This window comes from Sarcophilus harrisii, chromosome 6, assembly GCF_902635505.1.
Source record: "Sarcophilus harrisii chromosome 6, mSarHar1.11, whole genome shotgun sequence".
Classification (NCBI taxonomy): domain Eukaryota; kingdom Metazoa; phylum Chordata; class Mammalia; order Dasyuromorphia; family Dasyuridae; genus Sarcophilus; species Sarcophilus harrisii.
Genome location: NC_045431.1, coordinates 84,310,205 through 84,454,383, shown reverse-complemented (window position 1 = coordinate 84,454,383; position 144,179 = coordinate 84,310,205). Strand labels below are relative to the sequence as shown.

Genomic DNA, 144,179 nt, shown 5'->3' with positions numbered 1-144,179 from the left:
GAAGGGAAAGGGGAAAGGAAAGGGGGAGGTTAAAAGAAGGGAGGGCAGATCTAACTCAGTTTCAATTGATCAATGATGGACAGAAGCAGCTACACCCAAAGAAAGAACACTGGAAAATGAATGTAAACTGTTTGCATTTTTGTTCTTCTTCCCGGGTTATTTTTACCTTCTGAATCCAATTCTTCCTGTGCAACAAGAGAACTGTTCAGCTCTACACACATATATTGTATCTAGGCTATACTATAACATATTTAACATGTATAAGACTGCTTGCCATCTGAGGGAGGGGGTGGAGGGTGGGAGGGGAAAAGTCAAAACAGAAGTGAGTACAAGGGATAATGTTGTAAAAAATTACCCAGGCATGGGGCTCTTTCAATAAAAAAGTTATAATTATTAAAAAAAGAAGGGAGGGCAGAAGTGGAAGGAAAAAAGGATAAGAAAGGAGGGGGGCTAAAAAGGAAGGCAGATCGAGTGGGGTGGTGATCAGAAGCAAAATAATGGTGAGGAGAAAAAGGACAAAAGAAGAAAGAAAAGTATAGCTTGGGAAAATTGAGTTAATAATTTAACTGTGAAGGTGAATGGCATGAACTCTCCCATAAAATGAAAGTAGATAGGGGAAGACATTCAGTGATTGGCTAACACAATACTTTATATGTGTTCTCTCAATGATGGCAACTGGTTTATCATGATTTGAGTAGTACATATTCCTTGAGTGTTTATCTTTTTTTTTTTTTACTAGAAGGCTTGGATGTTCTTGGAAGACTTCCCTCAATTGGTTATGTCTTCTTCAAACTTTTTAGTATGATTGCTTTTCAACTCTCTTTAACCTGTCTTAAAACAACATATTGAGTTTTGATGTGGGAGATAATTCTAAGTTTAGTAACTGTGCTTTTTAATTTTGTAGCTAAAACCAAAACTGCTGATTTGATCCAGTCTCTTTTTTAATCTTCTTTGGCACAAGCCTATCTTTTCTTGTCTGGCTCACTGGTTGATGCACTTATCTATTTGTATTTATTCAATATTCTATCAATTGCAAAAGCTTGCATTTCTATTTCCCCTACATTTCTTGTGTTCAGTTAGTTCTTTCTACTCAGGTAATTCCCCAAATTTCTGTCCTACTATGTCAGGAATTTTACTGTTATTCTTTTTTACTCTCATTAATCCTCCACCCAGTTGTCAAAATAATTTTACTTTAGCACAAATATGACTATATTATTCCTCTTCTCAAGTGCCATAATATACTTTCTCTTTATTACTACTTCATAGAATATCTGTCTTCTTTTAAAGATATGACCTCCCACAGAAAGCCTTTTAAAATACCCATTCTCCAACAGAGAGGCCTTTTTCAAACTATCTTATTTCTATTTTTGAATCTGTTTTGTATATCTGTTTATATATACATATTATCTATTGGATAGAATATTAACTCCATGTGAGTAAAAATTGGTGTGTGTGTGTGTGTGTGTGTGTGTGTGTGTGTGGGTGTGTGTGTATGTGTGTGTATCTCCCAGAACCTGGCACTATTGTAGGTACTTAAGAAATGATTATGGACCAACTAAACTATTAATATAGATCTTTACTCTGTACCTTCCCATAGTTAGTCTTTAAACATGTAAAAACCCTTATCTTGAAAATTGCTGAAATCCTCCAAACCAATTAAGCCTGTAACTGAACCAGAACACCTACCTATGTATGGTCCAGAAGAAAAAAGCTTTTATTTCAGAAAAGTCTTTCAAAGTCTCTGTGACACTGTTAATAGTATAGCCTTAGTATCAAATATCACTATGATACAGAACAAAAGCATTTACAAATTCAATCTTAATATCTCTCTTAAAAAGAGGAAAAGTTATATGCAAGCAATTAATGTAGATAGTTGGATTCTGAACTGGAAGAATGACTGAACCCCCATATTAGTGATTAATTCTACTCAATATTGATTTGGAAGGAAGTTATCTATTAGAGTTTCCTGATTCATGGTCCTCTGCTATTAAACATTTTAATCAATAACTTGGAGAAAGGAATACATGGCACATTTATCAATTTTGCACTTGATCCAAGGATTATAGAGATAACTAGCAAACTGTACGACTGTCAAAATCTAAAAAGATCTGAAAAAGCTAGGAAATTAGGCTAACTCTAATGAGATTCAATAGTCTTACACTTGGATTAAAAAAGATCAATTTCATAAGTACAAGACAAAGGAGATTTGCTAAATAACAGGTTGCCTAAAAAAAAGAAAAGAAAAACTAGCATTTAGAGTAAGTTCAATATGGGTCAATAGAGTGACATGGCAGCCCAAAACAAAACAAAACAAAACAACAAAACCCCAAACCGCTCATAATCCACTTTAATACTGAACTGAGAGATAAAGTATCCAGAATAAAGGAAGTGATAATCTTATTATTCTTTGTACGGTTACAACTGTAACCAGAAGAGAATGTTCATCTTTAGATGTCAGAATTTAAGGGGGACATTGATAAACTGCAGAATATCTAGAGCAGAGCTTCTTAAGCTTTTTCTACTTGTGACTCTTTTTTGTTGAGCAAATTTTTACAAGAACCCAAGTATATAATAGATAAAACAGGTCTACAAATTAAACATTTATTGATTATAACTAAAATTTTCATGACTTCAACATTAAGTTACATGATTCCAGAATGATTCATGACAAAATGTTCTTAAAGTCATGTCACGTGAAGTCTCTGAAATAACTGAAACTGTGTAATCTAAGAAAGGGAAAACAGGTATGACATAATTGCTGTTTCCAGTCAACTTGTGAATTATGTTAGAATCTGTAGTTCTAACCCACTGTATGGCCATAATCCAAAGGAACAAATCCTGTAAATAAGAGGACCATTATACTTTGAAATGACCATAACATTAATTAGATGATAATCTCTAAAGCCCCAGGAACAATGCTTCTATCACCTTTTGAAGATCACCTGTCCAGTTGTAGCTCACTGCCACAGATATCAATCAGGGAGCCAATCTTCATGACAATCTGACCCAGCAAATGCTTCTGCATTTACTGTACCCCAGTTTCCTTAGTAGCTACAACTGCTGTAGAACTAGAAAAGAAAGTTTTTTTACATCAAAATCCTTGCCATCAATATTCATTTTTATCAGAAAACTGTGCTTTATTAAAAGAAATGATACTAAAGAAAGTGTATCTATCTATCTTATAGCCTGAAACATTTTTATATGGTATATCCATTTTTTAGCATATGAGCTTAAGATCTTACTTTTTATATCCCCATTATTTAGCACAGTGCTTTACACATAGTAGATCTTTAAGACATTTTTCAGTCTTTCATTCACTCAAGAATATCAAGGGCTATAACATGGAGATGGCTTTACACATTTTAAAATTTGTTCTCCTTGAACATATAAAGAAATAATATGTGGAAATTTCAGAGAGCTATATTTAGATCTAATGTAAGAAGACAAAACAAAACAAAAACTTGGGCTCTCTCAGGAGATAGTTTATTATTCTTCTTTGAAGATATTAAAATGAATCCTGGTAGACTGCTTTCTAGGAATGAAGTAAAGGCAATTCCCACTCAAATATGTTTTGACAATTGAGGTTTCTTTCAACTTTGAGATTCTATACTTATGAAAATTGTTCTGTTTACCTAATTATGGGGATTTTATTTGATAAAAGTTTTCTGAAATATCATATATAATTCATTTTTTTTCTAAATTTCTGGGATGTCAGAAATAATGAAGTTACAAAATTTTGACATCCTTTAGTTTGATCACTTGTCTTTGTATGTTTGGCAGTTATTTGTATAATTCAGCATTTCCTGAACTGATATTTACTTCAGCTTATCTCTCTGGAAAATATGCTTTCAGTTTTAATGAACTTGTTTCTGATAATGTTATTAACTAAGATTCTTCATTATATTCTCCTTAGTAGATATTCTCTTCATCATTTCCTTAATCCTTTTGAAAGCATTAAAAAATTCTAACTTGAATTATCTTTATCCTTAAAACAAAAACAACTTTTCTCAGGTCCTTTGCTAGACAGCATTTTAAACTTTATGTCTAACATTCATTCTTATTTGACTTGTCACATATCCATTAGAAAATAATTCTCTAGAATTTTGTATTGTTCCTTATTTTACCTGCATTTCTTCTATTGTTTTATCTAATTTAGTTGCCCTTTAGTATGGGTATCTGTAACATATATGGACATATATATGTATATACACTCTGTGTATACTATTTGTACTTTATGAAAATATTTTAAATCATGCCAGCACTAAGCTTTGTTTAATGAATTATATATGATATTTCAGAAAACTTTTTTGTCTTTTTTTATTCATGTATTTTATTTTATTCACTTATTCACTGACTTTCATTTTCTTTGATGTTTCCCATTTACTTTTTTCTTGAGAGGTATAACACAATACCTGGACCCCTTTGCATCATCTATTTCAGTATCTTTACTGAAATATTGATGCAAAAATATTGAAAATAGAGAATCTTTACTGTATCACTCAAATACTTTCTTAATGTTATCTCCCCAAGTTAATATTGAATAACTAGTGACAAGTCTGGATTTCAAGTTATTCAATAAGCTCAATTTTTTTTTATTATGCTGTTTTATCAATTGTATCTCTTGAATTAGTCCACAGAAATAACATAAAGTACTTTATAAAATGCTTCATAAAATCTAGGCAAACTGTATCACATTTCTTAGTAGGAAATCTAATAACTAAGTTTAGAAAAATAAAATCATGGAAAAAATAAATTTTCACTACCTGTTCTTGATGAAGTTATTATTGATGAATGATATATGATTGATGATAATTACAACTTGATGAAGTTGTAATTATTGCTCACTCTCTTCACACACACACACACACATATATATATATATATATGCATGTATATTTCAATTGTATTTGACTGTCACTCCTTTTGGAATTTTCAGGGCAAAGACATTGGAGTGGTTTGCCATTTCTTTCTCCAGCTCATTATATAATGAAAAAACTGAGGTAAATAGGGTTAAGTGACTTTTCCAGGTTATATGACTCATAAGTGTTTCAGGCCAGATTTGAACTCATGAAGATTGACTTTACTGATTCCTGGCTTGGAATCCTATCCATTGTACCATTATATGTGTTGCATAAGTGTGCACATATACATCTACACTATACACGCATGCATATATGCATACATGTGTATGTAAACAGGTATATATATATATATATATATATATATATATATATATATCTGTATATAAACATAAACATATTTACAACTTTCCTATATACTCACATTAAATTCAAAAAGACTCCTTTACTTCCTCATCAGAATATGTTTAAATGTTGAGAAATGGATCCTCAAGAAACTTCTTTATTTTCCTGCCTTTGCTATAGAATTGAGGCCATGAAAACAACCATATCCTTTCTATGAATCCTTCAAAAATCTGCTTTCCACAAATCCAGATCCCATTTCTGGTTTTCCTCTCCTATATTTTGAATTCTAAATGGAGTGATTATTTATTCCTGAAGTTTCCATAATTTCTGGTTCAACAGTCTATACATTTTAATTGGTCAGAATTATTTTTAGAATAACAATTGCCCTCATTGCTTCTTCCACCCATTTGAGGATAACAACTTTTGAAGAATAAATTTTGAATAAACATAGTTTTATGCCTCATTTTATATATATATATATATATATATATATATATATATATATATATATTAGATTATTATTTAGGAATGGAATAAAGACAAAAAAGCAAAACAAAACAAAATCCTGCAAGTAGATTCATTGGTACATTATTATTTCTCTTCTATATATTTGTTGGAAATGAAGTGCCCAGTCTGAAGACTGCAATTTGTAATTCTTAATGTTAGGTCTCTTGGCCAACTGCTAAGGAAGTAATTTGGAAAACTGATTATTGACTTTATCAGCTTAACTGGGGAAGTGTAAATGAAGTTTCATCAATTTCTAGTAGACATTCTGACTTTTTTCAAGAAATAAAGCTCTTCTGCTCAATTGACTTTTATTAGGAATCTGAAGCTTTTTGTAAAAGAGCCATTGTAAACACCCGATATGCATAGGCCAAAGGTTACAGCTCCTTTAGCTCAAAGCAAACTAGACTTCTTAAATATCACATAGCTCCCTGAACTCAGACCTCCATTGGTAGTTTCTTCACCCCAAAACCTTAAAGGTCATGACTCTTCTGGCTTAAAAGTTCCAGTTGACTAGGAAACCTACTGAAACTTAACAAAATAATTTTTAGGGTGAAGAGCTCTCATCCTCAAATAGCATCCGTATTTCGGCATCTCTTAAATGTACATGTGATAAATGATAACATTTAAAATGAGAAAACTGTATTAAGATATATTTAACACTTTTAGCTCCAAATTTCTATAGTTTTCTAATGTTTAACTCATCTTGAATAAAAGATCTGAGAATTATTGTCTATGGTAGACACGGAGAGACATCAGAGAGCATCAAGAGAATGTGACCAATAAAGAATAAAGAATATCAGAAATACATGGTCTGAAAACATAAATGACAGAGAAGGTAAGTTAAATTTAGTTTTCATCTTTCTTTCGGCTGACATGAAAAAAAAAGCATTATATGTCACATATTTTTACTTTTTTTGTTTTTTTAATTTTAACTTTCAAGGCAGTGATGGTTTTAAAATTAGTTTCAAATGTCCACTAATGGCTGCTCTTCAATTTTTCCTTTATTTTAGGCACCACACACCCTAACTCTGACCACACTTACTTATTTTCTCCTTCCCAAAGTGAAAGTATTAATCACTTTTGGGAGAAGACCATAAGGAAAGGGAAAGAGGTCTGGATTCAAAGTTTCCTCAGAGCTGCTGAATCAGTGGCCTGAGAGCAGTCCATCTTTTCTGGAGAGGAAAGGGTATTCAATGTTGGCAAATTTTGCTTTCCTTACACAGAAATTGCCAGTTGAGCTTTTTGGATGTGGAACAGACTGTCAGGCTAATTTTAACTTTTACTCCTGATATTTCTTTGCTGAGCTCAGCCATTTGATGTTCTTTTGCTGTAAAAGTTTTAGAGGGAAGTCTGGGAGTAGGGATGGTCCTTTCAAAATATGTCGAATAGTGACTTGAGAGTCTAGTGAGAAAAATTCTAATTTTGCCTAATTTAATTCATAATATTAATTATAATTAATGATTAATTATACTTTCAATTCAATTCAAGAAGTAACTATTAAGTGCTCACTATGTCCCTTGTATTATGCTACATGTTGAGAATTCAAAGACAAAAATAAAACAGTCCCTCTCTGCAAGGAACTTTGATTGGATAGATACAACATGTGCATAGAAAATTAAATACAAAAATATGTACAAAATAATTTCTTGAGGGAGAGCACTAGCAATTACAGATATCAGAGTGGGTTTCCTTTGTAGGAGGTGGCAAATGAGCTCATTTTTAGATTAAAGTAAGAATCCTTTAAGAATTAGATGAGAATGGAGTACATTACAGATTTGAGGAAAATCCTATGCAAAAGCAGAGATACAAAGTGGAATGTTGTGTACACTAAATGGATCAGTTTGGCTATATTACACTGCATGTCAAATAGAAGAAAGTGAAATAATCCTGGAAAGGTAAGCTAGAGATATAATGTGAAGGATTTTTAAAAGTTTAAGTTTTTTTTTTAATGTATTTAATTTGAAACAAAAGAGAAAGAGAAGGAGAGATTCTAGATCTTCAAAAGCATGGTAATGATGTGGTCACTACCAGTGCTAGCAACAATGTGGAATGGATTAGAGAGGAGAAAAACAGAGATGAGAATTCCAAGGAAGAGGCTATTGCTTTTTTAAAATGAGAAATAAAGGCCCAAGTTAGGGGGCTGGAAATTTGAGTGGAAACTAAGAGAAAGATAGGAGGCATATTATAGAGGAAGGAATAACAAAACTTGGCAGATGATTAGATGGGATATAAGGGATGAGTGAATAAGAAGGAAAATTCCAATTCAAGCCAATGCAATCTAATAAACATTTATTAAAGACCTACTAAATGCAAGCAACTGTGCTAAGGACTGGGAATATAATTAATATAAATAGTTCTTGCCTTTAGTAGGGAAAACCAAGATGATGTCTAGGGGAAGAGAACAGACAATAGTCAAATGCTCTTGAGAATTAAAAAAAAAAAACATGAGGTCATAGTCATTATATTTGGCAATTAATAGATCACTGATAATCATAGAGACTGTTCATTTGACTGCTGAGGCTAAAAATCAGCTTGACTAGGAAAGAAAATAGTGAGGTAAGAAAATAGAAGCAATGAATATATACAATGTTTCCAAGGAATTTGTGAAAAGGGAAAAAAGAGGATATTGTTATTCTTTGTCATAGTTATTCTTTTGAAATCCAACATAAAAATAAATTGTTTTCCCCTTCATTGCTTTCAGAGAAATAGTTTAGAATCTAGCAGAGAAAGGTCTATAAGATTCATTTAAGATCTCTGAAGTAATCTTTTTATGTTGAGGTATAAGATTATCCCCAAATCAGATGAATCAGTCAATTAACCAAGAGAAAGAAAAGAAAGAAGATGGAACTGCATAAAAATAACTATTCTCTAAGTTAGCCTAAATGGAGAACTTATTCCAATCAGATAATTTTGCTTAAAATATTTATTATTGAATATTTAATTGTTTCAATTAAAACAATGTCACCCATGACTAGGAGTATTTGGAGGATGTTAAAATTATTAGGGAAGTCCTTTTTTAGTTTATTCCTAGATCTGCTCTATGATTATGGCAAATTACTTTGGGGAAAAGAGTCAGTAGGTATAGGATATTATCACGTACCAGACATTTTGCTAAGTAGTTGAGACACAAATATTTAAAAAAGGTAAAAGAAGGTCTCTGTTTTAAGAAGCTTACTATCTAATTAGATAGTAATGTACAAATGGAAGAGAAAAAAGGTACTTGGCACAGGGGCTTGCTTGATGGAGTCCAAGCAGTGAAGCTGGTAGACAATAAGGAAATGACTGTTTTCAAATGTTCTGTGAAAGGAGACTCTGGGATTAGCTCTTTACTCTAACCTGGGGCCCACCAATCAGTGGAGAGGAGAAAAATTAGGATATTGTTAACATCTGATACAATCTTGTAGTATTCTCTATGTGTACATACACACATATGTGTGTGTACACAATATATTTCCAGAATGTTTTACTTAATATTAATGATAAAAATGTTACAAGAAAGGAAAACTTTCTGTTAATCTATCATACTAGACACAGGTAGATTTAATAAATCTAATTTAATAATTTAATTTATCACTTTAATAAATCTATGTAGATTGATTTTAAGGAATCTTGTAAAATTTTGGCCAGTGAAGAATTTTTATGAGTAATTTACAGTTTGGGATTTAGCAAGTATTCAGTTATCATTTAAATAAATTCCCATGCTTCTTTTTTATAATTTTTCTGACCATCTAATTGTTGATTAGAAATATCTGATACATAGTTTTTATGACTATTACTTCACAATATAGCTTAAGTTCTGAAAGTGTTAGTCTCAATGGACTTTTTGCCACTATTTCCATTAATAGTCCAGATCGTAAGTTCATTTGAATGAATTTTGCTATTATTTTATTAAATTCTGAAATATATACTTTTTATTGTAGTAGATTGACTTTTGATACACATTGCTTTATGAAACATGTTGTGAGAGAAAATGAGAGCAAAAGGGAAAAACCATAATGAAATACATACTTTTGATAATTTGGCATAGAATTAAAATTGTAATTTAACATAGTACTGTAAATTTTCTTAACTATATTTGTATTCATATATATATATTTATTTCTGTTTCTTTGCAGAGGCTCATCACCATGGATTCAAATTTTTCTATTCAGTTAATTTTTTCTTCTTTACAGGCAAAACATTTTGCTATTTGTCCCTTTTTGACTTCTTTAAAGACTCAGTTTTTCTCTTGAAATATTTGGGAACATTCTGCTATGATTTCATGCTATTTTGAGAAGTTATTTCTTTAGGTACTTGTTAAAATTCTTTTTAATGGCAATGCTTCTTTAAAGATACTTGTCTTCATTTAGATATTATGGAAAGCCAAATTTTCTTTCATTTCAAGATGTGTCAAATTTTCTCTGCTTTTGTTTTTTAATTGAGTTTTCTTCTTAACACTTTGGTGAAATTAGTGTTTTTGTCTTTATTTTGCCCTATTGTTCATTTTCTGATTACTTTGGCTTTGATGAGGACTCTCTCCCCAGGTGTTTGACCTCAAAGCTATCTCAGCTTCACTTCATTCACTGTTTACTCTTCTCAGTCTCTGTCCTACTGACATTTGAAAAGGCAGGATTGGCTATTTAAATCACTGTCATCTTTCCTCTAGTTTTCATGTAGTCCCATAACCACCCTGATCCTCTGGTCCTTCCATCTTTCATAACTCTGTGTCTGAATTGTACTTCACCAAAGAGAGCATGTTCCTGCCTTTCTATGCCTTCCCTTCCTCCCTGTGTGTGTGTGTGTGTGTGTGTGTGTATGTAGAATTAAAGTCTGCTGTCTATTGCCACAGAAAGTGAAAGAAGGAGCAGAATGTGCTAGTAGAGAACACATCAGCATTGGGGAAATTACTGAGTAAATCAGAAGACAAGTGAAGGGTTGGGTTGTTATTCTACCAGAGTATGTGGAACAGGTGAATGGATAGTGCTGATAAGGATGATCATTCTTTTGATAAGTAGGCTTCTTGAGATCTTGACTTGTGAAACCAAATGCAATTCTTTTGCTTCTGGTGAATAATCCATTTTGAGGAAGTTTCTGAGAGTTGGTGCTATCTGCAGAAAATGTCTAGTTCTCAGTCTTATGGTCACATGAACTGGCATACTTATCTTTTTGTCAAATTTCTAGTTCTGAAAAGGAAAAATTGACAGTTCTAGTATTATTGTTTTTGTTGTCTTTTTCTATATTCAAATTTGTTTTTTTGTGTACTTAACTGCTATTATTCAGTATGTCAGTGTGTATTATATTTCAATGAGATTGTTTCATTAAAATGCCTTTAAGTAGTTTATTTGTTTATTTCTTATAACTATGTCCATTTTTATTGTCATTTTGCCTGAATATGATTGTCTTCCTTGCTTTTTGAATTTACTTGAAGCATAATAAATTATATTACTGCTTTTAAAATAATTACTGGGGAATGGAGAAGTGAGAGATGGGTAAGAAATTGAAAGGACAAGTGGAAAAGTGTATTTATCCTTATATTCAGAAAGAATCATTGGCAGATGATGAGCATATGAGGACACTGTCTTCACTATGCTGTGTGGAACAAATAAACAGAATAGAGCTACTCTTCTAAAACTGAGGATTAAAGACCATCTGCCAAGTAAGAACTCAGGCAGAAATGGTTTTCCGATGCAAGATTCATCTGATGCTAATGAAGCCCTTCCTCCCTTAGAAAGCAACTTAGTTGGATTTGTCCCCTTCTCCAGCAACTTGTGAGTCAATGGCAAGTTGGACTTATTTTATGTGCAGGCTGAGAATGAATGATTTTTTCCTTGATTCATGATGCTATTCTCTTCTAATTAAATACTGTGACATTTGCTTGATATTTCCTGCTTTTTCTTTTGGTAGATTAGGCAGTTTATGGGGGCTGAAGCTCTCAGTTCTCTTCCCTTCCCCCCATTAAAAGTCACATTACATGTGAATCCTTAGATGGGTGGGAAGCCATTACGTAGTAATGATGACATTAATATAGCATTTTAAAATTTGCAAGAATGATTTTCCTAATTACCCTTTGAGGTGGTCATATAATTATAGCTCCCTTTTAATATTTGAGACTCTAAATACATTTTACTATAGTTGATTTGGTTGGGTTATACTGACATTCAAAACGAAATAGACATCTGATGATTATCTAATCAGTTTGATAAATATGGACAACTAATTTGGATAAATGGAAGATGTATTCATAAAAGTCTTTGGGAAAAAAATCAAAGTATGTTATGAATTATGAAATATGACTTATTCATTGTAACAGTAACATTATTCTGGTAAATGCATAAGTTAGTGAACACATTATTAAATATCATTATGTATATTTGCTTGTCAAAGCATGTATAAGAAACCTATTTTGAAATAGAATTAGCATTTTTCTAATGGGCCATAAGTCAAGTTTGATCACTCTCTTCCTGGAATGACTTTGTACCACCCACTCCCCTAAATGATATGGCTCTGTTATTGAATTTGATCAATCCTTTCAAAGCTTTGTTTACTAAAAATTACTATAAACCTAGATTACATTTGCTAACAAACATTTATTTTCCAGTTTTTCTTAAGAAAGGATCAACATTTTAGACAGTATTTAGTTTCTTTTTTAGGTATTTTTTTCTTTCAAATCTCAAATTCAGCATGCCTAACATAGGACTCATTATACTTCCTCCAAGAACCTCTTCTCTACATACCCATTTCTGTAACCAATGCCATTCTTCACATATTCCTGGTTCATAACAATAATTTTTTTGAGTCCTCTTGAAGCTCCTTTACATAATGTATCAAATCCATGAACAAATTATGTTGTTTTTATCTCCAAAATATTTCTCACATCTGACCTTTTCTCTCTTTCAGGCTTGTCTAGGCCCTCACTCACTGACCCTTATATTATCCCAACAGGATCCACATTGGTCTCTCTGACTCCATTCCCCATGTAAGTGCCAAAGGTTTTGTTCCTAAAAGTAAATCTAATCATGTCATCCTTCTTCCATTTGTCTCAATAATATCCAATGATTTCCTAATAACTACCTCAAAAATCAAATCAAGTCTTTTGTCTGGCCTTGAAAGAACTTTACATCCTGAACCCTTTCTATTTTTAGAGTCTTACACACTATTCTTTTTAGTAAGGAAGGAAAGGAAGGGAATAAACATTTATATTGTTCCTACTGTGTTTCAGACATTAGATTAAGTAATATTTATTTTTCAGAAAAATATTATCTCACCCTGAGTAGTTGCTGTTATTATGTTCTCCATTATAAGTTAAGGAAATAGAGACAGGGAGTAGAAAACTGACTTGCCCAATGTCACCTAATTAGTAAATATTTGAAACTGGATATGAACTCAGTTTTTCTTAAATATAGGTCCAGGGTACTATCCCCTACCTCATTGGGTGTCTCTGCTACCAGTTGCCCTCTAATGGGATCTGTGGTCCAGCTGTACTGGCATATTTGCCATACCTTATGCACAGCGTTCCATCTTCCAGATCCTGCATTTCTACACTCTCTGTCCAGCATGTCTTGAATGTTCTTTCTTCTTACTTTCATCCATTAAACCACTGGAATCCTTCAATAAACAGCTAAAGGCTAAAGGATCACTTTCCACATTATATCATTTTCATTTCTCACCAACTGCTAGTTCCCTCCTTTATAATCTTGTATCTGTATCTATCATATATTTATTTGTATCAGTTTGCTTATATTTAGGATATACTTATGTAGGTATATGTCATTCCTGAGAAAAATTAAGTTTATCAGAAATTGTCACTTTTTGTCTTTGTGTTTCTAACACCTAAATAAATATCTAGCATATATTCAGGTAAGTATTTACTTATTTTTATGTTAAATCCATATTTATTTATACATACACATATATAATAATTATATTATGTGATTTATATTTATACATATGTATACATATTTATACAATTATCTTGCTGCACAAGAAAAATCAGATCAAAAAGGAAAAAAAAATGAGAAAGAAAATAAAATGCAAGCGAGCAACAACAAAAAGAGTGAAAATGCTATGTTGTGATCCATAGTCAGTTTCAATAGTTCTCTCTCTGGGTGTAGATGGCTCTCTTCATCACAAAATCATTGGAACTGGCCTCAATCATCTCATTGTTGGAAAAAGCCACGTCCATCAGAATTGATCATCAACATATAATCTTGTTGTTGCCATACACAATGATCTCCTGGTTCTGTTCATTTCATTTAAAATCAGTTCATGTAAATCTCTCCAGGCCTTTCTGAAATCATCCTGCTGATCATTTTTTACAGAACAATAATATTCCATAACATTCATAGACTATTACTTATTCAGCCATTCTCCAATTAATGGACATCCATTCAGTTCCCAGTTTCTAGTCACTATACAAAGGGCTGCCACAAACATTTTTGCACATGTGGGACCCTTTTCTTCCTTTAAGATCTCTTTGGGGCATAAGCCCAGTAGAAACACTGCTGGATCAAAGGGTATGCACAGATTGATAAGTTTCTGAGAATAGTTTCAGGTAAGTATTTAATTAAGAAAAAAAAAAAAAAGCTTGACATATTGATTTCATGTGAAGCCAGCCTGACTGATTTGCAACCATTGTGACCTAAGAAAGCAAAGGCCAAAGAAAAGAATAAGCGTGAAGCAAATAATAGCTATTCTGCCCAGTTGAAGATAGCTTGTAATTTAAAGCAGGGGAGGTGAATAAGCTGAAGGCGGAGAGCTAATATTTTGTGGAAGTAAATCACTTGAAAGTTTTTGTTCTCTATTCCTCAGTTCTCCCCTTTGAAAAATGATGCTAAAAGTACCCTGCAATTGAAATTCTCTCGTGAATATTCTGACCCTTTTATTCTATATGGCACAAATAGGAAAGTTGAATTTTGATTATGGGGTTGAAAATCTGCTGTGTATATGAAATATAGCAAAGGTAATTTTTCACTTGAGACCTTCAAAATTGAATTCCCAATATTTTGGGAGAGGGAGAGTAATACTGGAAAACTAGCTATAAAGCTATACCCCCTCACATCTTTTGGGAGGAATGCTCATAAAGCCAGATAACTACACATTTGTAATCAGTATAATTTGGAAAAAATATACTCATTTGGGATCTTCAGCAGATTTTTCAGAATTCCACTCAGTAAAAAGATTTTGGCATTTACTTTTGGAATATTTGGAATGACTTGATCTGGAGTATCTTTATATATTTTAAAGTAAAAGGCTAAAAAAATCAGAACTTGACATATTAAAAAGAATACATGAACTAATTGATGAATCCTATTCTGGGGGCAATTGGGAAGTATATTTTTATTAAATGAGTGGTGTCACAGATTCGTCCCAGGTGTGAAGAGGTTCATAGATTGAGTTGCTTTGTATTCTACATGTTTTTCATGTAGCATCCTACCCCACCTACATACTTTCACATATAGTAAATAAATCAAATTAGGTAAGAACATTTAAAGAGAAATATATTGTCTATAATGAAACATGATTTATTGATATGAATTATGTTGATAAATTATATTTCTCCCCTCCTTTTTAGGTATGGAAACAGCTGGAGTTTAACAAATTAACAATTTGTTATTAGTTATATTACCTTTATTGCCTATAAGAGTTTGCAATACTTATGCAGATATTTTATAATTATACAATGATTTATATTTATGGCATATGGCATTATTGGTTAAATTTAACTCTATTACTTTATCATAAATCGAATGCCAAAAAGTCATAAAGAATGAAACTCAAAGATAATTTTGAGATTTTCCAGTCCAAGCCCCTCATTTTTTCAGCTGCTAATCCTAAGGTACAAAGAGGTAAAGAGACTTAACCATCCTGATACAACTAATGAATGATGGAGTTTTTGTGTCTTTCTCAGCACCTACCACAGGACTCTTCATTTAGTAAGCGCTAAATTAATATATGTTGTTATGTGTGTGCCTTTTACTTGTAGATTACAAACTTGTTATAGGTAAGAACTATTCATTTATTTTTGAATCTTCCTCAATCTTCAATGATGTATATACATTTTAAACCAGACCTGTGATTTCTTTGATATAAGGAATTCCCAATGAAAAAATTGACTATATCAATGCTACACTCACATCCACACATATATAAACATACACATATTGTGCATATACATATGTTTGTGTGTATGGTTACAGGAATAGGCATGTATATATGTATGTATGCATGTGAATAATTTAGTAGATTATTTCTAATACTGCCATGCTTATTGATCCTCCTCCCATATTCTGATTTCTTCTTACTTTTTAGTTTTATTGATTTTTTTTCTCCCTTTTTTTTGGTATCACCATCACTATATCCTACTGCCCACTAATATTCCCCTTTTCCCAAAAATCAAAAGCTTTCTAAACACAAATAATTAGCTTTAAATAAAGTAAATCTACAATTTGCCATGTCTTTCAGTCAAAAAGTAAATATTTATTCAGCATATACTATGTCCTGGACATTGTGTTAAGCTCAGAGGACATAAACAAGAATCATTCCTGATATCAAGGACCTCACAGTCTACTTGGGAAGACAACATGAAAACAACCAAGTACAAACAAGCTATATCAAGGATATGTTGGAAAAAAACTAGTATAGAGCAGATACTAAAACTAAGAGGAATTAAGAAAAGCTTCTTATAGAAGATGAGATTTTAGCCACGACTTAAAAGAATCCTGGGAATACAAGAGATGGAGATGAGACAAAAATTAAGAGGGTTGAGAAATGGAATTTTTGGATAAAATACATGATTATGCCCTAAAAGATTTATACTTCTGCATTACAAATATTTAAAGTTTAGTTAGATATCTAATCCTAGTCTAATAACTACTCTCAGAGAAGAACTGAGTAGACAGTTTCATGGCTCCTTCTCTTGCACCATTCATGACAGGAATTAAGTCTCCTTCCCTCCTTGGGAGGTATGGGCAATATTACAGAGATATCTATACTTTACCATGAGTCAGACTTAGATAACCTAAATGGAAATGCACACAACTTACATATGCAGCACAAACCCTGCACAGCTAGATGATTAAATCTGTTTTAATAGTTATGCAACTTTTAGCATTGACTGCTAACTATAGTTGTAGAAGTCATGGTTTAGCCAAAGTGTTATTAATATTTTTATTAGCAGCAGCAAAATCAATAGTAGTGGTTATACTGGTGGAGGTCGTGGTTGTAGTAGTAGTAATAGAGCTATTTATATAGTGCTTTAAGTTGTAAATGGAATATTTCATTTGATTCCCCACAACTATCTTTTTTATTTCAATATAGTTTTATTTAAAAACAGGTCACAAGACTAAGCTCAATCCCATTCTGCTTTTGTACAAGCTACAAATGTGTTCTTAAAAGCTGAGGGGCAATCTTTAGGAGCATATTTGAAAAGTGAATAAAAATCCATATAAAACAAATATTCAAATAGTTTTTATTCGAACACAAATAAGTGTGACCCCATCTCTTAATATTGTTGCATTTGTGTCTGCCCTATTCTTAAAACAAATTTTAAAACTCTAGTGGAAATTAGATTAATGGTTCCTCAAAATGATCTAATCTAAGCTAAACTTGCAATTAATGGCTAAAAACAGTTTCTATACATTATTACTAGCTGAAGTACAAGTTGTTGAGTGATGTTCCATTCCACTTTCCCAAACATAATATAATGGCAAAGTATTGATATCCTGATCCTCTACTTCTGCCAAAAATCTTGCTTCTTGATTTGTTGCATGCATTGCCATGCTAACCCAAACATTACATAATATATAGTGGGTCTCTGGAATTCATTGAAATTAGAAGCAGCAGCAACAATATAAGCACCCATGGTTTCAAACAGCACCCAATCTCCCACATGCCTTTCTGGTAAATAAATCATAGTGTTCAACAATTTGATCTAGGGCATCATATTTTGGTCCCCATATGCTAGAAGAGTAATACTTCACATCTGGTTTGAGTCTCTTTTGTAGAGTGGGTTTAACATGTGCATGCTCAAACAATGCAATTAAATGATTCATATATTTCATCATTTATATGGTACATAAAGATTGGGTCATTAATTTGTCTCATCTTCATCATAAAAAACTTCAATTCAAGTTTTTTGGCAATGATGTTAACTGCAAGCTTGAAAGCTGATGCAACATAGCATCTGTCTGATTCGGCTATGATTCTCATTCCAGAGTCATAAGGAAAATACTAATCCAATGCTGGATTGATTATACTTGAGATCTCTTCAAACTTAAGCTTTACATCTTCAGAACTAGAAGAGCAATCACCAATATCAAGAAGATACAAGTTGAAACCCAACTCCACCCCTCTGTCAAAGACACTTTAGGCATCAGAAAGTGCTTGGATGAAGGTTTCTGGATCAGTCAACCTTTTCCCATAAGGAAACTGACTCCAATAACATCAATATTCAGTTCCTTTGCTTCCTCACAAACTAGTAGTAGGCTCAAACTAGCCTACTAGTTTTGAGAATGGCACCAAATTCAATACTTAGTTGACACACAGCTTTGGAATCATCAAAGTTGAAAAAAGTTTGCCTTTGGATGAACTCTGGCAACTTCAATTAGTTCTACTTCACTATCAAAAGTCATCATTTGTACTTCATTGTTGGGAACATATTTAATTTGTGACACTTGTTTGTATGGATGCACCCTATGACTCTGTACTAATTGAATTTCAGTCTTGCTAGCAAATCAAATCCTGATCCTATAGCAGCAAGTATCTTCATTATGGCTCTGCTGTCATTACAATTAACAGAATAAAAATGATTTATTTGAAGAATAGCTTTGTACCATCTCAGATATTTCTTTAAGATGTCACTAAGGTCAGTAACATAGAAGCAATCTTTATTATCAGAAGAAGAAATTTCATTAATTTTCTGGTCCAGAATATCCTTAGGATGAGTGCCTTCTTCTAGGAAATTGAAATTAAATTCATCTTTTCTAACATTGTTCGTGGTTTCTTGGTATTTCTTTAAAGTGCAACACAACGGAAAACTAAAGGATGGAATTTAAAGACAAGAAATTCTAACTTTATACAAAAGTGGTTTTCTAAGAAGAAAGTCCTCTTGTTAAATAGCCTTCCACTACTGTCCTTTTGGTTCAGCCATTGCACTGGACATTGTCTTAAAGGGCATGGAGAGGGTGGGCAACTCCCATGGAGATGCTCAAGATGAATGGAATTTGATGCTTCTGATGCCTTCCCTCTATTTCTGCCCCCATTCAGTTGCCTCCTGCCCAACTAGAGGAGGGCTGTGCTGCTGGTCCAAGATTATTAAGAGCTGGTGGCAGAGGAGCTACTGGTGGTGGAGATTGAAGGGGTTTGACTTCCCTACAACTATCTCATGAGAATAAAGTTGATATGATCTCCATTTTATAGCCAAGGAAACTGAAGCTTAGAGAAGTCAAATGATTTCACAGGCTAATAAATGCTTGAAGCAGCTTTCAATTTTTTTTTTTAATTTGGATATTGATGTAATCAAGTCTAACACTTTCTGTATGGTCTTCAAATTCAATTCATTAAAATGTTGGTGAAGAACTGGGATCTTGGCTAAAAGAAGGAAAATCACTTCTGTGAATAAGACGTGCACAGGGCAGCCTTCCACATATAAAAGGGCAGTGATCTTGAAACTTGAACTTACTAAGTAACATAATGAGTACCATGAAAAATGACCAGTTGAAGATATTCTGCAGCAATTTAAATTTCTTTTGCAATAATAAATAACTAAATAAATTTCATCTTAATGTCCTATTTCTGATGATTCAGTCATGAATGTTCACTTCTCTTATGATGTCTTTACAAGTAAAACTTTTCATGGAAAATTATTAATCAACATTAATAATTACTTTAAGAAGAAAAATCAAAGCTATCTATAGTAATGAAAAGAAATGCTATGAATCACTATTGATTAGATAAATATAAATTAAAACACCTGAGGTAACACCTCAGAAATGTCAGATTGATCAATATGACAGAAAAGGAAAATGACAAATGTTGGAAATGTGTAAAAATTTGGACAACAATGCAGTTTTGATGGAGTTGCAAGTTACTACAAGAGTTTGGGAGAATAATTTAAAAATGCTCCTTTTAAAAGGCTATAAAATTGTACCTACCTTTTGACCTAGCTCTGTATCCCAAAGAGATCAAAGAAAAAGGAAAATGTTCTATCTGAAAAAATACATATCAGTTCTTTTTTGTGGTGGAAAAGAATTGGAAATTGAAAGGATGCTCATCAATTGGGGAATGATTGAAACTATTATGGTTTAAGATTGTGATGGTCTATTGACAAGCAAGATGGATTCAGAAACAAGGGAACACTTATACAAACTGATGCAAAGTGAAGTGAGAAGAATCAGAAGATTGCTATACACAGTAACAGTAATATTGTAAGAATGATCAACAGCAAACAAGTTAGCTACTTTCATCAGTGAAAGGATTCAAGTAATTTTAAAAGACTTATGATTAAAAGTGCTATTCATCTCCAGAGAAAGAACTAATTGATTTTGAATGAAGATCAAAGCACACTTTTATTGCTTTATTTATTATTTTTTAATATTTTGGGGAGGAAGAAGTAGTGATCTGTATTTTCTTTTACAAAATGGCTAATATGAAATGTTTCATATGACTGCACATGTACAATCTGTTTCAAAATACTTACCTTCTCAAAGAAGGAGGAGGGAACAGGTGCTGGGAGAAAATGTAAAATTAAAAATTCTTTTAAAAAAATGCATGCTTGGGGCAGCTAGATAGCATAGTAGATAGAGCATTGACCCTGAAGTAAGGAGGATGTGAGTTCAAATCCAGTTTCAGACACTTAATACTTCCTACCTGTGTGACCCTGGGCAAGTCACTTTACCCCAGTTGCCTGGGTGGGAGGGGGAGGAAAGCATGCTAAAATTGTTTTTACATGTAATTGAGAAAAATAAAAATATTTTTGAAATAATAAAAATAAAAAAGAAAGTTTTATATATAAGCTTATACATAAGAAAGAAAATTAGAATAATAATGCTGTGTCTGAAACACGTCTTCTGTCCCCTTAGAAATATGATGACATCCCTATGTCAAGCATTTTGTTTGTACAGATTCAAAAATTTTTACAAGACTTAGCAGTTTAGTATTAACATTTAAATTTGGGAGATGTGAAAAACATTTTCTAGATTATTTTCTATGCCCATTTATTAAAGAGTTGAACTTCATACTTCCCTAAATTATTCCATTACTTTTCTCTTAATTTTTTCTATTTAACAAGCATTTGTTTTCTCTTTTTTACCACTTCCTCTAAAAAAACAAGAACAAAATCTTTATAAAAATAGGTAGGATGAAGCAAAACAAACTGCTACAGGAACATGTTCAAAAATATGTTATCTTACCCTTTCTGTGTAGTATATCACTTCTCTCTCAGAATGTGAGTTAAATTCCTTATATTTTTCTCTTCTGATTTATACTCATGATAGCCCAGGGAAAGAAAACTGATTCTCCAAGAGTAGGCTCTATGAATATTAATTAAGGCAGGAATGTTATGTATAGTACACAGGGGCTTTGGACTATGAATAGTTGAGAAAAATTTACAAAATCCATCGGTATCATTCTAATAATATGGATTATATGAATTACTTTAATGAAGTACCATAGGGTTAAAGCAAGAAATTGGAATTGGACTGAAGAAAAACTGAATTAAAGGCTTGCCTTTCAGTCATATTAAGTATGAACATTTACAAGTCACTCAACCTGTCACGGCTAAATTGCAGATTATAGAACCATAGATTGATAGTACATAGAGATCACAGTGATTTATTTTATCCAACACTCCCATTTTATATATGAATAAACTGAAGCCTACGGAAATACAGGGATTTTTTTTGTGTTCATACAAATAGCAAATAGGAATGTATGGTGTATTCAGGGAGAAATAGCACCTCTGGTGTGAAAGCTTGCTGAGCCCTTTTCCGTGCTTATCATCCACCTCTGGTATCTACCTTTCACCCAATTCTCACCTGTGGCTCCAAGAAGTTGTAGCATGCACAATGGTCACACCTAGGTAAAACTGCTGGCAAATTATGCTGGCTAAACTAGCATGTAGGTTACATGCTTAAAACCCATTGGTGAATTAGGGGGCTATCTGCCCATGAAGATTCCCTTGGATGAGGTGGTTGAGTGAGAACAATCTGTTCCAAAGGCCAAAAAGCAGATACTGTGCAGCACTTAGACATTAGTCAGACATCAAAGACACCCAAGTTATCCTATAAATCTTGAGCTACTGACAGCATCCTGGTTTTTGTCTTACCACTGGGTTTTGATGAATCTGGAAGAGATAGTGAGATTGATTACTTTGTGTAACTCTGTCTCACTTAAATCCAATCCATATATGTCAAGATATTTCTTCAATGTCATTGGTCCTTTTTGAAAGCAAAGGATAAACAACGACAACAACAAAAAATAGCAAAACCAATGTTCAAAGCAAAATTCCCTGGCTCCTGGGATTCCAGAGTTAATACTTATTTTATTCTACCGATTTGATTCTCAAAATGAGTTAAGTATCTGAATGGCATAAGGAATTTCCATTTCAGATTCAGAACGCCCCCTCTCTCTTCCGCTCCTCCTCTCTATCTCTCTGTCTTCTTTGCCTGTGTTTGTCTTTTCCTCTCTGACTTTCTCTCTGCCTGTCTTTCTACCATATCTCCTTCGCTCTCTTGTTTTATCTTTTCTTTAGTTCATTTCCTGTTTCCCTCTCAATTTCTCCCAATCTCTCCATTTCTTAATGTCTGTCTCTTCTCTCTATATCTCTGTCTTTCAATCTCTTTCTCAGTTGCTCAATTTTCCTTAGTCTTTGTCTCTCTCCTTTATGAATATTTATACATATTAAACACAGAATGTATATACATAGATATATATTGTGTACTATATCTACATATGTATATAATTTATGAATATATTCCACAACTTAAAATAACTCCTCTCTGAAGTCAGTTTGTATAACATTGCCAATAAGGAAAAGGAAAATTCTTATTCTTTCCTTTTCTCTCTTGTTAAGAAAGGAATATGGCCTACTAAAACTTTGTGTGGGAAGCATTGACAGTGATGTGATTTTACTGTGATCAGTTGCTCCAAAGCAGGGAGACAGATGTGTACAGATATAGAGAGAGTGGGAAAGTCAGGCTTTCTTTCTTTCACTGCCATATTTTAAATCTGCAGTTACTCTTCCTCAATCCAATTTTATATTTGAAAAAAATAAAATATAAAAGGAAAACCTGAAGAGATGATTTGGTATGTGTACTCCAAATATTTTTGCATCTTCTAGTTCAGATTATAAGTCTATGCAGGGAATTTTATATGGTGAACCCATTGGTTCATATATAAGAATATAAGAATTTCACAAAAGAATTTTGTGAAAAGTGATTATAATGTATAACAAAGTCTATCAAAGTGATTGTTTTCTAAGCAAAAATGCACGTGTCTTTACATGTATATACATGCATGTATGCATGTATACAGATAGATATTTCATAATTAAAAAAAAATAACTATCACTCACTTTGTCACCAGTAGAAGGTTAAAAACAGTGAAACAGAATAGGATTTGCAATCAAATTTGAACCATGACATAAAAAATCAATTAAATCCAGGACAAATTAGTAAATTGAAAAGCTTTGATATTATTGAAATAATTTATTCTAAGAGGCAATGTGGTATAATGAATGATTGGTGGGTTAGACCAGTACACCAGAATGACTTAGGATCCAGTTCTACCTGTCCTTCTTGCTGGACTTATAATGGTCAAAACACTTCATTTCTCTGTCTCATTTCTATATTTGTAAAATGGAGGTAATAGTAGTACTTACTTTGCCAGGATTATTGTGACAATGAAATGAAAACACATACATGATACATGCATACAATGCACATGGATATTCAGATATATGTAAACATATCATTTTATAAACTTTTAAATCTCTATAAAACTGTGAAATATTATGAAGTATAATTTAATATGTCCCTTTAATTAAAGTGACAACTACATGTAGCATAGAATTGAAATAAACAGTCAAAAATATTTTAAAATACTAATATTGGAAACTGAGTTGTCAACTTGTATTGTTTCTGAACTTTTCTACTTCTATTTTTGTCAAAATATCTGCCACATATTTTTCCTAAGAAATCTTTCCTTAATAGAAAAGTTTCTATTCCCATAATTTACAGATAGGTGGAACAGATGTCATAGCAGAGAAACTTCACTCAAGAAGACCCTGGGTTCTTTGACACATATTAACTATATCAACCTAACTTCACTTAACTTCTTGAAGATTATAAATTGCAGAACAGTTGCTGATCTCTTTCTCCTCCAGTCTATACTCTGGAATTTCCTCAAACCTTAGAAATCTCTTTATTCTGAAAATTGGGATTCACACATTATGGAAGTGCATTCTACCACTGGGACCTCTCCCTCTGGTTGGATGATTCCTTCTGAAATTTCCATTTGAGAAGTTGATCAGGCCAGTCACATCTTATGCTTTTCCAGATTGCAATCCTGATTTTTTCTTTAGTAGATCTTCATTACCTTCATCCCATTTAAGCTTCTTTTTGTGTTATTTCCATATTAAATTGTTAAGTCCTTGAGGCCAGGCTTCTTTTTACTTGTATTTTTATTCCTAGTCTTTAGCATAGTGTCAGATACTTAAAACTTATTAAATTGGGTTTGGCCAACTGACTAATTTGCTTTGTTCAGAGTAATCTTTTCACTGGAAGTTCCTTACAGATATGAACTGATAGCACCGAATAAAAAAAATGAACAAATGGATAGAAACATCTTCATTTATGCCATTTATAAATGGTCTTTTTTTTTTTTCTAGGGTGTTTCCAATGTCATTTTCATAGCCAAATCCTTAGTCTATGGTGTTTAGATCCTGTTTGTCTTCCTATAGCCTATTCTTTTTTAATATTAATGCAATGATTGTTTTTAATTATAGCTTTTTATTTTCAAAATATATATATATGGATAATTTTGACATTCACCCCTACAAAACTCTGTGTTATAATTCCCTCCTTTCCCTACCTCCCCAAATTGGCAAGTGATCCAATATATGTTGAATATGTGCAATTCCTCTCTCTTTATATATTTCCACAAATATGCTACACGAGAAAAATCAGATCCAAAAGAAAAAAAGGGGGAAAAAAAACAAAATGCAAGCAAACAACAACAACAAGAGTGAAAATGCTATGTTGTGATCCATATTCAGTTCCCATTGTCCATTCTCTGGGTATCAATGGCTTTCTTCATCACAAGACCATCGGAACTGGTCTGAATCATCTCATTGTTGAAAAGAGCCACGTCCATCAGAAATGATCATCATATAATCTTGTTGTTGCTGTTCACAATAATCTCCTGGTTCTACTCACTTCACTTAGCATCAGTTCGTGTAAATCTCCCCAGAACTCTCTGAAATCATTCTGTTGATCATTTCCTATAGAACAATAACATTCCATAACATTCATATATCACAATTTATTCAGCCATTCTCCAATTGATGGGCATCCACTCAGTTTCCAATTTCTTGCCACTACAGAAAGGGCTGCCACAAACATTTTTGCACCTGTGGGTCCATTTCTCTCCATATGATCTCTTTAGGATACATGCCCAGTAGAGACACTGCTGGATCAAAGGGTATGCACAGTTTGACAGCCCTTTGGGCATAGTTACAAATTGCTCTCCAGAATGGTTGAATCAGTTCACAACTTCACCAGCAATGTATTAGTGTCTCAATTTTCTCATGTCCTCTGCAACATTCATCATTATCTTTTCCTGTAATCTTAGCCAATCTGAGAGTTGTGCAGTTGTACCTCAGAGTTGTCTTAATTTGCCTATTCTTGATCAGACTATCTGAAGTAAAACTACTTCTTTCTTAAAATCAACTCTATTAAAGAAAAAAATGAAAGATGTCAGATAGTTTAAACTCAGAAAAATCAAAATTTCTTTGTAAGCCTTCTTTAGAACCACTTTTATTCAATTAATTCATTTATTTATCTATTCTCTTCTCTTTCCCCTCACTACATCAGGTCATTTTCTCAAACACAAACCATATTCCAAGTGGTATGAATAGAAATTTGTAACACTCATTATTAAAATACTCTTAAGAAAATACTTAAAATGGTGGTCATATATAAATTCAATGATGGTTTGCTTGGCGTTCTCATATCCATAGCAGGAAAAATGGCAAATGCTTTGGAGAATTAGTTGTGAGCTATGATCAAGTTTGATGATTGTCAGAACTCATTTTCTTCTTAATTTCATGGATTTTTCTCACAAACTGAAAAATGTCTAGTTGATAACATTTAATTTCCATTTAACCATCCCATCTTGGTTTTGTTTACCCAGGGAAAACACGAAATGGTAGGTATAATAGAAAAGTTTTGGGGGATTTCCTATCTGGAGCAATTTTTTCCTTTCAGTTTTAAAAATCTCATCTCTTTATCATAATATATCTTGCCCAATTGCGCTCTCTCTCTCTCTCTCTCTCTCTCTCTCTATATATATATATATATATATGTATATATGTATATATGTATATATGAAATATAACATAATATAATTATATACATACATGCATGATACATACATATATTCTAACTTTTTTTAGGGTACCATGATGTTTTACTATTCATTGTTTTCACACTTACAACAACAGAAATGTTCATAGTATATTTACTGTATGAGGCCCAATCTAGTTAAATATGTTGATAGTTAAATATAGAGGAGTCCATCAACAGTAGGTTGGTCACAAAATGAAATCTTTAAATGATATTCTTGTATATTAAAAGGCATCAAGAAGCATTTTTAAGAAATACTGGAATTTTCATTTAGCATTGCTAATAATGAACATAAAGAAAAAAATCACCTTTAAGATGACTGCATCTTGTTTTTCAGTGCCAATATTTGCTACAAAATATCAAACACTTCTATGAACAAAATATGAAGAACTCAATAGGATCACCATTACCATAGACAACAATACTTAATTATTTAAATGAACATAGGGAAGAATGGTGAAAATGGATTGAACATGTATTTCAGAAGCAAGAAATGAAAAAGAAAGGTTTTTTTTAACTTGTCAACAGCTTACATCTAAATATGAATAATATTTACACACACAACATACATAAACAAGGAGCTGACCTGTTTAGTGATATCTGAAGTATATCCTTTTCCTTACCAGAAAAAAGATTGTGTCTATCTGAAAACAGGGTATATTAATACATATATATGTATTCATAGATGCCACGCTTAGAGCACAACTTGAACTTTTTATGTTGTAAATTGTAAGGTTCTTGAATACAAGTATGATTTCATATTTTGTTTTTCTTGTCTCAGATCTTAGCAGAATGCCTTGTACAAAATAAACATGTATTGTATTCTTATTGAACTAAATGAAGTTAAATGGATTTCTTTCTGAAACAAGTGAAGAAGTTTGAGGACAGGCGAAAAGGCATTGGAGAACTTATTGCGAAACTCATTTTTTTGCATAATCTCTTCAACTTTATTTCATATTTGTTTTTAAAAAATGAGGCATAAATTAAACTGTGTGTTTTAGATTAACTCAAATAAGATGACAATTAATCTAAATCTAGTCTAAATCTAAATCTAAATTTGATAAACAGGAGATCTTTAATCAATAACCTTTTCTTCTACCTTCAGTTCTGACAATTTTCCTATATTTGAGTATTGAGAAAATCTTTTTATACTTCGTGTTTCAATTTCTTCTATGTAAAACTGGGCAAATAAAACTCCACTCTGAACTGGGGTGATTAACACTTAATTTAATACAAACTATTCTAAAATCATAGTACTGTTTCCTGGCTTCCTAAACCAATATGTTAAAATTAGAGTCATGTAAACTTAGAGGAACAACCTATATTTACTTATATGGACAGGAAAAAAAACACACAAGTATATAATAGCTGCTAAAATGCAAATGCAAAATCAAATTTTCAATAAATTTTCAATGTTAAAGATCAAAGGATATATTAATTGCAAAACTACATCTGAAGAATCATGTTTTTCTCTTTGTATATAAGGACTACAAATTAGAGTGTTCAAAAATGTTTACCAACATTTGGGGAAATTTTTAAATCATGTCATAGGAAGTCTGATGTAGGTAAAAATGTTCACCTCTAAAAACCTTATTAGTGGAGTTTGGTCATAATAGCCATCTTAAACTATTTGCAGGCTTTCATGTGGAAAATAAACTTATGCAGGAGAATTTCAGTAGTTAGATACAGGGGGTGGGGAAGGTGAATCCAATCATAATGAATCAGAAAGTATTCAGTGTGCAGCAGAATCTTTCAACAATTAGTTACATAAATGAATTGACTATCTCACTAAAGGATGAACTCACTGTCATTGGAAGTGTTTAACCAGACATTTAATGAAAATCTATCAGAGATACTGGAGAAGAGATTCTTGTCTTAGGAGGAAGTCAGGAAGAAGATCATCCAAATTTATAATGTTATTTTCTTCCTTTGTTCAGAAACAGTGATCCTGGGGGAATGGACTACTTGAATTCCTTCTGGCATGGAGGAGAGTGTATATCTTCAGGGAGTTTTCCAGATGCTTAACTGCCATTCCTAAGCAACTGATATGAACATTTTTTTTTTTCTCTGTTACAAAAGTGAAGGGAAAATATCATAGCCATTGGATAAAGAGTAAGAGTAAATTAAGGGTGGCAAATTGGAGAAGACCTGTTACCTGGCATGAAAGGAAGCATTATGAATACGATTAAGTCAACTAATATTAATTAATTGGCTAATATGTGTATACACACACACACACACACAAGGCACTATTCTAAGCATCATAAACAAAGGGAAAAAAATCACTCTCACATGATATATCAGGGCTGGATTTATTGTTTTGTTGACTGTCTAGGCAGAAGAAAATTTTAATAATGAAGACTAAATTAAAAATGTGAGATACATGCATTTATCCTATAGAGAACCAGTAGTTAAATGTTTACTAGAACACATTAATTCAAACTCAACATTTGTCACTTGCTTCCTGTAGAATCTTGGGCAAATTATTTCTCCTCTTTAAGCCTCAGTTCCTTTAATTGTAAAAGGAAAAGGCTAGATTAGATGACCTCTAAAACACCTCCCACCTCTACATTTAGAATCCTATGATGTCAGTTTTTATTTTAATATTCTGGATAACACTCTAAGATTATGGATAAAGGAGAAGGAAGGTACATGTAAAGAGAGGTACTTCACCAGGAGATACCTAAATCAATGAAATCAAAAGTCCCATCAGAGAGAAAAGACTGTAGGAAGTAGAAGGAACAGGGGGAGAAGAGACAAAATGACAGAGAAAGAGGCAATAAAATACAAATTACATAAACAGATCAAAAGGCAAATGCAGAGAGACACAGATATAGAAATTGAAAGTGATAGAGATAAGACTAGAAGTTTAATATTACTATATAACTTTATATGGAGATCTATCTATCTACCTAGTTTTGAAGCCAGAAAACCTTACGGGATCATTTTTCAGTATCTTTGCATACTATACAGCCCAACAACATATGTTTGAAGACTTAATAAATATCATATGATGTTTACGATAATAATGATGATCAAGAAAAATTAATTTTAGTATTACTTGTAATATTCTCCTGGGAGATTAAATCATAGCAGATGGAAATCTCTATAAGAAAATAATGTACTGTATCCCACATTACTGTATTTCTCATAAAACTAACTAATTGTTCTAATGGCTTTTTAAATTTAAGAATTTGTTCCCTTGAAGCTTAAAAATCCATCTGTGTTTGGTTCTCATTTTGTGTATATGCAATTCTATAACATTCAATATTGGCATCCTTTAAGCCACAGTAGCAACATTCAAATTACACTCATTTGCATCTACTGGAAACTTAAGGACAACATTTACACTCCATGTGTTCTCATCAGCTTGCTTCATTTCAAATGTCATATGTATGTCCAACAGATGTACCTCTCCCATGTTGCCAGATGTACCTGATGGGACTCTATGATCAACAGTTTTCTAAGAACTGCCTCTTAAAATGGTATCAACAACATGTGTATGTAAATATGTGAGTGTGAGTGCATACATGCATACTTCATTCATTTTTCTTCAAAGGTCAAAATAATTACTACCAATGAGAATGAATTTTTAAAATTTGTACACTCAAATTGTTCTAAGGCAAGTGGGACAAATGAATTATTCTATCTTGTGTGATCATTTTGAATGATGGAGCCTTGTCATTCTGTCACTTCATTTCTATGTATCTTTTTTTAATAAATTATGATTTATTAATTTTAACATTCTTTTCTTTTTAAATTTTAAAGTCCAAATTCTGTTTCTCTTTCCCACCTCCTGAGAAGGCAAGCAAAATGTATCAATTAATTAGATATGTAAAATCATGTAAAATATTTCCAATTAGCCATGTGACAAAACACCAAAAATAATAAAGGAGTTAAGAAAAAATTGTTTCAATTTCCATCCAGAATTCAAATCTCTCTCTTGTGGTAGATAACATTTTTTTCACTGAGTCTCAATTTGGAATTTTCTTGAATCATTTTATTGATCATAATTGATCATCATTATATTTTTGTTCCCATGTAAAATGATCTGCCAGTTCTCATTTCATTTCACTTCAGTTCATATAGATCTTGAAATTCGGCCCCCATCATCTCTTTGAGGAACAGAGTTAGTATTGGGCAAAAGGTATACATGGTTTTATAGCCCTGTGCTCAGAGTTGCAAATTATTCTTCAGAATTCCTTTCAGCATCTGTTGTTTCTGATATATATGAAGGGTTCTCCAAGATTTGTTTTTTGCATTTCTCTAATTGATAGTGATTTAGAATGTTTTTATATGACTATCAATGCCTTTGATCTTTTCTTCAGAAAACTACCTGCTAGTATCATTTGATCATGTATCATGTATCAATTGGGGATTATTTTATATAAATTTAACTCAATTCCCTAAATATTTGAAAAATTTCTCTTATCAGAAAAATTTGCTGTAAATTTTTTTATATCATTCCAGTGATTATAATACCTTTTTTTTTTTTTTTAGTAAAACGTAGTTGCCCTGATTATCTCTTTTATTTAGATCTATTTTGTTTTTGCTTTATCGAGAACTTTACTAAAAAATAATGGGTTCTCTTCCAGTCATTTATTTTGTCCATAGATGTCCTTCTGATTTAAATGTGGATTTTGGTTTTTAATCCTTTCTGCAATTCAATTCCATTTTATAGGTGAGTTCATTCCATTTAAATTCAAAGTTATTCGGAGTTCAAATTAATCCATTAATCATCATTTAAATACCCACTATTTGCTAGCTAATTTGCTAGTCACTGGAAGCACCAAGACAAAAAAAAAAAAAAAAAATTAAAACTCCATGACTTCAAGGATTTTACTTTTTTATGGGAAAATAAGATGTAAGCTGTTAATTAAATAACAGTTAGCCTGTTCATTAGATTGTGAATTCCTTGAAAACAGAGACTATCTTTTGTATTCCTGGCACTTAACTTGATTCCTGAAACATACTAGCTACTTTATAAATGTCTATTTATTAATTGATAAATACAAAAGAGCATAATAGAAATATAAATTAAATGGGAAGTAATTGGAACTAGGATAATTACTAAAGATTCTTGAAAAATATAGTATTTGAGCTGAGCCTTGGAAAGGCATAGGATTTTTTTCCCCTGAGGCAATTGGGGTTAAGTGACTTGCCCAGAGTCACACAGCTAGGAAGTGTTAAATGTCTGAATCTAGATTTGAACTCAGGTCCTCCTGACTTCATGGCTGCCCCAAGACATAGGATTTCTAAGAGACAGATGTAAGGAAAGAGAAGGTTCCAGGTTGGGGTGGGGTATGGTAGTATTGAGAGATGGAGGGACCAATGTAAAGATATAGAGGTAGAAAATGAAATATTTTGTATAGGTGGAAGGTTTTAAGTAAATCTGTTTGTTTGGAAAATAGACTATGAAAGGAAGAACAGAAAGTAATCAATTTGGGAAAACATATTTCAAATAAGAAAGTGAGTGTTTGAGTGTGAGTGTGTATGTGTGTATGTGTTTTCTCCCAAATCCAATGCTTATTTTTTTACAGTTTCTCAGTGGATAGACAAGTTGAGGGAAGGGCTTGGATTGTTTATGTGGCAGCACACCCTGTTGACAGGGATGTCTTTCTTTGACTGCATGTAAGAAACCACTGATTTTCCTAAGTGGCAAATAATGCTTAGCCTCATGTTTATGTTTAATGTGATAGTGTAAACTTGGACTATGTTCTAACTAAAATTGACTAATTGAATGAGCTACTTTATAGTCTCTATAAAATGCAATCTGTTAAGAAACAGAAATGGCAGATAATCTGCCTTGGGATGAAATTCCTATTGAAATATTAGCCTCTGCTGAGTTATAGCCTCTATAGAAAATTCTTACCATTCACCTTGGCAAAACACCATCTTGAAGATTTTTTAAAGGCCCTCTGAGTTCCCATTTATTTATATATTTTTTTAATCACAAGTGACTAGTTACTCTAGGGAAAATGATGTGAAATTATATTTTGATTGATGGTCCAAGAAGCCATCAGAATTTTTAGAGAAAAAGTGTGAGTTTTAGGAAGAGTAACAGTTTGTGAGTCACAGATCATAAAACTGCAAAGTGCTTCAGAGGGCACTAAAATGTTCATTTATTTAGTTATAGATGAACTAAAAAATGTCATGGATCCTTTAGTATTTGTCTTGTTTGTAAGGCAATGTTATACTTAGCTGAATTGTTGAAATAAGTTTTTCCACTTCAATTTATTCCAATTCAACAAGTTTTTGTTAAGTACCTAACATGTTTTTATTATAGTCACTGGATATTCAAAGAAAAAATGAAAACAACAACAACAAAATCTGCTTTCAGGTAGTTTATATTATAAATAATCAAAATTGATTGTGTTTTTTTTGTCTGTTGTTGTTTGTGTTTATCATGGTTTTGCCATTAAAAATCAAATAATGGCACATTTCAGGGATTGAATTTATATTAACAAATTAAAATTCTTAGAACCATTATTGGTCAGCTGATAAATCATGAAGTTCTGATGATACAAGTTTACTATTATTTCTTGTAAATGTTTTCCAGTGTACTCTTTATGGAAAAAAAGTATTTGTAGTATGAATTTTAGAGTTCAAAACTTGATTCTACAGTTTTCTACCTAGAAGAAATTATATACTTCTCTGTATCTTAATTTCCTGCTCCATAAAATCAGGGATTGGATTGGATTATTTCTAAAGTACTTCCTAGACCTAAATATCATTAGCTATTTACCTTGATGGATAGAATCAGTTTTGGACCTTCGTATAGCTGTATAGTTATAATTCATACAAAAGATAAATAAAAAATAATGCCTCCAATATATACAATACAATTCAGAACTCTTTGAATATTGCAGTTTATATCATAGATTGGTTATAAACATTTTAGGGATACAAGAAAGATCTTAACAAGTTTGTTCTTAGAATAGGGATTCATATTCTTTTTGTGTCAAGAACTCCTTGGGCAGTCTTGTGAAGCCCCTGGATCCTTTTTCAAAAACCAGTTATATCGAAAAAATCTTATCAAAATTTTTTTTTCTTTTTTTTTCCCCTGAAGCAATTGGGGTTAAGTGACTTACCCAGGGTCACAAAGCTAGGAAGCACTATGTGTCTGAGGCTAGATTTGAAGTCAGATCTTCCTGACTTCAGGACTGGTGTTCTATCCACTGCACCACCTAGTTGCCCCTTATCAAAACTTTTTAAAAGAATTCTTGGACATTAGCTTAAGTAGCCTTGCCTTAGAAAAATATTACTGTATGAAATGGATGAATATTTACAAAAATATAAATTGTCCAGGTTAAGAGAAGAGGAAATAAATTACTTAACTAGTCCCATTTTAGAAAAAGAAATTGAACAAGTCATTAATGAGCTCCCTAAGAAAAAAATCTCCAGGGCCAGATGGATTAATAAGTGAATTCTACCAAAAATTTAAAGAACAATTAATTGTAATACTTTGTAAACTATTTGGAAAAATAGGTAAATGCTATTCCTGTCAAATTCCTTCTATGACACAAATATGACACTGATACCTAAATCAGGAAGAGCCTAAACAGAGAAAGAAAATTATAGACCAATCTCCCTAATGGCTATTTTTACTGATTTTTAAAAAATTTTAAAAACATATGCAAGGATAGTTTTTTAACATTGATCCTTGATCCAATTTCTCCCCTCTTTCCCCCCACCCTCTCCCTTAGATGGCAAATAATCCAATATATGTCAAACATAGTAAAAATATATGTTAAATCCAATATAATCATACATAATTATAAAATTATCTTCCTGCACAAGAAAAATAAGTTCAAAAAGGGAAAAAAAAGAAAGAAAAAAAGAAAATTCAAGTAAACTCCAACAAAAAGAGCCTAATGACTATTGATGGGAAATTTTTAAATAAAATATTAGCAAAGGGAATAGGGATATAATGCTTGCTCTTCTTTCTGTAAAGTGTGCCTATTCTATAGGACAACTAAAGCTGTAGTTGGATAATAAAACAGATTTTTACCTCAAAAAAAAAAAAAGAAGAAAAATATTGCTGTATTTTTAAATAAATTTCACCAGCTTTGTTTACTTTCACTGTTTTGCATTTAAATGGTCTTAGACAAATGAAACAAGAAAGATCCGCAGTAGGGCTATATATTCCTGGGATCACAGATTAGAAGCACCTCACACATTATTTATTCCAATTCCCCCATTTTACAGTTGAAGAAATTGAGGCTATTGGAGACTGAATTACTTACCTAAGATCACATATCAGAGATGCTTCCTTGAATCCAGAGATTGAGTTCTTTCTACTCTCCAGCACTAATGACTTGTAGAAGCCCTTTGTCACAATATGTTTAACATTGGAAAATTATTCTTTAGGTTACATCCCAGAGACATGTTTCTGTTAATCTGATTTGCAATCGTTTATACAGTGAAACCTCTACTCCCCACTTTTCATCTGTGGATGAGAGATTTCAAATTGCAAAATGCAATTTAATTGAATTGCATGTTTTAAACTCAGTTTTGATATTACTTTGCTAGTCTATTTATATACATTCTTTACTTAGTAGTTTCTCATAGATTTCGCAGATTAAAGAAAAAAAGAATAGTGTTTGAAATATGACTATATATATATATATATATATATATATATATATATATGAAATTCTCCTGCAACTAATCATAATACTCTAAAATTCTTTTTCATTCTCATTTCTAGAAGGTATATAGATTCATTCCATTAAAGTTTTTTTCTCATGTAATATACTATTGTATATATTGTATATAATCTGCAGAGGAATGCTCAAATCCAAATGTTACAACTGGCTCAATCAACTGATGGTATGTATATTTGAGGGAAATACATTATTAATATTCTAACTATTTAATACAATATTAGTATTCTAATTATAAAGGGTATTTTAAAAATGTATTTAAATTATTCTCTTTTGTACTGTTGCTGTCCTATCCATACCTAATTACAAATATTTCTCTCTTGAGAAACATGGAGACAGTTTGTTGCACTAGTCAAGGACATGTCTATGCTGTGATTATTGAACTTATGTCACCCAATCTGATGACAAATGTATGCAATTGAAAGATAGGAGCAGGTGGACAGCTGCTGCAGGATGTTATTTGAGCACTGCAGATGTTTATTGCCTGAGGTTCAAACATGAAAAGAGTGTGACAGTAGTATAACTTGCAGATTATTCTTTTCTTAAAAACTCTACAGCATGGGAAAAGAACAAGCAGAAAATTTATTTGATTGATTTTGACAATTTTCAGAATTCCAAGAAAAACAGAAAAAAAAGGAGACTTTCCGTTCAAATATAAATACAATTCTTTTCCCCTTTGGAACAACTGGGTTGTAAATTTAAAGTTTGTTTCTCCCAAAAAACTTTTTCCAAGATGATTTCACATTGATATATTTTTTTCTAAAAATAATTTTCATGAGTTTGAGATCTGTGAGACACCATAAAATTTATATTATTCAATGTTTTCATTTTTATAGTTTAGAGTACTGAGGTTCAGAGGAATATTATCACATCACTAATAAATGGTAGATTAGGAATTTAACCCCAGATCACAGGATCATAGAATTATAAATGCAGAACTAGAAAGCACCATAGTGGCCATGTATTCCAAACCTTTCATTTTATAGATGAGTGAACTGAGGCCCCCAAGAGATTTATATATATTCAACATCACACAGATATTGGGTCTGAAGCAAATTCTTAATGTTCTTTTAGCTCTATTTCTTATTGCTATTGACTGCAAATCTAGTGCTCTTTCTAATACAATGTGTTGTCCTTCTTGTATATTTTAGAACTTATTTTTCTTAGTGGTGTCTTATATATGACTCTGGAACTGATTAGGCAGAAGGTAACAGAAAGTTTATAAAGACAGTACAAAGACAATGAATTTCTTGCATAAATACAAACATGGTACTTTTATGTGGTACAGCCATTGTCAGGAATGATGTGAGTTCTAACTGGACAGTCTACCCTGTTCCCATTGACAACTTTATCACACACACAAAGGATGGCCAAATTCCTGGACCATTTTTATCTTGTTAGTATGACTAAGGTTTACTCAACTCACCCAATTAGTAAGGATCCTTCAGAGATCACTGAGAACATTCTCATCTTACTTTTGTGACCAAAACACTTTCCTTATCCTATATTAGCTTACCCTATTTGCTGGTGTCCTATTATACAGTTACTAAGGTAAGATTAGTGTGAGCTTGAACAGATTCCCTAACTTTTTAGACCCTTATTATTTTTGCTATTGACCTTTAAACGGCCCCTTTCACTCACAGCCTGCTGCTTAATCATTTTGATTAGCCCCTGTGTGTTTTTAATGACAAAAAAGGCTCCTTGTGGCTATGTTTAAACTTTTTTGTTTTTTGCATTCACATTTTGAACTGATTTTCAGAACTTGGTGTTTTATCAATACTCAATATTTTCAGATGTAGTAATCTGAGCTTTCCAAATAATGAACCCTATTTTTTTTTACCGAATTCTGTTGGGCTAACAAATATATTAGAGAAAGCAAGTTTCATTCTGCAGTTAGACTTCCACACAGAACAAGGAATCTCAAAAGAACTCAAAAATTTCTGGCCTAGTGGAAAGACAACTTGCCATGAAATTCAAAGAATAAGTTTGAATCTTATTTCTACTCTCTCCGTGACATTTTGGTCTCTAAACACTGATATGTCCTAAATACTGATTAGTTCTGAATGACATTTAGAATCATTGATTTAGAATCCTTAGATTCTAAATACCTTAGCGGTCATCTTGTCTAATCACCTAATTTTCAGAATAAGAAACCAAAACATAGATAAAAAGAGTAAGTTACCCAAGTTCAAAAAAATAAAAGATAGAAAAAACTGACCCTAATTATTCTCTTTCTAAATCTGGCACCATTTTCAGTGCACTAATCTGACTTCAGATTTCTTATATAAATGAATGAAGAACTTGTTTAGATGACTTTTAGGAACTAATATTCTAATTCTGTGTTATTTTTTTTAAAATCAGTTAGAAATGCATTTATCTTTCCATTACTATTTTATAATAGAAATAGACACATCAGGGTAATTAAACCTACTGGTCATTTTACTAGAGTAAAAATATATTTAATCAAGATAATTGTGTTAATTTCTTGCTGTGATCAACATCTTTCTGGACATAGCTAGGAAGGAGAGATAATTGTGGTATTATTAGTATTAGATTAGTACTAGTATTAGAAGGTAGTATTAAGTGCAGTACATATATGACATTAAAATAGTTTACCCCATGGACTAGTGCCATAAATATTGTCAACACCTTCTTAACTACCTAAGTGGGGAGGAGTCAGGATTCTGACCATTTGGGATGACATAGAGATCCTAGAAAGCCTTTAAGAGGTCACATTTAGGAAGGTTTCCATGCAGGATGAGAGGGAAGAGAAAGTAATCCATCTCTGTCCGACAGCTGATGGTTTCTTTTGTTCTTTAACAACTATAATTCCTAGAGTTTGCTTTGAGTTTGACTTAGTTTGCATTTACATTGCATTGATATTAGCATGCATTAACAAAGCAATTTCACACATTTTATCTTATTTTGTAATAATATATCACTTATACCTTCTGAGATAAAAACTAAATAAAATGTGAAAACACATAGGAATTACTAAGCAAATATCCGGAGTAATATGCAAATGAAAGAATAAAATATTCTGTTTCTTAGTAGGACTATCTGCATTGCCCATTAGTAGACACACATTACTTTCTATCACTTTGATCCCAAATAGATAAATGAATTTTCTTTGTTCTCCCTTCTTCATGAACCTATATGCAACTAGAAATGTTACCAGCAATTAATAAGGAAAGGTAAGCAACAGTCTGGTAGAAAGTTCAAAGAAATAAAATCAAGATTGAGTCTCAGAAATAGCCCTCATAGACCGTTATTTTATTCTAGACATCCTATTTTGTCTTTAGGTGATTGCTAACATGCTTTCAGTCCCCAGATCTATGATTCTGTGTCAATAAGTTAAAATACTACTGTGCCAATAATGATGATGAGTTAGATATTAGAAAACATAGATTTGCATGAAATAATGGAGTAAAATGAATAGAACCAAGAAAATGTTGTACATAATAACAGCAATATTGCTTTAAGAACATTTGAGTGATTAAATCAATTGGACTACTATAAATACCCAAATAACTTTAAAGCATATATGAAGACACTGCATCCAGAGAAATAATTAATGAATAAAAGTATTTATGGAATGATTTTACACACACACACATACAAACATACACACACATATTCAATCACTCACTCATATTTATGTCTAATAGTCATCTCGGGTTGAGGGATATATACATACATACATACATATTATGACTTTATTATCTGTTTTAATGGAATAGTAAGTTTTATGTAATAGATGTGCAATGTCATGTATAGTCATTTTTTTCTTATAATATGTTACAGAAATGCTTGTTTTATTCCATAAAATAAAATAAAAATTGACTAGAAATAGGACATTGGCAACAATTTGCTAGAAATAAATAAGTTGAGGTAGCTTTAGTGGCAAAAATGAGTTCTACTTTGGATATTTTGAGTATGATATACTTAAGGCATTCATGTGGAAATATCCAAACTTATTGATGTCATGGTCCTCTTCAAGAATGAAGGACAAATAACAACCTCTGTGAGGAGGAGCTGCACCACTGGGAATAAAAAAGGAACTGGCCTCTGAGATAAAAGAACTCTGGTTTTTTCTTTCTTCCTTCCTTTTCCCCCCTCTTTCTTTCTTTCCTTTTTGCCCCTCTTTCCTTCCTTCCTTTTTCCCCTCTTTCCTTCCCTTCCTTCCTTCCTTCCTTCCTTCCTTCCTTCCTTCCTTCCTTCCTTCCTTCTTTCTTTCTTTCTTTCTTTCTTTCTTTCTTTCTTTCTTTCTTTCTTTCTTTCTTTCTTTCTTTCTTTCTTTTCCTTTTGTCTCCATCTCTCTCTGTGTCTGTTGTTTCTCTATCTTCTTGTGTGTCTCTGTCTCTGTTACTATCTGTCTGTCTATCTCTCTCTGTCTCTGTCTCTCTCCATTTCTTTCCCTTCCCTCTGTCCACATTGGATATCATACCCTTACCTGCCTTTGATTTGATGAAAGGAATGTAAATTTTACATTTACATACATACATACATACATACATACAAAATTTACAACCCTCACAAGATATCTTGGGGTTTATGGGCTAGATTTCTTTCACAAACATCATGCCTTAAATCAAATCCCTATGGCTCTCATTGATTGACCTCTAATAGGTTCCAGGACAAGCTCTCCTTGGACACTCTTTGGGCTCTGATTGGCCACAGTAAATGTAAATATCAATTGTTTCTGTTTTGGGCAAAAACCCTAAGGGTTTTCCTTTCCTAGATTGATTTGTTTTTTGACTAGATAGAAGAGGCCATTCTCTAATTAATTTCTTACCTGGTTTCAATCACTGATTGGGCATTGCTTCAGTTAAACTGAGACCAGTTAAAAAAAGCTTTAGCTTAAAAAAGCTAAGCTCTCCCACTACATTCAGGGCCCTTTTCAGTCATCCTGATATGTTCTGCCACTGGACCAGATGGCTTGAGAATGGAATGTGAGGCTGCTGACTTTGTATGGCCCTCATTCACTTAAATTCAGGTCAATTGCATGCTGTGCATCACCTCCTTGATGTCATGGTCCTTTTCAAGACTGAAATATAAACAACAATCCAACAAGAAGTTGGAGATATGGTACAAGAACCTAGGAAAATGAGGATGTGTTAGGTTTGTATATTTAAGCTTCAGCTCTTGGAAGTTATATAGAAAGAAAAGTACAAAGGGACTCAGAACTCTTTCTGAGAAGAGTAAGTTAGGTTGATAGAAGGAAAACCAAAAGGGAAGAATATTATAGTGGAAAGGGTGCAAGATTTGGAGTCAGATGGACTTAGATTTAGAACCTGTTTCTGACATTAGCTCTGAAATCCATGGACCAATTCCCTCTTTGTGATTTCCAGGAACCATGCTAAGATAGGTCTACTAAATTATAAATTGTGAAATATACAAGACATAAAGAGTTCTCAGACTTATGAAATTATAAATTCCATCAATTTATAGACATATCATTGTGACTACAAACTGATCAATATGTAGGGGCTAATATATAGGTACCTAAGCAATGGAGCATTGTCAACTCTGAAAGAAAAAATACATTATCTTGGTCACCAACCATACATTTAGAATAAAAGTTAAAGTATAACTCTGACCCTGAGAATCTTGAGAATGAGAATTTATTAAATGATACAGAATGTTACACATCAGCAGGATTAAATTTCACATGCTAATTAGCTTCTCTCTGTAGCTAACCAAAAGGCATGCAGAGAGCATATTATTTGTCCTATACTTAGAAGTTCAATCTTCCCATGTCAATCACAGCATATACTCCAGGACCTCATTAACATAATATTTCATTTTTCCTGTCACTGGTGCAATGAAAACTGTGACCAAACTACATTACTAAATTCTATAATTCTAAGTTCAGGTGTTTGCTCAATTCTCTGCTTTCCAGAGTTGATATATTTTACTTGATTGTTCTAACAGAATTTGTAATTTTTATTTTGTCATATGATTCCATATCTTCCTTTCTATGTAATTTTGCATCTAGATGTTCTTTCCCTTCCTCCTTATGGTTTCCTTTTAATAGGCTATTTAGAAATAGCAAGTACCTCATATGTATATAGACCTATTTTTTATTTGTTTTTTACTATCTTTTTTTTTTTATCCTGGTCAAATATTTTCAATACATGAAGGAGAACATTCAAATGGTGATCCTTATTTGAGAAAAGTTTAGAATTAGACATTGTAAAATATAAAACAGAACAAAAGTTTCAATGTCCACATTCTGAATAAGACTTTCTTTAATTTCCTTCTTTAATTCCCCCACTCCTTCTTCCTTCCCTCTCTCCATCCCTCCCTCTTTCTCTCTCCATCCTTCCTTCCTTCCTTCCTTCCTTCCTTCCTTCCTTCTTTCCTTCTTTTCTTCCTTCCTTCTTTCCTTCTTTCTTCCTTCCTTCCTCCCTTTCTTCCTTTCTTCCTTCCTTTTTTCCTTCCTTGCTTTCACTGTAGTTTGGTCAAAATACAAATCCAATTGAGTAGGACATACAAAAAAAGGTCTTTGTGAGATGTATATCATAGTGCAGTTGTGAACTGATCCAACCATTTTGGAGAGCAATTCAGAGCTATGCCCAAATGATTATGAAACTGTGCATACCCTTTGATCCAGCAGAGTTTATACTAGCTCTATATCCCAAAGAGTTCATAAAAGAGGGGAAAGGACCCATATGTGCAAAAATGTCTGTAGGATCCCTTGTTGTAGTACCAAGGAAATGGAAATTGAGTAACTGCCCCTCAATTGGAGAATGGGTGAATAAATTACATTATGAATGTAATGGAGTGTTATTATTTTATGAGAAGTGATGAGCAGGCTGATTTCAGAAAGGATTGGAATGACTTACAAGAACTGAAGTTAAAAGAAGTGAGCAGAACTAAGAGAATACTATACATAGTAACAAGATTAAGGTTTGATCAATTGTTATGGACTTGGTTCTTTTCAACAATAAGTGATTCAAGGCAATTCCAATAGATTTGGATTGGAAGGTGTCATCTGCATCCAAAGAGAGAACTATGGAAATTGATTATGGATCAAAATACAGTGTTTTCACCTTTTTGTTGTTATTATTTGCTTGTTTTTTTTTCTTTCTCATTTATTTTCACCTTTTGATCTGAATTTTCTTGTTTAGCATGATGAATATGGAAATATGGTTAGAATAATTGAAAGTGTTTAACCTCTATCAGGTTGTTTGCTGTCTGGGGAGGGGAGCAAAATTTGGAACACAAGGTTTTGCAAAGGTGAATTTACTTTTTTTGCATGTATTTGGAAAAACAAATTACTACAAAAAGTAAAATAACTGTAGACAACATTAAAAAAAAAAAGATGTATACCATACGTCGATAAAACCAGATATTCTTTAACATAAAGCAAATCTGGAAATGCCTGAAGACTTTGGCTACTTCAGCACCACAGTATCTTCAAACAAAAACTGCATTACTCTTCTCTATCACATACACAAACATATAATAGATATGTAGTTTATACATTGTTTCACTTGCAAATATCTTTATCCACATTCAAAGGGGTGAAGTTTTAAAATATGATGTGAAATACATATATATGTACATATATTATTGATGTAATTAATAAAACACAAATTTATTATGTAGATGTATATTTACATGTATAAATATAGAAAGAGGTAATTAGTAAGATCATAGAATTCTCTTCTTCAATCAAATCTTCCCCATCTCAGTTTGAGCTGAGAAAAAAATTTTTCCCCCTCAATTATGTTTAGTTTTATGCCTTACATTCACAATCAGACAAATTTATGGTAAATTGGCATAATTTTGATGCATCAGACAGCATAATGATACAAATAAATAATGAAATAAATAAATTAGTTCAAAAATATATGTTTTATTATCTGTAATCAAGAGTGAATGAATATCCTTCACTCTTCTCCCACTGCATTAGCAGGAAAATAGGAAACTAATTGTTGGATAGGTCAATGTATAGCAATGTCTATGCTCTAGGAAAAGAGAGGGAAGAAAGATCTTATAAATTTGGTCTTGTCATTTTGCCAAAGCTGAATTTTCCCAATTTGCCCTCAGTTCTTTGACTCTAGTATCAATCTATCTGAAACTCATTTACATGTTTACCTCTCCTGTTCTGAGCTCAATCTCTTTCTTCATTGTTTTCACTTATATTGATCAGATAAATAAACAATGGCTACTGGCCATTATACTGTGATATGCTTGGATGGTCCAGATTTGAGTCCTAGCAGGTGCTTTATACTGATGTTTTCTTAGTCTTTTCTGAAAGCTTCTAATTTTCTGTTCCACTTCTCCATATCACTTTCTTTTTAGAAGTTCCTTCAAGATCCAAACCCATCAAAACTTGGGCAATTCTGGGCAAGACCTATATGGCATAGAAGATGATGTTTTCCCTTGGTGTCCTAGAGCTTGAAACATAATGATATTTCAGATATTTCGAAGATTTCTGATTCCTAAAAAAAAAAAAAAAAAAGTCTGTTGGTATGTTACCAAAAAAAATGTTCTCTGGAAAGTTGTGTGTGGTGACTTGCTGTAAAGCCCTAGTGGATAAGAACAGGGGAAAATATCATTAAACTTCATTATGAAAACAAAAGCATTTATCAAATCAAACAAGTTCCTTTTTCATTCCTAATTTGTTAGTTTAAAAGAAAACTAGGCTATCTTTGTAGGTTTTATATTTGGAAATGAATCATTTAATCAGATGAAGTATTTGACCTAATTGAAAAAATGAGCTGTACACAATCCCTTAATTACTACTATCTTCTCTAGATTGTCAAGTGGAAGAATAGTAAAAGGTTTTAAAATTGCGTTTCTTCCCTAAAGTATATCTGAACTCTTCCCATTTGAAATTGCAGCAAAGAGAACTTAAATGACTTGTGTCTGGTCTCACAACTAGTGAGCATCAGAAACAGGATTTAATTAGTACTGATTCCCAGTTGATTGTGCCACCTACATGGTGGGTATGTGTGTGTATGTGTGCATGTGTGTACATGTATGTATTTATTTTTATGTATCCATCCTCATAGAGGAGAGTGAAATACAAGAATGTCATTTTGTTTGCAGTGGCTACACCTAATGTACTGAGTAGGCTTGTAGAAGACAAGAGGTAGGAAGAATATACTAGAAATTAATTTATTTAAGCTTTTCATTGCAGTTCAAAAGACTTATACCTTTCAATATCTCTGCTTTTATTCTTCAGGTTTATTTGCTAGAGACTTTATGTTAAAAACAACTAGACCATCTTGCCAATGCCATGATTTTAAACAGGAGAAAAAAACTCAAAACCTTCTTCTACATTTTAAATTAAGATATTTCTGTAAAATGAATATAGTTTGGTTGAATAAATCTGTTTCACTCTGGTTTCTTGTGCTTTCTAGTAATTAACCCTCTTCTTTGCAAGGTTTCTACAGCTATTGTAATTCCTCACCATTTGCTTCTGTTTACCCATAGGCAAGAAGACCAGATGGACTATAAATGAATCCCTAAATGTAAATGCTTCCTTTTACTGGTTAGAACATATAGAGGTAAGTATTATTAGTTAGGAGAATTATTAATTATGCTAAGTTTTTTCTAATGGGATATTTTCCCATAGTTATTCATTTTCAATTGCTTTATATGATATTTAGATAGCCTATCTATTTTGAAGGCATGCACTAAAAAAAAGGTCACAACTTATAAAATAAATAATTATAAAATAAGTTACTTTTTCACCTATTGATGAGGTGAAATCTAGTTTTGGGAGCTCCTGGTATGGGAACCAAAAATATGATGAGGTTTAGTTTTGGGGGTTTTCTTTTGTAGGGAAGCAAATGGTAAGATCTTGATTTAGGGAACCAAAATGAGAGTAGGGTTTCTGGTGGTCAGGGAGTCAAATGATAAGGTCTAGTGGCAGGTTCAGGGTTCAGGGAACCAAATGGAGAGGTTTGGCTACCCTGTACCCCATTGGAATTCAGCGCAAGGGTAGGGAATTTTGGGGAACCCCCTTCTGGTGGCACAGGGATTCTCCACAAAGGAATTTACAAACCCGAAAACGTACATTCATAAAAGAGGCTTTTTATAGGGACTGGGAAGTAAGGTTAGAAATCCTGACAGAGAGGCACAAGATTTTGTTAGGGAAATAGGTGAGGGTAAAGAGAGGGTGACACTGAAACAATATTATTCCAGCAGGTAGAGGTCTCCTTGGCATAGCATGGCATAACATGGCATGTTTGGAAATTTGCAAAGAAGATTTTAGATTGGCTCTTTTATAATAGGAGCTTTGGCTATAAACTGAAGGAGGCTAGTGGGTGGAGTCTCCAGTTGGCTCATCTACTAGCTGGGTTTCAGTTTGAGCTGGAATTTGAATAGAATTGAATAGAAGATAACAGAATGAACTGTTTGTCTTGTTTCCCTCAGGAGAGGTTCCTCACTGAGGCAAGAGTTGAAGGGGATTTTCTCCTTCAAGGAGTTTTAGAGTTTCGGGGTCCCTTCTTCACTATGGCTTTAAGTTTAGAAAATATATTTTATCTAATGATTTCCTTTTTAACCCTGAATATTGGTAGAAGCACATCACTGTTTTGGTGAACATGTAGGGATTAAACTCTTCTTTTAGCCCAAACTTTGATTCTCTTCAAGATCCTGCATTTGGTGTGGCTAAAGGGGAGAACTGCTCTCAGTTGATAGTAGCCTACACAACTGATAGTTTTTTGTCACTTAGTCTCAAAAGTGATACAACAAATCTGCTGAATGAAAGAATGAATGAATGAAGAAGCTATCATGTGCTTACTACGAGGAAAGCTAAGGGATATAAACTGAAAAATAAGAGTTTTGTTTAAAAGTTTATATCACTGTAGGGGAAAATGATATGTTTAACGCTTGAGAATTTTATCTTTGTTAGGGGTACACTTAGAGGGTTTAGATATAATTTTACTTTATTATAATAATATAAAAAAGAAACTATGGCTAGAAAAGGGATTATATTGGAAGAAGAGGAAAGGGGAGATAAAATGGGGTAAATTACATCACATGAAGAGGCAAAAAAGAACCATTACAATTGAAGGAAAGAAGTAGCGGGGTGAATATTGTGTGAACCTTAATCTCATCAGGTTTGGCTCAAAGAGAGAATATTAGAAATATTTAGTTTGGTGCTGAAACTTGTCTCCCTGTATAGTGAAGTAGGAAGGGGAAGGGGAAAGAAAAGGGGAAGGCTAATAGAAGATAAAATAGAAGTAAAGGGGAAATGGGATAGGAAAGGGGAAGGGGTTATAAAAGGGAAGACTGATTTAGGGAGGTGGTATTCAGACACTAGGGAGGAGGGAAAAGGGGAAAGGAAAAAAGAAAGTTATAAATTGAGGAAAATAAGATGGCAGGAAATACAAATTTAATAATTTTAACTGTGTGAATGTGAAAGGAATGAATTCTCCCATAATTCCCCCATAAAACAGAAGTGATTAACAAATTGGATTTAAAGCCAGAATCCTATAATATGTTGTCTACAAGAAACATATTTAAAGCAGGGTGATACATACAATGTAAAAGTAAAAGGCTCCAGCAAAATCTATTATATTTCATCTGAAATAAAAAAAACCAGGGGTACTGATCTTGATTTTAGATCAAACAAAAGCAAAAATAGATCTAAATAAAAGATGAAAGAAAACTACATTTTGCTAAAGGGTACCCATAAATAATGAAGCAAAAAGGATGTATGTACCAAATAATATAGCATCCAAATTCCTTGAGGAAAAATTAAGAGAGCTGCAAAAAGCAGAACCATACTAGTGAGGGATCTCAATTTTGTCTTTCAGGACTAGTTTAAATCAAATCACAAAATAAATAAGAAAGAAAGTAAAGAGGTAAATAGAATTTTGGAAAAGTTAGGGATGATACATCTATGGAGAAAGTTGAAAGGGGACAGAAATGAATATATATATATATTTTTTTCTCAGTAGAACATGGAACCTACACAAAGTTTACTATATATTAAGTCATACAAACCTCAAAATCAAATGCAGAAAGGCAAAAATAGTAAATGCATCTTTTCCAGATCATGATGCAAAAAAAAAAAAAATTGGAACACAAGGTTTTATAGGACCTAATGTTGAAAATTATCTATTCATATGTTTTGAAAATAAAAAGCTTTACTTAAAAAAATAAATGCAAATAATATAAAATACTTGGTAGTTTACCTGCCAAAACAAAGCCAGGAACTATATGAACAAAATTACAAAACACTTTCCAACACAAATAATGTTTGATCTATAATAATGTTTGATGGGATGAGTGCTAGAACCCACTTATCAAATTAACTAATCAAAGACATCTTTAGATACAAAGAGAAAACATTTATTTAGTTGCTGGAGGAAGAGGCCCAGACACACACTTGAGAGCCATCCCATCTCCCTCCTAAAAAGACATAAACATCCTTGACCAATGTTGTCTAGGTCCTAGAGGTCACGTCACTTCCTGAGGGTCTGACCTTTAGAAACCATGTGACTCCCTTCAACCCAGAGTTTAAGACCTCATCTTCTGACTCTGGGAATAGGAATCCTGTGACTTAGTCTCAAACTGAGAAAACTTTACCCAATCAGTCCCATTCAATAGGGAGAATATAAAGTTTTCATGGGTAGACTGAGCTAATATAATGCAAATGACATTTCTACTTATTAATCTACATATTCAGTGCCATACCAGTCAAACTTCCAAGAAATAATTTTACAGGGTTAGAAAAAATAATAACAAAGTTCATTTAGAATAAAAAAAATCAAGAATTTCAAGAGAATTAATTGAAAAAAAAAATACAAATGAAGGTAGCCTAGCTGTACCAGACCTAAAACTATATTATGAAGCTGTGGTCATCAAAACTATTCAGTATTGGCTAAGAAATAGACTAGTTGATCAGTGGAATAGGTTAGGTTCACAAAACACAATAGTCAATGACTATAGTAATCCAGGATTTGATAAACCTAAAGATCCCAGCTTTTGTGATAAGAACTCGGACAGTTTTCAGATGAAGAACTTGAAATCATTTCTAGTCATATGAAAAAATGCTCTAAATCACTCTTGAATCACTGCATAAACTTCTAAATATCTAAATATAATCACTATATAAATATGTAAATATAAATATCTAAATCACTATATAAACAGATCCAACCACTCTAAAGAGCAATTGGAACTATACCCAAAGGGCTATAAAACTGTGCATATCCTTTGATTCAGCAATGTCACTATTAGGCCTGTATTCTAAAGAGATCATAAAAAATGGAAAAAAAAAAAAAAAACCTTGTGTAAAGTTATAATTATTAAAAAAAAATAAAGAGTAAAAAAAAAAAAAGTCTGCTATATACTACAGCAAATAAAATCCCAATAGACGAGGTTTCCAGCCAATGATCAATAAATTGATGGCTTGGTTTGCATCAGAAATTCTCTAACACCTTAAATCAAGTATGTGCAATCAGACAGGCAACTAATTTCCTTGACAAGTGAAATTCAACCCTGATTGATGGACATTTAATGAGAAGGTAGGCTCCTCTTGCTGACAACTGGTTTGATCACAAGATTCAGCAGCCTCAAGTGATTTGGGTAGGGGAAGTCATTTCCATCCAGTTAGTTTTCTCCTTTATGAGTTTATGGTCACCCTAAACTCTAATGGAGGGTATCATTCACCCAGGCTGGATTCTGATTATATTATAAATAGAGACCAGGTTTCTCAGTTGGGTAGGGTCCTGCTTGACCTAGTTAATGAACATGTGCCTTGAGGGCTAGGAGTAACCCTATTACTCATTCATGCCCTTCAGAAACTCCCTTCAGGAGTGCAGTCTTAGAAATAGGAGGAAAAGGATGGTTTACAAATTTATTAATTAGTTATTAATATATTATTATAGAATTAATTTCATTATAATTCAGAAAATAGTGTGGCGGCTTGTAACTTGTTTAAAATTGTTGAATATTAGTGAGAAATGTAAGAAAGCATTCTTAAGAGAGGCCCTTTAGCTACTTTTAAGCATAAAAGCTGGGAAATAGGACTTTGGGATTATGGCTAAAAACAGGATGGTACATGATATGACTCAGGTTTTATTTATACAACTCAAGTACCTAGACAAGTCCTTTGAAAGAACTTCAGCAATATTGTAACTTAGAGTACTAAGATCAACTTTATTGCTTTATATAATTTGTACTGAGAAAAGCAACTATGAGCAATTTCTGACACACTAAGGAATTAATTAAGGAGGTTATAAGACACTCAGAAACAGATATTGAACCGTTGCTGACAGGAGTTTCATTGTGGAGAGGATGAGGGTAGGAAACACTTACTTTTTCTCATCCTCTTTATTGAAGAAAGAACATAAACATGAAAAATCAGTGTCAACTAGGGAAACAATGACTTTGTAGCTATGAGATGCTGTTTTGAATTCTATCCATTTTACTTAGCTGTGATGTTGGACCAGTAATTTTAATTATTGAAATCCTAATTTCCTCTGTAGAAAAATTAGGGCTTTAAATGAAATCATATCTAAAATCATTTTCAGCTTAAAGACACTGATTTTATAAATTTCTCAATATGAAAACTAATGAACTTAGAAGGCTAGAAACTGTAAGTAAAATATAAAAGCAATTAAGCATACAGGCTGGAATTTGATGCCCAGGTTGCAGATCTCAAGGGCGCAAACCAGGAAAATGTATTTAACCAAATGCCTTTGTAGTTCTGATTGATCAATAAAAACTTTCAGACATCCATATTTCTGCTAATGGGATACTCAGCATATTTGTCAAGAGAGGGTACAAAAGGATGCAAAAGTAGCTTTATAATGTTATCTTAAATGTATGCCTATACAAACTTTCTCTTTGTTTAGGCAAGTATCATGAGTATACTAACTCTTACTTTGCCAGGTTTTGAATATGATGATTTTCAGGAAAAAATATTGTACAAAAAAAGTGAGCTTATCATCTTAGTGATAACTGCTAAAGAATGGTGAGAGCCATATAGTAACTTCTCTTTCAAGTTTTCTAAATCTATATTATATTAACTAATGGTTCCAAAGATCATTTGCGGGTGTGGAGAACAGGAGTTAAGTGGCCCAGGAGTTGAAAAGAAAATTCTGGGTGAATATTAATGAGTCTGCAGTAAAGTTGGAACTTTTAAGACACCTTTCTTTTGTTGTGACACAATAATTGTTGTGGTTAGGGATAAAGTTTTTTGACATCTGCATTTTTATCATTTTTATTTCTAAATACATCTTTTCTCTTTTCCCACCCTTTGAGCCATCCATTATGACGAAGAATAAGGAAAAATGTAAAATAAGTTCACTATAACCAACCAATTTATCTATTATTTCTTAATACAGTATTCCACAAGTGTAATCCCAAACTTCTGTGAAGAACAGGAAAAGCATTTTCTCAGTTGTCCAGAAACAAAATGTGTTAATTATATTTACATAACATTTAGAGAATTTTAATTTTTTTTCGTTTGTATTATAATAGTAATTATGACTATTGTTTTCATTGTTCTGCTCACTTCACTTGGGATTTGTTCAGATACATCTTCTCATGCTTTTCAGGATTCTTCATCCCATTATTATTTATGGTACAGTAACATTTTGTTGTATTGATGCATTCCAATTTGTTAGCCTTTCATCAATCAATGGTAATGAACACTTTGATGTATATTCTACCTTTCTAGACCAATTTTTAGCTCCACTAACACTATACAACTTCAAATATTGTAACTCTTAAAGCATAAAAATTTATTGTGACCTGGCACCTTGGAGTAATTTTGACTCAAATTTCTTTTATGATTAATGATTTGGAGCTAATTGTGATGTGATTTTTAACAGTTTTCAAATTTTATTTTGACTAGAGTTTGTTCATATTCTTTGACCACTTATACATGTTAATTATGTAACTATCATGAATATCAAACTTTTATAAGAGATATCAGACATAGAGAGTCCCTATTCTCTCTAACCTCCATTCTATCCTACCCATGATAATATTGTTCATGGAAAAAAAAACATTAATTTTTGTATGATTTAAATAATTATCTTTCATGATTATCTTTGTCACTTGTGTTAAAGAATTTTTTTCTCTAGTCATATTTGCCAAAAGTACTTGATCTTGTTTTTTCTAATTTTTTTTTAATGATAGGATCCTTTCATTCTACCACCCTTGTCCAGTGGGCCATCTTATCTTCAACTCTCTTTGATGCATAACATGAACTATATAGATCTTCATTATTACTTTAGTTGTTTTAGTTTTAGTCTAGTTGATATTATTTCTCAGGCCTCATCAGCCAACTGAATTTTCTCTAGAAGAAATAATTTTTCATGTTTCTTTTAGTCATAGAAACATCTGGGAGCATAATTTCTTCATCTGTTGAATGAAAGTATCATAACTGACTAACTGATTTATTTAATTCCTTTGGTTATATAGCCTAAATGACTTATGTATGTGAATGTACACTGAAAAGAACAAAGCAAATATAACCAGTACAAAGAAGTAGTATAAAATGATAGGATAAACGCTTTCTACTGTCTCTTTCCTAGCCAAGGGTTAACAAAAAATAATGAAAATGAGGACATGGATTAGAGACAAAAAAGGGAAAAAAATGATAAAAAAACCTCCCTCTGAGAGATTAAATATAATACCTTTAAAAATAATGGCATAATTTTGGTGTTGGGAAGATAGCTTTTGTAGCATATGGAAAACTATTATTTTTGAGCATTTATAAATATAGAATTATAGTCTTGAGTCTTGATTTAATCACTTACTGGTGATGTGATATAGACTATACCTTTTTTGGACTTATTTTCCTCATTATAAAACAGAGAATAGTATCTATTTCACCAGTTTTTAGGAAGTTAAAATGAGAGAATATATAGAAAGCATTTTGCAAACCTTAAAGTTCTATATAAATGTCAACTATTATAATTATCATCATTATTACTTAATATTATATTTGCCTTTTAAAAATTGTGAAAAATTTGATCTTATTTTACATCCTTCTCACTCCTCTTGGCTTTACTTCAAATGAATATAATAGATACTTATTTTTGTCCCCAATTTGATTTGCTGAAATAAAATTGCCTGTTCATATAAATGTGGAGAGGGTTTTCCTTGATTTGTAACACACTCTAAAACCATAGCTTCAAATCACTAGAGCATATTTAGGAAAGAGAAGTCTGCCCTTGAGAGGAATACTTGACAGTTTCCAGAAAATGGAAGCAAAATAGAGAACATGGTCATTTCCCGATAAAGAGATTCCATTGCTGGGGGAAAAAAATAGTAAGGTCACTTTCATTGATTGGTCCTGTACTTTCTATTCCCCTTCATAATGACCTTTAAAATTTGAGTAATGGCCCATAAAATAGATATTTCTTCAAACTTAATGGTTTTGCACTCAACACACTTTTATTTCCTCAGTCCTTTGAACCAGAAAAATCTATTTATGTGAATGTTTCAGACTTTTAAAAGATCAAAAGGTAGTAGTCAAAAATTTGAATGTCTATGAAAGTAGGGTTGTTATGTTAGGTTTTTCTGATGCCTTTTCCCTTACCTCATAAATCCATTCACTCTTTATATGTGGTTAGGACAGCACAATACTAGGTATACAATATACATGAAATAAATATTTGAGTAACGGATGGCTTAAAACTATTCTTTTCTAGATGGATAAATGAAGCCAAAAAGAGTTCATGATGCTATTCAATTATTCAATCATAGGTTATGGATTTGAACTCTAGTCTTTTAATTCTCAAACTTTAGATTATGCTGCCTCCCTGTGTACCATGAAAAATAAAGAACACAGAATTTTATAATTATTCACTCAGTAATCACTTGTTAAACACCTATGGTATGGCAGGGACTGTGTTAAGTAATTTAGCAAATATATTATCATGTAAAAATATTTATGTCATATATATATTATTTGCATTTGTAATTATATAATATGACAATATATTATTAAGTATATATTATAAATGCATATGTAACATTCAGATATTTATATGCAATGCATATTACATATATATATATTTATAATGGGGAATCATCTCACAGGGACATTAAAATTACAGACCTCTGGGAATCATTCAGAAGATGAGACTTTAGCTGAGACTTGAAGGTATCCATAGAAGCTAGGAAATAGAGAGACATGGAGAATTCTAAGCATGGGGGGGACAAGAAATGAAAATGGTAGAGTCAATTTCTGTAGTGTTATGTGTAAAGAACAACAAAAGAGGACAATTCACTACATTAGCATAAGGTGTGAGAAGATTGGAAAGAGCACTGGATTTGGAATTGGAAGATCTATATCCAAACCCTTTCTCTGTTACTGAATGTTTAACCTTGAAGAAATCATTTAACATCTTTGGGCCTCAGTTTCCTCATCTGGAAAATAGTTTAGACATAACCTCTAAGTTTCCTTCTTGTTTAAAACTATGAACCTATGGGCAAATACTATTATGTGTAAGTCATTGTACTGGATAATGTGAATAGAGTTAGATAAGTTTACTCTCAATGGCTTTGCCTTCTAATATGGGTGAGGAAAGGGATAAAAGACATACACCAATATATACTTAATACAAATGATAAATCTGAATAGAATGTTGTGAGAAATTTAATGAGGTAGACATAATTATTTTTTTCTGAACAATGGGAAAGTAGCCTAAGATAAGACTTCAAAGAGGAAATGGCATTGAATTGAATAAAAGACTTTAACAAGAAAAGATGGATGGGGAATGTTACAAAAGCATAAATATAAGAAGGAATAGGATAAAATGAGGATACTAATAAGTAGTCCAAATTACTTAGCATATAGAATGCAGAAAAAAGAACTGGTAACATTAACCGGATAACATTAGAAGGATATGTCAGAGTTAAATGGTGCCATTCCTTCAATTTTCTTGTTAAGAGAAAGAGATATACTTCTTTTTTTTACTTAGACAATAGGGAGTAACTGAAAGTTTGTGAATAAAGGAGCAGAAAAAGAAGAAAATTAAGACATTGGTAGGTTGAGTGCCAAGGATGAATTGCATACTATATACCACTATTTATTAGAGAAGTACAAATTAAAAGTATGAAGAAGCTCCTCACACTTATCAGAGTGACTAATATGACAAAAAAGAAAATGATAAATGTTGGAAATGTGGGAAAATTGGGACACAAATGCATTGTTAGTGGAGTTGTGAAATGATCTAATCACTGCAGAACGATTATAAACTATGTCTAAAGGGGCAACTAAATTGCCTTTGCCCTTTGATCCAGCAATAGCATACAGGATCTTTATCACAAATAGATCATAAAAAAGAGAAAATTATTTACAAAAGCTCTTTTTGTGGTATTGAAGAATTATAAATTGAGGGAATGTCCATCATTTGTGGAATGACTGAACAAGCTATGATATATGAATATTATGGAATATTATTGTGCTATAAGAAATAATGAGTAAGTAGATTTCAGAAAAACCTGGAAAGACTTGAATGAACTGATGCAAAGTGAAATGAATAATAGCAGGAAAACCTTTTATACAGTAACAGCAACATTGTGCTATGATCGACTATTATTGATTTAGCTCTTCTCAACAATAGAATGATCCAAGACTATTACAAAAGACTCATGATAGAAAATGCTAACCACATACAGTAAAAGAATTGATCATTATCATCATTATGTATCACAGAAAGATGTGAAATTCAAAGAGACAACACCAAAAGAAAGAAAAAAAAATCAAATTATATAAACCTTTACAACAGGGTTACAACTAGCTATAGAATGAAGAAAGATCTGCCTCTGAAAATTGAAATTGCTGCATTAGAGGGAACTACATGAAAAGAGAAAAGACTTCAAAGCTGTATAGCTCTGGATTTGTTAATTGGTTCTGAGCCTGCATCTTACTATTGCCATGCCTGATCTTCCCAGGAATGTCATGTATATTTGTGGGAGAGTATGCCTCAGATTTATGAAGGCAATCCATACACCTAAGTACAAATCCTGTTATGAACAAATTTAACCTGCAAACTAATATTTAATAGAAAGCAAACCAAAAGGAACTGATGAGTTGTAAATGTAATGAGTTAGGAGTGGCTACCCTCTGAGTGGAAGCTGGGTGGTGCAGTGGATAGAGTGCCAAACCTGTGGTGAAGAAGACTTCAGTTCAAATCCAGCCTCAGATACTTATTGTGTTATTCTGGGTATGTCACTTGACCCTGTTTGCATCTGTTTCCTCATCTATAAAATGAGCCAGAGAAGGAAATGCAAACCATTCCTGTATCTTTGCTCCCAAACCTCCAAAAATAGGATCATGAAGAGTTAGAGACAACTAAAACAACTGAATGGCAACAAAACCCTATGAATAATCCCTTTGAACTTGTAGATAGTAGCTGCACTTTGGGAATCCAATGAATTAGTCTAAGTGTGCCGTAATGGGGAGAGTACCACAGAGTGGATGCTAGGTATACTAGGAAAGATAAGAAGGAGAGGAAAAAATTAATTGTGAATCAGAATAAAAGTGGTATCTTCAGGAATTAACAAGTGGATAAATTTGCTCATTGAATAACAAGACATTCTATGAAGACCCTGAAGTTTTGATGTCGATGATGTTATCAATAGAAATGGAGAAATTAGGGAGATGTAATTTGTAAGGAAAGGATATATATGATATGTTGAATTTAAGGTAATAGGGATACATCCACAGAGATCTCCAGGATACTGTTGGGAAAAAGAAATGTGGAGATATTGATGTGGTATTTATCTGCTGAGAAACTTGATTATTGAAGCCATGGCAGTGGATAAAATCACCAAAAAGAGAAACATAAAAGAATAGGACCAAAGGTAGAACTTTGACGAACTTTTAAACTTGAGAGGTAAGAAGATGGAGAGGCATCAAAGGAGACAGAGAGGACTGATTATAGTGGTAGAAAGATAACCAGGAGAGTATAATATTACAGGCAAAGAAGGAGAAGAGAGCAAGAAAGCCAGAGTACTCAGTACTATATATAAAATATTACAAACACATCATGAAAGATGAGAATTGAAAAGAAAAACGCCTTTAGATTTCTCCACATCATAGCTATGACTGGACCTACTTAACTGTCAAACAATCCATAAAACTTATTTCAAGCCATTGTGAACAACATCTTAACACCAGAAGGCAACAGATAACCCTTAAGCTCTTTGTTATCCTTAGAGAGTTGGCTCATTATCTAAAAGGTTTCAGATAAATTTATCCAATTAGAATTTGTGTTACACCAGCACCCCTGATAACAGTAAAAATTCCCTTTCCTCCTTTCACTCCATTAATTCATGTCTAACTCCTATATATTATGTAATAAATATTTGAATGCAAAAAAACCAAGGATAAAAAAAACATGAAATCATTTATTTGAATATAATATAGGCAATAGACCTTTCTTTGTTTTAAAATAATCCTTTATTTTTAAATAACATCTTGTTTTCCCCAGTTGCATGTCAAGATAATTTTAACACATTTTTATAAGATTTTGAGTTCCAAATTTTTCTCTTGCCTAACTTTCTTCTCCACCAAAAGATAAACAGTTTGATATAGGTCAAACATGAACTATCATACAAAACATATTTCCATATTAGTCACAGTTCTGAAAAAGATTAAAAATATGAAAAAAGAATAAAGTGAAAAAATATACTTTAATCTGATTCAAAGTCCATCAGTTCTTTAGTTGAATATGGGTAGAATTTTCTTTTGTGAGTCTTTTGTACTTGTCTTGCAAGGATCATTGTGTTGCTGAGAAGAGCATTCATTCATAGTTGATCATTCCATAATGTTGCTGATAAGTGTATACGATGTTTCCCTGATACTGTTCCCTTAGGTTTGCTTGACTTCATATGAATCTTTCTGGTTTTTGTGAAATCTTTCTGCTTATTATTTCTTATTTCATACAAGTATTCTATAACATTCATATATATCAGAGTTTATTCAGCCATTTCTCAGTTGATGGGCATCTCCTCAATTTTCAACATTTTGTCGCCACATGCTATCAATATTTTTTGCACTTGTAGGTCATTTCCCCTTGTTTTAAATGATCTTTTTGAGATACAGATCTAGTAGGGCTACTGTAAAATCAAAGCATATGCAAGGTTGGTCGCCCTTTGGGTATAATTCCAAATTGTTTTCTAGAATGGTTGGATCAGTTTATAACCCCTCAACAATGCAGTAGTGTCCTAATTTCCCCATATTTCTTACATTTATTTTTCTTTTCCTGCCTGTTAGCCAGTTGTTTTTCTAATTCAGCTCTGGTATCACTTCTAATGTTTAAAGCATCTATTTTGACCTTATTTTGATATGAGGTGTTAATGTTTGTTACACCTGGTTTGTGCCCTAATTGTTTTCCACTTTTTCCCAAAAATTTTGTTATCTTGTAGATCCCCATTGTTAGGATTAATAATTTTTGGGATTGAATTAATCTTTCTTTTTTTCCTCCTTTCCAGAGATTCCAAATTCAAGAAACTAATTTTCAGTTTCTATTTATTGGATGCTGAGTTAAAAGCATTTTTTTTTATCACATCTGCAGCCAATAAGACAGACTTTCTTTGATAAAACAGAAAACTTTATTGGGAATCACTTATGGGCCTCAAAGTCTACCCCCTTTTAATTTTTTCCCCATATCTTTGTTCCTTTATTCCTGGAACAAAGTCACTTGAGTTTCCAAAGAGAAAGGGACATACTACCTGCTATGTTAGTTCATTAAAAATAAACTGCATAAAAATGGCCAGGAAATTATTACTAATTGGTATACATTTTATACTTGCCAGTTTTTTGGTTGGGAGGAACTTGATAGGCTGATCACAACTCCTGAGCAGATCCAATGCATTAGCTGGAAATTAAAGAATATAGTCACAGACTCCCAGTTCAAAAAACCAAGATATTATTGGTGACTAGAAATCTTGGAGAGAGTGGTTTCTGTGGAATAATGGGTTTTGAAGGCTATTGCAGAGGTTTGAGAGGTGAGACAATGGAAACAGAGAATAGAAACTTTTTCTAAAAGTTTGGTAGAGAATGGGAAGAGAGAAGATAATTAGAATAAGGATGGATTTTCTAGACTAGATTAGATATGAACACATTTAAATACAGATTACTGGAAAGGAGTCATTTGTAGAAAAAAATTAAAGGCAAACCAATGAAATAAGGTCACAGAGGATACAAGAATAAAGAATATATGTGACAAAGTTAGTTTTGATAAGTAGGGACACTTCTTTGTCTTATAAGAAGGAAGAATACAGTATGATATGGTGTAAGAAGTAGTGGATTTTGAATGAGATAAACTGGGTTCAAATTCTGACTCTGACACTACCTATTTGCATGATCTTAGATAAATCACTCTAACTTTCTGGCTTGAGTATCTTCAACTGAAAAAGGAGGAAAAGAATTATGTGATTCCCAAATCTGTGCATTTCTGTCTATGATGTTATTTTTATATATGGATATAGAAGTTTAAAAAGTGTTAATTAACTTTATATAGTAAGATTAGCTTTTCAAAGTTTACATGATCTTCCTAAATTGATAAGTTCTAGTTGTTTTAATGAACAAAATTGTGAATGGGTTGAAGAAGAGTGAAACTATGGTTTGGAAATCACCTTAGTCCTTCATATCATTTGACAATAAAGTAAGTGATGACTCATTATCACCTCCTATTGGTAGCATGTCTAAATGGAGTGGAAGGGCAATTCTTTAGAAATGAACTTATCTCTGGGACACAGATTTACAATTTTGCCATGTGGAAGACTGAATTTGCAATGGCAGAAATTACTTTAAGTTTTTGCTATTCTGTTAAAGAGTTAATAAGGGAGTTTGATCTATGAATAGTGTAGAGACACTGCTTATATTTCTATAAACGCAATTCCTCTCACTTTGCCTTTAGCTATTTAAGACTGAATATCAAGGGCTGCTCCTCAGCTGCATTATAAAATTCTTGAAGGCACTGGACTGGATTTTATACAGTGATGCCTTGATTAACAAATTGCTCATGAATAAAGCTCCCTTATCAGTAGTCAGCCATGTTCAAAGCATACACACAAATCTTCATATATCATGCTGTGGGCTTTTGCAGCTGTGTAAAAGAAATGACCTTATGCACAATTACTATTTGTTATCAAACTATTTTTTAAACTAAGAAAAAACCCAGTTAAACTGGAGTTAGAATATTTGAACTTGAAGTCTTGGTTTTGTGACTAATTATGGGACTGTGAAGATTTCATTTAAATCCTTTGCTTTGTGTTTTCCTTATTATTGAGTAGAGAGTCTCAAGAGAGGAGATACTATTTGTCCAATATTACAGAGAAAATTGAAAGGGCCAAAGACTCTCAATCTGAATTCTTGAGGGGAAGAGTAAATCTTCCCAGCTGGAAGAGGGGGCATAACTCCCAAAAACTAAATTAAAGATAATTTTATTGATATTAGTTTTCTATTTTCATAAACCTCTTTAAATAGAGCAAGAAAGGATCTGGGTCTTGTCTTCCAAGAGAAAAAAAATGAGCAATTGGCTCTCTGGTGTTTTTTTTCCCTCCATTACATTAATGTAGAGAAAATTTGTTGTGTGGGAAGAACAAATGACATTGACTATGGAGTGGGTCATATCTCTTGGTAGGAGAATAGGAGTTAGTGCATCAAGCTGGTGATTCCTGGCTAAAGGTGGAAGGGAACAGAGGAGAAGGAGTAAAATGTAAATTCCTTCCTCATAGAGAAGTCCAGGTGAACTTTTTTTTTTAATTATGGGAAAAATAGCCTCAGAAACTTGGCCACATTGCTGTTTTCACACACTATTCCACATTTTTACAGATAAATGAGAGGAAATTTGTGAAAGATGATACTGTTTTGTGATGTTCTTTCACTTCCCCATAAGCAAGAAGAAACTTCCCTATTCTTACAACAACTTTTCCCACTCCCCACGGACTGAGACACATAGACAGATGGAGGCAGATAGTGAAAGAGAAAGAGACAGAGACAGGGGCAGAAACACAGAGAAACACAAACATACATAGATGGTTTCTCAAAAATTTTAATGCTATTTTCGTAAAAGACTTTTTTGCAGAAATTGGGATTTCAGTTGAGAGTTGCAGGAAGTTAAAGGTAAAGTAGAAGGGAGAGATGAGGAAGACAGATTTCTAGGCATGGAGGATATTCCATGAAAATTCAGACTCTAGAGATGAAGAATCCACTATTAAGAATAAGGTGACCAGTATCACTGGATTTTAGAGTACGTAAAAAGGAGTAAAGTGTAAGAAGATTTGAAAGATAGACCAGAGGTTGGTTATATAGGGGACTGAACCAAACGGGGGCTTTTATATTCACTCCAGAAGGATAAAGGAAGCTACTGGAATTTATTGAATAAGACAGTGAAATTATCAAACTGGCGGTATAGGAAGATCTTTTGGGTAGTGAAATGGAGTATAGATGAGTCAAGGAGACTAACCAGAATTTTTTTTCCATAGTTCAGTTCTGAAGTGATTATGGGCTACCTCCATAGAAAGGTGTCAGTTTCTGAGGAGATATTAAGACAATATTGGCTATGGAAGATAAAGTGAGGAGTTGAAGAAGACATCTAATATATCTTAATGCCTGAGAATTTGCTGGGGCTCTTGATAGTAGCTGGTGCTCTTGATAGTAATAGAATTGATTCTAACTTAATACAAATTGAATCTCCTGAATGTTGTCTCAACCAGATGTGCATTTTATATTATTACACATGATAATAAAGCAGAATAATAAATGAAGATCTATACTTGAAGTCAGGGTCACCCAGATTCTGCTTCTGCTTCTGACACATATTATCTTGATAGGTGCAAATCTCTCTAAGCCTCAGAAAAAATTCTTTAGATGTATCTATTGATAAAATGACAAATTCCTTATATCTTGCTATATGTCTCTTTTGCTGTTGTTTTATATATCTAATTGAAGAATAAAAGGATCTTCATGCTGGCAAAGGACTTCAGGTTGTCAAGAAATACATGGAGGAACATTTTAGAAATAATTGGATTATTAAAACCATGTCAGATAAATCCAAATGTTCATAAGTATGTAAGTGCAAATCTGGTTTTCATCTAATAGGGTAACAAGTTGATTCTTGTACTTTGACAATTTATCTCCTTGAGATTCCTGCCCCTGTCTTCCCTTAATAAGGCTGATAGAATTCTAATCCCAAAAGTTGTTTAGAGTAGTGGAACTCATGTTCCCTCAATCAGTGATATCTTGAATCTTTATTTGAAGGCTTTATATATTAGTTTGGGATCCATGTCTATGCCAAGTTATTGGGAATTCATTAAAATCCCTTGGATTTCAGGGTTATATTTCTTTACATCTCTAGAAAATAAGTCCCTTCTCTAAGGTCTGTTAGTTTGAAATTCTATAATTCAATCATACAGAACATGTTTTACACTTGTATATCCCATTTATAACAGTTCCCCTTCCTTTGAACCTTCCTCCTTAAATTTTCCTTCCTGACTACAAGGCAGTGGCTATCTTTCATATCTCAAATCTCTCCAATCTTTCCCCAAGATTTCCATGTACAATTTTTTGGGGGGAGGACAATTTTATTTCAATTACTAGAAATTTTTTCATATCATAACATCTGTCATCATCATTATTATGATGTGTTCTTGGAATCACTCTTATGACTAATTATTTGTACCTGTGACTAAGAAGTGTGCCATAATAAATATCTTTATAAATGAAAGAAATACTTTATTTCATTTGTACTCATCATATCTAATATTGAGGGGGGCACAGATTGGGAGCTTAATTAATATATAATTTTAATTGAATTTAAAGGAAAGTTCTTTTTAAAAATTGCTGTTTATAAGTCATTGAATTACTGTGTTATTGAGTTGGAAGGAACCTAAGAATCAAATACAGTATTAAAGAGAAAGAATATAGTGAAAAGAATGTTATATTCATAATCATGGGGCCTAACCTTGAAAACTGGCCAATGTATTTTCTATCTCTGTGACTTTGGTCAAAATCACCTCATCTTTCTAGGTCTCATTTTCTCATCTATAAAAAGTAGACTAATATATGTATGATTATAAATATCTATGTGTATATATCTATATATGTATATCTATACATATAAATATATATATATGTTTGTGTATGTATATATGCATGTATATATACATATAAATATATATGCTTGTGTATGTATATATTTCTGCATGTGTTAATATGTGCTTAATTTTAGCCTTCTAGGGAAAGACAGAGAGAGGAAGGAAGAAAAAGAATAGAGGAAAAAGTACAAAGCAAAGAACAAAAGAAAACCTACAAGAAAGCAAACATGGACATGAACACAATAATATTTATTATTTTTTTTTAGAAATCAAAATTCATTGCTTTATATTTTGAATTCCCTGTTAAATTGTGTTGTGCACATAGCATTTTTTTCCTTTCCTAATTAGCATTCATTTTTAATTAATGAATAAATTTTAAAAATAAAAATAAAAATGGAAAAAAATAAACCAGACTACTGAAAAAAAAGAGAAAAAAAAAAAAGATAAGACTAGCTGAGTTCTGATATCCCTTACATACAGGTAAAAATTTATAATACTCTTCACTGGAAGTGGTCATTCACCTACACTTTGGCCTCTAGTGAAGATGAATTCATTACCTACATATATATACATACACACAAACAAATATATAATTTTCCTTTTTGTTACTATGAATTTAACAAATATTAATAAACACTAAAATGTCTCTATTAAGAGAAAAAGAACTGCATATGAATCTTTCCAGTTCCCCTATGTATAGCTTTTATAAATTATTTCAAATTTAAGCCATTTCAAAACTATTTTCTTTTGTGTGTTCCCTTTTAATCTTCTCTCTTCTGTTTACTTTTTTTTTTTAGTGATTTATTATTGCTCTTTCCTTTCTTAGCTACATTTCCTTTGGTATCACTGTTACTAATAACTTCCTCTCAATTCTCTTTAACTTCAAAATTAAGGTATTCTATTTTATGCCACCTTCCCTCCAGGCTCACTCTTCCATCTCTATTTGCCCTGGCAGATAGGCTTGGTCCCTAAAGCATGGATTAACTACCCTTCCTGATTCTAAGGGCCATCCAAAGGGTATGACTTCAATAGTCTCACTCATATGCCCCATATGGAGTATTTTCTTAATTTAAGTAAACCATTTTAAATAACCCTTTTTATCAAGATTGTAAACACATACACACGTGTTTTTCCCAATTATATTAAAATGATTTTTAATATTTTTAAAGAAGTTTTGAGTTCCAATATCTCTCTCTCCCCATTTACACTCCCCCATTCCTGAGGTGATAAGCAATCAGATATAGATTATACATGTGCAATCATGTAAAACATGTAATCATTTTGCACAAGAGGAGTCATCAAAATAAGTTTTCAAAGGAGGGGATTTACAAAATAAGCATAAAAAAAGGACAAAAAATTTTAATATCTCCCAAAGTGAGGGTATATTCTCTCCTTACATACCAAAAGCAGACACTATACTCAAATTAAAAGATATAAATATAGGAAGCTCACAAAACAAAGGGTACCTCATACCTCCTAGCCCTCAGAGTTCTTTTCTTCTTTGTAGTCTACCCACCAAATTCACTTTGAAACTTGATATTTCAAAGGAAAAAGTGCTTCCCTACTCAAGTGTGCTGGCTCCTTCTAGAATATGGATTCTCAACTAATGGCTCAATCCAGGTCTGGAATGGGTGAAGAGAGCTGCTTCATTTGGTCGGACTACTCATTGAATTTAGGCTGTGGCTACTGGATCCAGTGATTTCTCCTACTAGTCTGAGGTGTTGAATAGATCTTTGCTCACTCTTCTGGCATTTTGAAGATCATTGTCTTATAGCCTATTCAATTTTAATTTATATTTAATGATTAAAATTATATCAGGATGGAATAAACCCAAGTGAAATAAAGGAGCCATGTTTTCCAAATACATGGCAACTGTTTGAGGAAGAAGATAGTTTACTACTTCCTCCCTCCCCCCACTTGACTGTTTCAAAGCTATCTCCCTCACTCAATAAGCACACAAAAAAGATTAAAACCATATTCTTGAATCTTTATGTACACTCAGTTCATCTCAGCCTTTGCTGCATCATTAGTCCTTATTCCTCAGCCAATCCGATGAACTTTCACAAGTTAAATTGAGAGAAGATAGAGAATACTGTTTATGCTCTGTATAACTCAGCAGGAAGCCTGTATCTGACCTAATATTTGTCCCTCATTACCCAGTCTACTTTGATTAAGAAATTTGCAATATGTAAGTGTGGTCATATAAAACTAATCACTACATTGATCATATTTGAAAACATATATCAAATTCTATGCTTCTAGATAAGATTAATCATCAATCTTTTGGAATATCAGATAATCGTTGCATTAACCACTGTTTTTTTTAAACTCTATCACAGCTTTTTTTTATGCTTTGATCATGACATGAATTATTTTCCTGTTTCTACTTAACTTACTCTGAATCCATTCATTCAAGAGCTTCTATGTCTCTCTGAATTCATCCTCATAGGCATTTCTTTTTAAAATAATAGCTTTTTGTTTTCAAAATACACACAAAGATAGTTTTCAATATTCACCATTTTAAACCTTGTGTTCCAAACTTTTCCTCTCTCTCCCCCAAACCCCCTTTCCTAAATAGCAAGTAATCTAATATATTAAACACGTGGAGTTCTTCTATACATATTAGCACAATTATCATGCAAACAAATGACATCAAAAAGGGAAAAAATGAGAAAGAAAACAAAAAGCAATCAAATAACAACAAAAAGATGAAAATGCTATGTTATGATCCATTTTTAGTACTCACAGCCCTCTCTCTCTGGATGCAGATAACTCTCTCCATTACAAGTCTATTGGAATTGGCTTGAATCACCTCATTTTTGAAAAGAACCACATCCATTAGGATTATTGTATAACTTTGTTGTTGCTTTGAACAATGTTCTTTTAGTTCTATTCACTTCATTTATTATCAGTTCATGTAAGTCACTCAAGTCTTTTCTGAAATCATCCTGCTGATCATTTCTTATGAAAACAATAATATTCCTTAACATTCAAATACCATAACTTACTTAGCCATTCTCCAACTCATAAGCATCCACTCAGTTTCTAGTTCCTTATCATTAGGAAAAGGGCTGCCACAAACATTTTGCACAATACATCCCTTTCCCTTTTTTCTCATAGTCATTTCTTACAGCAAAATTATAACCCCAAATCCATTAATTCTTGAGTTGGCCTATTTATTTCACTCTTTGGATATCTCAAACTGTTAAAAAGCTCCTCTTTTCCTCAAATTTAGCTCTACTTTTCTATAATTTATACCCATTAGACCTACTTCTGAGCTCTAAAGCCAACTAGAAATATACTTTTGCTTCCATATGATTGTCCTTCAACAGCTTGAAGACAATTAGCATAATTCCCATTGCTCCTCTCTTTTCTCACCACAGCAAAATATCTCAAGCTCTCTCAACTGATTTTTAGTACTAGTGCCATTATGATTACCCTCCTTATGACACTCAGCATTTTGACAATCTTTTTTTCCAAAAGATTGTACTCAGAAAAGAATATGAAACTGAAGATGTGATCTAATCAAGGATAGAGTAAACAAATGTTTATTTAGTGCCTACTATGTCCTAGGCCTAGTATTAAGCAATTTACAAGTATTATATCATTTTATCCTCATAATAAATTTGGGAGGTAGCTGCTATTATTATCTTCATTTTACAATTAAACTTTAAATTTTATTTAAAGAAAATCTAAAGAAATTAAACAGAGATCTGAAGCTGAATTTGAAATATGTGTTATTGCCTCCAGGACCAGAAATCTAAGCACTGTATCACCTAGCTGTTTCTTGGTAGAGTACAGCAAAATGATCACTTCCATCCTGTGCTCCTCTTAATGCTATCTAAAAGCATGTTAGCTTTGTTTACTGCCACATTCTTCTGTCAACTCATGGAGTCAACAATTCCTTATAAGACATTTTAAGATGTAGAACTGATTATTCTTATGGTAAGCTAATATAGTGTAACAGTACTTCAGTCATGTAGTATACCAAATGACATTTTGTCTATAAGGAATTATAAACCAAAGGGAGATCTTTCAAACAATATCTAGAAAAGTTGGTACTAATAGATTCTTTAATGATAATTTATGGTGCACTTTAAGGCTTCAATGACTTTTAGGCCCCTTATTACCACCAAATCCAGTCAAGAAAAAAAATTCTAATTGCTCACGTTCACCTTTCAAAAAAGTAACAGGATTTCAAAATGCCAAATTTTAGATACTATGAGGTTGCATATCACTTGTTACTTCTACTTTTAAAAAACAAGTTATATAAAACCATTTCTAGTCATAGTGTAGATGCTAGTGTGAAATCTCTTCCTTTGATATATTACAGGATATAACCAAATCCATAATTATGTAGGCTTGTGCACATGCATTATTAAAGCTTATACTTTAAAGAATTTTACAAGAAGCTTATGAAGGATTGAAATTTATGAGAATTTCTTCAGAAAGTCTCATTATTTTCCATACTTTCATATAGCAACTTCTAAAGAAATGATGAGATCTTCTTTGCAACAGAAACAAGTGCAAGATATTTAGGGCAAATAGAGATAGTATTGCCAGCATTCTTAAAAGATGGGAATGAATGATATTTAGAAAGGAAGTCTTGCTAGAGTGCCTTCTTGCTGTCATATAGAATTGTTTCATAGGATTGATGTTATCTCCTTCTTGTCATTAAGTATTGTCAATCTTGAATCCAAAAAGCATATTGATTTGTTGTCAGTAGGCTGCATATACTGGATGGATCTGTTTCTATCTCCAGAATACTGAATCTTATTTCTCTCCATTGGCTTGAGGCTGTTAGTGTCAGTAAATCAGTTAATAACCATTTACTCAAAAGCTTGTAGGTGCCAGGTATTCACTGTACCAAGCACTATGGACAAAAAGGCAAAAACAGCTCCTCAAGGAGCTCAGATTTTCATGGAGGAGATGTTATGCAAATAACTATGTACTAACAAGATATATAAAATTTAAGTGGAAGATAGTCTCAAAAAGGAAAGTCATGGATGGAGAGTGTGTTGGATGTAGAAAAACAAACTTGGGGAAGCTTCCCACAAAAGGTGTTATTTGATCTCAGTTTTGAAGAAAGCCAGGAAAGCCAGAAGGCAGAGATGAGGAGGACTGCCATTACAGTCATGGGTAACAGTGTAAAGGCAGAGTCAGGGGATAAAATGTATAAGGAAGAGCCATATTTATCCCCAGTCAAAGGGACTGATATTTCCATTTTGGATTTAGTTTTTTTTTAAGTTACTGCAATTCTATTATATACTTTCATTTGGTAAAAAAAATCCATGGGGAATTGATTTAAACAATGACTCAATTGCTTGATGGAAAAAATTACCTTCAGTTTCAGAAAAAATTTTATAGAGGTAGGCTGTGTTCTTCCTTCTCTTGTACAAAATGAGTTATAAGTCATGATTAATTTATTAGTTGCTAATTTTGCCTACACTAACTCACATTTTATTAGCCACAGGGCACAGGATGAAAACTGGCATATGGAAGCTCCACAGTATCCTTTCAACATCTGTAACGTGGCATTTTTAAAGTTTATCAAAGAAAATGATTATTTTATTTTAACATTTGTGGGTTAGAAGTCATATACATCTGTGGATTTATATTTTATTGAATTTAAACAGAGGCAAGGGAGTGGTACCAAAAAAAAAGGTGATTACTTGGATTTTGAAGGCCATTTGCAAAAAGTCAAGAGAGTTGATGTTCTTGTCAAGGGAGATACATATTACAAAATTGAATGAGAATTCTGAGGAATGTAGGAAATTCTAGAGTTACAAAAGTAAATGTTTCTAACAATGAAGTCATGCTGAATAGTCTCTGTGTTCTAGAGCCGTGAAATGAATATCTATGTCAGGGATTTTCCACCATCAAATAAAAGTAAAGCAGGTTTTACTTTGAGTAACCCCAAGAGATGATTCACATTTATGTGTGTATGCAACTCAACGATCAGGGTTTATTTAAGGGTCAAACAGAATCATGATTTGAGAGTAGAGACATCTTAAAAGTTCTTCCAGTCCCACCTGTTTCTAAGAGTTGTACTATCTTTAACATTCTTGACAAAAGTTCTTCTAGTCTTTGCTTAAAACTCCTGCTAAAAGAGAGCCCATCTCCCAAAGTAGACTGGATTCACTTTTAAAAAGCTATAACCATTTAGCAGTTTTTCTTATATCAAATTGAAATATACCTCTGTGACGTCCACTCATTTCTACTAATTCTGACCCACAGAGCTAAGAAGAAGTTTAATTTCTTCCATACATTAAAATCTTTTAAAACTTGAAAATAGTTATCATGTACCTCCTAAGTATTGTTTGTAAGGGAAATGCCACCAGTTCCATCACTTCAATACTTCCACTTTTTCTCTGGCTATTATTTCCAATTTATTCTGCTTATATTATGTTAATTCATAATTGTTTTCATGTAATGTCCCACATCAGACTGAAGGGAGAAAAATCAGTTTTCTTCAAACCCTGAGTTATTGCAGATTATTTTACTAATCTGACTTTAAAAGGGGGACAATCTATTAATGGGAGAATATGGACGATTTCTCTTCCCCAAAACCCATTTATGACACTATTATCACTCTTAGTTCTTCCAGCTAAACAAACATCTTGGAATTCATAATTCCTTTAATTCCATAAAATCAATCTATCATTAGGTATTACTGATTTTTCTTCCTCAGGAAATCAGGATTTGCCATTTTCTTACTACTCTTTCTACTACTGACCTCATTTAGGTCCTTATAATTTCACTTTTGGATTCATTACAACAAACTCTTGGCTAACATCCTTAGCTTCAGTATCTTTTAAGATATCTTGTATATAGTTCAATCTTTTGAAAACTGAACTCTTTCCCCATTGCACGTGGCAATACATTTATATTCCTTTGCTTATCCTTCAAGAAGCTTTGTAATTTAGCAAGACATTTCTATTAAACTTTGTTTTCTCTGCTATTTTCTCCCCAAACAGTAGCATCTTTCAACTTCCTGCTTGTCTGATAATTCTTTCTCAATCTCCTTTTTTCTTTAAACAGGTTACACTTATTATTACACTTATTACTTGTGTAAAAAGCTGACAAAGCTTTGTTTTGTATTCTTTTTCTTCTTCCTTTCTACTATCTCTTTTAGTGGTCTCCCTAGTTCCTATTGGTCACTTATTATCTTTCAGCATATGATTCTTAAAAGGACATACCATCTGAGAGCCAATATATAACTATAACTATAACTATAACTGCCTTTTGGGCATCTCGATACCCATTTATTAACTCTTGTCCAAAAGATAACTCATCTTTCCTCCTAAACCCTATGCACTTTCCAAAATGAAATTAGTGCAGAGTGCAATACTGTCTTTCCAGTAATCCACGCATTCATTTAAAATGTCATTCTTCATTTCTCTTTTGTATCATTTCTCAAATTCAGTCTTTTGGCTTTTTCTTAATTTTCATTCTTCTTGATCTTTCTACAACTTGTGATGTTGTTTGTTGCCCACTTCTTCTTGATACCCTGTTCTTTTGAAATTTTGGGATATTAATCACCCTTGGTGCTTTTCCTACATCTTATATCATTCTTTCTCAGCTTCCTATTCTGTATAGTCATCCAGGTCATGCCCTCTAGCCAGAGGGTTCTGTCTTGGGCTCTGTTCTCTTCTCTTTATATGCTCCCAAGAATTGACACATAACAGCTTCCATGAATTTAATAATCATTTGTATGCTAATGATTCTCAAATCTACTTAATATTGTCTTAACCTTTATGTTGATTTCAAAATATTTGATCTCAAATTATGTTTACAATGTCCAATGGACATTTATAAACTTGAATTCTGAAATCCTTATTTTTTTTATCTCTTCCTGTGTTCCTTATCACTATTGAGTGCAATGCCATATTTCAGTCCCTTAGGCTCATAGGTGTCATTCATAACTTATCAGTATCTCTCACATCACATCTCCAATCTGTTACCAAAGCCTCTCAATTTCACTTTGTGACAATTCTTGAATAACCCCTTTTCCCCCCTCCTTCAACATTGCACCTAGTATTGTGCAAATTCTCACCAAAATACTACTAAAGGAGTTGCCTGCCTCAAGTGTCTCCCTATTTTATCCTCCATTCAACCACCACAGTGGTTTTCCCAAAGTGCAGGTCTGACAATGTCAATCAATTTTCCACTCTTCTTATACTTGTCACATATAGATAAAAAGATAGATAAGTTTTTTTTTTTTTTTTACATTCAGTGACACTAGATTCCTTGTTGTTACTCAAACAAGACTACATCTCTTGACTTATTTTCTTTGCTTATTCTGACATATCTGGAACACTTTCCCTTCTTATCCTTACACCCTGACTTCCCTAATTTTGTAAAGTTCCAACTAAAATCCCATTTTTTTATAGGAAACCATTCCTAATCCCTTTTAATTCTAGTGTCTATTTTCTCTAAATTATCCCCATGTTCCATCCATAGCTTGTTTGTACATATTTGTTTCCTTGCTGTCTCCCTCCAGTAAATTATGTATTTCTTGAGGTAAGGCATTGTCATTTGCTTCTTTTTTGTATTCCTAGTACTTAGTGTAGTGACTGGCACACAATAGGTACCTAATGAATATTTATTGATTGAGTGTTGCCAAGTCTTGTCAATTCTATTTTTACAATGCCTCTTGGATGTATTTCCTACTTTCCACTTGCAGATTTATCACTCATATCCAGATTCTCAGCTTTTACACCTGGACTCTTATAATAGCCTTCTGGTCAACCTCTTCTGTGCAACTCTATCCTCATTGTAGTTTTCCTTCATAGTAGTTTCACTGCTAAAGTCATCTAACTAAAGCACAGATGTGACCATGTCACTTCCCTACTTAAAAAACTTTACAAAAACACCAAAAGAAAAAAATAGAAAGAAAATAAAAGAAACTCTAATGTCTCCTTACTAGCTTCAAAATAAAATATAAAATTTTCTGTTTTTTAAAGCCTTTTGCAACTTGGTCCATTTTTACCCTTTCAGTATTCTCTTATTTTGTTTCCCTGTCTGCACTGCATGATGCAGCAATAACTAAGGTTTTGTGATTCCTTTTTACATTCCATCTCCAATTTTGTGCTTTTGTGCTGGATGATCCCCATACATAGAATGTTATTCCTCCCTTCTGCTTTACCAATTTCTTCAATATGCAGTTCAAATCCAATTTTTTTACTATAAATTATTTCTAGTCCTAATTCATTTGCCTTTTCTCCCATTTACCTTATATCATTTATGTAAATAGTTCTTTTCATGTTATTTCTTTCCATTAATTTGAGTTCTTTGAGGATAGAGGACATGATTTTAAAAACAAGGTTGGCATATAATAAGTGATTAATAAATGTTTGTTGATTGATTGAAGTTACTCCTGTATCTCTGTCAAGAAAATACCCAATAAAATCACATAGAGTTGGACACTAATGAAAATGACCAAACAACAATAACAGCATGAAAAAACTAGGAAAATGTACAAAAATATATAAAAGACAATCATATTATTACTCATAAGAACACTTATAGACTTCTGGGGGTAAAGCCAAGATGATGGAGATGATACATGTTTCTCTCTGACCTTCTCTACAACCTTCACACTAATTACAAAATCCAGCCTCTGAATTAGCTCTGGACTGGCAGATCCCACAAATATTGGAAGTACAAAAATTATCAGCAGAAGATAATTTTGAAGAGCTCTAGAAAAGATCTGTTTCAACTGGAAACGGGAGGGAGGCAGCTGAGTACAAAACATCAGTGCAGACAGCACAGAGTCCTGGGGCGTTGTTGACTCCATTGGTGATGCTTACTCCTTGGGCAGTGCAGACTCCATGTGGCAGAGAATCTATGGGGAATAATCTACAAGAATCTACAGCAATGTTGGCCACTCTGCCCTGGTTGCAAGTCTGTAGATCATCAGAGAAGTTATAAAACATCCAACACAAACACAAAAGATCAATTGTAAATCCCTAAACGCCAGAATCTCATGGGACCTGGCCACGCCCACACAACACTGGGAGTGAATCAGCATTGATTTAGCCAAGTTGAGGCAGCTTGGAAAACCTTCTCCTGCTCTAAAGCCAAAGCTTAATTTTCTTTTTAATTGAGTAAAAAAGTAAAGAGGATTCTGATGATAGCTTCAATGGTGAAAGAGAAGAACAGATTTCAAACCTTGAGGAAACTAAAGGAAGATTGTCTCCAGATGAAGTCCTAAAAGGCAATATAATCTGGTGCCCACCACACAAGGTTCTCCTAGAAGAAATTAAAAAGGATTTTAAAAGAGAAGTAGAACAAAAATGGGGAAAGGAAATGAAAAATTTGCAAGAGGTTTTGGAAAAGGCAACACAGAAATTATCTGAAGAAAATTCATTATAAAATAAACTTTCTGAAATGGAAAAAAAGCATACAACTCATTAAAAGATAGGTTTGATAAAATAGAAAAAGAAAGCAACTCCCAGAAAAACAGAATTTGTGAAACAGAAGAAGATAATAACTCCTTTAAAAAACAGAATTTGTGAAATGGGAAAAAAAATTCCATAGAACAAAACAACTCATTTAAAAATTGAACTGGACAAATACAAAAAGAAGTAAAATAAGGTAAAGGAAGAAAATAATTAACTAAAATTCAGAATTGAACGAATGGAAACGAATGACTCAATGAGACAACAAAAATCAGTCAAGCAAAACTAAAAAAAAATGAAAGAAATAGAAAAAAATGTAAAATAGCTAATTGGGAAAAGAACTGATCTAGAAAATAGATCTAGGATACAATCTAAGGATTATTGGATTCCCTGAAATATATGATGATAAAAAGATCCTAGACACTACTTTCAGGAAATCATCAAATAGAAGTGCCTGGATATCATACAGTCAGAAGGTAAAATGACCATTGAAAGAATTTACCAAATGCTTCCTGAAAGAGACCCTAAAATTAAAATCCAAGGAATATTGTGGCTAAATTTGAGAACTATTGGACCAAGGAAATAATATTACAAACACTCAGAAAGAAACAATTCAAATACCAATGAGCCACAATAAGGATTACTCAGGACTTAGCAGCTTCCACTTTAAAGGATTGAAAGGTCTGGAATCTGATATTCCAAAAGGAGAAAGAATTGGAATGCAGCTAAGAAAAAATTACTCTGCTAAACCGAGCATTTTCTTTCAGGGAAGAAGATGGATATTAAATGAAATTGGTGAATTCCATTTATTTCTGATAAAAAGACCAGAGCTAAATAAAAAATTTGACCACCAAATATAGAACTCAAGAGAAGCATAAAAAGATAAAAATAAAAAAAAAAAACTCTTAAGAACTGTTTTTCTATTATGGGTATACATTGAAAGTACACATATAATCTGATTTTACTATTATAATATAAAAAAAGAAACTGAAGATGGAAAGGGGATTGTAACAAAAAAAAAGGAAAAATGAAGGTAAAATGAGGAAAATTACATCTCAGGAGAAGGCAAAGGAAATATGTTATAATTGAGGGAAAGAAGGGAAGGTGATGAATATTGTATAAATCTTACTCTCATCAGATTTGGCCCAAAGAAAGAGTATTAGATATATTTGGTTTCACCAAGAAATATCTCTCATCTTATAGAAAAGTGGGAGAGGAAAGGAGAAAAGGAAAGAAGTAGGCTAAATAGAAGGGAAAAAAAGAAATAGTAGGGGAAAGGTATAAGAAAGAGGAAGGGTCTCTAAAGGGGAACAACTGCTTGAGGCAAGTAGTGCTCATAAGTAAAATACTAGGGAGGAGGGAAAGGGGGAAAGGAAAGAGAAAAGTATAATTGGGGGTTAATAACATGGCAGGAAATACAGAATTAGTAGTTTTAACTGTAAATGTAAATGGGGTGAACTCTCTCATAAAACGTAAGAGGATAACAGACTGGATTAAAAGCCAGAATCCTACAATATGTTGCTTACAAGAAACACATTTAAAGCAGAGCAATGCATACAGAATAAAGGTAAAAGGCTGGAGCAGAATCTATTATGCTTCAGGTGAAGTAAAAAAAAAAAAAAAGTAGGTGTAGCCATCCTCATCTCATATCAAGCAAAAGCAAAAATTGATCTGATTAAAAGAGATAAAGAAGGAAACTATATCTTGCTAAAGAGAAGCAATATCAAGATTAAACATATATGCACCAACTGGTGTAGTATCTAAATTCCTAAAGGAAAAAGTTAAGAGAGTTGCAAGAAAAAATAGACAACAAAACTATAATAGTGGGAGATCTCAACCTTGCACTCTCAGAACTAGATGAATCAAACCACAAAATAAATAAGAAAGAATTTAAAGAGGTAAATCAAATACTAGAAAAACTAGGTATGATAGATCTTTGGAGAAAATTGAATGGAGACAGAAAGGAATACACTTTCTTCTCAGCAGTTCATGGAACCTATCTAAAAATTGAACATGTATTAGGATATAAAGGCTTTAAAATCAAATACAGAAAGGCAGAAATAGTAAATGCATTTTTTTCATATTGTAATAAAAATTACATTCAATAAAGGACCAGGGGAAAATAGAACAAAAAGAAATTGGAAACTAAATAATCTCACCCTAAAGAATAAATGGGTGAAACAGCAAATCAAAGACATAATCAATAATTTCATACAAGAGAATGACAATAATGAGACAACATACCAAAATTTGTGGGATGCAGCCAAAGTGGTACTAAGGGGAAATTTTCTAACTCTAGATGCTTAGTTGCATAAAATAGAGAAAGAGAAGATCAATAAATTGGGCTTGCAACTAAAAAAGTTAGAAAAAGAACAAATTAAAAACCCCCAATCAAATACCAAACTTGAAATTCTAAAAATAAAGGGAGAAATCAATAATATTGAAACTAAGAAAAAAACCTATTGAATTAATAAAATTCTGAGTTAGTTTTATGAAAAATCAACAAATTAAATTAGTTAATTTGATTAGAAAAAGGAAAGAAGAAAATCAGACTGTTAGTTTCAAAAATGAAAAGGGAGAAATATCCACCAATGAAGATGAATCTAAAGCAAAGAAACTAAATCAGGAGTTATTTTGCCCAACTTTATGCTAATAAATTTGACAACATAAGTGAAATGGAGGAATACCTACAAAAATATAGATTGCCTAGCTTAACAGAAGAGGAAATAAATTACTTAAATAGTCCCATTTTAGAAAAAGAAATAGAACAAGTTATTAATCAAATCCCTAAGAAAAAATTTCCAGGGACCATATGGGTTTACATGTGAATTCTACCAAAAATGTAAAGAACAATTACAATACTTTATAAACTATTTGAAAAAAATAGGGAATGAAGGACTCCTACCAAATTCCTTTTATAGCACATTCTTGGTACTGATGCTTAAACCAGGTAGGTTGAAAACAGAGAAAGAAAATTATAGACCATTCTTCCTAATAAATATTGATGCAAAAATCTTAAATAAAATATTAGCAAAGAGATTATAAATAATCATCCCCAGGATAATACACCATGACCAAGTAGGATTTATACCAGGAATGCAGGGTTAGTTCAATATTAGGAAAATTATTAGCCTAAATGACTATATCAAAAACCAAATTAACAAAAACCATATGATTATCTCAATAGATGCAGAAAAGGCATTTGATAAAATCCAACACCCATTCCTATTAAAAACACTAGAGAAAATAGGAATAAATTGACTTTTCCTTAAAATAGTCGGTAGCATCTATTTAAAACCACCAGCAATCATCATATATAATGGAGATAAGCTAGAAACATTCCCCATAAGATCAGGGATGAAAGAAGGTTGCCCACTATCACCATTGCTATTCAAAATTGTATTGGAAATGCTAGCCTTGACAATAAGAGGAGAAACAGAGATAAAAGGAATTAGAGTAGGTAATGAAGAAACCAAATTATTACTCTTTGTAGATGATTTGATGTTATACTTAGAGAACCCCAGAGAATCACATAAAAAGCTATTAGAAATAACTCACAACTTTAGCAAAGTTTGTGGATTCAAATTAAATCTACATTAATGTAAAATATTTGGGAATTTATCTGCCAAGGGAAAGTCAGGAACTATATGAGCAAAACTACAAAACGCTTTCCATACAAAGTCAAATCTAAGCAATTGGAAAAATATCAAGTGCTCATGGACAGGTCAAGTGAATATAGTAAAGATGACAATACTTCCTAAACTAATTTATTTATTTAGTACTATACCAATCAGTATTTGACAAAAACTGCTGGGAAAATTGGAAACTAGTATGTTAGAAAGTAGGTATAGACCTATACCTAACACTGCATACCAAGATAAGGTCGAAATGGGTTCATGATCTAGACATAAAGAATGATATTATAAACAAATTAGAAGAACATAGGATAGTTTACCTCTCAGATTTGTGGAGGAGGAAGGAATTTGTGACCAAAGAAGAATTATTGATCATAAAAATAGATAATTTTGATTATATTAAGTTTAAAAGTTTTTGTATAAACAAAACTAATGCACACAAGATTAGAAGGGAAACAATAAACTTGGGAAATGTTTTTACACCCAAAGGATCTGATAAAGGCCTCATTTCCAAAAAATACAGAAAATTGACTCTAATTTATAAGAAATCAAGCCACTCTACAATTGATAAATGATCAAAAGATATGAACAGACAATTCTCAGATAAAGAAATTGAAACTTTCTAACCATATGAAAAGATTCTCCAAGTCATTATTAATCAGAGAAATGCAAATTAAGACAACTCTGAGATACCACTACACACCTGTCAGATTGGCTAGAATGACAGGGAAAGATAATGTGGAATGTTGGAGGGGATGTGGGAAAACTGGGACACTGATACATTGTTGGTGGAATTGTGAATACATCCAGCCATTCTGGAGAGTGATTTGGAACTATGCTCAAAAAGTTATCAAACTGTGCTTACTCTTTGATCCAGCAGTGTTACTACTGGGCTTATACACCAAAGAGATACTAAAGAAGGGAAAGGGACCTGTATGTGCAAGAATGTTTGTGGCAGCCCTGTTTGTAGTGGCCAGAAACTGGAAAATGAATGGATGCCCATCAATTGGAGAATGGTTATTAAATTGTGGTATATGAATGTTATGGAATATTATTGTTCTGTAAGAAATGACCAACAGGATGAATACAGAGAGGCTTGGAAAGACTTACATGAACTGATGCTGAGTAAAATGAGCAGAACCAGGAGATCATTATATACTTCAACAACAATACTATATGATGATCAACTCTGATGCACATAGCTCTCTTCAACAATGAGATGAACAAAATCAGTTCCATTTGTTCAATAATGAATAGAACCAGCTACACCCAGCAAAAGAACTCTGGGAAATGAGTGTGAACCACTACATAGCATTTCCAATCCTTCTGTTTTTGTTCACTTGCATTTTTGATTTCCTTCATAGGTTAATTGTACATTATTTCAAAGTCTAATTTTTCTTGTGCAACAAAATCCTGTATGGATATGAATACATATATTGTTTTAACATATACTTTAACATATTTAACATGTATTGGTCTACCTGTCATCTGGGAGAGGGGCTGGGGAGAAGGAAGGGAAAAATTAGAATAAAAGGTTTTGCAATTATCAATGCTGAAAAATTACTCATGCATATATCTTGTAAATAAAAAGCTACAATAATTTAAAAAAAAAGTTATCACACTGTTCATACCCTTTGATCCAGCAGTGTTTCTACTGGATTTATAATAATTGCAAAGAGATCTTAAAGGAGAGAAAAGGACCCACATGTGCAAACATGTCTGTGGCAGCCTTTTTGTAGTGACAAGAAACTGGAAACTGAGAGGATCATTATACACGACAATAACAAGAATATATGATGCTCAATTCTGCTGGATGTGCTCTCTTCAACATTGAGATGATTCAAACCAGTTCCAATTGTTCAGGGATGAAGAGAGCCATCTATACCCAGGGAGAAGACTGTGGGAACTGAGTGTGGAACACATCATAACATTCTCACTCTCTCTGTTATTGGCTTGCATTTTGTTTTCTTTCTCAGTTTTTCTTTTCCTTCCTCTTGATCTGATTTTCTTGTCCAACAATCTAACTGTATAAATATGTATACATACATTGGATCTGTGGGGAATGGAGAGATAAGGTAAAGAACTTACAGGAATATTTAAATTCTTTTTCTGTATTTTTTTATTATTTCTATGTCTCTGTGACCTACTTAAAACTCTGTGACTTAAAACTTTAGATATATTTATTTAACCAGAAATGATGACATTTATCCTTGTTCAATGTTATCAATATTTAGACTATTTAAATGCTGTCAGCTCAGTAATCTGAAGTTTGAAGGTCTAATTGATGATTCCTCTCAGAATCAGGGACACAAAGCATTCTGTTCTAATCTGTCTTTGGCACCAATGTTTAACCTTCAATTAGGGGAGAGGGCACCTATTTCTTAATGCTCCCCAATTTATGATGTAACAGAAACCTTCCATTCCAATCTCTCTGAGTAGCAACGACCAATTAGATGCCTCCCCCTCCCCTGCTCAATGCTCTCTAACTTGTGATATAATCTCTTGTATAAAAGCTATGTATCTTTACTACTTCTTTAGCCCTCCTAATGCAAGCTTTCTCTTTCTTATATGGTGATGGGACAACTCATTCTCCGGAGATTTTCAATAAAAAACTTTTCTGCTTTTTACTGAGTGATCTCTGAGTAGTCATTTTGGGTATGGGTCTTCTACATCCCTCACAGATCTAACATGTATTTCAACATATTTAACATGTATTGGATTACCTGCCAACTAGGGGAGAGAGTGGGGAGAAGGACAGGAAAAGTTAGAACAGAAGGTTTTGTAAGTGTCAATGCTGGAAAAATTACCCATGCATATGCTTTGTAAATAAAAAAGTTTTGATAATGAAAAAAATAATAAACAAAAGAACAATTATATACTAAATAGAACCTTAGTGGTATAAGAGACTGATTTGGCTTTCCCATAGCAGGAAATGTTGAAGGAAGTTGTCTTTCTCAGGATTTTTCCTTATAATTACTGAATATCAACTGAAAATGCATGTACTACTGACAATGAATCAGCATTAGCATTTTCTTAAGTAAAAACAGATATTTGGATTCTTCTCCCTGTTTATTCTGAGTTAGTCAACAAACATTTATTAAGCTCTTACTATGTGTAAATAATTAGACACATACAAAATATAGAGAGAGCAGAGTGAAAGTAATGGAAAAAGGAAAGCACCAGCAGGTGAGAAGACAGAAAATCTCCCTACCGAAAGTGACAGTTGAAACTCTAAGGAAATCACAGGAACCAGGACATGGAGGAGTAACTGGAGCTCTTTGAGCTGTACGTGTGTGTGTTGAGAGGTAGGAATGGGGTTGTTACATGATAGATCTACTCCTCCAAAAAATCTCCTTAGGATGAGTCAAAGATGGATTAGTGTGGTTGGAGACTTGAAGCAGTGAGACTAGTTAGGCTATTTGCACTATTTCAGCTAGGAGATAATGAGGTTTTGAATTGAGCTTGTGATTATAAGTAGAGAAAAGGGGATATATTGAAGAAATATAAGGAAGGGGTAAATAATAATGCTTGGGGATAAATTGTATGCGTAGTGTGAATGAGGATGAATAGACAAGTATGCCGTGAGGTCAGAAGCCTGGATGAACAGGAGGATGATGGTGCTCTGGTCAGCAGTAAGAAAGATACCTAAGAAAGAGAAGCTGGGGATGGTGAAGGGACAACATGAGTTTGTTTTGGATGAAATGAGTTTGAAATAGCAATCAGATATTCAATTTAAAAATTTGAAGAGACAGTTTGTGATGTCTCTAGATTCAGAGTTCTTTTTACTGTATTCTTTAAAGTATTTTAAAATAGTAATTGCATCATCACCATATGTGTTTTTATTTTCACTCCAAATGTATTTATTGTTCTTCAGTTGTATTTTGCTATTTCCTTCTTTAGCTCATTTTATAGATGAGGAAACTGAGGTAAACAGGGTTAAGTGCCTTGTTCAGTGTCCCACAACTTGTGTCTGAATCTGTATTTGAACTAAGGTCTTTCTCATTCCAGGACCAGTGTTTTATCCACCGTGCCAACTAACTGATCACAAATGTCTTTTTTATTTAAATGCAAAAAACAAATAAAAACCCCAAGAGACATAATAAAATACCTCATATTTGTGCACTGTGTGTGTGTGTGTATATATGTGTGTATGTCCCAGAATCACAGGCTTTTAGAATTGGAAGGAATTTCAGAGACAAGAGCTCTCCAAAGCAGGGCCCATGGCTTAATTCCAAAAGAGATGTAATCTGGCCCATTCATGTATTTCTTGTTCTCTTGTCCTCATGTACTCTGTGGCCCAGCTATTCTAGCCCACTTTCAATTCCTTGAACAAATCATTCCATCTCTAATTAATTTGTTACTGGCTGTCTCTTGTGCCTAGAAAGTCTATTTCTCTTTGGCTTCTTTGGTTGGCCAACCACTTCCAGAATCAGTTTGGGTTCAATCTTCTACAAAAGACCTTTTCCATTTTCCTCAACTATTAGTGTTCTCTGTGCTCAGATACCATTCAACTCTATGATACCTATTTTTGTTAAGTATTTGGTAATTTCCATAGTGTCCTCTCAATTAGAATGTATGCTTCTTGAGGTCACAGAATAGTTTCTCCATATCTCCAGTGCTTAACCCTGTGTCTGTTGCTTAGTACTTAATAAATACTTGTTGACTTACTGACTCTAAGAGAAAATCATATACTGCTCTTCAGCACATATATACAATCCCCCACTCATTGTCTCCACTTAGCTCCTTCCCACAGTTGTCCTTCTATGGTTTCTTTCAAACTCTGGGTCCAAAGAGCAATTATAATTGTGATCCAGATATCCACAGAAGCAGCAAAAGCAAAACTCCCTGTTCATCACTCTCTAACCCCAGATCTTGCTTCTTAGATCATGACAGCAACAGATCTTGGGCCAGATACAGAGGTCATAGGATGGTAGAATAAAAATTCCCTTCCTAATTTTTTATTTTATCTTTCTTTGGAGAGACTGAGTTGCACAGGGAGAGAAGGCATTGATAGGTTGTTATTTGCAGAGAAAATCTTATTACCTCCCCACCCCCAACTCAGCAGTGTTCTGAATTTCTTTGTTACTTTTGAGGACATCAACATCCCACAGTCAGCTAGGTTCACAGCCTCAGTGTGATATTTAGCTCCTCTCTCTCCCTCTTTTCACATATACAAACCAGTTGCCAAATCTTGTCATTTTACCTACATAACATTTCTCACATCTGTCTCCTGTGCACTCACACAGCTACAGCTCTGATTCAGACCCTCATCACCTCTTGTAATGGTTATTACAATAGCTTCCTAATTAGTCTCCCTGATTCAAAACTCTTCCTCATCCAATTCACCCTCCATACAAATGCCAAAATGATTTTATTTAAAGGGAATGTTTAAATGAGTTATTCCTTTACTTAATAAACTCCAGTGTTTACCTATGAACTCTGTGATAAAGTATTATTCTTTCTCTCACCCTTTCAACATTTCTATTTTTATACTTTTTAATGAATACCTATTAACATTTTAAAGTATCTAATTTATAAATAAATAAATACAGGGATAATATATTTTTAACTGATCAGGTTGTATAACCAAGAAATTTGGAAACTACTAATTAGGACAACCCTTTACATCTGTTCCTCTGCCTGGTATCAACCCCAGGGAACAAAATGTCCCTCCCAGGATAAAGTCATTACTTTTAATCTCATCACCATGCTGCTTATTGAAGGCTTGATTGACACCCCCTCCCTAACCTCCCCTTCAAATTGATTGGAATGCTGGAGGGCAAAGTACCAAAATCTTTCCAATGATTTCCTTTATAGAGGGCAGAAATTAAACTCTCAATTCCTCTTTGCATCTTTTGGTTTATTTGGTTTCCATTACATAGAACAAAATACCCTGGTATATCTCAGTTCCCCATTCTACATCCCCACATTAGACTGTAGGTTTTGTGAGGGCAGGGACTGTCTTTTTCTTAATTTTAGCAAAGTGTCTAGTATATAGCAGATGCTTAACAAAAGTTATTGGGTTGGAATTATTGGATAGTACCTGAAAAAGAATGCCCACTAAAACCCAACAGGGAAATGTCATGGCTGCTTTGCTATAAGACTCATGGAGATGGAGAACTAATTACTTTCCAAAGGAAACCATTCTGCTCTGGATAGTTTTAATTGTTAGGAATTCTTCCTTAAATTCAATCTAATATTCAGATTATCTATCTATCTATCTATCTATCTTTCATTTATCTAAAATGTTTCTATACCATCTATGTTATGTATTTATCATTTACCTATCATGACCTATCTGTCATCTATGTTTCATTTATCTAAAATATTTGTATAAATTTACCTGTTAATTTATTGCCATGATATATCATCTATTATCTATCAAACTTATACATATGCTACATATGTATATGCATATCTTATATATTTATGTTGGAGAAACACATGATGTGACATTTAAAAAAGAAAATCTAAGATATGTATTAGGACATTTTCCTTCTATTTTTATAGAGTCTTTTAAAGGAAGAAAAAAATAAGATAATCTCATTAATACCAATATGTGGTTTCTTTTTGACAAAGAACAATTTTCTTGATTAAACTAGGATGTTGCCCTTAAAATATGCAGTCAGTTACCATGGCAACAGCTTTACTTTGACACACAGCTTATCTTGTTTTAAAGAGAGCAAGCAGCAGCCTGTTGTTATGGCAATGGGAGATCTAACACTCCCCCAACATGTCTACCTCAGAAAAGAGGGGGGTACATAAGACAGGAAAATATAATTAATCCCCTGCCTACACTCTCTGCATCAATAAGAATTTGCTTATCTTTGATATCATTCAGAAATTATCACAGGAAAAGACCATTTATACCATCTACTCCCGTGGTAAGAGCCTATGTCCTGGGCACATAGTCAAGGTTCACCATATTTTATTTATTAGCTGTAATAAATAATATTAACACCATGTTATGATTTCAATTTTACTTATTGGGAGGCAGGAAATCCAAAGTTGCAATCACCATAGCAACTGTACTTATTCAGCCTCCAGGATATAAGATCAGAATGTTTTATTCTTATCACTGAAAACATGGACATTTAACAGTATGCTCTATATGATTAAGATATTTGATTGGTTAATAAGTGTCTCTTTACTGACTTGTTTTTGTTTCTATAAAATCTCCACTGATATATATATGTATATATCTTTAAATGCTTAATGATATTAAAAAACCCAAAATGACCTAAATAAAAATTTCAATCATGAACTAAGTGAAAACTTGAATGTTAATTGCTCTGAAATGTTAATATTTTTAAATTAAAAATGTAATTTTATTGACCCACAGAAGGGAAAAAAATATGTCCTAATTTTTGCTTTATGTCAGAAAACAGTTCATTTGATTATAGGATCATATTTAGAGAGAATTCAGATTTCATGTAATCCAACTATCTCATTTTCCAGATGAGGAAACTCATCTACCCTTGTTAAATATGCTCTTCTGGTATGATTGAATAGACCTTTCTTACTGTTGAATGACCTGTGAGTGACTCATTTCATTAGAACATTGAACCTGAACTAATAGGTGTATCAAGCTTGAGCCCCTCATAAATGGGAACTAATGACCTCTCATTCGGTGATCACATCATATAACCTCTCTGTTTCACATGACTGTTTTAAATTTGCTTATTCTTCTTCCTAGTTTATGCTATCTAGATGAATTGTGATCTTTTTCATATGCTTTTTTCTCTCTTCTGACACTGCTACCATGCTGTTGCAGGCCCTCATCATCATATACCTAAACTATGAAATAGATTTCTGCTTAATTACTAAGTCTTTCCCCTTTCTAAACCATCTTCTACTCAGCTGCCAAACTGATTTTCCTAAAGAACAAGTCTCACCATCCTCTTCCTCAGTAAATTCCACTGGCTTTCTATGACCTCCATGATCAAACCTAAAATCCTCTGCCATTTAAAACTCTTCATAACTAAACCTATCATATCCCCACACTTCTAGTTTTTTAAAATAACTTATACCTTCATATTCTCTGTGATTCAGGGAAGCCACTTCACCTCTTTTTTACCTTAGTCTACTAGAAAAGAAAATGGCAAACCATTTAGATGTCTTTGCAAGAAAACCCCATGAACAGTATGGTCCAGTAAATCACAAAAAGTTGGATAAGAATGAACTACATCAATTCCATCTTCTCTAAGTTTCTAGACTATATTTAAATAAGTATTTAAATCATAATATAAATGTTTTACAACTTTAACTTATTTCTCCCATCACATTCTTTCAGTTGTTGTTGTTGTCGTTTTTTCCTTGAGGGGTAGAGTGTTGAAAAACTTGCCGGTAAATCATTGTCTATAAAGACAATGTAATTTCTTTGTGCATACAACAGTATGAGATTAATTTGCATTCATTATTATCAATGTTATACAGTTACTGTACCATTACATTCTTTTTTTATTATAGCTTTTTATTTACAAGATATATTCATGGGTAATTTTTCAGCATTGACAATTGCCAAACCTTTTGTTCCAACTTTTCCCCTCCTTCCCCTTACCCCTTCCCCCAGATGGCAGGTTGACCAATACATGTTAAATATGTGGAAGTTAAGTTAAATACAATATATGTCCAAACAGTTATTTTGCTGCAGTACCATTACATTCTAAAAAGTTTGAAGACAATTGGTATTACACAAGATTTTCTGATTTATAGAGCATTGATTTGGGAACTGTTGATTGGATTTAGCTAATGACTAAAGCTTTTTCATTCTGACATTTCCCTTTTTAACATATTAGTAAAAATTGTGGCATTTGAAAGTAACTGCCAAGAATTTGTATTTTTTTTAAATTATTAAGAATTCTAGGAAGTCAATGCAACTGGAGCTCTGATCATTTCTCGACATTTCTCTGTGATTCACAGGGTAGAAATCTAGTCTTTTAGTTTTGTTCTAAAGCTGTTTCTCTTTTGATTGGATAATACCGTTGCACAAGCAAGGAATCTCAGAGTTAGAAGGATATCATAGGTTATTTAACATAATTCATTTCTGTAAAAGAATCCCTTTAATCCTCCTACCCTCTCCAAAGTACCTTTGCTTATAGACTTGAGTGAGAAGAAAACTCTATTTCAATTTTTGGAAAGCTCTACCTGTTAGAAAGCCTTTTTCCTCCTTTCATCACACCTATCTTCCTACATCCCTCATTCACTACTTGCATAAAGCCAGACCAAAGATAATCTTTCTTCTATATAAGAGCCCTTCTTGATGACAATTGATGACAGCTATTAACTCTTGCTCTTTTTTAATTTATTATCTTTTCCAAACCAAACGTATCTAATTCCTTCAACTGATCTTTACAGTGTTGATTATCCTGCCAGCTTATTAATGTCCTTTCTCAGATGTGACACCCAGAACTAAAGATGATACTGCCCAAATGATCAGATGAGAGTAAAATACAATCGAGTTATAAAATTTGAAAAGAAAAAAAAAGCTCTTATAGTTCTAGTATCTCTTACATTATAAAACTATTTTTATCATATATTAAAATATTCTTCAGGTGCCACATCAAGGGCTGTCTAGGAAAGAACAAATCCCACCTCTTTGTATAAGGTCCTTAAGAGACTGCATCTTCATGTTCTCTTTCTTTTGCCCTTCCTTAAAACTAATTACATTCTTCTACAGAGAGATTTTTAGCCGGTGTGATCTAAGCTTAGAGAACATTCATTTGAATATAGTTTCTCAAATATGCTATCTTGGGTCTCAGTCTTCTCATTTACAAAATGAGAGGGTGGTACCGGATACTTTAATGTACTCTTAAAGATGCACTTTAATTTAAAAATCATGGGTCTATGAATCAGTTCAATAACTAGGTTATGGCAACTGGGATTATGCCCCAGTTTGCCAAATTTAGAGGGAAATGACAGCATTTAATAGTCTTTAAGCAGAATGGAAGCAAAAGAGTTTAGCATATATTATTGAATTAGCTTAAAAAGGAGCCTTGTATAGAATAAGCTATGATAAGGGCCTACTGTTTGAGGGTTCTGTTATTCCCCACTATTGCTTAATGTTTTATTCCTATTTCCCACCTGAAGGCTTGCTTTATTTTACTTGAATAGTTTGTACTATTTGCTCCAGATGCAGCATTTTCTAGCTATGTCTCTGCAATGAACAGATGCTGGATTATGATCTATGTTAGTATTTTCCTTTGCCAGAACTTTTGAGGATAGAATAATTCCCTTGCTCTTGCAAATTGCCTGATAATCATTATCCTGTTTCTTGGATTAGAAATAATTGATGAGATAAAAGAAGGGATATTGAGCTTCATACAAATTTTTGAGTTCTAAATTGCACAAGGAACCCTGATTTAATGTCTAATAGAAGGTAGTAAGTTTCCCCCAATAATATTTCTCTTACAATTTATTTTTTCATTATGGGTTTACTTCTTTTCTTGTCCTCTTGAACCCCTTCCAATTGTTCTTGCTTATCCTGGAATTTTAATTAGATTTTTATTATATCTTTTGCTTTTATATCACCTTAATTTCCTTGTTCCTCTTTCCTCTTCCTCACCTACCTATGAGCTATACCTTGTGAATATGACTACAGAATTTTTGGTGTTAAAAGGGTCAAAGGACTTGCACAAATAGATTTTGTTTTTGGTATCCCTATATTGTTTATTGAATTAATGTTAGTGATGGCATTATTCATCTAAGTGGGAACATTCTGCTATAAGTTAATTATAGAATGTTTCAAAATAAAACCTCACTAGATCAGACCACAAAAAAAATTAGAGGAAAAGACAATGGAAACACTTATGAAATAGAATAATATTCTTCACTGAAGAGATAATGCTGGGGCCTTCCTCTCATCCACCCACCCCAACTTTGCCTTTTGGGTGACAACTTATTATTTCCTTAAAGTAGAGAATCCCTGCTACAAGGATTCAAACTCACACCTTGCTTATAATCTATAGTTATATACTGCTAAATATAGCTTTACAAGTCTTGAAGTTCTGCAAGGCTAATTGATTTAATTCCCATCAACGCTAATATATATATATATCAGAGCCATTACTTGAACCTAGGACTTCTAGGTTCTAAAACTAGATTTCTAAATACTAGACCACTTTACCTCCCTGCCTTTTCCTTTAAGTTGTTATTGGTTAATTCCTTTCATGAAAGAATAACTTTTTTCAGCTGACTTTATGAATATGGTTATGATGTCATTATAAAATCATCATTTCCTATAAGTTTTGTAAACACCATTTCTAACTTATCCTTTAGCCTTCATCCCATTCAGAGATATTTCTTCATGCCTTTGATTTGATCATTATCAAGCCATTTTTTCTCTAGTGGTAAATTTGAGAACAATAACACCAAAGAATTCATTTATTACGCATTTCCTACATCTAAAGACTTCTTAGATATTGGTTTCCTCATTCATAAAGCAATAGGGACTGGTCTCAATGAATGAGTATGAACTCCCTTTTAGCTCTGAAGTTCTTTGATTTTTTTCTGCACACGTAGTCCACTATCTTTGTAGGTCACTGAGTCAACAAGCAGTTTATTAAGTGCTTGTTATATGTCTGATAGTGTGATAAGTTCTAGGAATAAAAGTTCAAACACAAAGAAAGACAGTCCTTGGACTCAAGGAGTTTACTTTCTAATGGACAAACCAATACTTGCTTCATGTAAGTGGCCCCTTCAGTCGACCTCAAAGTAAAGAGTCTTTATATAATTTGTCACAGGACATAGGGAAGGGAAGGAGGCAGATAGGGGACCAAGAGTCCCCAGTGAAGAGAGGAAGCCAGCTCATGGTTCTGGGTCAGTTGTGGACCAGGGACAGAGAAAGTTAGAGCAATGTGGGCCATGGTGTAGGGCGCAGACCCCTGGAAGCCAGACATAGAGGGTAGGTTATATACCCACTGGGGGAATGACAGATGTTACAGGAGTGAATAGAGAGAAAATGGACAATAAGGAGCTAGGTAAATTGGGACAAAGGCTTCTTCACTTAGCACAGGAGATTTCAAGTCAAGCCTTTTCTTCCATCACCCCAGTCTTTTCACCTCTCTCCCACTGAGTGTCACAAATCTGTTCTGCTTTAATTTGAAGATTTTTTAGATTTTTATTATTATTTTCATTACTATTACTATTAGGAGCAATAGCAGTAGTAGTAGTAGTAGTAGCACTAGTAGTAGTTAGTAGTAGTAGTAATAGTAGTAGTAGTAGCAGCAGAAGTAGTAAGTAGTAGTAGTACTACTACTAGTAGTAGCAGGAGTGGGAAGCTCCAGATTGGTAAGCTGAGGGGCAGAAGCTAAGAGATCACAATAATATACTAAAGTTAACATAGGTATTTTTAGGAATACTGATTCCACCTTGCCCCCAGAATTCTTTATGTAAAGTCAATTTACATAGTATGAATTTATACAACCAAGGACCATCTGTATCTAAATTGAAGCTAATATGGGAAAACAAGAAAATATCTCATAGGTCCATGGGTATAATGGAGAAATTTTGAGGAATGCATCCTGATTGGAAATGAAGAAATGGTTGTTTTGAGTACCTTTCTTACATGGAAGCTTTATTTAGTAATAGGGAACCCTCTACCCTCCAAATAGAAGGAAAAATCCCAGAGATTGAGGTTATTTCCAAGTAATATGCTGAAGTGTTCTTAGAGGTTTAAGAAATCCCTGGAATATGATCAAAAAGTCCATAAATGTGCCATCTAATAGCATGGTGGTACACCAAATCCCTATACATCTGCTCTGTATTTCTCATTTTCTCTACCACTATTTCTCTCACTCATAGGCAACAAAGTGACCAACTATTTTACATTAGCTCTTTTCTGCTTCCTAATGAAGTATTTCTTTCTCCCTTTACCCTTTGTGCTTTATTTAGAAAGATGTAACAGATGTATCAAGGTTTCGCATATTTGGCAGTTTCTTCAAATCTACTTTTAGCATCACAGCAAGTTCCTGTATTTTGTATCTGTCACAGAACACTCAACAATGGAGTCTGAGAAAAAAAAAATGTGCATGGTTCTTCCTCAGAGACCAAACACATAGTCAATCAGAGTAAAATAATAGAATTAAAGATTTTAACATTTAGACAGTTACTTATGAGCTGTCCTATAATTTAAAGTTGATTATTTCACTCTTTGCCATCATGAAATTGTGCTTAATAAACATTCCTAATATAGCAGATACAAGAAACATATAATTGTTTTCATTTCTAATTCTAATTTGAATGTGATCATGACATTTGGCAATAATAGAGAAGGATCTTAGTTTTTCCAGTGTTAAATTATTCACTAGATATAAATTAGTAAACTTGGAAATGGTATGAAGAAAATAAGAGGCATCATAGTTAAGTGCAGTCAGTGACCAGTTCTAAAAGAATCCATGCTTCAAAAGCAGGCTGTTTGTAATTGCAGAATTCCCAATAAAATTTGACTCAATGAAAGTAATATGATATGATGTAATTTATTCTCTTCTGCATAAATATGAACCAAATGTAAACTATCCCATGAGAGAGGAGAGTATATATTTTGTAACTAAGAAAAAATCTTCTGGAGTGAAGTTTTGATTTTTTTTAAGATTTCTTTTTTGAAAAATTTATTAATTTTATGTTTAATTAATGTAAGTTATTTATTTGCTTAAAGTAGTTCTTAAAAGAATATTGCTGTTACTATATATAGTGTTTTCTTGGTTCTGTTTATTTCACTTTTCATTATTTCATGTAAGTCTATCCATGTTTTTCTAAGACTATTGGGCTCATTTTTTTATAATGCAGTAGTATTCCATCACAATCATATACCATACACATACATATATGTATATATGTGTATAATATGTATATATACATATTCTTAATTTCATTTATATATATATATATATAAACACTTCTCATTTTTTCCCTCATTGATATATTGTGGGGGTGAAGAATGGCTATTCTGGATTTATGATTTCATTGGTGTAAGTATTTCATGCCATGAAAACTCCCCATTGATGTAGATCAAAAATTTTCTATGAGTTCTGATTTAGGAAGCTGATTATATTGTGTAAAGGTTAAATAGTTTGCTTGAATCATACAACTAATGGAAAGAGAGAAAGGACTTCAACCTAGGCATTCTTTATGTCTCTCTATTTACATAATCTCTGAATTTTAAAGATATACCTGACTTAGTAAATTACACAGGCTTTGTACTTTTAAGACTTCTTACCAGTAGAATTAAGACAGTGGTTAATATGCTCTTGATAACAATTTTTGTCATAGCTCAATGTGATATGTGTATTCTTGAAGCATAAATCACGATAAGGAGAGATAAGACACTATGGTATATATCAAAACATATTCAACCTTCCAGGTTGAATAAACAAGTTCTTTTCAGATTTGTAGATGGCAGACTTGTATTCTGATTAGTCAACTGACAATGTTAAAATTTTTCTTCACATTTATATTGAATATTAGCTTAATTACACAGACACTTCAGATATGAACTGAACTGAACCACAGAATTGAATAGGGAACTGAACAGGCTTTATTTCCTTTGGAAATTTATACATTATTTTCAAAATTCCAAACTATTTGCTTATATGATTCCTTCTTTTCAAAAATTGTTGTTTAGATGCCATGACTTCACATCATGGATCATTATCATATTAAATATTCCAAAAAAAGTATGCAACCTAAAGGGCAGTGAGCAAATGTATGCTTTATGTGAGTGGGATATATATATACATGTGTGACTTGTATACAAGAAGGCACCAAAATGATACTATCAAAAATTTGTACAAGAATAAAGCAGTGAAATTTGTTAGTGTAACAAAAATAAAAGGAAACAGGAAGCTTGGGTCTTGAACTGGAATCTGTATTAAAATATCAAGAAGAAAATTTGTTTTATCATAGATCCTTTAAGTATAATTTATGAATTAGCATGAAAAATAATTAATAAGCAAATGTTTATTAAGTGCTTGCTATGAGTCAGGCATTAGGATAAATAAAATAAATAAACTCCTCTTTTCTCTTCATGCTATCCTTTAACAATTTCAAGTCTAGATAGAGCAAATAGACTAATTTGGCTATAATGCAAAATATGTGAGTGCTTGGAAGGTGAAATAAATCTGGAAAGATAGGTAGAAGTCAAACGTTGAGGGGTTAAAAATATTATGCTGCATAGTTTGCATTTTATCCTACAGGCAATAAAGAACTTTTGAAGATTTTTGACTAGGGAAGTAATATTGTCAAGTCTATGCTCTAAGAAGGTTGATTTGCACTATTGATCAGAGAAAAGCAAATTAAGACACCTCTGAAATACCACTACACACCTCTCAGACTCGCTAAGATGACAGGAAAAAATAATGACGAATGTTGGAGGGGATGCAGGAAAACTGGGACACTGATGCCTTGTTGGTGGAGTTGTGAATACATCCAGCCATTCTGGAGAGCAATGTGGAACTATGATCAAAAAGTTATCAAATTGGGCATACCCTTTGATCCAGTAGTGTTTCTACTGGACTTATATCACAAAGGGATCTTAAAGGAGGGAAAGGGACCCACATGTGCAAAAATCTTTTGACAGCCCTTTTTGTAGTGTCAACCAGAAATTGAGTGGATGCCCATTAGTTGAGGAAGGCTGAATAAATTGTGGCATATGAATGTTATATAATACTATTCTGTAAGAAACAACCACCAGGATGATTTCAGAGAGGCCGGGGAAGACTTACGTGAACTGATGCTGAGTGAAATGAGCAGAACCAGGAGATCATTGTACACAGCAACAACAGGACTATATGATGATCAATTGTGATGGACGTGGCTCTCTTCAACAATGAGATGATTCAAGCCATTTCCAATTTTTCAGTGATGAAGAGAGTCATCTACATTCAGAGAGAGGACTGTGGGAACTGAATGTGATTCACAACATAGCATTTTCACTAATTTTGTTGTTGTTTGCTTGCATTTTATTTTGCTTCACTTTTTCTTTTTCTTTTCCACTAGTTTGATTTGAATTTTCTTGTGCAGCATGGTAATTGTATAAATATGTGTACATATATTGGATTTAACATATATTTCTACCATGTTTAACATATATTAGACTACTTGCCATCTAGGAGAGGATGTGAGGCGAGGGGGGATATTGGAACACAAGGTTTTTCAAGGGCTGATGTTGAAGACTTATACATGCATATGTTTTGAAAAATAAAAAAAGCTTTAATATAAAAAAAGGAAAAAAACAAAATTGATTTGTCAGCAGCATGGGGAATAAATTAAAGAAGAAATTAAAATGGAAGGAAGATCTCTTAGAAAAGAATTGTTGTGTAGTTAATTGTGCGAGCAATTTAAAATCATGAAACCTGTTTTAAATTTTGCCTCAAATGTATGCAATGTTATCAAGGGTAATATCTGATATGAAACTTTTCCTCCAAATTAAAAGACATTTAATAAAATAATTTCCAAGTCAAATATTGTCCCAATTCTCAAACCAGAAGAGAGAAAGCAGAAAAAGTAGTGAGTAATATCACAAATTGATATTGAAATAAGAATTTTGAATGTGATATTAGCAAACAAATATATTAATATATTCAAAAAATCATTATTTTCAGTTTAGACATATTAGAAATTCAGTAATATCTCAATTAGGAATTTATGTGTACAATATATCACCTTAATAAAATGAAATGATATCAATAGAACAAACAAAGCCTATGGGGGGAAAAAGAATACTCAATTTTGTTAAAAATGCTAAGAAAAAAATAACATAGTAGTGAAATAACTTATCTTCTATGCAATCAAAATTCTCTATCTAAAATAAATAACTGGAATTATTTGTAAAAGTAATATTTAAGAAACCAGAACAATAACTAAATTTCTTTCCTTTCCCTTCCTTCTTATTCTTTCCTTCCTCCATCCTATGTTCCCTCCCTCCCTTCTTCCTTTTTTTCTATTCTCTTTCTTCTTCCTTTCAGTTCAGAGTTTGATGATCTATATCCACTTCCTGGAAAAACTACTAGTATATATTGGAAAGTCTGAGGTCTGTTTACCAGTTTGGACACTTTCTAGCGACAGATAATGTACAAATCACTTATATACTTAACCTTTGAGTCCCAATTTCTTTTTTTGTAAAATGAAGATGTCAACATTTTTCAGAGTTTGACAGTTTATATGGAATGTTTTGTGAATGTGGGCTATTGTTATTATTTTAATATAAAAGTTTTTCATTATATTTTTTCACATACAAATGGTACCCGAACATATTTTACCAAACCAAATAATATCTTTTTAAAAATGTATAATGGAGCATTCCTCCCCTATCCCTCCAAAAAAGAATAAAAATAGAAGTAATATCTTGCCAAAGTGTTTAAGTACTGCTATTGATTGCAAAAGGGAATTCTACTGCTCCATATATGATAATTTGAGGTGAGCCAAGAAAAGTAGAAGATGGCTCTTGACTGAAAGGGAAATAAGCCATCTTTATTTTTTGCCTGTGACATCTGGGATGGGAGGAAGGAAAGGGGATGATACATTGTCATATAAATCTCTATTATGATTTGTATTTTGGGAAGTTAACATATGGAATAGCATTTGGACACTGGTCTATGCAATAGGGGGTGGCAGGCAGACTAAAACCTGCAGCGTTTCTGATGGCAGACTGGAAAGATACTGTTGCCAGGAATCCTAAGGGAGTCATTGTCTTGACAGCTGAGTGTTAATGTCCTGGGTTCCATTCTTTAGTCGACTTGGGTTGTCAGACTCAATCTGTGAAATATCAAGTTGAGGGAGAGGAAGAGAAGTGTTAAAATGAAAACATGTTATGGTAAGCCCTCACCAGGCTTCATTCTCCACTGACAGTTATTCTTTGGAACCAATGAGTCATTGCCATGGCTCATTAGGTACCTCATCTATGCAAGTAAGTCTACTTTGCCTACTGAGTGGGCTGGGGTTAATGAAGCTAGGATAAGACAGGGATTTTCACCACATGCCCATATCTGCTAAGCATACAGCCCCAGATACAAATGGAGAACCTATGAACAAAACTGAATAGAACAATGAATTTTTGATCTGTTTTTGTCTTCATTCTTTTCCCAAATCTTATGTAATTGCCTATTGGTCTTTGACAGTCTTAACCCTAGGTCATACAGAATTAACCACATTCAACAAAATACAGATTTCTCCTTCTCAGCAGGCAGAGATGTTTGCAGAGGGAATTATTCTGGCTTGCAAATCTTCCTCTTGCTGTTCAACTGTCAGACTGAAGAATCTCAGTAAATACATGTCCTAGATCCTCAGTCTTTTATATATATGAGGGGTTTTGCCTGAAGTCTCTGGGAAACTGAAAGCTAAGCTTATCCTTCTGAAAGTGTTAATGGATTAGTCACCAAAGAAAGTGAACTTAAATCTCTCTCTCCCCCCACATCCATCACCCAGTTTATCCTTTCCAAGACATCATCTGGAATCATTTACAGGTGCTCCTTCTAAGCCCAGATCAATATCAAGCTTTTGTGTGGAATCACTGGAAAGGAAAGCATAAGCAAAGTATTTGCCTACCAGCCTGTATCAAGTCCTCTCATTGAAAGCCCGCATCTTGATGGCGCTTGGGTGATCCTAAGCAGCATTACCAGGAGTGCCTAGTGCCTACAGAGTGGCTTTGAAATCAGTCTGAACAACCGGAGAATGCAATTTATTTCCTGGCATTTCATGTTGGAAGGATTTATAATATTCACGCAAGGTGAAATGTTTCATCCTGTGTAGGAGGAGAGGGTGATGCAGAAATCTATTACCAGAGCTTTAATGACTTTTGTCCTCCAATGATTCCTGGGTGGGTTCGCTCCTTCCCCCCAACACCTTGTAAAGTTTATGGCCAGTGAATAAGCCGTGGCAAACTGAGTTGTGAATTATTATGAAACTCTTTATGTCTGATTATTTAAAAATAGGAAATGCATGTTAATTCCTCCCCCCCACACACACACACACAGAAAGAACTTAGGGAGGTTTTTTTAAAAAAAAAGATTTTTAAGACAGAACTTAGGGAGACCTAGATAAAAATCTTTGGCTGAATTCACAGAAAAAAAGAGTCTTTTTAGCTTCACCATGTCACTTTATAGATGAAAAAAAAAAAAAGGATTCCATTAGAATTCAGCATATTCCTTAAGTATAGATCTAGCTGAGACTGTCCTCTGAGCGATAAGCTTCAATGATTCCTTTTTGCCATTAGGAGAAAATACAAAGTCTTCTGTCTGTTGCTTAAAGGTTTAAAGGATGTTTCATGACCTGTCAGCAAATGATCTTCCTTCTCAGTCTGATTTCAGATTATTTTCCTTCAGGAGTTCTGCAGTTCAATCAAACTGGTCCCTTGGTTATTGTCCTTACTCACTATTTTCCATCTCCATATTTTTATACACGAGATCCTCCTTGCCAGATATGTCTCTTCTCCTCACCTCTCAGTTTTGTAATTCCTAATTCAGTTAGTCTCGGATCATGTATCTACTTTTATACAAAGTCTTTTCTAAACATCTCAGAAATTACCTTGCATATATTATTAAGGTAGTTATCATTGCTTTATTTCAGTAGAATGCCGGTTACTGAAATTTAGTTTTTTTGGTGTTGTACGGTTTTTTTTTGTTTGTTTGTTTTTTGGTTTTTGCCTTTATACATAGTGCAACACTTTGCCAATAGTTTAATAAATGCTTTGAATTGAATTAAATTGAATTAATTTTGTTTTATATACCCCAAAAACATCACAGTGTGATCCTGGGAGAGTCATTTAACCCTATTTCCCTTAGTTCTTCATTTGCAAAAGGAGCTGGAGAAGGAAATGTAAGGATAGTCTTTGTACCTTTGCTGGAGAAAACCTCAAATTGGGTCATAAAGAGGCAGACACAATTGAAGTGACTGAACAATAGCAAAGATGTTATTTCTCAACTGTGGACCTGTGCCCTTTGTTTGCTTTTCCAAGAAGAGCAATAAACATGCCATGAGTTTTTCATTCTTGTGCCTATTTTGACTCATAAACATGTTGTTAAAGTCAACCTGTTAAAGTCAAGAAACAGTTATTAAGCACCTACTAAATGCAAATAGAGTTGACTTAAAGGACCTTACACTTGTTTCTGGAGATGAGGGAGATGTAATATTCATAAAGGTAAATAGGAGGTAGCACTTGAGTTGAATTTTGAAGGAGGACCTATTTCCAAGACCACAGATTGGAATCATAGATTTAATCTTTGTCTATAAACCAGTGATTTTCTATGTGAGAAGATAACTAGAATAAAATTCATTGAGTGAACCGTTTCTATAAATATTTGGCTGAATTACACAAATTTCTTTAAAATGGAGAGTATACTTACAACTGCTTGATCATTTTATCTTCAGAGATTAAAAAAAAAGAAATTAAAGATATATTATATCTACATTATTTTTTAAATAAATTAGATTTTTTTTCTATTTTTTCAGTGAAGCAATCACAGTTTCTGGTATTTTGCCAGAAGTCACTTTGGAACATAGCCTTGGGAACAGGCTATGATTGGATCACTGGGCTAACCCAGACCCAGAAGAAAAGGGGATTAATTTGTTTAATATCATAGCTTCAGTTATATTAAAATGAGAATAACCTAACAGAATAACCTAATAGAAAAGACCATTGCAAGGTTAGCATCATTCCAAGAAAATTAATGACTAAAATTATCTAGAGGTTGGAGTACAGTTTTCTGGAACATTTCTGTTAAGGAAATCTGCCCATCTCATATTAGAATTAGGAGAATAACTTTCCTCAAAAGCAAGATTGCACTGATAATGAATGTACTAGAATAGTAGGTAGATCAAGATATCTCAGAACCTTATTTTCCTTTTATTTCTTTATTTTAATTGTTTTTTTTTTCCAAATCTGTAGTCAGTTCCTTATCTACTATGCCACATGAATAGCAGATCCTCAGTTGATAAATGTTTATAGTATTATTGAAGGTCATTTCTCTGTAATTCTTTTTCTTCTCCTCCTCCTCCTCCTCCTCCTTCTTCTTCTTCCTTTTTTGATAAGGCAATTGGGGTTAAGTGACTTGCCCAGGGTCACACAGCTAGGAAGTGTTAAGTGTCTGAGGTCACATTTGAATCAGGTCCTCCTGAATTCAGTGCTGGTGCTCTATGTACTGCACTACTTCGCTGCCCCCTCTTTACTTCTTTTAAAGGATTTTTTTCTTGCTTGTATATTTGATTATAGGAAAGATTATAAAGTATATTAATACAATAAGTTTAAGGTAAATTGCCCAGTGTTAAATTATGTCAGATTGTTAGTATTTTATTTAGTAAGATATCCATGAAATTTTTGTAGAAAGGGGAAAAATTCCTTTAAAAAAGCAACATTTGGGAGAAAATATATTGAGTTGGTTTCTAGTCCTTTTCTGAAAATACACAAGTGACTTTTACAACTACTTAATCTTGCATGGATTTTACTTTTTCCCATATGTAAAATAGATGATGTTTATTGTCTCTTTGTAGAAACAGATTGAGAGTTCACCAGCCTATCCCTCAACCAATACCAAAGAAAATATTAAAATTATGCTCCTATGAGAATTTTGGACTAATCTAAAAAAGAAACTTTATTAGTCTTTCTTTATCAATTTTGAAACAATGTCCTATTCTCAATTTTTTTTCATTATTCTTATCTACAATTAATCATGCGTCAGTTTTTTGTAGTTTTTTTTTTCTGTATTAGATTATTAAATGATTGCAAAAGGCTTAAAGGAACCGACCTTACCCCAGTTGATATAGTACCACACAGAATTATTATGGCATACTAGTTATCATTTTGTTGAAATATCAGGTATGTGTCATGATATTGTTTTTGAAAAAATGCAAATTCAGACAGTCTCTAACCCAAGCAAAGAATGAGGTATACATACTCATTAGGAGGGGCAAACTCCCTGAAGAAGTCAGCAGCCCAACAAAACAAGATAAGGATTTTTATAGAATAAATGGTACTGATTATATCATTAGACAGATACACTTTGAGGTTACAGAAAGAGTTTGCTAATGTGGAGAGGTCCTAAAATCTTGATGAAACTGCGCATGTAGTTACCCAGAATACATAAAGAAAAGCCCACTTAGTGGAGAGTTAATTTATGGTAATGATATTATAACTAACATAAGTTCACTCAAGGAGAGAAAAGAAGAGAAATTGTGCAGTCACAATGTTGGGGGAGAGATTCATTGTTCTGCATTCTATTGTTGCTACTTTCTAATTGGCTGATTTCTGTGTTATATTTTGTGGAACTATCAAATAATAACCTGATGATATAATTACAGGTTATGCTATCTTGACCATTGTTCTAGGGAGACTCATAATTAATGATTTCTATGGGGCTCAGGGCTGGGGGCAGGTTTGGACTAGGGGACAACAATCAGAATCCCATCAATATTATCCAGTTTTTAACTCACTTCCAAAATATTCTTCTGATCACCCAATGCCAGGGTGGGGGGGAAGGGAGGGAACCTTCCCTGAAATAATTAGGACTTGGTCCAGACTAAGATAAGGAGCTCTTGATTGATCCACTTACAAGAAGTACCTTTTTTATCTCTACCTTGACTAGACTATGAAAGTGATCAGCCTAAAAAAAGGAAAACATATTTGATTTGATTAATGGAAGTATTTTTGACTAGCTGGAATAGAGTGATAAAAGCAGGATGGAATGACTTTAGCAAAACTATATTGAAAGTTGTGATTAACGTTCTGCTTAAAGTAACAAACTATTAAATGTACTGTGGCCTAAACTTGGAAACCAGTTCAATTTTGAATTTTGTCTCTTATCCAGCAATAGTATAAATTGGAACTCCATAATGGCTGCTGTTAGAAAAGTTTCCAAAGGAATGAAGGGACTGTCATTTTGCGATTTTTTTCCTCTAAAAAGAAACATGTTTAAATTAGCAAAAAATATTTGAATTCATAAAGTTATTTCTAATAGACTTGTACTTCAAATGAAGAGGAAAAAAAATCCTTCTATAGTTTCTGACTCTAAAATCCCATGGTCAACTCAATCCAATGTAGCAATTGTATATAACATATGATGTCATATAATGTTCAAGAAAGACACTGCCCTAGGTATCAGGTCAGAAAGACAAAATATTCTCATGGAGATTGTAGCTTACTGAATTTTACTGGTCTTCACATCATGTAATATGTTTGTGAGTTTTGTTAAATATTGGATTCAGATTTCTTCCTTTATATTATTTGATTCTTAACTTTTTTAAAAACAAATTTGTACCTATAATACGAATGCCACTCACTTTAAAATGAAATCTGTGAATTGCAGCAGCAATATTTTGTCCTCCCTCTTCATGAAAAATATTAAAACTCATCATGATTCAAGCATGCTCTTAGTCTAATTCATTTTAAATTATTAAATGAATACAAAGGTTTTAAGGAATCCAAGTCTCATTACAAGTGATCTAATACCAAAGCAAATAAAGAAATTATTGTAGCATACTAGTTGTCATTTTACCTAATAAAACAATATCTAATATGATGTTACTAAATGATTTACTATTTTTAAAAGCACTCAGTAGCTACATGTTACATAGTAGGTACTTTATAAAATTTTCATTTCATTTTCATTTTCTCTATAAAATTGTGAATGAGAATAAAAAGTAAAAAAAAAATTGCCAGCTAGATGCAATTGCTGACTAGTTCATTGTCAAAGAAATCTATAAGAATATGTGTTGATGTGTATATATATATGTGTGTGTGTGTGTGTGTGTGTGTGTATGTGTATTTCCATTATAATTTCTTCTAATACATGCACCTGTGTATATTTGTCATTACAGGCATTATTGTTTGAAATTTAATATCTTTGATAAGACTTCAAGATACTATTTTCTATACTAGAAATTAGCAGCATAAATCAAATTATTTTTATCATTTTAACTAATGCCTTTTTTTAAATACCAAGTCTTTCCAAGATATAAAAATCATCAATATCAATTCTTGCCTTGCAAGAAAGAAAAAAGACAAAAGTCAATCAATGCTATTATTATGTCAAAGTGAAAGCAATACTTGTAATTTGCTGTTTTACACCTGCTGAAAGAATGGAAGGCTATTATATTACCTATCTTCTGGACAAAGATCGCTGGGTACATTTATTCAGATTTTGGCTTCTTTTAGTCTTCTTTTAATTTACATCATTCAAGACAATGAATAGAGGTTGTGAATTAGATATAAGGCAAGAGGATAAAAAATGGCAGATATCAGTCAATAAGACTATTAAGCACTGACTATGTGCCAAGCATAATATAGTCTACATTTTAAAAGAGAGTCAATGTGCAAAAAATAATTTTTCAATGTATTAGTTCATGCATTTTTATGATTTTTGAATTTATCATATCTTTATAGCAGATATAGTCTATTCCATTCTTTTGTCAGTTTGTTTAGTCATACTCCAAATTATGGACATCCACATCATATTCTATAAATTTGCTACCATAAAGATTGTAGCTATGAAAAGTTTGCATGGTTTAAATCACTGATAATGATACTTGTTTGGGACAAGTTTTCTGTACACTCTCCTTCTTGTGCCCAGGGTTTAACAAATTTCAGTATAAAAGGTTTAAAATGCAATATATGATTGGATTGGGGGAAGGGAAGAGAAGTAAAAGGGGAAAATGACATTTCCTGGAATCATTCAGGAAAGTAAATGATGAACAATAAAAGATGAATAAGGAACAACTACTACTTCCCATCTTAGAAGATGAAGCTTAATATTAGGATCCAGCAAAAATAAAATGAGAGACTTTTATAAATGGAGGATATAGATAAAAAGAAAAAAATTTCCTTTGTTTTAATAATAGGGAAAACAACTATATCTCCTTAATTAAAGATTTATTTTTATCTGTTATCTTGATATGAGGTTCCATATGCTAAAGTCTAGAAATTGTAATATGTGTCATTTTTTCAAGTCATGAGTTTAAATAGCAATTTGAACAGAAAGCACAAATTAAAAACATTTCCAATGTTTAATTTCACAAACATTGATTAATCTCCAATGAAATGCAAGTTATTATGATAGGCTTGGGTGCTACAAAGTCAAAATTAAATAGTACCTGACCTCAAGAAATATATTCCACTAGAGAACAATGTGACATAAAGGAAAGAACATTGACAGTCAGGGAGATATAAGTGAATTATTAGGCATTAGTAGCTATGGGGTCTTGGGCAAGTGACTTGATCTCTCAGTCTCAGTTTCCTCATCTACAAAAGGATAATAATAATAACTTCCTTATAGGATTGTTGTGATGATCAAATGATTTAATATCTGTAAAGTGTTTTGCAAACCCTGAAGAAATAAATGTGTTTATATCTCTCTATGCCACTCTTCTTTCTCTTTTTTCTCTCTATCTCCTGTCTCCCTCCCTTCCTTCCTCCCTCCCTCTTTCCCACCCTTCTCCTCTCTCTCTCTCTCTCTCTCTCTCTCTCTCTCTCTCTCTCTCTCTCTCTCTTCACTATTTCTCTTCATGTATTTTAGCAGATAAGTAAGTTCACAATAATCTGAGAAGAAAAAGGCCATTAATAGCTAGAAACATCAAGGAAAGCTTTACATAGCTTCTACACATTTCAAAAACTTCTACATTCCTAGAACTTAGAGTTAAATGTTACCTTTTTGATCATTGAATCCAGTTTCTTAATTTTACAGATTAAATGCTAAAGTTCATATAGATGAGTACCACTGTTACTCGTATGATTTCAGCAAATTACTTCTCTTTGGACCTTACTTTTTGAATATATAAAATAAAAGAGTTAATTTGGATCAAAGATTTCTGAGAACCTTTCTAAGGCTAAAAAGTTCAATTCTTTTTATCAGAGACAAGATTTCAAGGTAGGATATCAGACTCCAAGTTTGTCACTCTTTTCACTAAATGCTTTTGTCACCCCAACAGAAACAAATAATAATGATAATTCCTTAATTTTTTTCTCCCTATATTTATAAACTCCCTGAATCAAAGGAGATAGAAATGGTCTCTGCCCTCAGGGAGTTCACAGTATAATGAAAATATTATATAAATGACTAATTTGAATATATAAAATTCATATAAGTCTTACACCATTGTATATTTATGAATTGAGTTCATATTTTCAGAACCAAATATACATTTATTTACTAAGCAAAGTGTCAATAGTAATAAGACAAAATTATACTTCTTCTAACTCTAGATAATTAGCAAATCCTTCTTACATCTAGCTTGGTTACATGGGTTCAAATAAAAAAAAATTTGTGGCTTTTAGATCTACTTCTTAATGAATAATAAATGCATAATATAAGATTTTCTGAGTGATTTCCAAATATAATTTTGGTTTACTTTCTTGAATAATCAATCAGAGATTGAGAACTGTGAAAATACAGTGGATTTGCATTATCCTAATTTCACTCCTAATATTATTTATTAACAAAAGTGAAAAAAATAAGGGAGGGCACTCTAAACAATGAGAGATCCTGTGGCCTTCAAGAAATAATATTATTCTATGCAATTAATATCTAAAGTGATATACTTACATTTTTTGTATTCATTTCAGTTTTTCAATGTTTTTGAAATGTCCTAAGTACTCCCTCCAATGGTAAGTGTTGCCACCCACCCATACTTTTTGATCCTGTGTGAATCTTGTCCAACTCCTTCTAGATCTCTTACCATTCACACCAAGCATGTGTTGCAACTTTTGCAAAACATTGGTTACATGCATGTTCCCCATTAGTTTTTGTTTTGCAATCTATTTATCTCATTTTCAAGCTAAGAGTGATTTCAGAACTTCCTAAATAGTTTCTACAACCACTCAAAACACTTCGGACTAAAAGTACATATAGTAAAAAATAGATGAATGTAGTATAGTTCACTTATAAAGGTCCTGGATTGTGAGCACCTTGTTGTGCATTCTCTCAAATTCTAAAATAACAAACTTGATGGTTATATCAATCAAATATTTAAACCTAGGTCCACTGGTTTCCCAATTAAGTTGATGCCCTAATTCACCTAGGATTTAATCACTTAACAGAATCTTACTACAAGTGGGTATCATTCAAGGCTCTGTCCAATCTTTTCTTCCTCTAGTCTGTTTTCTTGAGCAATCTCATCATTTTATATAGTTTCAGTTATCATCTCCATGTCAATCATTCGTACATCTGTTTGCAAAGCTCTAAGCTCTCAGCTAATATTCAGTCTTCAATCTCTGCCTATTGGACATTTCAAAATGCATATATCAGAAACATATTAAAATAAACTTGTCCAGAGGTGAACTCATTTTCTCTTGAAAACACACCCCACATCCCAATTTCCCTAATATTACTACTGAGAATTCTTCCAGTGGCTTAGGCTTTCACACTAGGTATTATCCTAGATTCTTCACTATCTTCACACCACCCCATCAACACAACGATATTCAATCACTTTCCAAGTCCTGTCATTTTTATCCTCATGATATCTTTAATATATTCCCTCTTTTTACCTGTAACATTATTACCACTTTAGTGCATGCCTTTATTACCTCCTGGGTTGCAATAACAATCATTTTGGTTGATCTCCTTATCTCAAATCTCTCTCCACTCTAATCTACTCTTCACTGAACTGTCAAATTGATTTTCCAAAAGTACAAATACGATCATAGGACTCACCTATTCAATAAATTCTAGTGGTTCCTATTCAATATAAGATCCTGACTTTTAAAGCTCTTTGTAAGCTAGAACCTTCCTAACTTTTATCTATGTAGGCCTTACTCCCCTTCAAATATATTTTAAATTGATTTAGCATTTTATTTTTCCAAATTAGATGTAAAAACAAATTTTTGACATTTATTTTTCTTTTCCTTTCCTCTGTCTCTACCCCATCCTCCAATTGAAAAGGCAAGCAATTCGATCTAGTTTATAATGTGTAGTCATGCAAAAATATTCTAATATTAGTCATGTTATAAAAGAAAACATAAATCATAAAAGCACCTTCAAGAAAAAGAAATAAAGTAAAAAATGCATACTTTAATATGTTTTCAAATGCCATCAGTTCTTTCTGTGGGCATGGGTAGCATTTTTTAAAAATCATACTGGTTTAGAATTGTCTTGAATCATTGCTGAGAAAACTTTTTGCTGAGAAAACTTAACCCATTCAGAGCTGATCAGTCATCTTTCAATATTGCTGTTACTTCATAGAAAGGACATTCAGACATTTCATTCAGCTTGTGTAAGTCTTTTTCTGAAAGCATCTTGCTCATCATTTCTTATATGACAATAGTATTCCATCATAATTACATGCCACAATTTGTTTAGTCATCCCTCAACTGACGAGTATGTCTTCACTTTCCAAATCTTTTCACCAGAAAAGAACTGCTATAAAATTTTTGTACATACAGGTTCTTTTGTGTGTGTGTGTGTGTGTGTGTTTTATTTATTTTTTCTGGGATATGGACCTAGTAGTGATATTGCTAGGTCAAAGGGCATGCATGATTTTATAACTCTTTGGGCATAGTTCCTAACAATTGACAATTTCACCAACAATGATGCATTAATGACTTGTTTTTCACAGCATCTCCAACATTAGTCATTTTCCCTTTTTGTTCCCTCAGAATTGTTTTAATTTGCATTTCGCCAATCAGTAGTAAGTTGGAGCATCCCCTTGCCCCCAACATAGATAACTTTTATTACTTCCTAGGAGTAATTTGCAACATTTATCAATTGGGGAATGACTCTTATTTTTATGTATTTGACTTTTCTCTGTATGATAAATGAGTCCTTTATCAAAGAAAAATTGTTTTCAATTTTTTTCACAGTTCAATTTACTAATTGTAATTTTCTCCATCACACTTCTCCCCTCTACAATTTTTCTTTCTCTCTCTCCTTCTACCCTCTTCCTCCTCAAAAACATTTTGATTCTAATACTCCCTTCCTAATCTGTCCCACCCCAGTCTATACTCCTCCCTTCTTTTATTCCCTTTTGCTCCTATATTCCTGTAGAGTAATGTAGATTTCTCTATCCTATTGAATATGTATACTATTTATACTATTCTCTCTTTGAGCCAATTCTAATGGGAGTAAACTTCACTCACTTCCCCTTAGCTGCCTCCTCTTATCCTTCAACATAAAAGCTTTTTCTTGCTTACTTACCTTTTTACTCTTCTCATGAGTTTGTATTGGAAAGTTATTTTTTTTCCTATTTAGCTCTAGTCTTTTCATCAAGAATACTTGAAAGTCCTCTATTTTATTGAATATACATATTTTCCCCTTGAAGAATTATACTTAGTTTTACTGAGTGTGTGGTTATTGATTGTAATCCTGGCTCCTTTGCCTTCTGGAATCTCATATTCTAAGACCTCTGACTATTTTATAGAGCAAGTCTTAAATCTTGTGTTATTCTGACTGTGGCTCCTCAATATTTGAATTGTTTCTTATTAGGGGCTTGTAACACTTTCTCATTGATTTGGAGTTTTGTAATCTGACTCTGATATTCCAGAGAGTTTTTCATTTGGGGATCTCTTTTAGGAAGTGATCAATGGATTCTTTCATTCTATTTCATCCTCTGGTTTTATAATCTCAGGGAAGTTTTTCTTGATAGTTTTTTAAAAGTAATGTCTAGATTCTTTTTTGGTAGTCTGATAATTTTAAAATCATTTCTCCTGGATTTATTTTTCAATCAGATTTTTTCCCCAAGGAGATATTTCAAATATTTACATATTTTATTCTATTTTTTCATCCTTTTGATTTGATTTTATTGTTTCTTGATTTCTCATAAAGTTATTAATTTCCATTTGTTCAATTCTAATTTTTAAGGAATTATTTTCTTCCGTTAGCTTTTGTACCATCTTTTCCATTTGACCAATTTTGCTTTTTTGCGGTATTCTTCTCATTGTACCTTCTTTTGTACCTTTTATTTTTTGGTACCTCTTACTTTTTTGTACTTATGTTTTTAAGGTATTATTTTCTTCAGCATTTTTTTTGTATCTCATTTATCAACCTGTTATATGTTTTTAATTATTTTTTTGCATCATTCTCATTTCTCTTCCCATCTTTTGCTCTATCCCTCCTCCTTGATTTCCAAAATACTTTTTTGAGTTCTTCCATATTCTGAGACTGATTTATAGTTTTCTTGGAGGTTTTCTATGTAGGAGCTTTAACTTTGTAATCTTCTGAATGTATGTTTCGATCTTCCTTGTCATCGTGATAACTTTCTATGGTCAGAATAGTGTTCTGTTTTTTGCTCATTTCCCCAATTTATTACTTGACTTTTAACTCGTTCTTAAAATAAGGTTCTACTTCCAGAGTTCAGGGTACACTGTTCCAAGTTTCAGAGGTTTTATGTGATGTTTTTCAGTGATACTACTAGAGACCAGTAAATTTTCAGGTTCTTCCAAAATAGTATAATCCAAGAAAGGTTTTTATTTCCCTTCTTGTCTGTGAGTGGGCCCAAGGATTCTTTTCTGGCCTGGAATTGGGGAGGGTATCTGCTTTATTGTGACCATAAGCTCTGATGAGATAGTGTTCCTCCTTTCCCTAGGACTTCCAATCAAGACTGCAGCTTAGATCTGAACATGGGTAAAGCTACAGAGTCCTGTCTCAGGGTTGTCAAAAAGTCCCAGGTAATCTTCTGACCCCTTTAATATCTGTGTGCTGAGAGCTCCACAACCAGCTATTACTGATTCAGGGGCTTCTAAGATATGCTCCTGGTCTTCTGGGGCCTGGTCTGCTGGCTTGTGATGGACTTTTCCACTCTCATCCAGGTGTGATAGACTTTTCCTATTCACCTTCTAAATTACCTTGGGCTGGAAAACTGTCTCAGTGCATCTCTTTCTGGGTTCTGCTGTTGTAGGATTTGTTTAAAGTCATTATTTGAATGTATTTGAGGGAGTGCCAGGGAGAGCTCAAGAAGGTCCCTGCCATTTTGGCTCCATCTCTCCCCTTCATATATTTTGCAAACTAGCAATACTGGCCTCCTTGCTGTTCATTTGCACAAGATATTGTATTCCAGAGAGTCTAGACATTTTCACTGGTTATCTCCTGTGTCTGGAATTCTCTCCTTTCTCCTTGCCATTTTCAGTTTTCCTGGTTCCTTTAATTCATAGTTATAATTCTCACCTTCTATAAGAATTTTTTCCCAGTCCTCATTAACAATAGTAACTTCTTTCTTTACTTGAACATAATAATCCCATTAGACTGTGAGATTCTTGAGAGAAGAAACTATATTTCCCTCCTCTTTTATATCTCTATAGCTTAGCATAATGCCGATAAATTCTTAGTGACTTGACTTGAAAAGTGTCCTACCAAGTATTTTTGCCTCTATTTTAAGAATTCCAAGACATTAAAGGCCAGATGGAACATCCATACAGCTGAACCTGGAATGTTTCCAGTTGGTATTAGTGCCTAGAGGGAAATATATGGACCCAATTGGAAATCAGTACTATTGTTGACTAAAAATTACTCTCATTGATTTGTGAGGGTAACAGCCCTATGTCAGAATCAAATAAGTATTGAATGTCTTAAATCCTGATTGTTCATATATTTACCTACTTAAAATCTGAGATGGAAATTTTTCTCTCTAAAGTGAGTGGTCAAATTGATTCCTTTTACTAAATGGAGAAATAACAAAGTATATGGAAGTGGATGGTTGTTGCTAATAAAGTTAGAAAGACAGTTTTTAATTCCATCTCATGCACTTATTTTCGTAATTCTGAGTGAGTCACAAATGTTGTATTCAATGACCACTAAGGTCCCTTCCCAGCTTTAAATCTATGTCCATTTTCCAAGTGAAGCTTCTCTCAACCCACACAATGAAGAATGCCTGTTGCCTATATTATATCTAGCTTGATGAACAGACCATGGAGATGATCCAACAGTACTCATACATTTGACAGTCACCACATATGAACAATGAGTTGGGCTTATGATTAAACAGAGAAAGTGAATATAGTGGAATGTATTTGGGAAATTTTCCCATGCTTTCAACAACCCCAAGATTCTCCCATGAAGGAAAATAATATCTTCTCAGAATCAGTGTTCTTATGGTAATGGTGCTATATACCTTCATTGGGAGAAGAAAGAAAAAAAGAAAGAAAGGAAGGAAGGAAGGAAGGAAGGAAGGAAGGAAGAAAGAAAGAAAGAAAGAAAGAAAGAAAGAGAAAAAAGAAAGGAAGAAGGAAAGAAAAAAGAAAGGAAGGAAGAAAGAAAGAAAAAAGAAAGGAAGGAAGGAAGGAAGAAAGAAAGAAGGAAAGAAAAAAGAAAGGAAGGAAGGAAGGAAGAAAGAAAGAAAAAAGAAAGGAAGAAGGAAAGAAAAAAGAAAGAAGGAAGGAAAGAAAAAAGAAAGAAAAAAGAAAGGAAGAAAGAAAGAAAGAAAGGAAGGAAGGAAGGAAGGAAGGAAGGAAGGAAGGAAGGAAGGAAGGAAGGAAGAAAGAAAGGAAGGAAGGAAGGAAGAAAGAAAGAGAGGGAGGGAAGGAGGAAGGAAGAAAAAAGGAAAGAAGGAAATAGAGGTAGAAGAAGACAAAAGAGGAAAGAGAAAGAGGAGAAAGAGAAAGAGAGAGAAGAGGGAAAGAAGAGAGGGAAGGGTTAGCAAGGAGAGGGTTTGCTCAAACCTTTGTTCTAGAATTTTCTTATATATTAGCAAATATCACCATGCATGATACCTTATATGTTAAGAAGTATCAAATAGATGTAGTTGCAACTTCTTCAAATATTCTCATTGTTCTTTTGCATGAATATCTAACTTCTGGAAGATCAGTGTCCATCTTTTGCAAAAGATCCCTGCTGTTAGCAAACCCTGGAGTGGGAGGTTAGAGTAAAACATCTGAATAAATCTAGCAAAGGGTATTTAAAACTAGTAGAGAGTTAGTGGTGGTGCCTTTGTTCCCCCTCCCCCATAGATTCCCTTGGGCATTAATTAAGTATTTGCCAGCATATCCTTTTACATAATTAATTTTTCCCATGCATCAAAAAACTTCAAACTGAGAGAAAGAACTGACAGAGGAATTAGAAGGGGCAGGAGGCTGGTAGTTCTGGAACCCTGCTCTAATTGGGAATGGATTAAAGAGAAAACAATATATTTATATTTGGAAGGGTATGAAGGTCTTCTAGATTGGAAAGAAATAAGAGGATAAGAAAAGAAGGAGAGGGAGAGAATGAGGGAGGGATTTCTAAAGGGAACACTACTCACATCAGATCCTGTTTAAAGAGAGAACCACATATAATATCTTCTAAATTTATAAAGAGATAATAGGGTGAGGGAATAGAAGTATATAAGTTTGTGTAAATTAATGGAAATGGGATAAAAAGGGAACATTTTATATATATATATATATATATATATATATATATATATATATATATTTAGAAGGATATAAAAATCATCTAAATTGAGAAAGAAACAAAAGGAAAAGGGGTAAATGTAAAGGGAAAGTGTAAGGGAGGGATCCTTGGATGGGGCAAGTAGGTTAAAAAATAGGAGGGCAAGGTATATCAAGTAGAAATAAGACAGAGGTATGTGAAGGGATAGGAAATGAGATACACACAAACATAAAGATCAGAAGAAGAATTTATTAGGTAAAAAAAAAAAAACTGAGATAGTAACCATGATTTCAGAAGTTTAAGTTAAAACACATTTAATCAAAAGAAAAAAATAAAGTATATTACATCAGCATATTAATTAATATTGTTTTAAACTATTTAAAATAACTAGACAGTATATATAAAGTTGGAATATTGCTTTAGTGGAAGAAATGTAGAGTTGGGTAGTTAGGAAAAAATGTAAAGAGAAACAAAGGGTGAATAAGCAGGGTATGGTTTTACATAGCTACATGTGAATGTATATGTATATATAAATATGAAATATGTATGATTATAGATATTGATGTATATGAATATGTGAGTATATATAGTTGTATGTACATGTTTGTGTGTGTATGTCTCTGTTTTTCTTTTAATACATTCATACATACAAACACATTTAATTCTAGTCTTCTTCAGGGGAAGGGAAAGGGGAAACAAAGAATAAAGTAAAAAGTGCACAATAGAGAACAAAATAAAACCTACAAGAGAAAAAAAAAAGATGGACAGCTCTGATATAATGTGAAGTATTTATTATACATGATTTCTTGATCCGAAAATTTATTACTTTATTTTTTAATCTGCTCTTATGTTCTGATATATGCATGGCTTTTTTTTTTTCTTTGTCCTTTGGATAAGTTTAAAATTAAAAAAACAAAACAAAACTTCAAACTGAATGTGAAGCACAGTCATATTGAATAAATCATTATCTCGAATAATACCAAGGATCTGGATTATAGAGTCTGTGACAGTTATATAGATATTATGTCCATTATCATGTAAATGAAATGCTCCAGATATAACCTTGTTATTTTTTAATATTCATCTTCTTTTTTAAAATGGATGATCAAAATAGGAGCATGTCACCCCCAAAGAAAATAGGTTGGTTTTACTCCTTTAGGTAGAGAAAATTGACTGGTTTAAACATGTTGATAGCAATTGATCATTTATGATTTTCTATTTGCAAATGAACAATAAAAAATCTTCATAATGTATAATGTGTCCATAGTGCCTCAGATACAGTAAAAAATACATTTTTTAAAGTAGAGCTAGAGTTTCCAGTAAAGATACTTTACTTTTGTAATAATGAAAGCAAATTGCTTTAATTCTTGCCATTTATGTGATCTTATTTTCAAATGCAATTGTGACCCTTTGCTTTCATTCTGTTTTTTGGCTTTACAGATCCTTAAATGCTTATGTTTGTTTAGCAGAGACCAGCCTTCTTCATGTAAGTAAAATCTGACAACCAGTCATTGGCCTAGATTCTTGTTTTTCTTTGAAGTCATATTACAAATTGCTCAGACTTCAGCACACAAAGATGCTACAACCTTAAGAAAAAACAAGGTTTCTTTCTTAATATCTTGAAGTTGAAAGGGAATTAAAAAAAACTGCTTTATTTTGCTCCCTCAAACAACTTTCATTCCTGATAATTATCTCACAGATGGTTTTAATAAATAACATGCTGACAAAGAACCATGCCTTTGTAGTACTTCAGTATAAATCAAGTGGAAATGCGACGTATCGTGTATAATCATATTTCCAAATGGGTAATAACCAGGAGGAAGATCACTAATCACACTCTAAGTTTCTCCTATGAAGTTGCAATGTGATCACTACTTTGCCAGATTCTTACAATAGCGAGATCCTCAAATTGAATTTTTTTTGCCCCAAAGATTACCATATATTTAGATAATTTATGTGCTTAAAGGGCTGGGGTTGAGGGAGGCACACTGGGCAGGAGCTGAAGTGAATAATAGAATCAGGTTAATTGATATTATCCCTTGAAAAGGTGGCATATGCGGGAAGCTAATTCCCATAAATTCATGGTTCATTTATAATTTAACAATTCTTATGCTATGACTAGGTTAACAACAAGAATTTTTCTTTTTATATGTATCTCTAATGTGGAATCTATCCCTTTGAAGGGATAGAGTAGGATTGCAAAGCATAGTGTCCATTCCAGATTAGTTCTAATTGAGGGGGCACAGCTTTCCCCAAACAGAATTAGACAATTCAATTCCTTCTAGAGTGATCAAAACCTTTAGAGAGAATACTAGAAGCACCAAGTAGGCTAAGGAGGGGTCAAATTATCTCTTTGGGGAATATTGAATACAATATATGTTGGATTCTTTTTGTTGGAATAAGCATAATGGAAGAAGGATTGGACTTGGAAATAGAAACTGGGAAAATCCCAATTTTTCCACTTAGCAGGTGGGTAGCTTTGTCTTTTGATCTCTGTGAGCTACAATGTTTTCCTCTGCAAACTGAAAAGAATAATACCCATTTCAACTATGCCATGGGTTTATTGTGAAAATTTTAAGTTAAACACTTTGGAAATGATGTGACATATATGTTGGTATGTATACACATATGTATATTTTAATATATTGAAATATTTGTGCACTTATTCAAGCACATATAGATATATGTGTGTGTACATACACATAAATACATATGTATATGTCTCTCTCTATGTCTTATCTGTCCATCTATCATCTATCAGCAGCCAGGCGGCACAGTGGATAGAGTGCTGGAGCTGTTCAGGAAAACCTTAGTTCAGATCTGATTCAGACACTTACTAGCTGTGTGACCCTGGACAAGTCACTTAACCCTGTTTGCCTCAATTTCCTCATCTGTAAAATGAGCTGGAGAGGAAAATGGCAAATTGCTTCTGTATCTGGCCAAGAAAATCCTAGATAAGGTCATGAAGAATCAGAAATTACTAAAATGTCTAAACAACAAGAACATTCATCTATCTACTTTTCTTTCTTTTCTTCTATCTATCTATCTATCTATCTATCTAAAGTTTCTACCATTTGCCTTATACTATGTTGAGGATTGATAATAACAACATAAAGAAACAATAGGAGACAAAAAGTTCATCTATAAATATATGCAACACAGATATAATAAAGTAGTTATGTAAAGGGGAGTATTTACTATATCTTAGTTAACATCTTTTTGTTCACCCTTTCAGCGCACATTTAGGGTTAGTCAGTCTCCACAATTTGGGGAATGTTATCCTTTTCCTGTATTTATGTAGTTTTATATTAGATATTTACATTTGCACAATGACAAACACATATATCTATAATCTCATTCAATCTTCACAACAACCCTATAAATTGGGTGCTATTTTCTCCATTTTACAGAGGAGGAAACCAAAGCAAAGGGATTTGCTCAAGGTCATAGAGTTATGCCAGAGATAGAATGCAAACCCAGCTCTTCCTTTACATCACCTGTCTCCTCCATTACATCACCTAGACTACTAGTGGTAATTGATAAAAAATGATAAAAGTTCCTTAATAGTTATTGACCTCCAATTGGACCTTGATTCACTTAACAACTCTGTGACTCTGAACAAATGGCAATCTCTTTCAATCTCAGTTTCCTCATGAGTAAAATGAGGATAAGAAAAACTGTCTCCTAGGGTTGTTTTGGTCATAAAAGGAGACAATATTTGTAAAGTGCCCTGCTTAAAGTGCTATATAAATGTTAGCTATTATTATTAACTCACTTTTACTGACCATAGATGATAGTATGAAAAAATTACATCAGCCTCCTTCAACTTTATAGAATAGAATAAGAATAATGACATTAAATGTCAGAGACAATCCCTGAAGATATTTAAATTTTAGGACTTAGTCCTAAGAGTCTTATGAATAATTATGTGCTATTCAAAGCATTGCAATGGAAAAAGATAACCCTTGATATCAATTCACCATTATCTTAAATAAGTAGTGTCCACTTCTAGAGTATTATCCTATTCACGTCCTGCAGTGAAGAGTAATTTTATAATTTGATTCTTAAGCTCTCCTTTTTTAATCAAATATTTAACAAGACCTATTTATCTTTTTTCCTTTAAGTTCAGATAAGGAAACCTTGGTAGTTAACTTGTTATTAAGTAAGTTGCCAAAGGTCATTCTATAAGTCAGTGGTTGAACACAGCCAGGAACATGAAACTCTTGAGTTCCTACTGAATTGTTTAAGCCACTGAGCCATAGTACTGCCCCGCTGCTCCATTATTCCACTGGGCAATGAACAGTGCTTTTGGAATCAAAGCTCATGCAGCCTTCGTAATGCTTAACATTTGTAATTAATGTGCTTGCTGTTCCCTGGAGACATTTTGCCATAGGTCATCACAACTGGACCCATGTAGATAATTAATCCTGATTATCACCAAATGTGGTTTGTCCATTGATTAGTCCAATGATCATGTAGAAATGATTGCACATATTTCCATTTTCTCAGAGGCATATTTATAGCATATTTGAAACACAAATCAAAAGAAAGTGCTATTATTGGTTCATTAGAAGTATTTTCAATGTTTATTGAACAGTGGCAGACAGATTCTGAGGACTTTGAACCATGAGGAGATGGGATGATGTCAGTTTGTATCTACATGACAGAAGTAGAATGAATAAAACCTGAACAATTTAACCTTATATGATCTGTTCAAATTAATTAAGTCATTGCTGTATACAAGGCAAGGTTGCTCTTGTCACTTATATTGGCATTTGGACTTTGATCAATTCCCTTAACCTCTCAGCGCCCATAGGCAACTCGTTAAGGCTTTAAGTTGTAATTGCAGAACAGCTGCTGATATTCAGTAGCAGTTTCCTCAATAGGAATTCTCTACTCCAAGGATGTCTCAAATCCAGATCAATATACACACATGTATGTATTAGTATGTTTATGCATCTGGTTTCAAATTAAGTGTATATATATATATATATATATATATGTGTGTGTATATATATATATACATAATTTATACATAATATATACAAATACATATTTAACTACATATATGTATATAGTTAAATATGTATTTGCAAATACATGGGTTTATATGGGTTTATATTTACCCACATGCATATGAATGTATGCATTTCATGTGGTTTATGTGGGATATGTGTGTGTGTTAAAGCAAAGTGCTAAATTAAGTGTTGGAGACATAATAACAAGGACAAAAATAAAGAAAGAAATATTAGCATCGTCTGGTGTCAAGAAATATATGCACACATTAGTAAGTACAGTATGCATGTGTATATAGAAGTAATTTCAGTGTGTTCTGTTTGTTTAAAAAAAATGAAACGAACTTATTTTCTGACTGCTGTTATAAGCAAATAATGAGATCTATTTTCTTTTCAGCATATTGGGAACTGGTAAGAATCAAAGAGGAAGAACCTTTTTTCTGCATTAAAAATGTTCGCTTTTTAAAAATCTTAATGCAACTGTCATTTTTATTTTTATTGCTTTTATGTGTGTTTGCTTATGCATACCAATGTGCCAGGATATTACTATTTCTAGCCTCTTCATTCAAATTATATTTACAATTATGAGTGAAAGACTTAACTTTTCTTATTAAGACAATTCCAAAGTACCCAAGCAGAAAAGTGCTGTTCACATCCAGAGAGAAAACTTATGAACTCTGAAAATAGATTAAAGTAAGCTCTTATTATTTTATTTTTCTTATGGTTTTGTGTATGAATGTGTGTTCTCTTTTGCAACATGTCTAATATGGAAATATGCTTTGTATGACTTCATATGTATAACTGGTATCATATTACTTGCTTTCTCAAGAGATGAAAGAGGATCAGGAAGAAGGGAAATAACTTGAAACTCAAAATTAAAAAAAAAACAATGAAGTGTTACTTGAAATTACAAAATATTTAATGTAATAATAAAATATATTAAAAACAATTATGATGAATGAACCACACAAAAGCAAGATATTGTAAAGATTTTTGAGAAATTGCTTATTTACTATATCTTATGATTTTTATTAGGTTTGTTTAAATCATTTTCTTATAAATATAATTAAAATTTTCCCAGTCAATCAGGAAATGTGTACTGGGATTTCTATTTGGTTTGCAAAAAATGTCACCTAGGAATGATAAATGATTTTTCATCAACTTATAATTAGAAGTCAAAATATAATGGAAAGAGCAAGTGTATGGGCTCTGGAGTTAGATGACCTGGCTTTCAATTCAATTTTGTTTTTAACCAGTCTTTCGCACATTGAATCATTGTAGAGTTCAGTATATCTCCTTGACATGCTTCCCCTAGGGTTGAAATGGCAAAAGTAAAGCCTACAACCATATCCCCTTTTTTTTTTCATTTTTGGACTAAGGACAAATTCTAGATTCTGAATAAAATCTTCATTGGAAAGTAGAATGGTGAAGTTTCTAGTGATCTGTATTAAGCTTCAACTATTGAGAACCCTTTGCATATTTTGAAAAAAAATGTCACAGTCTAAGTGTGTCTATGAACAAAAGAGATAAACCTCTTGGATCTGAAGGTGCGAACTGGGTCCATTTGGGCTGAGCATACTTTATAGTTAAGGATCAAAAAAATGGCAAAAGGCTGTATGGAAGAGTCAGCATTAAGCTTGTGTTTACAATTCCATTATACATGCTAATCACTTCCTTGCTTAAATGAGATTCTTTGTCTTGATTATAATTGTCATAATGGGGAAAATGCTGATAAAAGTCCAAGTCTACTACCAAACAATTACAGGATACCCATATTTCTGAAATTGAAGCATATTATCATCAACAGGTATCAATTAATGTAATGAAAAGAAAACACACATTACTATTCCAATAATACACATGAACAGGATCGTACTTAAGGTTTTATAGTTATTATTCTGTCCTGTTTTGGATACTTATCTACTCATTTGGTTTTCATTGAATGCATATTCAGAATAGATTTACATATTTTGATTAAATTAAATAAAACAACAGTCAGAGCAAATGAACCCTAGTCATGATTTGGAGTCATATAGATCAGTTAAGGAATAGAATGATTGAATTTTTCTCTTTTCAATTGCTTACTTTAATGTTATGTCGACTTATCTCTGTGAATTCAATATTACATTTGGTTTATTACTTATAAGTGGTATTATTGGATAGCCTAAAGTTTCCATCATCATCCCAATTAGATTGCTTATAAGTTTAAATTAACAGTTGCACATTCACAAATACTATTTTATATCCATTAGGTCTTTATAAGTACATACATGGTAGAAGTATCAAGGTGATAATTTTGTAATGATAGACTTTTTCTTCTTTCATATCCTTTCAGGTAGTTTCCTTTAACCTCCACCTGTAGGTTTATCCCTATGCAGTGGTGTTTTGGAACCAGTTAGATTTATTGTTAAATTTTTCACTATGAACTTTTATAACTTGGAAATCAATGTCATAAATCAGGGCTTGATATATTGTTTTGTTGATTTTCTAGACTTAAGAAAGCTGTGAAGGAAAAGTTGTTAAATTTAAATGTCCTATATACATATACATTTGGAGACACAGTTGTTAAAATTTTGTGAGCATACCAATCGCCCCATCCCATTCACCGAGAGGTAATATGTATAGACCGTACTCATACAGATAGCTTAGTCTATTAACTCTAAGCTACTCTTCTGTCAGTTTAATTGATTAGCTTCATCCTGATCATCATTAGACTCCTGTGACTGCTGCCTAGACTTCCAGATATTTCCATTTTCTCTGGCCTAATTGAAAACCCTTTAGTTTTCATATTATTCATATTGTAAAGTTTCAGAGCAATCCTGGAGATAAGTGCTATTCTTATCCTCATTTTACAGGTGAGGAAACTGAAGCCTGAAGACTTGTCCTGTGTCACATAGCTATTAACCATCTGAGACAGGACTTGAATTCATGGCTTCCTGATTTCATCTCTAATGCTCTATTCCTCTGTACCACATTATCTCCTCTTAGGATGGCCTTGTGAAAACCTTAAGAATAAGAAGACTGATTATAGATAATCAATGATAAGGAAGAGTTGGTCTGTTAGTAATTCAAGTTATATAGAGAGTGAATAAAAGTTAACTTTTGTATATTTTCTTAAGCCTTAAATATACATGCATATATAAAATAGATATATATAAAATATGTAAGTATATCCACCTCCATATATATGTATATATACATATATGTTTATAGTAGTCTCAAAACAACTTTTCCACGATATATGAGCATAATTAATACATTTGTGGGGCTGAGGGGAATTATATATATATATATATTTTTTTTCCAAATTACAACTGAAAAACATTTTTAAAACATATTTAAAAATTTTTAAGTTTCAAATTTTCTTCCTCTCTTTTTCTTCCCCTCTCTTTGAGAAGACAACTAATTTAGTATAGATTATAAGGTTATACAAAACATATTTCAATGTCTATTGTCATCTTGTAAAAGAAAACATGCCAAAAAACCAAAACCAAAACAAACCAAACAACCAACAATAAAAAACCCAATCCAAACTCACCCAACCATAAAAATAAAGAAGTTTTAAAAGGTGTATAGCATTTTTCATAAGTCCTCCAAAACTGCAAGATCATTCATTGCTGAAAATAACTGTCATTCACAGTTGAATATCATACACTTTTGTAGTTACTGCATATAATATTCTCCTAGTTCTGCTCACTTCACTTTGCATTGGTTCATGCAATATGCCCAGATTTTTATGAAAGCATGATGCTTGTCATTTCTTATAGCAAAATAGTATTTCAGTATAATCATATACAGAAGAGCAACCTCAAGTTCATAGAGATGATTGGGGTTTGCCAGTTGCCACATATCTAATCATTCTTGGAGACTGGATGAGGACCTAAATCTTCCCAGTTAATCCATCACTCCAGCTATTATGCCATAATTCACTTTCTATTGTCTCTGATCAGTAGAAAATAGGAGCTTGAAAAACTTTGAGTTTTGCCTTGATTTTCAGGGTGATAAAAGACATAGGTAGTCTTAGAAGAAAGAACTGATAGGGTAACAGCATACTGTATAAATGATATTGTCACTTGTGTTGAATAGAAATTGAAGATGGGCAATGTCAAACATGGAGAAGATTAAAGTAGGTGGCAGATTTTCTGGATTTGAATTATTGCTTGGGAGTTGAGTCAGGGTTATGTATTTAATCAAGGCAAATGATAATATTAATAGAGGATTTGATTAGAAAAAAGATGCATTTATACCATGGGATTGGATGCAACATCAAAGTCATCTGGCCCACGACATATGTGGACAAGAGCAATTTTTTTATAACTTTTCCATTAAGTGCTTGAAGACATTCAGCAATGGGGAATTCATTATTTCCTGAGGCAGATTATACTTTTTCTGAAAAGTAATTGGTAAGAAGTTGTATCTGACAAAAATGAAAAGAGAAAAACCCCAAAAATTTCACCAAAAGAAACAAGTTGTTCTATAGTGTCATAGACACAAATTGCCTTGTATATATGAAACCTCAATATAGGTGTTTTTATATATGTATTCTTTGTTATTTGTCTTCTACATGCTCTCTTGGTGTATGCATCTGAGTGATGTTCCCTACACATGTACTTCTTCACAGTATATATTTGTTACACATTTATTTTGTATGTCTTTATATGTTTCCTACATTGATCCATATTTCCCATTGAATATGTGTGCATTTTTAGGAGAATGTGTTTCAGAGTAATGGGGAAATGTTTTTATTTATTTATTTTGCTATGCTACCTTATTTACAGTCTTTGCCTTAAACTAATTGTGTCAGTTGGCTATCAAACATAAAAGCTGTAATGGTCACCTTCAGTTGATATAGATTCATGGTATTGGGGTGGGGTATTTTGTGATATTCAGGATATTTTGTGATATGGAAGAACTATAATGGGAAGATGAATTATAGCTACAAAAAGCAAAAGAAATACATTCTGACGTTGTGATTCCAAGAATAAAGAAATTAGAATGAGAAAGAATAAAAGAAACAAGCTATTTTAAAGGATTCTTTTCTCTCTTATAAATTTACTTTTTTTTTCTCCTAGTCAATTCAATTAGCTTATTGCTTTATATCTCCAAATATATATGTAACCAAAGGCACGTTAGTCTAAACAGTCATGAGCTGGAATCAAAAGTAATATTTTATAAAGGAACTGACTTCTTTCCCTTGTCTCCTTAGCAAATTATTGTGTTGTCTTTTGAACACAATTGTAGGTCAGTGGTTCTTCACTTTGATCACTGCCAGACTATTCACATTCACTCTGGAGGACCAAGCTGACAGTTGCTTTGACTGCCCTGGAGATGCAGACAGAATATTGGCTTCTGAGTTAAGAAGTCTGCTTAGAAGCTTAATGGCCAGTGATGTTAGAGCTGGTTCCAATTCTCCTCTGGGAACTAGAGGAATGCCTTTACTTACCTGAGCTACTGGAAATTATTCTCTTGGTGACTGGTCTCACTTAAGATGGGGAGAAGAGGAAATGTTTTTCACTTTTCCTGGATGAACATTTTAGATGCCCCTAATGAGTGTTTTAAGAATTCTGAGGCTTATGCACTATAATTCAAAAGAATGCAAAAACATTAAATGGCTACTTTGTACAAAGTATAGTAAATGCTTACTGGGTTTGGAGTTGGGAAACCTAGATTTGAATCCTAGATTTATTATTTTTAATAAAGTTTTTTATTTCTCAAAACATAGGCATGGATAATTCTTTGATATTAACCCTTGCAAAACCTTTTGCTCCAAATCCTCCCTTTTCCCCACTCTCTCCCCTAAATGGCAAAGGGTTCAATATATGTTAAATGTGGTAGAAATATATGCTAAATCCAATATAGTCATACATATTTGTACAATTATCTTGATGCACAAGGAAAATCTAATCCAACCAGAAAAAAATGAAGAAGAAAAAAATGCAATCAAATAACAATTAAAAAGTGTGAAAATGCTATGTTGTGATCTACCCTCAGTTCCCATAGACCTGTCTCTGGGTGTAGATGGTTCTTTTCATCACAAGATCACTGGAACTGGCCTGAATCTTCTCATTGTTGGAAAGAGCCACGTCTATCAGAATTGATTCTGGTATAATCTTCTACAATGATCTCTTGGTTCTGCTCATTTCACTTAGCATCAGTTCATGTAAATATCTCCAGGTCTCTCTGAAATCATATTGCTATATCTAAATCACTTCATTTTTTATGAACATGTTTCCTCATTTATGAAATAAATAGATACAATTTAATTAATCAATAAGCATATATTAATTGTTAATTATGTGCCAGGACACTCTGTTAGCTACTTAATACATGGCTGTATTTAGTATAGTAGTGCTTAATAATGCTAGTTGACTTGATTTGACTTACAAATAAATAAAATAGATCCTGTTCTAAAGAAACTTGCATTCTTATTGACAGGGGTGGGGAAGCATCAAAGTTATTGATCTTTTAGGTTCTTTTCAGTTTTAAATTATACAATTCTTCCTAATACTATTTTAAGAAAAAAAATCAAACTTATTATGAATGATTTGAATGTAACAATTTTCATGAAAAGTATAACTAAGATTTGTTTAAGGTCAATATATAAATTTGGAGCAATATATCTGGAATAAATAATGTAATATTTTGTGTTAATATTTCAAGGAACTGTGATTTAGTCACTATGGATAGCCCCACATCTTTAACTTCATAATACATTGGAGGTTCCTTCAAAGCTGCTAGAGCCAAAAATCCCTCATCCTTCACCCATCTTGGTGAACTTCTCCACCCCTAACTACACTGGTTGTCACGTGGCAGATACGGTGAGCCCATTTCTCCGCCTATATTAGAACCAATTTCCATCTTGGCAAGATCTGTCAGAACTTGAGCTGTCCTGATACAATCATAATGAATGCACCTAGAAGGTGACATGAATAGAATGCTGGGCTTAAAAGGAAACCTTAATTTGCCTCAAGTACTTACTAGCTACATGGCACAGAGCATTTTACTTAGTTTCTCTTACTTCAGTTGCAGAATAGGGATAGTAATAAGTTCTATTTCACAGGGATATAGTGAGAATCAAATAGAAAATATGTGTGAAGTACCTTATAAACATTTAGCCACTATTAAGTATTGGCTATTATTTTTATAAGAACCAAGGATCATCTTCATGCTACAGCAAAGCATAGTAGTAGGACCCTAATAAAGATTTTTATTACTAAATTACTTCATATAATATGATAGGCTGTCAAAACAAAGTCATAGTAGCAGTCAAAATAATATAATTGTAAGGGAATAACTTCTTCCTCTTTTTTTCCTGATAGATTGCTTTGTTGTCATTGAAAAAAATAAAATTTATACCAGTTTTTTTTTTTTCTCCATGTGGACATATTTGGAGAAAAATTCAATCTCTTGTGGCTTCCATTTTCTCCCATTCCAATATCATAGTTAATGTGTAGAATACATTTTTATAAGTATTATTAGCATCTTCTATGATATTTCAAGATTTCTCTTTCACTATATAGAATTTCTAGAGCTTCAAGAGACCTTAGAGAAAATCTGATTCAACCTCCTCAATTTTCCAATAAGGAAACACTTAATTAAAAATTTAAGTGACCCGCTGAAAGTCACAAATATAAGAACAATTGATATATATATACACACAAATATATGCAAAGTACCCAACAGTTTTTTAAAAGCATGAGAATGAGAATGAATTTGTTTCTAAATATGTCAGCAGAAGATAATCTTTTCAATCTTTTTTCCATCTTAGGTTTCCACTATGGCTGATAAGAATCAGAATAGTTATATATTATATACAATTTTTCAGGAAAGGATATTTTATAAAATGAAGTATACCTACCTTTTCTGGTCTTAGTTTTCACATCTTTTTCTGTCAAAAACAATATCTCATTTACGTACTCTAATTTGTTTTATAATTTGGCCACCAATTTTCTAGAAAATACATACTCAGTTTGTTTTCAATTCTTTGCCACTGCAATAAAGGCTGTCCTACCTCCATCTCTGTTTCTTTCTCTATTTCTCTGACTCTCATTGCTTCTGTCTCTCTGTGTCTGTCTGTCTGTCTCTCCCTCTCTCTCCCTCCCCTTTCTTACCATATACATTTATACATCTATACAGATATCAATTTGTATATGTATATACATATACATTTTTGAGCCAGTAGTATCACTAGTTCTACACACACATACCACATATATATATATATTACATACGCAAATATGTTTATGCATATACCGTTTTTCCCATAGGTCTATTAGTGTTACTACTGAATTACAGAATATATACAGCTTTTTGAATCTTATGGTATAATTCCAAATTGCTGTTTGGAATGGTTGGATTACTATACTGTTTGAACAATAGTATAATTAGTATAAACAAACAGTCTTAACAAAAGTAGATCAAGTTCTTCCTTCTTGAGTTGCCTTATATTGTTGGTAGGATCTGTTCATCTTTTCTTTTCATGCTCTCTTTTTCATGCTATCTTTTCTTTTTATCTTTGGCCTTCTAGGTACTGAGGTTCCTCTCAGTAAATAATTGAATGAATTAGTTAAGTTATTGTGAAATCTAAATCTAGTTTTTAAGATATGAGTATATATTTTCATTTTTAGGGTCAGTTGTGAAAATGCCATGATGAGTTTATAATAATTTTAATTGTTCTATATTTTTTATTGAGTTAGAAATGCCCTCTAATGTTCATGTCCTTCCTTGTTCTCTTTCAATTCCCATCTTTTGAATTTTGTTTGGGGTCATTGAAATTTGGTCAGTCACAGCACTTATTGGCCACATACAAAAGCTATTAAAATCAACCACTATCTGCTAAAAATTGTCTAAATGAATATGGGCCCCCTTCCCCTACTAATGTAAAATAACGAAAGACTTATTAAAACAATAGACTATCATCAGAAGAAAGATAATCCCATATTATTCCTTCTACTTCTTTAAGACTCAGATTCAACAACATTTTCTGTGTGATAGCTTTACAGAAGTCCTTAAGTACTATTCCTTTGTCTGCAAAACTAACATATTGAACCATTTTATAACTATTTGTATTCATTACTTTACACACTTGTGCATATACATATATATGTGCATATTGTCTGTTCCTGCATATGAGCTCTCTGCAAGTAAATAATGTATGTATTCCCCTTGATCCAAGAACAGTGCCTGTAATATGTTAGGCATTTACTAATAAATCCTTTTTTCATTGTCAGGAAAACCTGAGTTTGAATCTAAGAAAGTAATTGTTTGATTCCTAATAAGTGATTGACCCTCTTTGGGTCATAATTTACTCATCTGACAAAAGAAGGATTGAATTCAATGACATTTGAGGTCCTTTATAGATCTAAGCCCACCATCTTATGTTCCTAATATACAGATGAGAAATAATTAAGATGAAACAGTATATTAGTACATGTGTAATTGATTATTTTGTTATTTAAAGTCCCAACACAATGCAAAGTGAAAACTCTGAAAACAATTATAGCAGATGACATTTTAGATGGACATTTTCAATAAAGACCTCCAAATTTAGAGAATCAGCACATATTGAAATACTATTACCTTTAATATAATTAAGAAATGATAGGTTTTCTGACATCTAGGGGAGGGGAGGGGAAGGGTTGGAACAGAAAGTTTTGCAATGGTCAATGCTGAAAAATTACCCATGCATATATCTTGTAAATAAAAAGCTATAATAAAAAAATAAAAAAGCGATAGGTTTTATTATTGCTTTAAAGTAGTCATAATTAGGAAAGATGTGAAATATAACAGCACTCATTTCAAGCTAATTATTACAAGACAGATGACACACTTAGGTAAGTCCATGTGTTTTCTCCCCTTTTATCTTCAGTTCCTCAAAATAGAATATTACGTTACAGAAGTTATGTTTGTTACATTCATTTTTAAAAGAGAACATTAAATAGTATAAGAATAAATACAGGTTTATCTAACTCAACCCCTCTCCATTATCTCATTCCAGTTCTGCCTTCCCTTTTCACTGTGCTTTCTGAAAGGTCTGCTCTATTAGTAATGCAGTTCCCTTCATCTCCAACCTTTTTCTTTCCATCTTTTTTTTCTATCTTCTTTTCAAAACTAGGTCTCTACCTCTAATATAATTTTCTTTGCCTGATTTTTCAACAATAATTTCCCTCTTTAAAAAGAAAATTATTTCCCCCTTAAAAAAATAAAAAAAGTCCCTACAAAGTATCTCTTCATTGCCAAATATTGACCTTTTCTCAGTGTTTATCCTTCTTGACCTCTGTTCCAGTTGACATTGTTGACATTGTTAACTATTATTATCTCTAGATTTTCTTAGCTTTCTTTGCCCTATCACTTATGATTCTCTCTTTTTTTTTTTTCTGGGATCTTCATTCTCATCTTGCACTTTAAATTTAAGTATTTTCCCCCAAATTCTATCCTATTAACTTTATCTTATCTAATTTTATGACTTCCTCAATTTACATGGGTTCAAATATCAACTCTATATAAATGATTTTGAAATATTTATTCTAACTTTATTCTCTCTCCAGTGTCCCTCTCCTACATTGTTAATTGCCTTTTAAACATCTGCATGTCCTCCAGTTATCTCAAATTTAATATGACTAAAATAGGATTCCTTATCTTTTCTCCCAAACCTTCTCCTCCTTTAAACTTCTCCATTACTATTGAGGTCACCATGATTTTTCCAGTCAGTCAGGAATGAAAAATTGTTATTCTAAACTCCTCATTCTAATTCAGTCCCAATGCTTTGCCAAATTTGGTTATTTTTTTGTGCAAAGCATCCCATAAATGTATCACCTTTCTCTGTTCATTAGGCTATGACCTAGTTAAAGCACTTTTCACCTCTTGTCTTTATTATAGCAATAGCCTTCTTGTTTATCTCCCTTAAATATCTGTCTTAAATTTCTCTGCCTCTGTCTCTGTGTCTCTCAATCTCTCTCTGTGTCTCTGTGTCTCTCTCTCCATCTCTGTTGCTTTCTGTCAGTATGCCTTTGTTGCTTTCTCTCTTTATCTCTATTTCTCTTTCTGTTTCTCTCTCTCTCCCCCTTTTTCTCTCTGTCTTAGTTGCTCTGTTTCTCACTATCTCTATCTCTCTGTTTCTCTCTGTGTCTCTGTCTCTCTTTGTGTCTGTGTCTGTCTGTCTCTGTCTCTGTTCCTCTCTATCTGTCTTTGTTCTCTGTCTTTCTCTTTTTCTACTCGGCTCTCATTCTTGCTCTGTTGCTCTCTCTCTCTCTCTCTCTCTCTCTCTCTCTCTCTCTCTCTCTATATATATATATATATATATATCTACCTCTCTGTCTCTGTCTGTCTGTCTGTTTGTCTCTCTTTGTCTCTGCCTGTTTTTGTTGTTCTCTGTCTTTCTCTTTCCATACTTCATTATTTCTATCCCTCTTGTCTATGTGTCTCTGTGCTTGTCTATCTCTATCCCTAAGTGTCTCCCCTGTCTGTCTGTCTGTCTCTCTCTCAACATTTCAGATAAGTTTTCTCTATCTTTTCTTTGCCTCACTACCTCCCCCAGGAAGAACCTTCTGAGCAGTGATGTCCTGAGGTTTCCCCACCATGAGATACATGGGGGAAGAATGTATCTGGATCCCTATTATAGAGCAGCATCCTGGAATCTAATCAAAGAGATTTCCTATCTCAAGGTCCTAGGCATTTTCCCAGGCCAATCTCCTACCAGAACTAATTTTACCTTTTACACTAGAATTATAACTAGAAAAGTTTAGCTTTGGATTTACAATGCGGCATAGTGGGATTCCAATTCAAATTGGAATCAGAAAACCTTGTGTTCAAATGTTACCTTTGGCACAGACTGTGTGGCCCGTCAGCAAGTCACTTTACATCCTTTTTGTCTGTAAATTTAGGGGTTTTGAAGTGATAATTTTCAAAATTTCTTCCATTTCTAAATCTATGGTCCTATGATTTAAGTCACCCTGCCTCAAATAGTTACTAATGGTGTGAAATTCTGGGTAGATTAGATTAATTTTTTTGGCCTTTATTTTCCCATCTATAAAATGTGAGTTGTTTTAAGGTTCTTTCCTATTCTAAATCTATGGGACTATGATCAATAGAGACTATAGGCAGAGAGTTAATACTATGAAGAAGTAAGAATATCATCACAGGAATGAGAATGTCTACCATCATTAGCAAATCACTTTCCCTTTGGTTTCTAAGTCCTGCCTTATCCACCTCCTTTCTATCATTCAATCTGTGTTCTACCTAGTCCAGATTACTTCATTCCCAGACCACATTTTATGCATTTCCACCCTTGAGACTTTTCTCATACTGCTTTTTATTTCTAAAGTGACTTTTCTTTCCCAACTCACTCAACACTTGAATCTATCCTTGAACGCTGTGCTAAAATTCTACCAGTTCCATGAAATCTTTCCTAATCTTACCAGGAAAGATGACTTCCCTTTTTTTTTTTTTTTCTGATGAAGCAAAAACAAAAAAAACCCCCAGAAAATTAAATCCAAAATAGCCAAGAAAACCATACTGAATTTTGAGTAGTGAAATAAAGGGTAAAATAGAAGAAACTAGATAAAAATCCTGTCCTTGCTACTTTAGTAGCAGATATTACACAAACCATGGGATTTAATGTCTTCATCTATAAAATGAGGGAGTTGACCTTATGACCTCTTGGGTTTCTTCTAGCTTTCCACCTATTATCTCATGGCCTTTTTTGGTCTTTCTCTATGTACATGTGACATTTCCCATACACAGTGCTAAACACTGGAGATTAAAAAAATATAGCTGCCCTTGGAAGGTTTTATTCTGATGGGAAAGATAAGGAAGGGAGGCAGAAACAGTCAAGAATGTTTTTATGTGCCTTTCCACTAGAAATCCTAAGATTTTATGGGTACATAATATCCTTATATGATATCTAATCTTTATAAGTTTCATACACACACATATACACATGTATTTCACTTCTATAATATTATCAGAGATTGTATGATCTGAATTCCTAGCCCCAACATAGTATTTTGCCTATTGGATATTTAATTGACTATTTGTAACTAAATGGATGAATTCTTTATGTAATAGCTTTTTTGTTGTTGTTTTAAAAATCATTGGATACTGAAGTTTGCTAGTTCCATTCTATAACATTATATAGGTATTTTCTTTGGGATGAGTAATTTCTCTTTAACCAGAGCTAAGAGAAATTGTCTTTAGAAAGATTCCCACTGAATATTTTTTCTTCAATAGTAATATTTTGTAAGAGGCCTTAATATTGATTCAAAAGTGAAAAAGAAATCAAAGCTGGAATAAGGTTCTTTTCATATGTGAAATGAAAGCATGATTGAAGTCACTTTATTTCAATAGGACTCAAGTTTCTTCAGTGAAAAATCAGATTCAACAATCTTTAAGATCCTTTCTAGTTCTAATAGTTGACATTTTGTGACTCTATACCTTGTAAGTAAGCAAAGATACAATCAATGTTCTTAAAAATAATTCCTATTTTCATTTCTATCACTTTTCTTCATTTGCCAATCCATTTTAAAATAGTTAAAATTTTTTTTATCTACTTCTGCACTCATTTTCTCTCAGTTTCTGTTTGCCAGCTTATATTCTATTTTTGTTTCACTGAAGAGTGACTCATAGGACTCTCATTTAAGAAGTTTAATGTTCCTTAGTGTACTTCCAGTTTGTCTTCTGTGAAGAAAAGTTAAATTAAAAAAAAATCCAATATCTTATTCTTTTTGCAAAGAAGTGGGTCTTTATAGAACATAGAAAAATGATTATAATTTTGAATTCTACCCATAAAAATAACAAAGTTACATTGTGCTTGTTGGCATTGAATCTGTGTTGAATATACACGAGTGTATTTTTTCAAAAAACAGAGAATTGGTTTGTCTCCATAATAGTCACAAGAGTTTCTTTTTCTTTACCAATTTGCAGTTCTTTTAGTTAAATTACATTGATAACTTACATTCTCATCTAATTACAGTAGCACCAAATGGAATGGCAAAGAGTTAAGACTATCAAGCTTTACTTTGCAAACTCCTAATTCCATAGGCTTGTAATAAATAATCTGAAAGAATTTATTCAACAGTGGACCTTGAAATACACATTCTTGGGAAATAAGGGAGAAAATAATTGGGTTGTTTTGATTTTTTATATTTATTTGACTTCAGTATTTACATTTTGCCTACCTCAAAAGTAAGTTTTCACTTTCAAGAAGAGTTTAGGTTGAAATTGACCATTTCTCAAAAACAGAATGATTTCCAATTTATCATAATTTTTCATCTTGACCTCTACTTTATTTAAGATAATAGGACTAGTTGCAAAGGAACATTGACTGTCATCTGGCTCAACCACATTAACTCTTCAGATTAAGACATTAAGAGATACTCAAAGTGGTTAAATGAATTGCTTAAGGGCATACAATCAAGTTTCAGATTCATGATTCAAACCCAGTTCCTCTGACACCACTTTCGGCACTTTTGCTTTTATGCTTTGAGTAAGTGTCTTAATCTACAGTGATTTCCTATATATTATACCACCATTTCAAACTCAAATTGAAGCACTCTGGGGGGAAGACTTAGACTATTTTTTAATATCCAGTATCTTGCCCCCAAAGGGCTTTAATATATTAGATGTTTAATAAATATTTGTTGAATTGAACTTTGTCAGTGTTCATTTTTCTTTCCTTTTTTAAAACTATTTTTCTATAATGTTTTTATCAAGTTTTATTAATTTTCCCTACCTCTACCCAGAACTATCAATAGGCAAATTCTTTGATTATTAATGTCAAATGAATCATAAAACAAGATAGAGGCTAGCTAAGTGATAGCATTTAGACAGTACTTCAAATTTGCAAAGCACTTTACAATTTATTTTATATGCACAGTAATCATGTAAGGTAGTTAACATTATTATCCTCATTTCACAGATGTGGAAACTGAAACTGAGGGGTAATTGACTTCTTCAGTACCACAATTCTAAAGTGACTAAAGTGAATTCATGTTCAGTTAACTCCAGGTCCAACACTATCCACAGCACCATTTAGCCACGTAATGAGTTTGGGGATTTAATGTGATCAAACTCTCAGGAATCAGCATTTTCAAAGTATACACCTTGGAGAAGATAGTATTTTTTCTAGAATAATGTATTTATCTATCTTTAAGTATTATTGCAAAAGAAGATAATTTTTAAACAGGTGTTTTTTGTATTTTTCCAATCACCTACAGTGGCAATGATCAAAAGCTAGCCTGCTTCCAATGCCCATTGAAATTGGTATTCAGAAATGCTTCTGGTGACCTGGCTGTTACTAGTTTACCCCAAGGGAACTCACTTTGGTGAATAAATCTGGAATTTCTGTGCTTAGAGGCTTTGCAAGGGTTTTATGGTATTTGGCGGTTCATTCTTTTTCTGAAAGGAATTTCCCACCACTCAAGCCTTTGGCATATTTTCTCCTTCCTTGACTTCCAAGACGTTTATTTTGTTTGTTTGCTTCTTTTTCCCTATTCTATTTATTTTGAATTCCTTTTTCAATTCAATATCTATATGTCTCCTATCAGTCATTATAGGTTATAGGCACCTTATTTGACCCTATTTCTTCTTTCCATTTTTATATTTCCTTTCTTGGTGATCTTAATCCCTTAAAAATACTTAATTTAATCACTATGTATATAATTCTGAAATTTATATATCCATTCTAAATATCTTTCAAGCTCTGGTCCTGAATTGCCACTTACTTGCTGATATCATCATCTAGATATATTCTTTTGGCATTTCAAATTCAATGCATTACAATTTCCTTCTTCACTCTCAAGTGCACTACATCTCCATATTTACCAATTTCGATCAAAGTATCAAAATCTTTCTGATCCATCAAGTTTTATAATATCAGAGTCATGCTTGATATTCTCTTTGCCTCTCTGTCTCTTTGTCTCTCTTTCTCTCTCTCTCTCTTTTCTTCCACCTCCCCCACACTGCAAATACCACTTACATAAATCAGTTACTGCCTTGTTTTACTTCTCTAATGTTGGTGAATCTATGTGCTTTTCTGTATTCAGATTACTACTATACTAATTCTCATTTTTGCTATTTAATTATTTCTTACCTGGTCTTTTGTAATATTATGTCTTATTAGTCTCTTTATTCCCTGTCTTTCCCCTTTTCCATCCCATTTTCTAGATAGCTGACAAAATCTGTTTACATAAAACCTTCTTACCTTGTCATTTCTTGTTAAAACAAACAAACAAAACAACCCTTCAATGATTATTTACTGTTCATAGGGTAAAATAAACCCCTCTCAGCCTAGGATTCAATTCCTCCCCATAATCTTATTTTAAAATATGCTTGCATCCTTATTTGATATTACATAGCTTTAACCATTGTATAATAGAGTTGCACTTTTTATTTTCCCAAATTTAGAGTGTGAAGCCCTATATAATGTTTTGTCTCTTTCCTGAGTTGGACCATTTTGATGACTTAAAGAGGTCAACAACAAAACAAATGTAAAATTTAGCCTGAAAAAGCAAGTAGAGAGACAAAAAGTCATGCTTCAAGGTTTTGGGTTTCAGTTAACTCATTTGTATATGACAGAATGAAGTACTTTGGAATTAATATGTAGGGAACTAGAACCAAGAATTGTTTTATAACTATTGACTGTAAAAACTGAACAAGAATCTGATAGAAATTCGGTTTAGATCAACACTTTAAACCATATACCAAGATATGTCCTAAATATACATGACCTAGATATTAAAAATCACATTATAAATATGTTAGTGGAATAAGAAAGAAATTGCTTTTTAAATCTGTGGATAAGGGAAGAATTAATGACTATAAGACATAGAGGAGGCTTCATGACATAAAGTGGAAAATTTTGATTGCATAATATTTATAAAGTTTTTGAACAAAGAAATTTAATAGAGTAAAAATAAGGAGTGAAACAAGTAACTAGGAAAAACTTTTGAAATATGTTTATTAAATAAAGGTCTGTATAAACAACTGATTAAGATTTGAGTCATTTCCTACTTAATAAATGATCAAAGAATATAAATGTAGTTTTCAAAGGAAAAGCAAAAGCTATCAATAGACATATCAAAATGATTTAAATCACTAATAATTGGGAAAATGCAAATTCAAATAGCTTTGAAATTCTACCACACTTATGAGACTACACTTATCAGACTTATCAAAGATGACAAAAGAAAATGATAAATTTTTGTTGCACAGCATGAAAAAAGATAAACTGCTGCATACTTGATGAAGTTGTGAATTTGTCCAAGCAGTCTACAAAGCACCTATGTCCAAAAAGTTACTAAACTCTTAATATTCTGTAACCCAATGACATTACAAATAGGCCTATACCCCAAAGAAATCAAAAGAACACAAAAATGATAGATGTATTAAAATATTTATAGTAGCCACAATCTGGAAATTAAGAAGATGTTATATTGGGCAGTGAGTAAACAAATTATTATATGTGAATATAATAGTATATTATTGTGGTATAAAAATTATGTAATGGACAATTATAGAGGAAACTGGGAAGACTTTTATGAAATGTGCAGAGCAAAGGGAATAGAACTAGGAGAATAATTTAGAGAATAATGACATTATAGACAGAAACAACTTTGAAAGACTAGACTTTAGAACTCTGATGAAGGCAAAGATAACATGAATCCAAAGGAATGAAGATGAAACATTCCACTCACTTTCTGTGAGAGACCTGAATTTTAAATGCTAAAAGACATATATTTTTAGATATAGCTAATAAGGGATTTATTTTACTGAATTATGTGGATATATATTGAGGAATTTGGTAAGGGTGAGGAGGTGATTTTCTTTTAAAATTTGCTCAAGGGGGAGATCAGTGGAAAGGACAGGTTAATAAAAACACTTATTACTTCAAAAATAATAAACTAAGAACAATAAATATACATTATTTGACTGTGGTTCAGCTGGCAGACTGATCGTAAATATGAAGTTAATACAAGGTGATTTGGAAAGGAGAAATCAAGTAATTGAAGGGTTAGGAAAGGTTCAAAACAAAAACTGGTGCTTGAGCAGCATCTTAAAGGAAAGAAGTTTTGATGAAGTGGAGGAAAGAAAGGAAAATTATAGCGAAGAATAAAATCTACTAAAGTTTTCTCTAGAATATTGAGAATTGTAGCTGTCATCCTCCCTTTGGGAAATTTCCCCCTCCCAGTGCCAGTATTGATACAGATTGTGGAAGGAAATGATGGAGTGGGAGGTAGTAAGAAATCCATAGCAAGAATATTTAGGGAAAAATCAGGGATAAACAAGGTGATACTGAACTTCCAACCCCAAATCTATGCTAAATATATATCTGCATAAGCCCTTCTCATGACTAGGATCCACTGCCTCTTTATTTCCATCTGTCAGAATTAAGTTTCCTTCAATTCAACTAAAATTATCACTTCTTCATGAAGTCTTCCCTCACCTCCAGTGATTTCTGCTCTTTCCCTTCTAGAATTATCTTGCACTTACTTATCTATGTACCTATTGCCTCTTCTCCATTTCCATAATGGAAAGTATTCTCCTAAGACTAGGGGTTGTTTCACACTTGTTTTTTGCAACATTGTTTATAGTAGATGCTTAATAAATATTTGTTGTATTACATTAAATTGATGGATTGCTGAGAACAAAAGCCTGTCTCTGATGCTGCCCACTAACTTGAATTGCAAATGGTTTTCAGAATTCTCTTCCTTGATAGGTGATTTAAAGTTATAGCAGGTTCAAACACTGCTTTTTTAGGCTACATGCTTCAATTTATTCAAGCTATTAGACTGCCTTGTTGCTTAGGTAACCTATTCATGCTTAGCCACTATATATTTTATGTATCTTTAGGGTATTATCTGAGAGAGGAATTCCAACTTCCTTTTCTATTGAACTATTTGAATGGATTCTTTACCCTCATTTTCCAAAACAATGGATTTTGCATGTAGAGTAAAATAATAGTGGTCACAAAGAGTGTTATTGTCCTTCCATAGCATGATTTTTTTGCATGTTACTGATTTTCAATTTTCTCCAAATTCTTGTTTGCATAATGTCTTTTCCTTTGCATATATCGATTTTTCTATTTTTCAGTTTTCAGTACATTTTGGATTTTTCCTTCTCAGGCTAGTAGCTTTTAAAAATATTAATTTACTTTATTTTTAATTTATGGAGTAAGACAAGCCTTTCCAAATGTAATATGATAAACATATACTGTACATGAAATTGCAAATGTGTGATGTACAATTTGATATTCTAAATATATAATGAGGTTATCATGGAAATGACTTAAAAAAAATTCCCTTCACTCTCCCCCTTCCTGCCAGTTATTAGACACAAATTAGTATAGATATGTAAAATTATTCTATACAAACTTTTATTTATCAGTTCTTTCTCTGATATGTCTTTTATAGTTATTTTAAATATTTAAAATAGTCAAAATGATGTATTTGCCCATTATTGTTCTTAAAATAATATTATAGTTTTTGTGTCTGATATTGTTAGAGCATTTAATTTGTCCATTGTATTTGATCTTGGCAATGCCTCCCCTTTTCGTAATGTGTTGAATTCCTCTTAGATTATGATTCTTGGTTTCAGTTTGAAAATAGATTTAATCCTTCTCTTCAAGGATTCCTTCAGATTACATAATACTTATAAAATTCCTTGCAAAGGGGCAACTGAATGGCACACTAGATAGATCACTGGTCCTGGATTCAGGAGGATCTGAATTCACATCTAGCCTCAAATTCTGTGTGACCCTAACTAAGCAAGTCACTTAACCCCAATTGCCTCACAAAAATAAACAAATAAAATAAAATTCCTTGAGAATCAAAAAACAAACAAACAAAAGACTCTACCTTTCAGGATTAAAATACCTTACTATTAATGGTAGATAAGGATACTAGTAATGGGAAAATGGATACACCTGATAGAGCATAGTGATTAGAGGAATAAATAAGAAGAATTATAGAAGTCTTAATCTGATTTTGATCCATCTTTCTTTTCTTATTTATTACTTAATTTTTTTTGCAGGAGGAGACAATTGGGGTAAAGTGAGGTCCCCAGGGTCACACATCTAGTGTGTCTGAGGCGAGATTTGAAATCAGTTCCTCTTGACTGCAGAGTCAGAGATCTATCCACTGCACCATCTAGCTGCCCCACATTCTTTTTTTTTAAGTGAGTTCTGAATTTCTCCTTTTCTCCCATTCCTCTTTCATCCATTAAAAAATCAATAAATGTGATAACAAAAATATATGTGAAATCACACAAAACATTTCTATACTAGTCACATTGCAAAAAAGCAAGAAAAATAAAGCAAATGGGAAAAAAGTTCAATCTACACTGACTTCATCAATTCTGTCTCTAAAGATAGATTGCATTAAAAAAATTATGTGAATTTTGGAATTGTCTTAGATCATTGAATTGATTAGAGGAGCTAAGTCCTTCAAAGTTGATCATTTTACGATATTGCTATTACTGTGTACATTTTTTTCCTAGTTCTGCTCATTTCTCTTATCATCCATTCATATTAATCTTTCCAGATTTTCTTTTTTTCTGAGACATCTTTTGTCATTTTTTTATAGAATCATAGTATTTCATCACAATCATATACCACAACTTGTTCAACCATTCTCCAATTGATAGGCATCCCCACAATTCCCTACCACAAAAAAGTTATTATAAATATTTATGTGTCCATATGTATTTCTTTAGATAGATAGATAGATAGACTCATCTTTCTAGGCTCAGTTGATATGTTTCCCTTCACATTTTTGATTCAATCAAAGAAGTCTGTAGCTATTTTCCCTAGGAATTATTTCATCATTCCATCTCCCATTTCTGTTTTTGTTTGTTTGTTTGTTTTTCAGAAATATCCTTGAAGGTCTGGAAAACACTCTCTCCTCACTTCTTCATAGGATCACTTCAAAACACATCTCAGATTGCATTGTCTATATGAGACCTATCTTCATTCATTAAATCATTACCAATTTCTTCTTCATGAAATTCTTTTTATTACCTTATTTTTGCTTTGTGTTTTCTTTTTCATATGCTCATAAAATCTAAAATTGTTGAATGCAGTATGGAGTTTTTTATATTTATCCCTAACATGTAGCACAACTCCTTGTATCCAGTTGTCACTTAAAAATGCTTAATGCTAAAGTCTTCCTGCTGAAATTATTTCTAATTTATTTTATATTATATTCTTTGTAGATAATTGTTTGCATTGACAAGTGCTACTTTACTTTTTTCTATCCTCAATTCTATATCTTACACATAGAAAATACTTTTTAAATGCTTGTTGATTTGATTTGCTTATTAGATTTGCAAAATAAATTCATAGCATGCTATAACTTAGTTCAAGAAGTAATATCCCCTTTGATCACATATGGAAACTGAGTGAATCTGATCTGTTGAGTTGTTTATGATCCCCAGCTAATAAGTGTTGAGTATTTTGATAGTGAAAGCCAGATCTTACCAATTCCAATATTATTCCTACCATGCCATATCACCAGCAAGGAAAGTGAGAAAGGTCCTCCATGGAAAGGGCACAGTAAGAGACAGTGTGGTGTCTCCAACATTGGACTGGAATTAGGAGGATCTGAGTTTAAATCCTCCCTCAGTTACTGTGAGATTCTGCAAATCACATAACCTCCTGGGACTTAGCTTCTTTATTTGTGAAATAAGAGTTTGAATAACATGACCTCTGAACTCACAATCTATGACCATTTTCTATTATGTAGAATACTATTTCAATAATAAAATTTTTTGATGAGTCAGCACCCTATTTTATGTATTAGAGTATGTGCTTTCTTTTTCTTTCTCTTTTTTCTCTTTCTTTTTCTCCTTTTCTCTCTTTATTTTTTCCTTCCTTTCTTCTCTCCCTTTCTTTTTTTCAAAGTCCCTTAAAAATGTCATGTTTTTCCCCAACTTTCTGTTATATATATAGATCCTATAAGATAATTGGTTTTGTTTTTTTTTTCCAAAAAAATGTTTCTAGTAAAATAAATTTCCCTCAACTACAGTGAAGTCAAGGGTTAATTAAAGATAGTTATAAATGTAAGATTAGGCAAAGGACCTGGTTCCTTTCTTCTAAAATAAACAGCTCAAGAAATAGAGAGAAAAAAAAAAAGACAAGATGACCTGAAGAGTCATTATTTGTTAATTATTATGAGAGTTATTATTGAGACAAGAATATTTGGTACTTATACTTTCCCACATAATATAGTATCAGACTGTGATAGATAATATCCATTTGGTCTTTTCCATTTATTGCTTTGAGTGAATATTTATAACCACTTTTTTGACCCAGTCATTTAGAAAAGGCACAATCATATTTATGGAGTCAAAGGAACATAGGTTCAATTCTCTCCTTCAGATACTCACAAGATATATGACTTTAGGTGAGTAACTTTATTTATCTGGCCTCCATTTCCTACCTCTAACATAGGAAATTTTTATCTCTGTCTCTAAAATAGGACTAATAAGAACACCTACATCTCAGTTTTATGGAGAGCAAAAGACGGAATGTATGTAAAAAACTTTATCTTAAATTATCTATTACAAAAATCTGAGGTTTTCTTTGTGCATTTCCTCTATGTTCTTATCTACCTTTAAATCTCTTTCTTCCTTCTCTCTCTGTCCTTCATCTTCTTTCTTCTTTTCCTCTTCTTTCTCCTTTTTTGTTCTTTTTCTCCCTTTTCCTTCTTTTTATAAATAACTTCTAAATTCTTCCTGAATATCACAGTATAATATTTGATTTTAATATGTTTTGTATGTAAAAATAATGTATTCAAATATTGCTTTAAATAATTAATAGAATTCTCTGAATCATCATGCCTGAAGGCTTGGAGAGAGGACATGTGATCTCTCCCATAGAATCATAGAATCATTTTAGCCACTTGTCTTATTTAATGTCTATAGGAAACATCTGGAAAGATGTTTGAGGACCTAGAGTTCTGTAACTCTTTCCTGTTCATACTTTGAGATAATGGAGAAAATGTTCCTTCATCAAAAAAATCAATTACTCTTTCCCTATCACTCCCTAATTATTTTGGTACAAATGCAATATATAAACGGTTTTATTCTCTAATTGCAAGTCAATAGAGTAGGTTGTAAATAAATTTACTACTGGATCCCAGTCAATCCAATTCAATACACATTTCACTAAGCACCTTCTCTCTCTCCCTCCCTGACCCTCCTCTCTTTCTCTCTCCTCTCTCTCTCTCTCTCTTCCTCTTCCTCTCTCTCTCTCTCTCTCTCTCTTTCTTTTTGTCTCTCCATCTCTTTGTCTCTCTCCCTATGTGTGTGTGTGTATACAGACACATAATATAAATTTGCATATGCATATGTATGTCTGAATATACACAACACTATATTAGGCAAATATCTTTCTCCTCTTAAATAAAGATAGACTCTGAGAGATCATTCTTTTAATATGCAAATGTGCTTAATCTCAAACCATAAAAATAGTTGAAAATAATAAAAGTATTCATTCAGGAATCATATAAATTTTCAAAATCCTCCACTTTCAAATCTCAACTTACCCTTGCTCCTTAAAAAAAAAAAAAATGTATCTTTATGGTGGCTATTACTTGATTACTATGGTGACAAAAGTTGTAGCAATGCTCGAATGGTACATGGGAGAACTATATACTCTCTATTAAATTCCTCTAATAATCTACCATAATTTAAAAAAATATATTTATTTTTAGCTTGGAACTCTACACAAGTGATTGACTGATTTTTAGGGGGACAAAAGTCAGGTGGCTTTTATTACCTTTCTAGCTAGGTTATTCGTACAAATAAAATTGCTAGCAGAGGGAAGTGACAGTGCCCTGATGCTGATAGAGCCAACAGTGCTGATCAATCCATGTTCTTCAGATCACATGGAATGAAAGACCAGCTCACGGGCTTTTGTGGATAAAGCAAAGCAATAGCCCTCCAGGGACAGCCCTTTCCTGATACTGTGTGATTATGTCATGACCTTTCAATTTGTTTCACCATTTCTATTTTGCAACATTATTGTTTAAAATATTTTAAAATAGCCATAAAGTACAAAAGAAAAATCTTTATAAAACAATAAGGAGTAAAAAAGGACCAAAATAATAATAATAAAAATTCCATCAACTTAGAAACAGAAAAATAGATCATAAAATAGAAGAATAACTATAGCCATATGAGGAAAAATGAATTAAAATGTATACATAAAGAATATTTAAGTGAAATTTTAGAGAATGACTATAAAAGGATTAATACAACTTTATAAGATAAATTTAATATCAATAATTGTTAAACAAATTCTTCTTTTTAATTGAAATTCAATTGAAATTTTTTATATTGAACAGGGAAGAAGATAGTGCTTTATTAAATGATTTCAACCCTGTGCATAATTCCAGCATGGATACTCCCTCCATTGATGCAGATCTACAATTTAAGAGTCTAAGAGGTTTTTCTGAAGTCAATATGATGCTGATTGATTTCTCCATAATCATATATCCAGTAAGTGTCAGAGGTAGGACTGGAAAATAATTATTTATGATTTCAAAGTTAATCTTTTATCTATTATGCCATGCTGCATACTCAATAAAACATTTAAATTAAAATAAAATGTACTCTATGAGGCAAAATAGATCATGATCATCTTCACCATCATTAACCATCTTCTGTTCTAATTAGTTGTGCAGGGTACTTTTTCCTTTTCTATGTATCAGTGACCTAATCATTTCTCACTAGGGCCATATGCTCAGCTCACCTCTTTATATCACTATATATTTTCTAAGCAGTTCTTCTAATGTCAATATTAAATAGAGTTCATCACTGGAACAATGCTGAAGCTTTCTTATGCCAGTATCCTTCTCCCAGTACGCTTAACTTTGATTCCTTAGATATTTTGGGGTCCAAGGATTATGATTATGCAGCATCAATAGGAGAATATTTGTGCTGAAAAAATATCTTTACACTGGAGAGTATCTTGATGATAATTGAAAAAGTTTAATGCAATTTCTTAAATGCAATTAAATTTACTTTATTCTTCTTCTTCAATTCCCAACCTAGTTCAATGTTGATCTACAGTGTCTGTCCCAGGTAAATGGACTGATCAAATGGAAGGGACATTCAAGCCATATACTTCCACATTCTTATTTTATGGATAAGGAAATTGAAACTGAAGAAGGTTAAATAATTTGATCAAAGGCATACAGTAAATATTGGAATGGAATATGCTGGAATTTTAAAGAACTCATTTGGCCCCCAAAGGATATATATATATATATATATATATATATATATATATATATATATGACTCTACTTTCTCCTGTTCCTCTATCTATATATACAATGGTCTCATTGTATAGAATGCTAGCTTTTTTTTTTTCAATATATTTGTCAATTAGGTTTATTGTTTTGTCTTTCTTTTAAAATAAATCTTTGTTATAAAAGATATTTTGTTTTTGGAAAGAGGAAATTCAATGATAAATACAGATTATCTGAAAAGAAAATATACCAATTAAAATGTCTTATTAAATTAAAACGAAAGGGGGAAAAAAGAAAGAATCTGAAAGCAAATGATGTTCTTTTACCCTGTTATACTAATTTAATGGACTGCAAATGGAATTTCATTTCATAGGATGTAACAACTCTTCTTCTGTTTAGTTTTTCCTGTTGGATAGTAGGTTAACCTCATGAATAATCATAGATATCAAAATATAAGTTCTTAAATATTCTGAAACTTGACACAATTAGCATATCGACCAAAATCAATAGCATGTAAAGAACTTCAACCATTTACAGGTAATTCTTTTTAAATTTATCTTATTTATTATATCCTTCATAACAGTGGAGTGTATTTTGGTTAGTTTACATCTTGCTTTTAGATATTAATAATTAATTATTAATTATATTATGATAATATTAATTACAATATAATTAATATATAAGATATGATATATTATATGTAATATTAATTATAATAGACTTAATTAATTATTCGATATTAATAATGAGAGGATCACTGGAAAAAACTATCTCTGAAGCTATTTATTACACAATTTTATGTGATCTTATTCATGTATGAGAGAGAAGAATCCTCTCTTCTTCATGAGAAGAAATTATACAACGTCTTTCTTTCATTTTTTCTCATTTATTTTTAATTTTGCAAGGAACAAACAATAAACACAGGTCAAATTTAAATGTTTTTTGTATCTTTCAGATCTATTGCAGATAAATAAAAAATGTTCTACTGTATAATATCATTTAGACTTCATATTGGTAGCAAGTTGACAAAGCATGAGTTCACATCCTGTCTCAAACAATTATAAGAGTGATTCCCTCTCAGGTTCAGTTTCCCAATCAATATAATGGTGTCAATAAAAGAACTTATACTCTGGGTTTTTATGAGTCAAATAAACAAATGTACTTAAAAGTTTTTTTTTCCAAAATTTAAAGGCACTATATAAATATTGGGTATATCAGGAAATAAAAAAAATTTCATAATGCAATCAAAATTTTGAAATGTGAATAAGATCTTTTGAAAAACAATGTGTTTCCCCTTCTTAAGTCTTCAAGCAAAGACTGTATTGATGTCCTTTTGAGCATCATATATTGGGCATTATTTTGTTCATGGATCTGATTAGAAGGATGGCAAAAATCTCTTTCAACTTTGAAATGCTAACATTTATGAAATCTTTTCTCTTCCCTTTTCATATTTATGTAGAGGATAACCTTGATATTCATATAGATCATTGATTATTGACATAAAAATTTAACTAATATATATAAGTAACATATAGTTTTCATTGTCCTTTATATTTTGAGTCTATATTTTTTCCATTTTCTTGATATTCCCTTCCTTGAGACTTCTTTTCAATTTTTTTCAGTGTTCTAAAGATTGAATCTTCTCAGTCATGGAATTCTTCAGTACCTACTTAGTCTGCTATTAAGTATAAGGTGAAGGAATAGGAAAAAAAACTAAGGAAATCTACAAATGCCCAATGTATATCCCTTCATGATTATACCAAGAACTGTGAAGAATAGAAAAGGATTTGATATGGTCTGTTTCTGCTTTTGAACCAAATGTTGGGGAGACAACTTCTCTATATGAAAAAAAATTAAAAGGAAAATAACAAAAAGTTTGTGATCAAATGTGCAGGATTACACATTTCTCAGGTGAGTCATTATTGTTGTCTTGAAGGAGTAGGTAAAGGACGATGAAAAAAAATAAAGCTGTATTGCAAGGAAAAAGGAAAATAGAGAGGAGAAAGCCATTCTTAAGGGCAAGACCCCTCATCCCCAATTCCCACTTCAATGATATGAAACCCCTGAAACTCTGCTTATGGAAACTTCATCTTTGTAAATTGGTGTAGGAGTGAGTGTCTAGGGTTCATCTTAAAGTGGAGTATTAGGAAACCAAAGGGAAAGTTATTGCTTCTAAGAGTAAATGAGCCTGTTCTTTTCCATTCAGAATAAGACTTGATACCCAACAGCAGAGTATCAGTGATACTGACAGGCACTCATGAGGCCTTCTTTTTCAATTGCTTTACTAATTAGCAGAAAGACTGGTCACACATCTTGAAACACAGCGGCTGTTCTGAGCTGAATTGTCAGGTACTATTGTAGATTGGTATATAACATTCTCACAGGAAACATGAATATCTCTGCAGAGGCAATAGTTTTGTTCAAGCTGGTCAAGGTTAGCTGTGTGAATTTTCATTTTGTTTCTTGTTTATTCAACTCATTAGACTCTTCTTATTAGAATATGACCACATTCAGCTCCATTTTCCTTCACCTTCATCCTCAAAGCATCAACATAAATTCTTCCTCTTTCCAAATTCTAATATGTCAATAATAGGAAAATTAGGTCTACATGTTCATAGTTAAAATAGAAACATAATATAATCTTGAACTTATATAAACATATTTCAAATGATTCCAACATGTGTATCATTGACATCAATATAGTCCATGATATTACTATACAATTTAAAAATTTTATTTATTAATTTTCAATATTTGCTTTTATAATATTCTGTTTTCCATCTTTTTCTCCCCCTCTCCCTCCCTTCTCTCTTCCCTATGATGGGACATTATCTGATATTAGCTATATTAAACATGTCCACATTGATCATGTTGTGAAAGAAGAAACACAACAAAAAGGGAAAACCACAAGAAAGAAAAAAACCCAGCAAAATGAAAATAGTATGCTTTGATCTGCCTTTAGATTCCAAAGTTCTTTCTTGAATGTGAATAGCATTTTCAATTTTGAGTCTTTTGGTATTGTCTTAAATCATTCATTGTATTGCTGAAAAAAGCAAAGTCTATCAAAATTGACCATCCACACAATGTTGTTGTAACTGTGTACAATGTTCTCTTGTTTCTGCTTACTTCACTCAACATCAGTTCATTTACATCAGTCTAGGCTTTCCTGAAATCCATCTGCATTTGTTATGGAACAAAAGTATTCCATTATTTTTATATACTACAATTTGTTCAACCATTCCCAAATTGATGGGAATTCCTTTGATGTTCAATTCTTTGCCACCAAAACAAAGTCCACTATAGTTGAATTAGTTCACAAATCCTCCCGAAATACATTAATGTTTCCATTTTTCTATATCCTTTTCAGCATTTATGATATGCTGTCATATTGGCCAATCTGATAAATGGGAGGGATTACTTCAAAACTGTTTTAATTTGCATCTCTATAATCAATAGTGAGTTAGAGCAGTTTTTGTATGATTATAAATGGCTTTAATTTCTTCATCTGAAAACTGACTGTTCACATCCTTTGATCATTTATCAATTGGGGAATGACTTTTCTTAGAAAGTTGACTCAGTTCTCTATTGTAATACTATTCTTTAAAAGAATCAGTTAAGTATAGTGAATAGCACATCAGCCTTGGAATCAGGAAAATCCAGGATCAAGTCCTTTCTCTAACACATATTGACTATATTTCTCTGGTCAAGCTACTTTACAAATTAAATTCCCAGGTAACTCTCTAAGAATCTAAGTTCTAGATGAGTGACTTGCATGTATTGCCATAAAGTGTTTCTGCAATGGCTGTTCCCACTTACAGATATGAACCAAAGGAAAAAAATTTAAAAGAGATTTACTACTTCTTTAATTAATTTGTCTTTTTCTTTCTTCTTCTATTTTAGGGGAAAATAACAGAGAAGCAAAAACTCATTAGGTACTAAATTGTATTGCTAGTTTAATGTTTCAAGAGGGACTTGATGCTTCTTTCTGCTCTAGATGCCCACCTAGCCCTGACAGTAGAGCTCATGTTATGTTGAGATCATTAGCAATTGAGTCATCATTGTTATCTGTACATGTCTTCCACTCCTGATTGATTTTAGTTTTCTATATATATTTTAATATATTTTATAAAGTAATATATTTTAAAAGAAACAAAACAACATCTACAACAAAAGAAAAATACCCTATCTAAATCTGAAAGGAGAAAATTATTTTTGATAGACAAATTCAAGGTGTCAATAGCAGATAATGTAATACAATGTTTATCCTACTAAATGATATTTCAAACCTCCTTATCTCAGTTCAAAAAATAACCGCTGGTGAACATTTTGGGTTCTGTGTCAGGCCAGTAGGGCAGATCTTTGGGCTAATGATATTTTTATCTTTGAGCTTCTATAATTGATTCTCAAGGACAGGTAGACATGAACTGGTAGCCAAATATATTCCCATTTCTCCCACAAGACAAGAATGTAACAATATAGATATTTTGGTAGACTTTATACCAAATGGGATTAAAGTATTAATCAAGTGAGATATTAATATCCAGTGATGACTAACAGACTTTTTTTAGTAGTAGAGTAGGGAT

The 144,179-nt window shown here is 32.6% G+C and overlaps 1 long non-coding RNA gene and 1 pseudogene across 1 annotated transcript; one reads left to right on the top strand and one right to left on the bottom strand.

Annotated features, from left to right (window-relative positions):
* Nucleotides 1-17,320: 17,320 nt before the first annotated feature.
* Nucleotides 17,321-18,849, bottom strand: LOC100927112 (annotated as a pseudogene).
* A 63,927-nt stretch (nt 18,850-82,776) lies between these two features.
* LOC116420018 lies at nt 82,777-138,836 on the top strand. Its single transcript, XR_004230345.1, has 4 exons — nt 82,777-82,944; nt 110,776-110,821; nt 136,820-136,870; nt 138,689-138,836. It is a non-coding gene; the product is annotated as an uncharacterized LOC116420018 (long non-coding RNA).
* Nucleotides 138,837-144,179: the final 5,343 nt, after the last annotated feature.